Source organism: Rhipicephalus microplus, chromosome 10 (genome assembly GCF_043290135.1).
Source record: "Rhipicephalus microplus isolate Deutch F79 chromosome 10, USDA_Rmic, whole genome shotgun sequence".
Taxonomy (NCBI): Eukaryota; Metazoa; Arthropoda; class Arachnida; order Ixodida; family Ixodidae; genus Rhipicephalus; species Rhipicephalus microplus.
The window spans coordinates 71680152-71824330 of NC_134709.1; the positions used below are offsets into that span (position 1 = coordinate 71680152).

The 144179-nt window shown below is 45.6% G+C and overlaps 2 protein-coding genes across 2 annotated transcripts; both read right to left on the reverse strand.

The window, feature by feature from the left end:
• Positions 1-21586: 21586 nt before the first annotated feature.
• LOC142774764 (protein O-mannosyl-transferase TMTC1-like) lies at positions 21587-32891 on the reverse strand. The gene is made up of 10 exons (XM_075875800.1): positions 32739-32891; positions 32468-32581; positions 31840-31983; positions 29732-29943; positions 28683-28818; positions 27612-27756; positions 26642-26779; positions 25648-25770; positions 24815-24892; positions 21587-24593 (listed from the first exon to the last, which is right to left on the reverse strand). Exons 1-10 carry the CDS (start codon positions 32858-32860, stop codon positions 24456-24458), a joined length of 1350 nt encoding a protein of 449 aa, XP_075731915.1. The 5' UTR covers positions 32861-32891; the 3' UTR covers positions 21587-24455.
• Positions 32892-37524: 4633 nt separating this feature from the next.
• Positions 37525-112594, reverse strand: LOC142774297 (protein O-mannosyl-transferase TMTC1-like). The gene is made up of 9 exons (XM_075874696.1): positions 111077-112594; positions 81071-81248; positions 77682-77755; positions 72862-73071; positions 71668-71746; positions 49185-49288; positions 39990-40191; positions 38079-38254; positions 37525-37528 (listed from the first exon to the last, which is right to left on the reverse strand). The coding sequence occupies exons 1-9, from the start codon at positions 111769-111771 to the stop codon at positions 37525-37527; spliced, it is 1722 nt and encodes a 573-aa protein (XP_075730811.1). The 5' UTR covers positions 111772-112594.
• Between the last annotated feature and the right edge of the window lie 31585 nt (positions 112595-144179).

The following is a 144179-nucleotide window of genomic DNA, read 5'->3' on the forward strand; positions in this document are numbered from 1 at the left end:
GAGCTTAGCAGATCTCTGAAGTGGCTTTTCTTGTTTGTTTCAGGAACGAGTGATCTCCGGCTCACTTGAAGTGGCCAAGAGATCTCTGGAAGATGGCTCGCTGAGCGACTCACTCAGCGGTGGTTCTCATTCGCCCAATGCTTCGTGGTTCTCTCGTCCCCTCCCCCTCGCTCTCTGAGCGACAAGTCTCTCTCGTTGAATAAGCTCTATTGCTCTCGTTTGCCTCACCCAGGGGGAGAGCGAGAAAATCGCCACTCCCGGAGCAAGAAAGCAAGGCCGCTTATTGGGAGACAGAGAAAAGAGATAACCACCGCTCACTGAGCGGTGGTTTTTGCGGTACTCGCTCGCAGTGTGCGGTTCTTGTTCTCTCTCGCTCAGCTTATTATACTCAGCAACAACTTATCTTGACACTGGAGCGAGGGCTACGGCGACGGGGCTTCCGCGCGTCCTAATGTCCAGTTGATGATTTTTATTTTGCTCGCTCGCATCGTTAAGACGTTAACAGGGTTATATACACGAAAACGGGAATGGGAGAAACCTTTTGATAGTTCAGTGTACATGTTCTAATATCTTGATTATCGAAATATCTTGCCTCTAGCACTCACTGAATTCAGACCCAAATCTAATATTGTAGGTGTGTTTTATATTCTGAGGGTGACTTTTACTTACTTTATAATATTTCAGGTGAAAAATTGGCAGGTCCCACGAACAGCGGCAATCGATGATATGCGAAGCACGAATGAGAAATGTCCATATGTCACTTTGAAATGAGCGCAACGTTAAGAAGTGGAGGGAAATGATGCTGTACATGACCTCCATGTCATAGTTATCACTTTTGGACGTATCGTTTACCTTCGCCATTTATTCAGGTCACGTGATACCACATTTAGTAAATGTAGAGCTAGCGAAACGGCCGTAAGCACGCTATTAGCGTGGTATGTTGTCATGTTCTTACATGACACGCGTGTCAAGATTATCATGTTTGCACCAGTCATATATTTCGTCTTGCATTGACGTCATGTAACACTAAATTAGGTATATGTGGAGCTAGCAAAGCGGCCGCGGGCGCATCATGAAGGGCATAATATACTTTAATGCTGCGTTGACGCGCGCACACGCTGGGCAGAGCGACGATATGTTAACAAAACGCGAGCACTCTAGAGTCTTACGCAGAACACGTGGAAGCCAACCAAACGACCATGTCAGATATGAAAGAGGTGTTTGACACGCTCAGCAAAGTAGTAGCCAATCTTAGCGAGCAGATGGGTAGGCTGCAATCACGCGTGGCGGCACTGGAAGAGCATCTGACTTTCGCATTACAAAGGTTGAAGCATATCTGCATAACACAGCAAGGCCTCCTTATGCACCAAGCTCACCCCTTCGGCCACCAATACTAGTGGTACCAAACCTGTCGACAGGTGCAGCGTCAGGCTCTGGCCGCCCATGTAATAACCATGATGGCAGCGCTACGTGAAGCATTTCGTATCTGGCAATGGAACTGTAGAGGTTACCTTAAAAAGAAGGCAACCTTGCAGCAGTATATCAGAAGCAGCCAAGAAAAGCCTCATATTATATTATTATGAGAGACCCTTTCACCGCAAGCAACGTTGCCTGGATTCCGGCCTGTAATAGGGGATACTGAAGGCAGGGGAGTCTGCACCTTCGTATGCAACAAACTAATGCACGTAACCCATGACCTCCAGATAGAAGCAAGCCGATTGGAACACGTCTTGGTAGAGATCGTGCCGGGTACCAGCAACCGTCAGAGCATTTTCATTCTTAATATATACAGCAGTCCAAAGGAACAAAAGCAAGGGTTCAAGACGGTTCTAAAGAAAGCTTTTAATATCGCCGGGGAATGTACACTCGTCATAGCAGGTGATTTCAACGCCCCTCATCATACATGGGGTTACAAGTACAACACTGGGAAAGGAAATCGACTTTGGCAAAGTGCCTATGAACTTGATCTCACCCTAATCACAGACCCCAGCCTACCAACAAGGCTTGGTACATCTTGCTGCAGGGATTCCACCCCGGATCTTACATTTGTAAGGAACATCAAGAAGGCCCAGTGGATGAACCTTGCTGTAGACCTAGGGAGTGACCACTGCATTCTTGCCACTACCTTCTCCGTGGAGCGTAAAAAGCAGAGAGAATTCCACTTCACAGACTGGGATAAGTTCCGGAAGATAAGGATGGAAAGTGAACAAGATGGCCACAGACAAGGCTTGGAGCAGTGGGTCAAACAGATTAAAGATGACATCAAATCCGTCTCCTCCACCATTACCACAGATCTTCCGGTTGAAAGAATGGATAGCCGGCTTGCTCATCTTCCTGAGGCAAAGCAAGCTCTACTGAACCGTTGGAAGGGTCAGCGCCTGAACCGAAGACTGAGGAAGAAGATAGCTGAGGTAAACAGATCAGTCGAGGAACATTGTCGCGCACTATCGAGGCAGCAAAGGGACGAAATCTGCAACTCCGTCGATGGTCAGATGCGCAATGGCAAGACATGGAATATGTTAAAGCATCTCCTCAACGAAAACACCACCAAAACAAATCAAAAACATGTTATCGCTCGAAGTTTGCATAAAAAGATAGGGCACACTACAGAACAGCAAGTTGTCCAGCAGCTCGTGCATAAGTATCTCCCAATCAAAAGAGGATTGGCACCACCAAGTAGACAGTACCAGGGCACGCCAAATCCAGGTCTTGAGGGTGACTTTAACATCGAGGAGATCAGAAGAGCCTTGCATGATCTCAACGGCAGGTCGGCCCCTGGCCCGGAAGGTATATCAAACAAGGCCCTGCGTAACCTTGATGACGATTCAATTGAAACCCTGAGGGATATGATCAATTCAGCATGGAAAGAAGGCAGGGTGCCAGAGCAGTGGAAGCTGGCCAGCACGATCCTTATTCTTAAGCCAGGAAAGCCCCCTAACTTGGAAAACATGAGGCCAATATCCTTGACATCATGTATCGGCAAGGTGGCAGAACATGCCATACTGCACAGGATAAACAAGTACTTGGAAGATAACAACATATATACACACAATATGGTCGGATTCAGGGCAGGGCTATCCACACAAGATGCATTGAAGCTTATCAAACACCAGGTCATTGACAATGAAACCAGAGACGTGAGAGCCATTCTGTGCCTAGATCTAGAAAAAGCGTTTGACAACATCCACCACTCATTCATACTCGAAGCAATTTCCAAGCTTGGTCTAGGGAAAGCCTTCTATGACTACGTATGGTCCTTTCTTACAGATCGGAAAGCCGTGATGAAGATTGCAGATATCGAGACCGCAGCAATCGAACTAGAAGCAAGGGGCACGCCACAAGGGGCAGTGATTTCACCAATGCTGTTCAACATTGCCATGATTGGACTGTCAAAGAAATTATCGAGCATTGAAGGATTGAAGCACAGCATCTACGCAGATGACATTACCATCTGGTGCACAGGTGGAAGCGAGGGGCAGATTGAGAGCGCTCTGCAAGAGGCGATTGACACCGTAGAAGACTACCTTCGCCCTTCCGGACTCAAGTGCTCCTCGAGTAAGTCAGAACTTTTGCTTTATCGGACTGCACGCCGGGGACCGAAGCCCAGGGAATGGAAGCCGTTAAACCAGATAGACATCCATCTTCGTACAAATCAAGGGGATGCCATCCAGAGGGTCGACTCCATCAAAGTCCTGGGAATGCTGATAGAGTCTACCGCCAACAACAGCAAATCTATAGCCAAGTGAACTCGGAAAACGTACAGTGCGGTGCACCTCATACGCAGAGTGGCCAACAAAAGAAATGGGATCAAGGAAGACAACCTCACCAGGTTGATGCATGCGTTTGTTTTAAGTCACTTCACATACGAGGCAGCAATGCACAACTGGTCAAGAGCAGAGTCCGAGACACTGAATGTGCTCCTCAGGAAAGTTATCAAGAAGGTCCTGGGCCTACCCATACATACCAGCACCGAGCGTCTGCTGGAGCTTGGCATACACAACACGCTCGAAGAAATAGCAGAAGCCCAAGAGAGAGCACAGTTTGCAAGGTTATCTACTACAAGGTCGGGGAGAATGATCCTGCAGGAGCTGGGCCAACACCCAATAGCAATCAGACGCAATTACAATGATATCCGTGACAACATCAGGGAGACTATCACGGTATCTCCTATACCAAGAAACATGCATCCAGAACACAACGTCGGAAGAAGAGTAGCGAGGGCCAGGACTATACTTCGTCAAGTCTCAAACGAGGAACGAGGGGTCGTATTTGTTGACGCGGCTTCCTACGCCAATAGGAAAGCGTTTGTGGCAGTGGTAGTCGATGGGGCTGGCCATGTCGTCAACTCAGCGACGGTCAAGACGAAAGACCCAATCATTGCGGAACAGGTGGCCATCGCCTTAGCACTCAAGATGAATAACATTGAAGTCGTGTACAGTGATTCCATGGCAGCACTACGGGTGTTCGCCAAGGGGATGGTCTGTGAACAAACGCTGAAAATACTGCAAGGCAAGAACATAACACATCATCTTCTGAGTTGGTTTCCAGCACACCTTGGACAAATCAACGATTCGCCTCCCAATCTCAACAAAGCAGCACACGAGGTGGCGCGAGAACTCTCCAACCGCGCCTCCCCGGGGATGCGTTCTACCGGTGAAGGGGATAACCGGGAAATTCTTACAACATATAACGAGCTCACTAAACATTTCTACCTGTCTAGAAGGATTTTTCCTCCACCTCACAAAAATCTAACCCGGCCCCAAGCACTTACATTAAGGCTTTTGCAAACGCGGATGTACCCTACTTTGAAAATGTTACACATCATGTACCCTGACCTATACCCAAGTAATCTTTGTCCACATTGTGGGGAAATAGCTTCATTAGAACACATGCTCTGGCAGTGCACCAAATTCGCTCATTTATCGCACATTACCTCTGCCAGATAGGAGGCGGCAATCCGCAGCTCGTCCTTGGCAGATCAGCTCTGGGCTGTCCACCAAGCCCGCGAGGCGGCTGAGGAGCTTGGCATCTCAGTCCCCACGTGGAAGCTGCCCGCAACACAGTGATCTGTGTTTTGGAGGACCAAATAAAAGTTTATCCAATCCAATCCAATCTAGAGTCTGACGCTAGGCGCGACCGACGCGACCAGCGTCTGTCAGCGTGGCCCGACAGCAACCGGCGTGAAATTCGCGCCGATGCGTTACCCAGAATACACTGCGTCTCCCTCTTTTCATGACGAAGGGATGCCGGACGCGCTGAAACGCGCATGCGTCAAAGCAACGCAGCGAAGCGCGTGCCTGCCAGTATAAGGCAGGACCGGCGCCTGGCGTGGCAACGCCGGCGCGACGGGACGAAATGAACGCCGGCGAGCACGCGCACCGCGTCAAGTCGGAATGTATTGGCACCTTGACAGTGGCATGTGGTCATGTTCTCACATGACACGCATCTCATAATTATCGTGTTTGTACCAGTCACATACCTTCGTCATCCATTGGCGTCACGTAATACCAATTTTGGCATATGTGCAGCTAGCGAAACGGCCGCGGGTGCATCATGAGCATGGCATGTAGTCATGTTGTTACATGAAATGCATGTCGTGAATATCATGTTTGGATGTGCCATTCACCTATGTCGTCCAATCTCGTCACGTAATACCGAGTTTAGTACATGTGAAGCTAGCGAAACGGCCGAGAGCGCATCATGAGTGTGGCATGTAGTCATGTTGTTACATGACACGCATGTCGTGATTACCATGTTTGCACCAGTCACATACCTTCGTCAACCATTCACGTACTGTCATACCAAATTTGGTATATGTGATGCTATCGAAACGACCGCGAGCGCATCACAAGCGTGGCATGTAGTCATGTTGTTACATGACACGCATGTCACGAGTTTCATGTTAGGGTCTGTAACTTGTGTTCGCTATGCAATCATGTCATACCATACGAGTTTTGTAACATACCATGTGAACAAGACCACCAGAAGAGCTTCAGGACCACGAAATGTAAATCATGACATTGATGACATACATATCATGATTTTTATGTCATGACTAGTCAAATATGTTCTTCATACAGTCATGTTACGCCATACCAAATTTGGTATCGAGACCAGTGTCGAAATTGCTAGATCTAAAGGTCGTAGGTGGCTAGATAGATAGATAGATAGATAGATAGATAGATAGATAGATAGATAAACAGATAGATAGATAGATATAGATAGATATAGATAGATATATATATAGATAGATAAATAGATGGATAGATAGATACTTATATACTCAACTTATTCGTCTTATCTACTCAACTTCAACCTTGCTGCGTCCCTAATGATTGATTGATATGTGGGGTTTAACGTCCCAAATCCACCATATGATAATGAGAGATGCCGTAGTGGAGGGCTCCGGAAATTTCGACCAACGTGCACCCAAATCTCAGCACACGGGCCTTCAACATTTTCGCCTCCATTAGAAATGCAGCCGCCCCAGCCGGGATTCGAACCGGCGAGCTCACATTTATATTATTCGTCTACTCACTCATAACTGCAGTAGCCTTCATGGACCAGCCGAACAGATGTGTGAGATTTGGAGGAGTTAATGTTTTTGACCCTCTCTTTGATTTTCGTTCATGCGAATGCCATGTAAAAACAGCCAGAGAGCTAAAAGTTGTTGGTGGATAGATAGATAGATAGATAGATAGATAGATAGATAGATAGATAGATAGATAGATAGATAGATAGACAGATAGATAGATAGATAGATAGATAGATAGATAGATAGATAGATAGATAGATAGATAGATAGATAGATAGATAGATAGATAGATAGATAGATACGTTGAAAGTCGCCGAAGTTCGTTAAGAAATGCTTCGCATTTAATATTAGTACATAATTACCCATATCTTTTGCCAAGCTCCGCGGTGGTGTTCCATAAGATACGACGAGTCCAACCTTGACATGACACGGTAATGCATTTATTTGGGCTAGCTGGCATTGACTAAATGCTTCCATAATAATATACTCGCAAAGAACATTTATATGCAACGAAAGGAAAGCTACGAGGGCGAAGCTTTTGCATAAGTAACACTATAAGAAGTAGTTCGGTATGCCGTGCGTCCCGAACAAGAATTTGGGCGCTGCGGATGGGGTCGGCCATTTGGAGTATCACTTGGTCATTTTGGTGCCGCTTAGGGCACCGTTAAGGGCAGACACACAGACAAATGTACACGCAGACCGACCAAAATTTTTGCGTCGAAGGTCCCCAAGAAAGACTATCATCTTTAATATTCCCTGGTCGCACGACGCACACCCAACACGAATGCCGAGTGCACCAAGAAAACTTCTAATTTGTGAAAGCATAATGCTAAAGGCAACTTTCAGTAGTTGCGAGATGCACCTCTGGTTGGACCGTTCCGGACGCCAATGAACTTCAGAAAGAACAAGAAAAGATGCAGGGCGGATTCCAGCTGAAAGCACTGTTCCACGGAATGCCGCAGTCGTATGGTTTTCTTAATAAGAAGTAACGTTTACAGGTTGGCCCCTCCACCTTTTTTGCTTTCTTACACCTCCAATAACATATGGCATATAGTTGCGATTATTGCAAATAAGGCCCCGCCGCGGTGGACTAGTGGCTAGGGTAAATCACTGCTGACCCGCAGGTCGCGGGATTGAACCCCGGCTGCATCGGCTGCATTTTTGATGAAGGCGAAAATGCTGTAGGTTAACATGCCCACATTTCAGTGCACTGTAAAGAACCTCAGTTGGTCGAAATTTTCGGATTTCTCTGCTATGGCGTCTCTCATAATCATATGGTGGTGTGGGGACGTTAAATGCATCAAATAGAAATAATGCCAAATAAGAATGAGGTCATATTTGCTTCTCTGAATGTGCTAACATAAGCGCAAAGCCTCGAGAGTGATCGCTGCGAAGAATACAATTGTTCTCCGGTTCTGTCTGCTTCTATTGACATTGTGTAATGGAACTACAAAACAAATACACAAATACACAAAATGAACTAAGTTCATAATGTGTATTTGTTTTCAAATGTGATATCTCTCGATGCTCTTATGAAATCATGAATTCACCTTGGTATTGGTGCGTTTTTCAGAAAGATAGGAAGTTCAAGGTGGTTGTTTTAGCGCAAATTCATGTCTACTAATTGAAATATACATTAGCTAGAATTATTCTCTACTTACCGTACTCAGCTACTGAAGACGTCATATATGCGACATTACGTGTAGAATAAAGGTGTCTTCACCTGTAGAGTGTAGCAAAACAAAAGCCTAATAAGTCAGACAGATGAGAAACACGTTCGTGCTAAGAAAACATTCGATTCAATGCGTGCGCTCTCCTCTCCTGCCCACACTTGGTGCTCCTCACCCTAGAATGAATATTCAACAGTGGGGGATCCCCTTGCACCTATCTAGGCAACACATTGCTAACAGGGTACACTTAGTGAGGGCACTAAGTGTGAGCACCAAGTGCCCACACTTAGTGCTCCTCACCCTCGAATGCATATTCAACAGTGAGTGATCCCCTTCCACGTATCTAGGCAAGACATTGCTAAGAGGGTACACATAAATAATGAGCAATGGACATTTAGATGGGCTTATTGGGTACCTGAGGTTGCGGTGATGGCGTAGTGGTTAGAGCATCCGCCTCGCATGCAAGAGGTCCACGGTTCAAATCCCGGTGGCGCGCAGTTCCCAACCGGATTTAAAAAAAAAAATCCGCGTGTTGATGGAACTGCATTAAGAGGCCTGGGGTGCGGCCTCACCGGTAACCACCGCCGGGAACGCAGTCCCTCACCAGAGAGGATTGGCCACCCTGGTGCAGTATCTGGCCACTACCTCCCACATGCATACGTCAAATAACTCACGGCCCTCAGTCCCCAGCAGCTGCGAAGCAACTGACCACGGTGGCGGTCAGATCTGCAACGCAGCAGAGGGTGCTAAGAATCTCTGGATCCGGACAGGCCGCCATTGGAACCTGAACTTGGCAACGTTTAACACTAGAACCTTATCTAGTGAGGGAAGTCTAGCTGTACTATTTGAGGAGCTAGAGGGTGTTAAATGGGATATAATAGGGCTCAGTGAGGTTAGGAGGACACATGAGGCGTATACTGTGCTACAGAATGGGCACGTCCTTTGCTATCGGGGCTTGGCAGACAGAAGAGAACTGGGAGTGGGGTTCCTAATTCACAGAAACATAGCTGACAACATAGAGGAATACTATAGCATTAATGAAAGCGTGGTAGGTATTGTAATTAAACTGAATAAAAGATACAAGATGAAGGTAGTACAGGCTTACGCGCCTACATCCAGCCATGATGACGCTTCAGTTGAAAGCTTCTATGAAGACGTGGAATCAGCAATGAGTAAGGAAAAAACACAGTATACTATAGTGATGGGCGACTTTGATGCAAAGGTAGGGAAGAAGCAGGCTGGAGACCAGGCAGGAGGAGATTATGGCATTGGCACTAGAAACGCCAGAGGAGAGCTACTAGTAGAATTCGCAGAACGCAATATTTTGCGGATTTTGAATACCTTCTACCGAAAACGAGAAAATCGCAAGTGGACATGGAGGAGCCCTAATGGCGAAAATAAGAACGAAATAGACTTTATAATGACTGCACACCCAGGAATCGTGAAGGATGTGGAAGTGGTTGGCAAGGTACGATGCAGTGACCATAGAATGGTATGGTCTCGAATTCACCTAGACTTAAAGAAGGAACGACAGAACCTTAGCATAGATACAATGAATGATAATCTGACGAGTATCTTTACAGAGTGAGCAGACTGGAAGTTGGAGGCAGGGTAGTTAGACAGGACACTGGCAAGCTTTCCCAGGAAACGAAGAACCTAATTAAGAAGCGCCAAATCATGAAAGTCTCAAGTACAACAGACAAAATAGAACTGGCATAGCTTTCGAAGTTGATTAATAGGCGTAAGGTATGCGATGTAAGAAGGTATAACATGGAGAGAATTGAACATGCTCTGAAAAACGGAGGAAGCGTCAAAGCAGTGAAGAGAAAACTTGGGATAGGCAAAAGTCGGATGTATGCACTAAGGGACAAAGAAGGCAAAATAACTACCAATATGGATAGGATAGTTGAAATAGCAGAGGAGTTTTACAGAGATCTATACGGTAGCCGAGACAACCACGACCTTAATACTATAAGAACTAGCAGTAACCCAGATGACACCCCACCAGTAATGATAGAAGTCAGAAAAGCTTTGGAGAGCATGCAAAGAGGCAAAGCTGCTGGTGAGCATCAGGTAACATCAGACCTGCTGAAAGATGGAGGACAGATTGTGTTAGAAAAACTAGCCACCCTGTTTACGAGGTGTCTCCGGACGGGAAGGGTACCAGAGTCCTGGAAGAACGCTAACATAATCTTAATACATAAGAAAGGAGATGACAAGGACTTGAAGAATTACAGGCCGATCAGATCGCTCTCTGTAGTATACAAGCTATTTAGAAAGGTAATTGCTAACCGAGTAAAAAAAAAACATTAGAATTCAATCAACCGAAGGAACAAGCAGGATTTAGAACAGGCTACTCAACAATTGATCACATTCATACTATCAATCAGGTAATAGAGAAATGCTCAGAGTATAACCAGCCACTATACATAGCCTTCATAGATTACGAGAAGGCGTTTGATTCAGTAGAAATATCAGCCGTCATGCAGACACTACGGAATCAGGGCGTAGATGACGTATATATAAACATTCTGGAAGAAATCTACAGGGGATCAACTGCTACCATAGTGCTTCATAAAGAAAGCAACAGAATACCAATCAAGAAGGGTGTAAGGCAGGGAGACACAATCTTCCCAATGCTATTTACCGCGTGCTTACAGGAGGTATTCAGAAGCCTAGATTGGGAACAGTTAGGGATAAGAGTTAATGAAGAATACCTTAGTAACTTGCGCTTTGCCGATGACATTGCATTGCTGAGTAACTCAGGGGACGAATTGCAACTCATGATTACGGAGTTAGACAAGGAGAGCAGAAAGGTGGGTCTTAAAATTAATCTGCAGAAATAGAAAGTAATGTACAACAACCTCGGAAAGGAGCAGCGCTTCGAGATAGGTAATAGTGCACTTGAAGTTGTAAAAGACTATGTCTACTTAGGGCAGGTAATAACCGTAGAGCCTAACCACGAGGTTGAAGTAACTAGATGAATATGAATGGGGTGGAGCACATTCGGCAAGCACTCTCAAATAATTACAGGTATTTTGCCACTATCCCTGAAGAGGAAGGTATATAATAGCTGTATCTTGTCGGTACTTAGCTACGGAGCAGAAACCTGGAGACTTACAAAGAGGGTTCAGCTCAAATTGAGGACGACGCAACGAGCAATGGAAAGAAAAATGGTAGGTGTAACCTTAAGAGACAAGAAGAGAGCAGAGTGGATTAGGGGACAAACGGGGGTTAAGGATATCATAGTTGAAATAAAGAAGAAGAAATGGACATGAGCCGGGCATGTAGCGCGTAGACAGGATAACCGCTGGTCATTAAGGGTAACTAACTGGATTCCCAGAGAAGGGAAGCGGGTTAGGGGGAGTCAGAAGTTTAGGTGGGCAGATGAGATTAAGAAGTTTGCAGGTATAAATTGGCAGCAGCAAGCAGAGGACCGGGTTAACTGGCGGAACATGGGAGAGGCCTTTGTCCTGCAGTGGACGTAGTCAGGCTGATGATGATGATGATGATGATGATGGTGATGATTGGGTACCTTTTTCTTCCACTGATGTTCTTCCACAGCAGTATTTTCTGGGTGGCTGCTTACATAGCACGCACCTTATGATTATCTGGTGAGACAAGGACACCGAAAGGGCTAAGACAGAGGCGTGTCCATACGGCCCAGTAGCGGGTTTGCACTGCCACTTATGAAAGTGCAAACTGCAAGTTCATTTAATGAGATCATCAGAGTTCAGTTCAAAAGTGCTCATATGGGCTCACTGATGAAGTAAAGTGTACATAAACTAATAGTAACAGGCAATATCAATAAGCCTTGCTAAATACACACGGCACCTTAGCTGGTACAAATATAAGCCAGTAGTTAAAAAAATGGACTGTAGAAGGCAACTCTGGTGGCGGCATCGTCACTCGGCTACCTCTGGTATTTCGGCAGTACAGCCTCCGGCACCATTTGCCTCGGACGTCTACTGGTCACTGCATCCGCACGTTAAATGCTATTGGGCCACATCTTCTGGCGTTAATGGTTGCCAGCATTCAACCCCACTCAGTCCAAATACGGAAGACGCCCAGAAACGTATATAGATGCGTAAAGCCACGGCCCCCCATCTATTTGCGCTATGCGATTAGAACAATGCGCTAGGACTCGTTTTGCCCTATCTTTCTTCAGATGACTGTAATCAAGGAAGCCGAAGGTCTCATTCTGAAAGATCATTAGTTGGGCAGCGTACCTAATAAACGTGTAAGCCACGTATATAAAGATTTACATATGGAGAACAGTGAAACGCACGTTTGCAACATTAAACAGCCGTGATGTTTTAATGTGAAGGTTTGTGGCTGCAAAAATGTCATATACCAAAGCCAAGTCCATTCAAATCTATTCACTAGATATGATTTTGCCTTCACAACACCATTCAAATGCCTAATGAGTATAGACCGCGTGTCACTGCAATGAATATGCGCTGTGTTCATGAAAATCATTCGAGAAACTTATTGTGACGAGTTGAGAGAAACCAAAATGCACAAAGCACTATATTTACAGAATGTACAAAGAGTACGCAGTTCAACGGCCAAGATGTCAGAGAAGAAACAACATGATCTCTTTTCTAATTGCCATCTTCATCGTGTTTATTAAACATTTCTTGTTGTTCATCATGGGTTGTAACAATATTGTCATATACCAGTAAATGGTTTCAGGAAGCAGGTACGAGTAGCTTGAGAGCAGCGACAAAAGGAAAAGCTTTATTTGAGCGAACTTACGCACGTTCACATAAAACTAAGTGACCGCACTGTCGCAGACAGACAGCCGAAAATAATCGTTGCCACGCAACAGTCACGGCCACCGGAAGAAAAGGCGCACGCATTCTCAATTCAGCATCCGTGCAACTGCCTGACGTCATTCCAGGCGACACACCAACAAACAATAAAAGTTTCCTATAAATACACTAGACGGAACTGTGGTGCTAGTTTTGTGGGAGCTTAGACGCATGGCGTTTCAGTCAGCAGAAGATTGTGGAGTCTACAGAAATAATGGTGTCGTAGAGAAACAAACGCAATTAGTCGTATTGAGAATCTGGATAAAGAACACGTCGAGAAAAGTTCCTTTCACAAAGTTGAAAAGCAAATGTCGTGGAGTAATGAAGGAGGTAGTGCTTTGTTGACGAGAACTTCGAAACGATTACCAATTTGTCGTTGACAAGTTTGTTATGGGAGCTCGACGATTATTTCCATCGCCACGGCAGCCGCTGTCGAAGCAACGCGCCTTCTTCATAGAAGACGATCTGGCGTGTGATGTTTTCTGGCAGGGCCGGAAGACAACAAAGCCCATAGAAAGGCGCGTAGACGCGGCAGACACAAAGCCGCTGTGACGTGTATAGCCGTCGAGATGGCGACAGCTTGACGATTGTCCCGGATCGCTGGTCTTGGCGATCCGCCAATTCTTTCCCGGACTTCTCCGAGCCCAATTATTATAGATTGTGCGTTTAGCGCAGCAGTGGCACGTCGTGTATGCGACGTTTCGTGGAAAATGACCAAAAGCGAGTTCCGGACAGGGAATTGGAGCAGTTGTCAAGCTTGATACGCCATTACTAATATATAAATATATGTGTTCTGTTACTCATTCATTGTACAGATCAAACGTTGTGCGAGTGTTTCTAGAATGTTGTTGCGCAGTTTTGAATTGAAATCCTTCTAGCTGTTAAGTTTCTCAAAAAATCACCACTGGCATCTCATTCACAACAAGGCACCAACGTTTATTGCAGGCTTGTTTACAGAACTTTTCTAGGCAGCTGCCACCCCCCTCTCTTCTTTTTTGTCAGGAGTTGATAGAAGAAGTGATTTTAATGAAGAATCAATAAACGCATTAATGAACTTTAGATATGACGAATAAATGGTTTACACAACCAAACATTCTACTACATGAGCAGATGCCCAAAATAAATTGAAGCAAACTTTAGAGCTATTTTGTGTACATACAAGTGACAATTAAAACCCGTTAACCTTCCCTGACGTAAACGGTTTAGCAATTCTTAGAACCTGTATTTTAAAAATAATTGCCTTTTAAATGCGAAGCATTTCTTAGCCAACTTCAGCGACTATGAGCGTATCTATCTCTCTGGCCGCCTACGGCTTTTACCTTTCCTGGCCGTTTCGATAATAATATCGATACCATACTTAGTATGACATAACGCGACTCTATGATGAACATATCTCACTAGTCATGACATGAAAATCATGAAATGTATGTCATGAATGTCATGATCTACATTTCATGGTCCTCCAGTTCTTGCGGTGGTTTCGTTCACATGGCATGTTGGAAAAGTGGTATGTTAAGGCATGATCGCATGGCGAACACAAGCGACAGACCCTAACATGAAAATCATGATATGCGTGTCATGTAACAACATGAATATATTCCACGTTATTGATGCGCTCGCGGCCATTTCGCTAGCATCACATGTGCCAAATTTGGTATTACGGTACGTGACGAAGGTATGTGACTGGTGCAAACGTGATAATCATTAAATGCGTGTCATGTAACAACATGACTACATGCCCCGCTCGTGATGCACTGGTGGCCGTTTCGCTAGCTTCGCCTATACGAACTTTAATATTACGCGACGTGAATGGCAGAACGTATGATACTGATTCAAATATAATCAGCATGAGATGCGTGTCATGCAACAACATGACTACATGCACTACTCATATAGCGCTCGTGGCTGTTTCGCTAGCTCCACATATAAGCACCGTACAGTGACCAGAGGAATCTTCGTTGCTCACACTGCCCCATCTCGAAGTGTCAAACATTAGCCGTTAGGGGCACTAAGAAAAGAGACGCGTGCTCGCGTCCCCAATCTATCCCGGGTACAATCCGCTGACAGATACAGTGCGCAAAACGCGCGCGTCGCGTTCCCTTTTCACCGATGCCGTCTCAAGGTATTTTAGGAGGGAATCTCCTTATGGCGTGGCTTTCGCGTCCCTCGTCGTAGTGCGTAACCACCGGTGGCACATACCCGAAAGAGTGGTCCTTGGAATGTCCGCTAGACGGCGGTACTTGTATATGACGAATAGATGATGAAAAGATGTGAGATGGCGGTACTTTGAGTGGTCACTAAGTGGACGGATGGACGGACATAGAGATGGATGAATGGACAGACAGACATAGGGGCGGACGCACGGACGGACGAATGAATGGATGGACAGACAAAGGGACGACCGCACGAATAGACGCACGGGCGGACGGAGAGACGGACAGGCAGACCATCGGACAGACAGATGCAAGAACAGACGCATGGACGCACGGACGGCGAGACGCACCGATGGTTACACGAATTAACGAACACATGTGCGGACGCATGGATGGACGTATGGACGGACGCATGGACGGACGCATGGACGGACGCATGGACGGACGGAAACAAGATTGAATGGACGGACGGAACCATGGATTGACTGACTAACGCTTCGCCCACCAATCATCATTCACTCCGTGGATGTGCTGTCATTTTTTTTACCCGCTAGGCTATGTATTCTGGCGCAGTAGCCAGACTAGAAAACTTGACTGAATGGTGCCTATCCTAGAGTTTCAGACAATAACTAGAGAGGAATCTGGCGCTGCGATCGGGAAGCTCCATGGGAATCATGGAAAGTACAGGCTTCGGATTGGATAGGGTGAACTGGCGAAGTGTCTGAACTTTTTTCTACAGTTTCAGTTTCGTTCTTCGCGCAGCGCGGGTATAGGGGTGCGGTGAAAGAAGCTGAAACAGTGCCTTAGTTTTTCTAAGAGGCTGACGACCACTGGATCTTCTGATTTGCTGCGATATTGGAGCTTTACGACTCATATTTGACAGTTTAAACTCAGTGTCGTCCACTCACCACTGCACATAGATGTAGCATCTCATGCAAAGGCAGGATATTGCCTCGAGTTTATATTTTTCACGAGTGCGTTGCTCGACTTCACAACAAATCCAGAGGTGCGTTGAGGGCATACCACTGGGACCACTGGGACACACGCACCAAGCGTCGCAGAAGACGAAATGTTAAGTGTTTCACACTTAATACTGTACTGTTATTTCTATAAATAAATCTTACATACTTTTGAGAAAAAAATCATGATTGTTTTCAAGTGTTGTAAAAAATTACTTCATTAAACCTTGATGCCAAATCTGAAACGCCATGGCACAGCGATGCAAACCCCCATGGTTGAATTCGCCCAGGTTTCACATTTGCGATCTGGTCCCAAAAACCTCTCGCAATAAAGTTCTCGCACAAATAACTGAAGCAAGCTTAAATTAAATTTGAGCTCATATCATTTTGTTTTACACCCCAAAAAATAAGCGTCGCAAATCTCAAGAACGTAATCCATCCAAAGCGCCTCTGAAGCCTGTATTTCCCATAATTCCCATTGGGGTACAAGCGCCGCTGAAGGAGCCCACGTAGACACTAGCGCCAGATTCTCCTCTAGGTATTATTGTATGAAACTCTATGGTGCCTGTATACGTGATGTCAATACATACCGAAATATTTGACTGGTGCAAACTTGATACTACTGACACGCGTGTCATGTAAGAACATGACAACATGCCACGCTCACAGCGTGCTCGCGGCCATTTTGCTAGCTCCACATATACTAAATTTGGTATTACGTGACGTGAATTGATCACGAAGGTAAACGACACATCCAAACACGATAATCATGACACGGAAGGTATGTACGGCATTATATACCTCCACCCAGTAACTTTTTGCGAATTTTAAAGTGACTTATCAACATTTCTCATTCGTGCTTCGCATATGACCGTTTTCTTCTGTGCGTGGGATCTGTCAATTTTTTCTAATAAATTTCTCCACCATCTTTCAGGATGTCAATTGTTACCTTATCCTCACCAGCGGACTTTTCTCTTTGAATTCTCTTTAGGACTTTGCTTACTTTTTTTGTGGTTACTGGTTGGATGTCGAATTCCTCCGGACTATTATTGTTTCTCATGACATCTTCCTGGCTGTTTTTCTTCGGTACACCTCTCTGTAGAACTACTCCGGCACCTCCACCATCCTATTTATATTGGTTGCGGCATTGCCTTCCTTGTTCCTTAATGCATATATCTCATTTTTGTCTACGCCGAAGCTTTTAGGCTTATGCCACTTTTTACAGCCTGCTCAATTCTCTACATGTTGTACCTTCAGACGTCATCTACCTTGCGTCTATTGATTAAGTTCGAAAACTCCACTACCTCTATTTTGTCGGTTGCATTTGGGGAATTCGTGATTTGTCGTCCCTTGGTAAGTTTTTTTCGTCTCCTCAGATAGCTTGCCAGTGTCCTGTGTAACGGCTGTACCTTCAACTTGCATTGCACAATATTTGATAATACTAGAAAGATTATCGTTCATGGTGTCAACCCTAACGTCGGTTACCTCGTTCAGTGCCTCGAATCTATTCTATAGTGAAACTCTGGATTTCCTTACTTTCGCTTTCACGGCTAGTTCATTATTGGCTTTATAAGACGATAGTCTTTCTTGGGGACCTTTAAGAAAACATTTTTGGTCATTCTGTCGGTCTGTGCATTTGTCTGTTTGTCCACCCTAACGATACCTCAAACGGCACCAAACGGCCAACCCTATTAGCAGCGCCCACCAATATTGCTCAAGGTTTTGCGTTCATAGCTGTGTGATTCTCAATTAAAAAGGAATTATTGCGCATATCTGAGGCGCCACAACAACGCTTCGATGTTTTATATGTCTGCCCTTATACTAGAAAAGGCACACACAAGTAACTCTAAGGATAGTAGCGTTTTATCGCGCTGCGCTGACAGTGCAACACGATGCTCAGAAAGATCTTTCCAACGCTTTGCTACGACGTCACGAAGGCGGCATCTGCCCATCGCTCTGAGTTCTACAACTTATCACCTCCGAGAGTGGCGCGCATCTTTCTCCGTGGGTTGCACGCCTTCGTTTACGAAGATAACTGCCAGATCGCGCTTGTGTATCATGTGCCTCGGTGCACTCGTTCGCCCCCGCTACATGCTCGAGGCACTCTAACGCAGCGTCTTCAGAATACCACTCACCAATTTTCTTGCGCAGAACATCAAATAAACGTTTTGTTCACTCTCTCCAGACGCAAGACTATCATGTTTCGGCGACATTTGCGGTGTAACATGCAGATTTGGAACCGATTTTTTTTCGTACCAGTTTTTGTCCGCTTTTTTTAAATCTAGGTGAATACGACCTCTTATCATTCGGTGGTGACTGCATCGGATCTTGCCAACTACTTCTATATCCTGTACAATGCCTTTGTGTGCACACAGAATTAAGTATATTTTATTTGAAGTTTCGCCATTTCGACTTCGCCACTTCCACTTACGGTTTACGCCATTAGAGCGGACAACAAAGTAAGCACCTTAGTATATTTTTGTAGTACCTGCCAATAACTCAGCAATATCTTTCCGAGTGATGCCTGCATTAAGCTTCCGCTATGACATTGGGCAAGGCGATGCCTTTTATTTTCTCGTTCTTTACGTATTTGAAAAAGAAACGTGTTACAAGAATCTTTATAAGGCTGTACAGCTAAAAACACGCAGCATCTGCCACGTGCAGCCCAAATACCTCAGATTTCAAATAGACCATGCAGAGAATGTCAAGAGAGAGGGAGTGAGAGAGAGATAAATAGAGAGGAAAAGCAGGGAGGTTAACCAAGCTTGCTTCTGTTGGCTACCCTACACTTGGGGTGGTGGAAAGAGAGAATAATAGAAAAGAAAGAGATAGAAAAGAAGAGGAGTAAGAAAGAGAAGAATGAATGGTCAGCTCGAGACTACACAGCATGGTGTCACACTGTTCTTTCACAAATGGTCGTGAAGTCTGGTGGTTCTTAAGAAGTGCAAAAGGGTTTTCGTGGCTTTGCGTGCATGGGAGACCGGCGGCCAAGGTGCCAGGATCTTCTCTTCTGTAAGCGGCTGTGCATCCAACTGACGAACCTTGGATTCCATATTACTTCCAGAATGTCAAAAACTACAATCTCGAGATGGGGAAGATGATAGACAATGTCTCGGAGTTCGCCGCAGTCGCATGCAAGCAGTAGAAGAACCACGCTTCCCTGCAAGAGCAAATGAATGCATGCGATGATAAGAAATTATTTCAAGAAGCAGGGCTGGCCACGAACACTTTTAGATCCACACTCGCGTAACTCTACAAAACCTTGGTGTAAGAAGATACGGTCACTTAAAGGAGTTAGCATCTCTTCCGGTTGACAGCGCAGCACACGTAATGATACGCCGCACTTAGTGATAGCCGTATGCTGACGCTAGCCGAGCTAGCGCACGTGGCAGTGATGGCGACTTCGCCTTTAGAATCAAAGTTTTCAGCTGCTCTAGTGACTCCCCTCTCCTGTCGTTTGTTCGTGCACCTTCAAGATGAGTGGGCCTTTTGTTGTCTGCTTGAGTACCGATCGACGGTAAGCTTCAAACTATGGAGGACGTTTGCGCGTTCGCTCTCCATGCAACATAGATGGGCTGGTCACATTTCTTTGCTGTGGAACGCCGAGTGCTTACGGCACATGTGACTGCATAGACTGGACACGTCTCGTCAACTCCAGCCCCCGCCTGGGCTCTCTCGACTCGAGACAACAGTGCTTTGCCGACTATGGCTTGGTGTCGCCTTCACCATATAGCTTTCGACTTCCGAATCGGCATGGAAGACAGCGCTGCTTGCGGTCATTGCGGCAGCGATAAAACTATAGAGCACGTTCTCTGTCTCTGCCCTCGTTACAGCGTGCAAAGACGACAACTAGCTGCTGCGTTAGCTCGCCTTGACGACAGATCTTTGTCTGAACAATGAGTGTTTGAAAGGCGACATGATTTGTGTGCTCACAGAAAATCAGTGAAGGTCTTACTGAACTTTTTGCGTGGCAGTGGCCTATTGTATAAACTATAGCACCCCAGCTCCCCCCCCCCCACTTTTATTGCGCGCGTCTGTTTCTCTCTTTGCTTTCTGTCCCATCTTTCTTCCCCATTCTCCCTTCCCCTAGTGCAGGGTAGCAAACCGGATGCTGCATTTTCTGGTTAACCTTCCTGCCTTTCCCTCATTTTATTCTCTCTCTCTTTACCAACCTTCATCGCCCCTGCTCACATGCTTTTACCCACGGGTATAGAACATTCTATGTGTCGATGATGTTATCGATACAAACTTAATAGAGAACATGACTGTGACAGTAACGGCAAAATTTCATCAAGAGTGTCAGTATAACTGCTATCGTCCCCAGAAAATCAAGATTGCCGGAAAGATGTAATCCGAAGAAAAAGTGGTGCAGTGAAAGTGGCTTCTCGGAAAAGAATAGACGAGTCTGCAGCGTGTGCTCCCTCGGGAGACCAAAGTGGGGGGCCAAAGAATACGGCAATCTCACTTCTGCTCGCTTCGCTGCTTTCCCGTGTCAGGATTTTTATGTTTCTTTTTTCGGCGCCTGCTCATACACTAGGCAAGGTATTGTTGTTGCTGGTATACGTATGAGTATACTGCGATATTTTGTGATATGGAAATGGGAAAACGGAAGAGGTTGAGTGGGGCGCGTAATCGGAATACCCGGAAGATTGTTCGTCTGAAGCTGTAGCAACAGTCCATGCGAAAGCGCTGCGCGCGTTACAGCTGCCATTGTAGCCAACTGATTTAGTAGCCACATTACTCAGGATGTTCTTCGACTTGAGGCATCGCCTACCACAGCACCCGCTTGTTCATCCACAACTTAGTGTTCATGCCGAGGTTAGGTAATTTGCTGATGCCAGTGTTTCTATTTTTTAAGTGTGCAACAGGCCAGATAAAAAACAAAAAAGTAAGACGTATTCATATCATAGGTCATCTGATTTTTTTTGAAGAATTGAGATTATTAATTTACTGTAGTTTGTTTGCTCCATTTTTGCGCGAATGGTAACGAGGCTGCCTTGTCTGTGAGCACTGATTGCATGTGAGAAGGTGATTCAGCAATGTTTTTATTGTGCCTATTGTACCTATGGCAGGTTAGTGTGGAAATACGCTAAATAAAACAGGTGCTGAAGGTCTAAAAAAGTGCGAATACCGTACAACTGAACATGTGTGATCGAATGATCACGCACCGAGTTGAATTGTGTCTAGTTTTTTTTGACACCATCAGTTTCATGTTTACATCATCAGTGCTTATCTTCATAAGTTTCTTTCGAGATCACTGTAATGAAGTGACAGTTATTAACCATGACAGGCTGGTTAATCTACACATAATATGTAGAAGAGCATGCAGTAGAGGTAAATTTTGAGGCCGTGTACAGACGGAGGGCTGGACTAAACGTGATGACGCCCGCTCTTGCGAAACAAAAAATAAAACAACAATACGGTTATCAGAATACTCACTGAAAAAGAGACAGAGTTTCATGAAGACATCACATTTTTTTTGTGAGACATGACAACAAGAAGTCTTTTACAAACTTGCTACGGATGAAAACACTCAGTCAGACAGGCATGAGATAACAATTCTAACACTGACACTCTATTACCTGCGGTGACAAACAAGCGCACACATGGGACAAAGGAGTGTGCGAATTTCTCCCAATGGGCAATATTGAAAATAGGTCTACGAAACGTAGATTAAGTTATTCGACGTTAAAAAAACTTTGACTTATCTCCTAGACCACAGCTATACATGAAAACTCCCACAGCTCGATGACATCACTTATCGTGGACTATATGAACACATCAATTCGGATCATTGCACGTCAGTTGGCAATAATATCGATGAACGCCGAGAATATGCTAGAATTGACAATATAATTCACACAGTGAAGCAGCTTCCTGGAAAAAGATCTACCTTTGCCAGGCTCTGGTGAAGTAAGGCGACGCAAATAACGGCTCCTGCAAGGTCATCGGGCCTTTAGGACTTCGTTATGCAGCTATAGTGGAAGGAAGGCAGCATATTAAGCGTTTGAAACATTTTGGATATGAATAACACCTATGGTACGCCATCAACACCCACTTTTGGTTACTGCCCCGTAAGCTGTGCGAAAGCCCCTTAAAGCTCACCTGTATTCTTGGACAGCATTTTTACTTTCTACATAAGCCACGTGCACATAATTACGCTGATAAAGTAACGCGGGTCACGATTTTCTCGCAATCAGACGAGAAATGTCATTCGCGTTGTCTCCGGTGCAGATAGACTAAGAGACAGTGCACTTTATCACGATCCTTAGGAGCAACTGACCAAAAACTAGAGGCATATGTGGCGGGGGGGGGGGCTATTAGTCCATTCGTATAACACCTATGCACTTGAGCAATCGTTCACTTCTCTTTGTGGTGACGGCGATTTTATACACCTTCTTTCATCATACGTACTCAGTGCTTTGCGTTGCTTCGAGCTTTACCACGATTTAACAGCTGTTGTTGCACGCTATTACACAACTGTATGCTGCCGCTGAAAAACAGACTGCGTATGCGCTACTATATACCACTGGTGCGATGGCGGATAGATAGCGTTGAGCGTTACGAACAGCATTCAGCGGGTGTGGCACTGCTGTCCTAAGAAGAAGGCCGAAGGAACTCGGGAACAGATGAACTCGCAACATTTTGATCTGCGTCTGCTTCTGTGCCGCCCTGTTTCCACTGACCTGAAAATAATGCAAACACACCAAAAAATAGTCTATTGCGAATTAGTAAAAGTTACGAAAATATTCGTAAAATTATTTTACGGAGTTCCTTCACGAGGCAACAACTCGGTGGCAAAAGGAGCAATGCGACGACAGAACAGGCAAAGGCAACAGAAACATGGTGTTTGTGTTGTCTTGATCGCTCCTCTTGTGTTTGTGTGTACATGCCTCCATTTCGGTTATCGTAAATGCTCATCAGCCAGTTGAACTCTCTGTTGTTCTCAGCACAACAAAAAAGAACAACTACCAATTTACACTAGCAGACACTCAGCAGCAAAGGACGTTCGCCTGCATTGCGTCCTGTAAAGCAGGACATACACAGATTTTGCACATTCGTTGTAGGTCACACAAACAAGATCAATGTATACGCGCGCTGCAATCTGGTGATGACGTCAGACTTTTCGCGCGAAGTCTTCCTGTGTCCTACCACTGCTGCATTCGGACTTCACTCAATTCGTAAGCCTCCGTGATTGACGACGCACATGACGATCCAGTCAGAGCAACAAGGCGTGAGCAAATCTGTCGCACTTTGAGAGAGTTACGTTGCAATGGCTCCCCCACCAGCAACACTGACAGTCGGAAATATAGGCACGTTGTTGCATAGTTTTGTGACACTGCTCAAAGAAGTGGTACGTTTCTCAACAGCAAACTACAGAAGTACTGACAAGAAGGTGGAAGATAAATAGGTTTGGCACAGCCGGCACAATTGGTAATCAAGGTTCTTGTTTTTTAATTTCTTTTTGAAATAGTGTAAAGACCAAAATACGTGACAAAAATTATAGTCGTCCTTCACTTTTGTTCGTGTTAATTTTAAAATTCCACAAGAACAATTTAAAAGTTTTCGTGTATAGGAAATTTGTGTGCGAATCTCCTGTGCAAGTTTATCTGCTTTGCACGCAAAAAAAACAATATTGAATATGAGTACTTCTGCAATCATCTATGAAAGCAGGAGAAACCTGATTAGCGTAGCCCCACCGAAGTGATCTAGTAACTAAGGTACCCGGCTGCTGAATCCGGGCTGCGGGGGCTACATTTCCGATGGAGGCGAAAATGCTGTAGGCCCATAATCTTTCATAAGCGTCTTTCAAAATCATATGCTGGCTTTGGGACGTGAAACCCGATATTTCAATCAATCAATTTAATTAACGCATGAACTTTGCAAAGAAACATGGTGTGGTGAGCCCGTAATCACTCCATGAAAATCACTGTGTGACACTGTGGACATTCAAGGAGGCTAAGTACTGCATCAAGCCTCGTCAATTTGAAAGAATTGCGCTGTGTATAATGAAAAAAAAAAGCCCGTTCAATAGTTATTAGCCCTTCTATTACAAATATGAAATGTCACAATATGGGGGGGGGGGACATCTCAGCACTGTGAAAGAGGACATAATGTTTGAAGCACAGTTGATAAAATAAATACACCTATACGCTTGAATTACTAATTATTAGTCCGAGAACATCTGCATGCTCACTGGCAAAGTTTTCGGAATCTACAAAGCGCGACACCGTAAATCCAGTTCAAGAGGCACCGCCCAAAGCGTCAATGTTCATATGCCGAAAAGCTGCACGGTAACCGCACTCCGGCTTGAAGTATCCGCCCTATACACAGTCGTGGAAAGGCGTGAGTGGCCTGGTGATTCGTCGCCTCAACTTGGCCATGTTGTCTGTAATGAGCTTGTTCTCTGGGTCTAATGAGTGGGCAACTTGATAGTGTCGAAAGGCACCTTGGTAGTCACTCTGTGAGACAATGGTTAACATAAAATGTTAGCCAGTAGATTGCACATGAAATTTTTTGCGTCGGATAATGAGTTGTTTATGCACAAGTGCAGCTCTTGTAAGAGAGAACGCAAGGAACAAGCAAACAAGTATTGTGTGTTTTGGCGAAGAAAATGAATATTGAAGCATGAAAAAACAAATTTTAGAAATGTTTTACCGAATAACGCAACTTCAATGCTCACCTCCAAGTGTCTGATTACAGCGAGATTCAGATGAGCGTGAGCAAGACCAGAATCCAGACGAATGGCCACTTCGTAACTCTGAAACAGAAAACAAAATGGCCTTTTCTGTTTTTATCTATGTTATTATATGAAGAACACGTAGGGGGCATAATAATGACATAACTTAAGTGGCCATCTCTAGATGCATGCCTGATGACAGTCTCTTAGGAAATCAATTCAAAAGAAATCCACAATTCCATGGCACTCATGTTTTATTTTCCCTGAAACATTTGCACAGAAATTTTTCAGCTTTAATTCTGCCCTTGACGACACAGCACATCTATAGATAATAAACGAACAAAAATATTGAGTGAATGATCATAGACGTAACCATATGAAATGTTGTTCATGGATAAAATATTTTTGTATTCGGAAAAACCAAAAATGTATGAGTAATAATATAGCTTTTTACAGCGATATTGCATTATGTTACTGTTTGGTTTGGGTTGAAACGTTTTCACACTACTATCTTTAAAATGTTTATTAGCTCCGAGTGAAAATGTAGCCACATTTAAAAAAAAACTCTGTTTTTGTGAAACAGCTGCTTCTTGACCTAAAATTATACTTTTACAATATTTTTGCTAATTTTGTTACTTTGTATGCACACCTTTCTGCCCACGCAAAAGTATCTCCAAATTACCGCATAACTATCAACTTTGGCTGAACTTACTGAAACGAAATCTCAGACATTATAAAAACTTAAAGCTCTCTCAACAGAATTAATCGGTTCAAGATAGTTCGAGTTAGAAACATATGCTAATTCAGTAAAAAAATACCTCATTCAAAGAACCAACCTTTGCCGACGAGCTGAGGTCACCCAAGTCCTTCAGTATGTCACCGTGATCGCTGTGTATTTTCGCACAACGCAGGTCATCAACATCGCATAGCTTTAGAGCCTTCAAAATGTAGTCCAGTGCCTGAAATATTAGAGAGAAGCATAAACAAGGTGATGACTAATCCACTAATCATAAACGTCAGTGCGAGAAGACATAATGGTTCGGACAATCACTAATTGTATTCAGGACAGTGTGGGCAACCTAATTTGCTGTATACAATTGGCATATTGTTTACTTACCTAAAATAAAGATTTATAAGACAAGTTCTCGTAAAATCACACAAATTTTTTACGTATTTTTCAGGCGTTAATTTCAATTCGGGCGCTTTTTATGGTCTCTTCAACAGTACCGTAGTTATAGAGCACCCTGTGTGGAATTTGCAATTGTAATTTAACGACCAATAAGTCGCCTTCTACAAATAATTGGTAAGCAGATCTGAGAAAAGTACTGAATCACATCTCGATTCGCCCTCTAGATACAAACCTTGGCCACTCCACACCCCAGCCAACAATTCGGCTACTTGCTAGGCACTTCAATTATCTTGAGATGTTAATCACCAGTAACTGCTTGCTGCCTGAAGCATATGTGACAATAAAAACAAAATCGCATGCTTGCTCGCCATTTTCTTTACAGTGATGTAGTGCAAGAAATGGAACCATTAATTTCTCGCAGAAAAATCAAGTGACCTGAGTTATAGGGATAACGGGAAACACTATTACAGGGAGTGCAGATTTACCCGCGCTATTACATTAGGTGAAGTAATATATTGGACGAAGGCCAGTGATATCTACCTGTGGAAAATGCTGAGGGACAAATAAAGAGCGATGGTTTTAAGTACGCGCACGCAGGTCAAACATTGACAAGCAAGTAATATGCCGCGCAGAAATAAATGCTTGGTTCGCACACTAACAAAACAAATTGGTTGTCCAATTCGGTATAAGGTAACAAGTACCTCGACTGTGCGGTTGATGTGGTTGTATAAAAGGGCAGCCATATGCAACGCTCCTCTGTCGGTGCTGTTGTGTTCAATCACATCCAGTAGGAGGTCTTCAGCTGCTCGAAAACTTCTGAGCTGAATCAGGAGCTGAGCCTGAAAATAAAGTTAAAGTAATACACCATAAGCTCCTTTACACAGCACGCTAAATCAGCTACAGTACTTATTTAATGCCTTTACAAAATGGAGCACGAACACAAACACGTTCGCTCATACAAATGCAGATGTTTAACACGTATGAATGCAGCAGTGCCTAAACAGCTACTGCAGCAACGAACATCACCACGCCTTTCACCTCCCGTAACACATAATTCAAAATTACTTTAACTTCAACCTCACACAGTGACAAATATACCCCTTCTTTTATTGCACACACTCTCGAGAATGTATTCTATATTTTGAAGAATTCATTATTCTTTTTTCTCAAGCACGCACCTTGCGAGGATGTAAGTTGATTTAAATGCATGCACACGCGTCCCGTACTCTTGTACCACCTTTGCTGGTATAACGTCACTACCTTCATAAACTAGATTTTTGCATGAAAGTCGCACTAAAACACCAATGCTTTCAGCCGTGTGCGGTGTGTCGCAGACATCAACAGAGAAAGTTGGGTCAGTTTATTGGAAATAAGTTTACAATTCTGGCGGCTCTTCTGTATTTAAGAGGCAATGAACTATAGCCTGTACTTAAAAACTGTGCTTAATATTTATTACAGCCATTTCGCCTGAAACTAAATAGCAAAAAAGACAAAAGATCTTATTTGCGTAAGTTAGTCATGAAAAATAGAACGGAAATGGTCTGCCATTTCTAGTCTGATGTTTCTCTCTTGTGAAAAGGAGCAGTGCGCGTTGCCAAACGATGCCACATACTAGGTGCTACGAATATTTATTTGGTAGAATTGAAGTTCCGCTGGGTGTCCGTGACTCACATGGTGAACCTTGCTTTCACGGTGCTCCGGGAAACGCCTGTGAATATCTTCAAACAGCTCTCTTGCTTCAGCCAGGCGGCCAGCGTTGACGTAGAACACAGCCAGGTTGTCCATCACCTGTGGATCCGGCTCAACAGCGAGGGCCCTGTCGTTAAAGAAGAACACATGATATCAGGGAAACTGAAACTGCAAAAATTCGACCAGTATGGCAGATTCACGTATAGCGTGCATGGTGCTGGCTTAACGGCAACGTACGTTTAGTGAGGCTTCTTGAGCGACCGTCCCACATTTGCTCTACACAATCATTTGTATATACGATGAAAAACAACTATGATACGATGTGTCAAAAGTTATTTTGTAGGAAGCCAAGCTTTTGAAACATGGTTGGAAAACTCACTCCCTGATACTCGTGATGTGATGCTATGGTAGATGTCACTCAGCAGCTCATTCATTCAAATTGACAACGTGAATATTAGGCAACATCAGTGTTACCTACTAAATACATCTGAAGCACTAATTGTAACACTAGTGCTATCTGAAAGGCTAGAACGCACTTGGGGGCATCGATGCGGAATTCCTACAAAGACACGTCAAGGAAAGTATTACGTAAAACACGAGTAATACATTACGTTATGTTAACTACGAGGAAGCGTCTTGTAAGAAAGCCGTCATTGGAACACGAACACTCAGTGACGGTATCTTGTTCAGATTTTCCCCCTAACAACATGGACCAGCTAGTGGCCTTCAATAACATCGGTCTATGCTGAGAATATTTGGCTTACGACGTTTTCAACCAACGCTCACCTTTCTTAAAGCTCTACCGCGGCTTGGCCCGCTGAATCGAAAACGTAAGAAACTATTGATTTGAGGCACAGGGCGTGGTTCTGATGGTTCAGTGGCATCAGTAATATGTATGTGTTGCAAAAAAACCTGCCAGGAAATTTAATCAATTCATCCTATATTTAGGTCAGCTGTTATGACATGTGGTCAGTATGTTGTCACAACAACCGGGAAATTGATAGGTTAATTTAGTTCTATGCACCAAGGTCGGCTGTTGGTATACTGTCTGACCTCTTGTAGAGACTCTCAGTCTGCATGTTGAGGTTCATGCTGTGAAGGCTTCTAGCTGCGTTAAATAGTGCCACGGTGTGGTTTTGCTGGATGTCGAGAGCTTGCTCATACTGTGCCATGGCCTCTTCAGCACGGCCTGCACAAAAGAGCACATCCATGATTACTTGAATAAAAACATAAAAAGGCAGAGTATTGCAAGAAGTAATTATAATTATATCAGAGATGACAAATTATAGAACCAGGGTGTCATTTGTGCGAAGCGGCAGGTATATACTTCAGTACCAGCAGCCATTTTCATTGAACAACTTTACGATCTGTCTTTTCAGGAATTTCTGCTCGCTAAGAATTTCCAAGTTTGCTGTTTGAAATTATCATCGACAAACGTGCCATGTATCAGCGCTTCCGAACGCTTCATTATTTGACCTCTCCGGCACCATATCATATTTATACCGTAAGAAATGTCGGAGGACGTGCTAAAATTGTAACTTCTGAATATTGAATTAGGAAATCATTCCAGCAACAGTTTATTAGGTTAGCCAGTTCTAAGATCAGCTGGCTACACTGTGCTGGGGTCGAATTGTCACCTATACGTTGAAATAGGACCTCGGGAAACTTGTCATACGTTGCCTCGCCGTTGTGGTCTAGTGGCTAAGGTACTCGGATCTTGACCCACAGGTCGCGGGATTAAATCCCGGCAACAGTGAATGCATTTTCAATGGAGGCGAAAATAGTGTAGGCCTGTGTGCTCAGATTTGAGTGCACGTAAAAGAACCCCAGGTGGTCGGAACTTTCGGAAGCCTACTCTACAGCGTCTCTCTAAACTATATAGTGGTTTTGGGACGTTAAACCACACATACATCAATCAATATCAAATCTTGTCACACGTTGCAGTAACAATTTTCAAGTGTTTGCCTAATTTGGCTTAGATACAGTTTACCAGACGAGTTACCAGTTATTTAGCTATTGAAGAAGTACTTAACACCTTTTATGCGTAGCATGACTATGAATTTATTATAATTGAATAGAAGTCACAGTACAGCCGGCCTCACCGTGTGACTGAAGGAATGTGCCGTAGTTGTTGCGGGCATCCGCATTTCGGTCATCACTGCGCAACGCCATCTGGTGCAACCTCTCCGCTTCAGCCAGGTCACCTTTTTCAGCCATGAGGGCCGCAAGTGACGAATACGCCTCGCAGAAGTCTGGATCAAGCTCCACCGCACGTTCCAGCAGGGCTCTTGCGACGTCCTTTTGGCCTTGCTTGCTGCACGTGGGAAAAGAACGCTAACTGTCAAGTTTCTCCTTTTTCGCCCCACCATGGTAATCCAGTGACAAAGGTACTTGGCTGCTGAGCCGCAGGTTGCGGGAACGAGTCCCGGCAGCGGCGACTGCATTTTCGATGGAGGCGAAAATGGTGCAGCCGCGTGTGCTCAGACTTGGGTGCACGTTAAAGAACCCCAGGTGGTCGGAATTTTCGGAGGCCTACACTACGCGTCTCTCTGAACCATATGATGGTTTTGGGACGTCAAACTCCACTTATCACCCTCATTTTCATTACTTCAAATTTTTCGCATTTTTTTGCAGTGCGTAGCGCACTGAAGTGAGATTCAAGAAACAAAGCCAAACCAATACAGCTGTACAAGTGACACTTACAATAAAAAATGCGCCATCTACAACTGCGATTCTAACTTGGGTCTTTTGAGTGGGAAGCGGGAATTTTACCCCTTCAGTTCCACCCGCAACTTTTAAATCGACGGCACAACGCAGACTACCGACAGTGCCACAAGCGGGTTGATCCTGTTTGGGCTTCATTTTTTGAAGCTGGGACCGGGCACTCCTCTCTTTTAGTAGACTCTAACTTAACCACACTTTGAGTAAATTGCCAATATCAAGCAACGGAAACATCACGTGTTACCAATAACATTCCCACATATAGAAAAAAAATCAAAAACAGATAACACACAACCGCATCGCACTAGTCGTGAAGATAGCCTATCTCGCAGTAGAATAAAGGAAGAGACGGCTTGCTGGTGTGTTTTATGCCCAATTTCTTGTAGCAATAATTTCAAATAACTCTCGTTTTTGTCTTTTTGCGATATCTTCAAAGCTCGGGCGTCTTCTCCAGCTTACGTGTGCTGTCGGTTGACGCACACTGCATGACTGGTGTACGTCAGTCAAACTGGACGGCACCTGAACAAGCGTCAGAACGAACGTAAGCGTGCTTTAAATAGTGGCACGGGAAGCAACTTGGCACTTCAATAAAGCATAAAGTGCGCGTCAAGCTATTGCGCACCTTAGCTGGAGCAGTACCGAAGCCGTACAGAAATGGTACAAGAACAGAGCATCACAGGTAGCCAAGATTGAGACCAAGATTCATGTAGCAAGGCAAGCAGAGGACTATTCTCTTTCGACGCCGTTAGCAGTGAAGCAGACAAATACGCGGTCATTTTTTTTCGCTATATGACAAAGTGTTTTAGGGGCGAAGCTCCTTATGGTGTAACTTGTGCGTCCCGTTGTTGCAGCACGTAACCTGTGGCGCATACACGAAGAAGGATTATTCTCCTTGAGACACCCGCATACCAGTGGCACTTATCTGCCCTTGGGATCATATCCGCGTGTCCACATGTTACGAAAAACGTAGCATGGCGTCGTTGTCACGCGCTCGGTGCTAACAAAGCGCTGAGAGCAGAAATGTGGTACATACTCTTGTTTAGTTCTTGAATTATCCGCTGGATGGCGTTATTTGAATAAGATGAATATATGATGAAAAGAAGCGAGATGGCGGCGCTTGAAGTGCTCACTAGATGGACGGACGTATGCACGGACGGACGGACAGACAAGGAGGTGGACAGACAGACAGACACACGGACGAACAGAAGAACGGACGCACGAACGGATGGACTGACGTCCGGACGGGTGCAAGAACGTATGAACGAACGGGCACACGTAAGGACGTATGGACACACTGACGGAAGCACGGACAGATTGACGGACGCTTCAGCCCACTCATCCTCATTTATTCCGTAAATATGCTGTGAATTTTGTTTATTGGCTTTATATTTACAATCAACGAAAAATAATGTTTCGTTTCAAGTGTGCCTTTTTCCTGTCAGTTTTTAACCTCACTACACCCACACTTTGCTAGAAAAGTCACACGTACCTGTAGATATTCGCCAGGTTAAAATGAGCCCCTGGGTGGTTTGCATTCAGTTTCAAGGCGTACCGGAAGTGGTGTTCAGATTCCTCCGCTGACGTCAGCACAGTGCCCAAGTTATTGTGAGCGCTGGCGTGATTTGGCCACAACCTGCGGGAAGCGGAAAAAGTGTTCAAAGATCACCTTATCGCATTACGCCCCATCACCTGCTACAGTATGCCACGTCCTCACCAGCGCAAGCGAAGGCTTCAGTAATCGCAGTAAAAATAAATATTCTTTCTCGCTTGTCTGGGCCTGAACAAGCGTAGGTAATGCAATCCCCTCAAAGGTTCATTGGCCACAAACCATAATAAAAAAAAAGATAGCTTCTTTCGCTGGTAGACCTAGTGCAAATGCCCGGGTTACGTCGTATAAAAAACCTGCATGCCTCATTTTATGGTTCGGGTGGTATCGTTTGAGTACACGGTTTCTGTTGCTCTCTTTTTCCTCTCAATGTCACGCGGCGTTTCTTGACAAAAAGAGTGAAAAACACTTCATACATAAAAAACAAATAACACTAAATGAAGAATGTATCTGGACAAGAACACTGCATGTAAGAAACGTTGAGCAAAGATTTCAGCGACCGAGAACTCACGCAATTGCTAGCCGGTAGTGTTTGATGGCCAAATCCGAGTTACCAATGTCCTTCTGCAGATTAGCGTAATTGTAATGCACCTTTGCGTTTCCTGGAAGGTCCCTTACACCGGATCTGAAACAAACAAAATGCATCATTCACCTAATGTAAATATAATGAACGAAAGAGAAAAAAGAAAGCGTGCAATGTTGATTTGCGTTCTACGTTTGATGAACAATGAGTGTGAAACAAAAGATGAACTGCACGTGAACACAATACGAATTTAACCCACTCGAATAGGGCCTCCCTTGATGCCCACACGCCGTTCCTGTTCCAGGTGCGTACAGCAAACAGCAGCACCAGAATGAAGCAGATGGTCGTAGAACACATCCGGAGCACTCTAGAGCACCGCATGTGAAGGCGGCACAGCCCTTCGGCCACCAACAGAGACATGCCGATGCTGTAATAAGGAGAATGACAGTGCAGCAAACTTTGCAGCATCTATTATATAAATGGAACATCAAACAAAAAAGCTCACATTATGACGGCAAACGAATGAAAGCCAACAGTTGTGTCATGTCTATGTGAACTTCGTTACACGAGAAGCTCGCATTCATGTCCCTGAAAGCAAATGAATGCTTGACGAGCCAAGCGTAACGTGGCAAGCTGAATCATACGCAACGTTTTGTGCAAAGAACAAATCCGGCTGGGAATCAATGATATGGGAAGCAGCCAGAAAAGAGTCGCATACATAGTTTATTTTGTATTTGGTTGCAAATGAAGTCATACATGTTTTGAGATTTAGTTCACTATACCCGGTGTTTGAAGTTTTCCTTCATGGTTTCTTAAGTCTCAGCACTAGGAAGAACATGAAAAACACCTTTGGAGAACACCTATGTATCCTGAGGACTAAAAGGGAGACAATAATTGTAGCTTTCAGTGTCCCAATCAACTAGGATTTATATTGTCTTCAGGAATTGTGCCCCTGAGCAGTCTAGAATTTCCCCAAGAAGAAAAAGAGGCAAAACGCCCCGGTTATGTGGAGGGGCAAACGAAAATACCCAAGAGAAAATCCACTGCTTTGGTGCGGACTGCTAGCGCCGCCTAGCGTAACGCGCGCGCTTTGAATTTGCACCCCCCTGTGCTCTGTCCGGCTTTTTGCATCGTCTGCTACACGATGAGCGCTGTTTTGCGCTATGAATAGAGCCCATAAGCTCAAGTCCAAACACTTTCAAAGTATATGTATACATAAAAGTACTCACGTCGACGTCGAAGTAGAGCTTGACAGTTTCCGCTACGAAATTGCACACTTTCGGTACTTCATCGGTGTGCCTTGTCCCCAATCTCAGCGAAATTTCATCTTCACTGTCGTCATCAAATGAACTGGACAAAGAAGCTTCCTAAAATTTGAGGCACGCTATCTTTCTTGCTGTCGCCATACCAGCCGTTGCGCTTCGCCTGCTGATCGTCTGCTACGAGCGTGGCACGCAGCGAATGCAGGGATTACACAGCGTCGCCCCACCAATTTTCTCGGAGCACCTCGGAACAACGCAAAAAAGAAGTTCCTCGAAAGGGTGCGCCCTGGTTACCGAAGATGGTTTGTGGGCATCGGTGCGATATATCGAATACGTACAGACCCACTGGCGCACACTGGTGCACATCGGTGCGCTTTCTCGAAGATGCCATTAGTAATTAGCTTTTCAATGACTACAGTAAGCAGACATTTTTGCATTGAAAAGTTGGAGGCAGTTGCGTTTCGAAACATCTACACGGGGAGGAATTCCTCTAGCATTTCTGTCTCCGAGGTATGCCACGGTAAGGTTTAATTTTACCTTGAATCATTACGCATGCAGGGCTGTAAATATCGGTGTAATGTTTCTCCCCAATGTGACAAACAGCCGTAACTTTTGATCGCCCGCCTGTATTAAAAGGGCGACCGTTGTCATCTTTACCAATGCCCTCTACCCATTGTCAGATTACACGTAACTACCATGGCCAATCGAAAAGTACGTTCGCGCTAGTGCTGACTGTCTTGCACGTGTAGTCACGCTAAGCACAATGAGGTTTCCACGCGATATCTCGGAGCACAGGAATGCTAGAAGAATTTTTTCAACGTGTAAATGTTTAGAAACGCAACTGTCTCCCACTTCGCAATACAAATATGTCCGCTCACTGCAATCCCTGAAAAGGTAATTATTGAATCCTAATGAATTGGGCCACTGACAGCCACCATTATTGTATCACTTTGTGTCCCCCTGGATACGTAAGTTATTAGAAAAGAGTGATGTTATGTTCTTCCCAGTGCTGAATTTTAAGAAAAACATTAAGCTTGACTTTGGACGTTCAGTGTATCACATGTTTGTCATGCCAGAATGCATGAGCAACATGATATATACACCACGCCAACACAACCTATATAGTCCTGACAGGCTACTTAGAAGAAACCGGGATGAATGATCGCTTGTGATAGGCCAGGGGTTATCATATATGAAATGAATTGTTAGTGTAATAAATAGAGCAGAAATAGAAAGATTTGCATGTGAACATGATATGACAGTGTGAACTGCTGCAAGAAAACTGTGCATTCACATGTTATTTCAACCAGTTTCTGTGTGCTATTCAACGTACTATGCTAAGACAGTGAGGGCGCCGAACGATCGTACCGGGAATAGACTAAGACAACTGGAGATGCAATTACCTAGGAATCAACATCATGAAGAAAAAAAAAGGTTTAGCTTCTTTTTTCCGGATATGAAGAAAGAAACCGCTGGATATATATTTTAGTGAAAGAGTCATTTGCACTTTCACTATCTTTGAAGAAGCTATGAAGCTACTTGTGCGTGCGTGTACACAACAAATTGCGGCAGTGAAATCGCTGGTTGAACATCGTACAGAATGGAAAAACACGACCACGTCAAAGAACGTATCGAAAGTTCTAATATGTCAACAGACTACCGCGGAATAAAATTTAGCGCAGTTCGTGCTCGTGAAACGTAAAACGTTTCCTTGATATTGATTTAGGAACAAAGACGTCTAATAAAGCGTCAAAAAACAAGGCACGATGCAGGTGTTCGTATGACAGTTGTTCGACTGAAGACGCAGAAATATTATACGAGTTCTTGTCTGTATGTTAAAGCAATCTCAATTGACTGAGCAGCGTCCGTCTTCTCTTCATTTTTCTTCTTGTGCACGTCCAAGAGAGGCAATTCTATTGCCTCATAGACACCTCCCGTGAACATGCGAAGTTGCCAAGTTGCTCTGAACTTTAGAAGCACAGGGCAACATAGTAATATCGAGTGATGAAAGAGTGCTTGAGCAGAGGTATCGCTGCAGTGATACTTACTGTTTAGACGTCTTTCATCTCATGTGTACGTGTGTTTTTAACTTGCGCTGTTTATGTTAACGCGGGGTACAAGGCTTCGACGCAAACGCTTAACTTAAAACGTATGGTGGGAAGTTTTAGAAAAGTGTACACTGATATATACGACAAGTAGGTCAACAAGCTAGTTCGCAAAAGACAAACGCTATGTTCCCCACTTTGTTTGCTGGATCATGAGAAGCATCGTATTGCGAGAAGAGAGCAGGAAAATTCCGCGTCAGCTGCCCGTAAGAAACAGTTGCACTCACCAAAGAAAAGATCATATAAAATGAAAAACAAAATACTTATACTTTTGCATAGGTTCTAAAAAGATTCAATTAAAATGTCAGTTTCTTACGAAACGTGAATTACGATGGGTCCAGCAATGCATCAAAGCGGCGAATAAAATTGAGGACTGTTATTTTGTTTGTCTCTTGTTTTGAAGTACACCTTGCCGCATTCCTAAATTTTTCACGAATAAAGACGCCATTTTAAACTGTTACTTAGCTCTTCCGCGTGAGAGTAATATGACAACAGTTTAGTGTTGCCCCTTCTTCACAAGCTTTTAAGTGTAAATACACTTTAAAAGCGACCCCAAACCATTCACCGCCGTCGGCGGCGTCCGCAGTCTTCTCTTTATTTTTAAAAGAAAGAGGACTTGGCGGGCCGCAGCGCGACGCTCTACCGAATAAGCCACGAACGCGACGCTGATATCGGTGTCAGTAACACGCCTTATACCCCCTCCCCCTTCGCTCGTTCCTCCGCTCTCCTCGCTCGCTGCAGCTGCGCGCGCACCCCTCTCTCTCTCGCGCCCACCTTCTCTCTCAGTCTGCTGTCGAGAGCGTGTCGTGAGGGGGAGGAAAGTTAAAATCCGTTGGCATTCGCCAGTGAGTTAACGTAAACTCCCCCGTGTGATCAAATTGCAATTCTCAGGAACCATTACACCATAAAGGCTTTATAGTGAGATTAATAAATATAATAGTGCGAATTAATAAATACCCCTCATAGCATCACCCCGTGTATTCGCACTTAACCATGATCACCCTCGGGAAAATGCTTGGGAGTTTTCTCTATAATTGTGATCGTTGTGGAGTTGCCTGTAAAGGATGCTTTGTTGTCTTTTTAGTGTTATTGTGGCAAAGGTACTCACTGCCCGAAAAAAACCTTTTGAAGGTATATAGGGATTAAATAAAGTGCCCACCGGCGATGGTGTACACACACCACATGAAATGAACTCATTTGCCAGAGTTAAAAGTTTTCAATTCCGCTATTTATTTTAATTATTGTTTTTTATGCTTTGCTATTATCCACGCGCTTCTTAGTGAATGCGGTGTCAAATTGTTCACAGAGTGAGATGACTACGCCGAAAATGAAAGTGAACTATACGGCAAGATACTTTCTATTTTCCAGCGTGGAGCTTTTTAGATTTTCCTTGTCCAGATAGTGCGAACAGGAATGATCACACTGAACAGGTACAAGCTTGCATAATCTCCTATACCGTTCGCTTCGCTCCCATAACACGATCGCTGATTTCTTTTCTGGCGTGGAATGCAAAATCTAGGACGGGTGAGTCTCTTAGGTGACAGAATAATATATACCGTCACAATTATTCTCCCATGTGACTAAAATTACGTAAGATCACGAAACGTTGCTCACCTAACTATAACCACGTAGCAAAGTCACATGACTGAACATCACAAAACGCTCACGTCACCTCTCTTTATCTGCATTTAATGAAAAACACTCGCGTCACCCTAAATCATGCTACACCTAGTCGCATGACTAAAAAGACGTATCAATTAGTCGGGTGGCTGATATCAGGCTGCATCGCATCACAGCCAGTTATGTCACATGTTGCCGTCATAAATAAACCTCGTAATCGCTGGTCACGTTGCATGTTACCTTCATAAACCACGTAATAGTAGAGTGACCTGACTAAAATCGACATCAGATAGAAATGGGACATGTCTAGGCATGCCTGGGCATACTTAGTACTACTAGCGAAAACATAGGATATCTGGCAAATATTTGGCATTACTAGCATAAGCTAGGTAAAAAAGTAGCTCCACTGATAGTTGCAGCCTTTCGCCACTAGGTAAAGGCTGCAACGTCTTCTTGAAAGATGTGTTTGCGCGGTTCAATTCATATATAATAGTTATTTTTCACATATCGGAATCAATCAAATCATTGCGCCTTTTGAACATCATTCGTTATCCGCTATCATAGGTACACATACAATTACTATCATGTGCGCTGTTAAAAAGTATTGCGTACCTGGGAATATAGAGGACTCTCTCAGCTACGACGAAGCCGACGGTCACGAACAGGTTGGACGCCGGAAGGAATGGCAGCACAGTCAGGAGCAGGGGCACCAGTAGTCTTACGGAAGGGTCATGCAGTTGCTCAGTGTTGTTGTAGTAATATAGTTGTTCTCTTGATCCACTGGCAGGCTTCATGCGTCACATAAAATGATATAAATCGCTTAAAGTCCTCAAACAATCCTATCAACAGATATTGGTGACAATTTTGCGCAGTGTATGATTCGAAAAGTCACAGCATATTCACGGAGTGAATGGTGATTAGTGGGGCGAAGCGTCCATCAGTCTGTCCGCGCTTTCGTTCATCCGTTCGTTCTTGCTTCCGTCCGTCCGTGTGTCCATTCGTGCATCCATTCGTCTGTCCATGCGTCCGCCTGTCCGCGTGTACATTGGTACGTCTTTCCGTGTGTTCTTCTTTACGTCTGTCTATCCCTCCGTCCATGCATTCATCCGTGCGTGTGCTCCTTCCTCCATGTGCCAGTCTGTGCGTCCGGCCATGCGTCCATCCATACGTCCGTCCATGTGTCAAACAGACAAACAGACGACATACGCTGGCGGCGGATAATTCACTATTTGCCGATAAAACCCTTCGAAGCTTCACCCCACTCATCATCATTCACTTCGTGGATATGCTGTGCGGTGGTTACTACATACATGCATACATACGGGTGACGACCTAAACACGCCTTAAGGATCTTCGCCCCTTAAATGTTTCGCCTGAAGACACACACATGCAAGAACACAAATACACTTACGCACATGTGTACAAATGGTAAAGGTAACGCTTAAAGTGGCAGAAACTCAAACTAATCAGTAAAGACTCATCATAAAAGAAGGTAACGCGTGTAGACTGCGACGCAACAAAAGGGACCAAATGGCGTTTGTGTTGTCTTGTTCCCATTATTTGCGTTTTTGTTTGCACACTCTACCTTCATGATTACTTTGGCCTGTGAACCTTGCTTTCGTGTCAACTAGTAAAAGTGTCGTTCTTGCTTTTATAATGAGCAAGCCCGCTATAAGTTTATGATTGTGAAAGTTTATTCGGTCTTGTTGAAAACACTGACTGTGTTACTGCCAGAATGGCCAATGTATCCTTTTTGAGAAAATTCTGCTACTTCGATTTTTTCAGAGTAGAGGCATGAAATAGTGAAAAAAACAAGGACACAAAAGTTCCCCCATTACAAATGTATGTGCATGGCCATTCGCCTTCATTGATTTATTTTCTTCAAGCCAGAAGAGTGAACCAGTGTATAAGTGTACTCTTGAGACTACTAGTCCCGTTATAGGGAAGCCTGTTCTCTGGTTTTACAAAAAAACTCACCTGATAGACGATTTATCTCGTGACCCTCTAGAAGGACAAGTTTCAAAGAACCATCTGCGAATAAATATAGCATTGTCGAGTTTCCCTGGAACATACCATACAGAAAATTCGCGCAAGCAGGCTTAAACGCCATTGCCCTCAGTTGTGAGCAGAATAAGCAAACTGGCCAGCTGGACTGAATGCATGTTGGCTACACGCTCGCTACAAGACCGAATACACGTTGACCTCGTGATGGTAATGGTGGTTGATCTCGTGAAGGTTTCTCGTAAACCGACGCGACGCCATATAGTGCTTTACGTATTTGAAATTTGGGTTTGTTCGACCTAGCGAAACAAACATAATAATTAAACGTTTTCATGAAGGAAATATAAAACAACAGTTACGTGAAGGCATGATCTTAGTAGCACCATGATCATCACAAAATTTGCCATTCCAATGCCCCCCCCCCTCCAAAAAAACATACATGAAATTGAAGTTGACTCATTGCTACTCCGTTTCTAGGCAAGGGCCGCAGAATGAGAATCATAAAACGTAAGGGCAACTCACGCTGCTTTTTCTTTTCAATCTCCTCAAAATCCGCCAGCCAAGAGCCAATAGCGAAGTGAGTAACGCCAGTGTAGCCAGATTTCTGCAGTCGCACGGTGATGTCACGAGAGATATACTGCCCATCTGCCAATCGTATGACAGGGTGCGTGGACACAGCAAGAGCCAGGCATTGAAGGCACACAAGTAGCTGTAAGTCAGTAGCCTGTCGTAAAGAAAAAGAAGGAGTCAGGATGGGCGACGTGATTTCGCAAGGCTTATCATAAAATAAGCATATTCACCTAATATTGTTTGTTCAGTGCTGCCAACACGCTCTGTACTTTTTGTGAAGTGAAAGTAGGATGTTAGCAGGTGCTCGATTCTTTTATGTAGGTGCCAGTAATTGAGTATACCGTTTTCCTGGAGTATTGTTTTTTGGAGTTGTTAGAAATGAAATTACTCTATAGTAATTTTACTACTCAAAACTTTATACACTAGACATATACAATAGAGAAGTAATAAAAGCTGCGGCATATATAAAATTGTTTACTGAGGAATGAAATTTTACTCGGAACTGTGTATTTAATATTTAAGCGTGCTTAAATGTTCTGCACTACATTTTATCGCGTTTCTCCATACCCGACTTCGTTTGTTTGGTTTTTTTTGCGTGACATTTTCTCACTGATTCTTTTATTTTGAAACATCATGTACGCCATCGTGGAATCAACAGTGGACTAATAAAACATTTTTCAAGATGAGCATTTTAAAATGCCTGTCTTTTTATAATGCTGTTTCTCTTTATCATTTGAAAGTGACGTCTTATACCAAGTAAAGCAAGACTTGCGTTTGAAAATCTTAACTTTATCTCTGTGACGTTTCGCGAGTTTTTATGTATGTTCTGCAAGTTAGAGACACAGGATACGAGACTTCATAATGACTAAGAGAGAAAACATTGTGAGAATTCAGTTTTCGACTATTGACACTAATGCAATCTTGTTCTTTTTTATACAAGGAACCGCTTGCCCCCAAATAAAGATCGCCGATCTCAAATATTTTAATAAGTGAGGGGGTCTGCGATATGGTGATACAATAGACACTTTTCATAACTGTAAAGCAAGCTATCAAAACTAATGGTGGATAGGCAGTTACTGCAAAAAGGTTCTTTGTGTAAAGTATAATTGCGCTAAGACATCAAAAATATTGACTTTCCTCTCTTGACGTATACAGGCGTTACCGACAAGCTCCGGCGCGTGCAACTAGGAGTTAGTCTTGACCTGAAAGATGCCGGCACTAGTTGAGGGTATGTACACAGTAAAAATTTTTGCAGCCAAAAGGGTGTAAAAAGAGTGCTTTTACGAGAAAGCACCCTTTGCAACACCCTTTAACACCCATAAATGGTCGATTGAAAAAAAACCTGCAAGAAAAAAAAACCATGCAGGACCAAGTATGGTCCTGCATGGACCATACTTGGTCCGCAGTATGTGATAAATAAATAAATAAATAAATAAATAAAAGCACCCCTTTGTTTGGGTGCTTGCCTCAATAGCACCCTAAAATAGGCTCTAAGGGTGCTTCTGTGCCTGAGAAGGGTGTAGGTGCCGATTCATCAGATGGAATATGCAGCATAATAAGAACACATAGTTATAATATTTGGGATTTTACGTTTCAAAAACCTCGATATGATTATGAGGGTCGTCGTAGTGGAAAGCTGCAGAGATTTTCACCATTTGGTGTTCTTTATTGAGCGCTCATATCGCACAGTGCAAAGGCTTCTACCTTTTCGCCTCCGCCTTAATTCGACTGCCACGGCCGGCATCGAACCCGCGACCTTCGGATTGGCGGCCGAGCAGCGCAGCTACTGCACGAATATGAGTACCTTGCGTTAAATGACGGCCTAATTGACTTAGAATGTGTGAAGGTGCTCTCCGAATACAGCAGAATGTCAGCAGAAGCAAATCGCGTTTCATCTATAATGGCAAATAACTGCAATCCATGTTACGAAAGCTTTCCTTAGCGTTGGTTATAAGCTGCATGTTTGCTATAGATTATATACACACAAATAAGGTTCGCCCGAGTATGGGTGTGTGTGCGTGTAAGCGCGATTGTGTGTACACCCGTGCATGTGTGCGTGCGCGTGTATGTGCGAGTCCGTGCTTGTGTTAAGCGTGCCTGTGCACATGTGTACGCCCATGCATGCGTGCGTTTACGGTAACGTGTGTGTTTGGCCGTATGTGTGTATACGTGTATGTGTGTGCGCCTGTGAATAAGTATGCGTGTGTATCAGCCCGTGCGCCCTCGAATTGCGTGTGTGTGTGTGTGCGGGGGGGGGAGGCACTGCTTCTTATTGTTTAAGGTCCCACACCTGTTCAGACTGGGAGTCTATATGGGAGGTGGCTTAAGGAATGGCGGTTGTCAACGCACTGTACATGGACTATTCAGTACATGGAAAACAGCTGCACATTTTCGTACCTGATCGTTGCTTACGAACTTGCTGTGGTAGCTGATTAGGTCCGCTGAGGCGCTTCTACGCTCGAAAACGTGGGTTATGACCAATTCACACGGAAAGCTGTCACTGCACTTATGCACAACCATCGTTTATATTAACAACGTTTAACAAGAACGTGCCCTGCCTTTGTTACAGGTGCTTAGCTAGCTCAATGGGTAACCATATGGAAGTATGTGCTGATCATGTGGTCAGCAAAAAGTTTATTATAACAACCTCGGCACGTTTCGTGGTGCGTGACAAGCCTTCTAAACATCCGCGACTGTGGATTATTTTGTTCCAGCTTCGACTACGCATTCAGTGTTTGCGGCACCATACGCGGAAGTGCCAGACACAGACAATGCAAAAAGAAATTTCTTTGGAAAAAGGTGTAGCGATGCTCTCCCGCTAATGCCACCGAGGACAAAATAATTATTGTTTCTGGCCATTCCATGGTGCATTTTGTTTTCCGCAAGTTTTGCTTCACTATTTTTCGCCCACTGCAATCGCATTCCGTCAAAATACTCCAAGAACCCGAGGCTGGTAAAACCCCTGCGTCGCTGTGCGACTGGCTGTAAGGAGAGTTGCCATTTACAAGGAGTCATTGCGCGAGGAACGGCCGTCCACCGTATGCGCCATAGCGTTTGCTCTTCGGCGCCGTCCTGGCGGGTTTTCCACTCCTCCCCCCCTCCGTTCACACCGGCCAGCGTTGCTCCCACATCGGCGGCGTAGATAAGCGAATAGTTGCGTCACCGAACACCTGCGTCGACAGCTGCGGCGCCGCCGCGGGGCTTTAGCCGTCGCCAGTGCCTATTCCTTCTCTCCCTCAACGTCGCTCTCTCTGTCTCATTGTCTTTCAAATGCGTTGCGTTGGTCTGGGGTCTTGGTCGCTGTGTGTGTTCTAGCGAACAGGCGCATATTCAATGGTGGTCACGCATGACACCGTGTTCGAAGTGACGCTCGGATTAAGGAATATTCATGGAGTGGCGGACACGGACAACGTGGGCCTGCTAACGGTGAGTGTACTGTTTTCGTAAAACGTAATCATACAGCACTAGCTGGGCGCCTGCAGCAGCTCTGCCGAAGTAGGCTGCCAGCCATTTACAACAGCATGCGTTCGCGGGCCTGTTGCAGATGCCCGATTAAACGTGTGACTTAACGAGTGCACACTGCTATGCGCGATGTTGTGTAAGTACCTGCATCACTCATACAGTAAGTGATGTGATCACTTAACAAGGGCGGGATTAGTTGCTGATCGCACATTGTCTCTACAGTGCACAAAGTGATTGATATTGTTTTAAGATGTGCTTTGGGCTACATCGTAATAACATTTCAAATAATACTCAAATGTGCAACGTGCTTCTGTGGGTGTAAGCGCAAAAAAAGAAAAAGCAAAAATTATGTACAGAGGCGCACTGTACGGAATGGCTTTTTTTTTTTTGCTTTAAAGACAGTATAGTTGGAGGTGCTGATATGCCGCGACGCTCCCAGCACGTGCGCCTCGGTCTTTTAAGCTATTTAGGACAAGTGCCACCAACAACAGGGAAAGATCTAGCAGACTTCCAAAGGCGCGTTGTTGTGGCCATCGCCGTGCGTTGTTTTCCCTCGTTTCTGTTTGCTGTTTTCGTGCTTCGCTTTCATCTGCGATAATGTTCGGTGTTATAACAGAATCGAGAGAGTATACGTGACTGTGGGAGCTATGTGCGGTAGCTCTAACATAAGCCATGGCTGCTGCAACGTAGTCGGCGTCCGCGCGCGTTGGTGTCGTTCGAGCGCTCTTACTTGCGTGATTGTGTTTAACTGAGTATTTAGGCACGGGTTACGTTTGTAAATACCGTAGTCAATATTCGCTAATAGCGTGCCCCTGATTGCCATCAGAGGATGGGCTTGGTTGTCGAAGTATGCCAGACGCTTTTTCTGAAAGCAAGCTTTGAATTTTTTTTTAAAAAGATGTATTTTCATACGTGCAAGGTAGTGCCTATTGCAGGCCCGCAACTCTTTAAAAACTGGATGAGCTATCACATCTTTTATCAAATTACAATGAATTAAGATGATTGAATTATAGATGACGAATTTCTGTGCTAGATTAGGTGCACAAAACACATGTTCGCAGCCCTACGTCTAGAAAGCAGGCAAATAGGAAGCACAGCGTCAAATGTGGATTAGATTCCATTGACGGAACGTCTTGTGAGAGTAGAAAGAACGAGAAAATTGTTCATTTTTGATGCCCTTATAGAGGCTGTCAGAATTGCACTGATTGGTGACTTGTAACAATTCCTCAGATTGTTAGAGGCGTGATTAGTGTCAGTAAATCTTTTACTTTTTTTTGCAGACCTCTTCGCTAGTGCCACGCCCAAGATCATTTGTTCTCATGTAAAAGAGAAAGCAGAGATGTGTTCACTGTTTGTACATGAAGAGGTAAGTTTCTTGTGCATTTTGATTAATGTTACATGTTCTGAACGTTGTACTTTAGGAATTGTTTTTCACACTGGCTCACTACCCTAGAAGGAATTTGATTCTTAGGTGAGCTCAGGCTTTCGTAAGTGCCATTTTTGAGCTGTAGTCTTACACTTCACCTCATTTCGGGAATTTGCTGTATGCTGGAAAACTCTTATCTTTATCATACGAAATTATTGGAATGTATGGGTTGTATGCTTCAAGTTCAGTGTAATGTCAATTACACGCCATTTCGAAGGATACACACTACACATTCTTTATGTATGGTGCTGCCAGAACAGCACGAACATCCTTTTATGAGAAGTCATATTTGCTCTTATTACAGGATTAGAGGGTGCCACTGACGTCCTGCGTAGTCTACCACCCGGCCCCAGCCTAGAGCAAGCCTACTTCCTGAACCTCCACATGGATAACCAAAAAATCTTCCGTGTCAGTAATGACGAAGAAGGAGTGACAGCACTGATGAGTTGATTTTTTTTATTTTCAACATTGTCTACGGCCGCAAGGCCTTTAACATCCACCGTGATTGAGCGGCTTTTTCTCGGCGTGAGTTTGGAGTTTATCAAAGAAGTTGTTCAGGCAGTACGACGCTGAAAATTTTAGTGTCACAATGCCTGAACAACTTTTTCTAGTGTGGTCATGGTAGATGAACATTGTTATTTGTGTAAGTTATTTTGCTTAAATATAGCTGGACCATTCCATGCCAAACGTCCCAGCCACTTTGGCGACCATCTGAATTATATTTGAAAAAAAAAGTGCTGACTTACTGCGTTGAAAACAGTGAACTGCTAGAATATTTCAGTGAGAAAAAAAGTTTTGTTCATGTGGCTGGCTTATAACTTCCTGGCATAATGCCGTCTGTGTGCTGTTTGTGGAAAATTTCGTTTTAAAACTACCGCTTATTTTTTCTAAAGCAAATTCGGTCTACCTGTTAAGTAAATGTGCTTCTGTAAGGTATTTGAAGCTCAATAATAATAGTGCAATTTTTTTGCCACATTCGCTTCCAAGAATAAAGCCAAAATGTGTTATGTTTGCATTTTTATTGCAATAATGCACTTTGTATGAATATCTGAGCAGTGAATACTTACTCCACAGAAGGTATATTATGAGGAAAAAATATCTTTAGACCTCTCAAGCTGCTGAAATGTACGAGAAAATATCACGAATTTCACAAAATTGTGATTTTTGTCCGTATTGAGATGCAATTTGCTCCATGTTGCGATACAATGAAAACTCATCATTATACCTAAATTGTAAGAAAATGAAATTTTCTCTGTAATAAAAATCTTATCGAAAAAAGGACAGTAAAGAGCACTGTCAACTGAATTTTATTGAAGGTGCTACGAGCGTTTTTATACTGAGCACAAGACCAGGGCTCATCTGCAACAACACATGTGTGACCATGACAAAATAATTTTAACCGAGAAAAGAATACTCTTTTTCGGAAAGATAAGTGAAGGTGTACTGATGCATGGATCCTTGGCCTTCCTGATAAAGAGTTCTAAAATCTCTCATTTTTCTGCTTGCTTTTTTTTCAAAAACCGTGTTTTATGAAACCTAGGACTACACTTACATTCTTTACGGTGCCTGGCCATGAGACTACTATAGCCTTTCTTAACATTTAAAGCATACTGTCTTGCTTGATCATTGAAGCATTGCCCAGTTTGTCCTATGTTTACTTTTCCACATGTTAGCGGAATCTTATACACATTAGATTGGCATTCAGTAAACCTATTCTAGTGACGAATGGTGCAAGATTGACTATTCCTGTTGCTGTAAGTACATGCACTTTTGAAAGCTTGCAAGGGGTGGAAAACAACAATGTCATATCTGCTGGCTCTTTTCCTAAAATTGTGAGACACCTTATGTACTTAGTACCGTGTGACATGCAAAGGTGATTGGTCATTCTCTTTTTCTTTTGGTCCTGTTTCCTTTAACTTTACTTTCTGCAGGAGGGTTTCGCAAACAAGTGTGATGATGCTGTTGGGGTATTGGCTGGTGCTATCAGCCCAGGAGTGCTAAGAATGTCCTGCCTTTTCATAGCGGGCATTCAAAATTAGTAGAAAGAGGAATTGATACCACATGTACTCAGGCCACCCTTCAGAAGTCATGTTAGCACAAGGGTGAGGTCAGGTTTAAAAACCAGATTAAAAGACTAAAAGATGCTGGGTATCCCAACAGAATCATCACACCCGTTTGCAAAACCCTCCTGCAGAAAGTAAAGTTAAAGAAGACAGGACCAAGAAAAAACAATGACCAAAACCTTTGCATGTTATACCACATCATGTGTCTCACAATTAAAAAAATAGCCAGCAGATATGATATTAGCGTGTTGTTTTCCACCCCTTGCAAGCTTTCAAATGCGTGTGTACTAAACAGCAACAGGAATAGTCAACCTTGCCCCATTCGTCACGAGAATAGGTTTACTTAATGCCAATTTAACGTTTCTAGAAGTATTTTTTATCAGGTAAACCAATGATCAGTGCATCACTACACGTTCACTTATCCTTTCTGAGAGGGAGTATTCTTTTCACAGTTAAGATTATTTTGTAGTGCTCACACGTGTCGTCGCGCATGAACACGGTTCTTGTACTCCGTATAAAAGCGCTCGTAGCACATTCATTAAATTCAGTTGACAGTCTGTGCTCTTTCCTGTCCTTTCTGTCTCTTTCTAAAGTTGTCGCGCTGTGACTAGCACACAACCACGATGAACCAACTCTCCCAAATTAAGCTCTTGTTATGTAACATGTAGACCGAGTTTCGTATGAAAAGAAGTAGCGGTGCTTTTAAAATAAAATTTTTCACATACAACACCTAGACGGCATTCCAGGAAGTTCAGAGGGCAGCCACGTGACCAAATATTTTTCCTCTCCTAAATATTCCAGAAGTTCTCTATTTTCAATGCAGCACGAGTTTTTCGAATACATTTGAGATGGTTGCCAAAATGGCTGGGACATTTGGCATAAATTGACCCAGCTGTGTCATTAGGCATAATTATGCATTACCTCTTTTGTTTTTTGTGTGTTTTGACACAGTTTTGTGTTCGTCTTTAGCTCATTGTATTTCTGATTAATGTATTGGTTTCTTAAGTATTTGCTAAAGTTATATGTGCGAAAACCCGTATGTTTGCATGTACATCATTTCTCATAACCAATTGTTATACATCCAGGAATACAAAGCTTAATGCACTGTGATTGTATGCATTTGAAAACACTATCCATATATATTTTTGTGTGCATCACTTCTTGGGAACGATTGTGTACATGAAGGCGTATATAGTGAAATCATGGTGATTGTATATATTTGAAAGAATCGTAAGTATATATTTGCCAGTATTTCATTCCTATTAACCGATTGTGTACATGAAGGAGTATTAAACTGGAAACCACTGGGATTGTAGATACTTGAAAGAATTATAGGAATATATTAGCGTATATTTTATTTGTAGTCTCTATGTACTTGAAGCAGTATACTAAACTGAAACCAGTGTAATTGTATGTTGCAAAGAATTGTCAATGAAGTGAAACTGAATAAATATAATAAACGTTTGAGGTGTTGCATGTGTAGTGTACGTATACGTGAACGTATATCTGGTGAAAAAGTTGTGTGGCAGAAGATAAGTTTGTTTTATTTGCCTATTAAATAAATGCAATATGCAAGGCCAGCAAGGCTTCATTTTCTGTAACGCGCATTCTGCATATACTGTGAAGTATATATAGATCCAGCACAATTTCATATACGATACTACGCGTTTATATTTTTGCCCAGACGCAATGAATGGAGCTCGACAGGTGGCGCACCATTAATATCAGGACCACTTTCTTCAAGTAGTGTGTAATCAGTGCATTCCGATATCTATTAGTGCACTTTAAAAGAATACTGGCACCCCTGCCATGGGCACTGAACACCCTTGTGCACCCTTCTCGCACCCTCCTCAGAGGTTGCTAAAAAAGTGATGGACATCAAAGGCACCCTTCCATAAGGGTGTTTTTGTAACACCCTAAAGTTTTTTTACATGTACACCCTATTCTAAGGGTGCATGAAAAAGCACCCTTTTTGGAAGGTGCTGAATTAACACCCTTAGGGTGTCGTCCACGGAACAAGCTCATTTACACCCTTCTGGGTGTAAAAATTTTTACTGTGTACAGTGCGGAAAAGTGCACTTGCTGATAATAAAACGGTAAAATAATAGTTATAAGCCGGTATTGCATTTGTAATGAAACCTAATGATTTAGGATACTTTCTTACTGTCACTAGCCATATTTGAAAGGTACGTTCACCTGGTTGTACGCTTCGAGGAGAAGGCTGCAGGGTTGTCCATCTCAGAAAACTCAGGAAAGCTTCCTTGCAGAATGCATATCCTGAAGCATAGGAGCAATATCGTCTGCACATAGAAATAAAAAACAACATGTTAGCGCAATAGATGTTATTGCCTAGTGCTTTCCTTGCTTCAGTTTCTGCCAGTAATTTCTCCGAAAACGTCATAAATTTTCTGGGTTCATTCAAGACAACAATTTCCATCCACCGGGTAGTTGCGCCAGTCTATGGACTAAACTAGTAGACATTTCTCACATTGCAAAGGGAGGCAGTTGATAAATATATGTCATGTGAAGGAATTAAAAAAGGTACAGAGCCTCGGTTTGTTGGACGCTATTCGGTCGGAAGCCATGAGTTATACGGCAGAAATTTTTTGCTTGCTGGTATACTTAATTTCTTTTTGAGAGAACCTAATGATGTCTTTTAAAGAACAAAAAAACAGTAAACCTTCTACGTCTATTCGCCGACACTTCAGTCACATTTTGGTTCTGACAACATTGCACTTTATGGGGCAGCACGTGTATAGGAATCACTGTGATTATCATTATTTTCTGTGATTATCACAGAACGCTTGTGCCCGTGTCTCAGTATTTTCAATTTGTTTTCCTGGAAATCCTGGGAGCTGGCGCTCCCTCCTTTGCGGTGATGCTTCAGGATACACCTGAGAATGTTCCAGGCGTGCAACCGTCGCGCCGGACTTCGTCGTCCAGGAAGCGTAGCAACGCGTCGAGCGACACCGACAGTGAAGCAACCGATTTGTACTCGGACGGCTTTGAGTCATCGGATGATGACTTCACAGTCGTCATGAATCGATCTACAAAACGAAGACTGCTGCGGACGGCATCGTCGGCAAGTGTTTCCACCGTTAAGACTGCACCACAGCGGTGGCCGCACACCATGCTGTTTATGCCCGAAGACCCTGCATCTAACTTGCGACTCCTCAACAAGCAAGTTCTTTCTGTGCTTCTCGAGGAAGCCGCACCAAATGAGATCAAATACGTGAGGATCAATGCACCAAAGAATGTCCTTGCTGTAGACGTTATGCACCATAGCGCACTGCAAAGCCTTCGGCACACAACAGAAATCGGCAACGTGAAAGTTCGGCCAATGGTCGCTGCAGGTTGTAATGGCACTGTAGGCGTCATTTATGATGTGGATCTTTCCATCTCAGCTAATGACCTGCCAATACTAATAAAGCCAGCGACTGAAGGCACCCGCATCACGCACATCACCAGACTCGGCAACTCACGCTGCTTGAGGCTTGTGTTCGAGGGAGACAGCCTTCCCTCGTATGTCAAAGTTGGCCATGTTCGCCACTCAGTGCGTCCTTACATACCGAAGCCACTGCAATGCTACAAGTGCTTCAAGATGGGACACGTAAAAGGTGTCTGTGAGAACAAAGTTGTGTGTCCGCGGTGCGCTGAGTCTCACTCAAAAGGCGCCTGCAGTTCCACCATGCTACGATGTCCAAACTGCCACGGCGCTCAAGAGGCCTCATCCAAAGATTGCTCGCGGGTGCGAAACGAGCACGCGGTACTCAGGCGCATGGTGCGGGACAATTCAACGCAGAGGGAAGCTGCCGCTACACTACGCCGACGACGGCGTCGTGGGCGATGACCATCACGGAAAAACTGCTTTACCGATAGAGAGATGTCATTCTCTATCAAAGAGGCTGACCCACAAACACCGAGCTCACTGAAGACGGATACTACCAAACAGAAGAAAGGGACAGCAGTCGCACCTTCCGAACAGTGGCCCTCTCTTCCACGACGTCAACCTACTTCGGAGCTGCATCAAATCCCGCCGCCCTCGACGACCCCTCAAACCAGTGATGCGATGAATGAAGATCAAGTGATAAGCTTGCTGCAATCGCTGATGAGTACCATGCGTGTCCTACTGAGTAATATGAAGACTTCAGCTGCGCAGACCACACTGCATGTGCTGGACACCCTGAGTCCGGTGCTTGGAGCTCTAAGGTAAAACCATGGCCAGTGAGGCACCGTCGTTTCGAGCGGAAGTCAAGAATGCATCTGTCTTTCAGTGGAGCGCCAGAGGACAGAAGTCGCGCATGTCTGATTTTAGACAGTTTGTATTTGTGAACCACTTCCCCAATATCGTGATTTGTGAACCCAACCTGTGTGCTTCAATCAAGCTGTCAGGACAAGAGTGCTTTACGTACTCACAGAGACTGCAGCAAAGTTATTGTATTCATGCGCCATGACCTCACTTACGTTCACCACAGAGTCTCGCCTGATGAAGGGAATCAGTATGTGTGCCTTACTGTGAAGAAGGATAAGGTTGCATTCACGATTATCGAAACTTACTTATCTCCATCAAGCCGCCTTGACTGCGAGTGCTCACGCGGTATTCTGACATCGACTCCAAGGTCATGGGTGATCACTGGCGACTTCAATACCCACCATATCCTATGGGGAAGCTCCAGGGACAACTCTAGAGGAAGAAAATTGGTGTCCTTAGCCTCGGAGTACGGACTCTGCGTTTGTAACGATGGAAGCCCTACATAATTACGCGGATCAGCCTATAGCAGCTGCCTGTACCTTATATTGGTTTATCGCTCACTTACCAGGAAAGTGCACTGGTTTTAAGATCTGGAAACGCGGGGCAGCGACCATATACCAACTTACCTGTGTATAGAAGGTTTCACCAGCTCTAAGTCCTCAAGAGGCCTCAAGTACACCGATTGGCCGAAATTCAAAATGTTAATGCAAGACTGCTGTACCGACGGCTCATCATATAACTTAAAGTACTCGATAATAGATGTCCTGCAGAATACCACGCATACACACTTGACTAGTCACAAGCGCACCGATTTCGACATCGAGCTTGAGAAACTTCGCGCAATACGCCGTCGTGCAGAACGAAGGTACCGACGGACAAAGTGCATGGATGATTTTAGGCTGGCTAGACGCATTCAAAAGAAAATGCAGCGGCACATGAATAAACTGGCAAGGCGACGTTCGACATCCTTTTGCGAGTCGTTGGATCCACGAAAGCCCCTATCACTGATATGGCGAACTGTCCGGGGTCTTAGCACAACCTTGGGTCAGCGACACCCGTTTACATTTCTGGCACTTCACTTTCGATGCAGAGAGATTGACGTCGCAGAATCTTTCTGTAGAACAATTGCCGGTGATTCCAATTTCACAGTATCAAGAACGGGAACATTTGACAACCCACCGCCCTCACGTGATCCCCGTATTGAATTCCAGTTTTCTATGGATGAGCTAGAGGCGGCACTGGCTCTGTGCAGACGTTCTTCAGCACCCGGTCCTGATGGCATTACCTATCGTGCATTTTGTAATTTTGGAGACGAAGCTCGGAAGGCACTCTTACGCCTATACAACGACTTCTGGCAGACTGGTACGGTTCCCCAGGCATGGAAGTCAAGTCGCCTCATTCCACTTCTAAAGGCTGGTAAAACTCCTTTGGATATTGCCTCATACCGTCCCATCGCACTTGCCAGTTGTGTAGGAAAAACGATGAATTGAATGATTCTAACACGAATGCAGTGGTATTTAGAGCACTACGAAATCTATCCAGTATCCATGACCGGATTCAGTCGCGGCCATTCGTCAATCGACAACGTTGTTGATCTAGTGACATATGTTCAACACCAGAAAGCCTGTAAGAGACTGTGCGCCACCCTGTTTCTAGACGTTAAGGGGGCTTAGGACAATGTCATCCATGAAGCCATCCTTAGTGCTTTGGAAACAGTAGGTCTTGGTGGCAAGATATATATGTGGGTGTACAGCTACACACAGCTGAGATCATTTTACGTGATGACAGCGAATGGCCCAACACCTGATTATTACAGCAGCCGAGGGAGGAGTGCTAAGCCCTACCCTTTTCAACCTAACTCTCATTGGTCTAGTCGAGCAGCTACCTAGCACTGTAGAATTTTCTGTATATGCTGATGACATCTGCATTTGGACATCAGGTGTGACAAGGCCTCAGCTTCGCGCCCGTCTTCAGAAGGCTGCTACAACGACGTCATGCTATCTTCGTAAACAAGGCCTCGAGGTGTCCTGCGGAAAATGTGCAGTGGTAGCGTTCACGAGGAAACCAATGTCTGCTTACAGTATATCGATTAATGAAGAATACATATCGTTCAGCAGAAGCCACAGGTTCTTGGGAGTCATAATAGATAGAAACCTGTCGTGGACTCCACACGTGAACTATGCGAAGAAGCGGCTGATCGCAACATGCCACATGTTCAAATTCTATGCAGGAAAGAATTGGGGAGTGCCCATACCATCCGCGCTACAACTGTACAGAGTGCTGTTTATCGGATTCTTACGGTACAGCTTACCTGCAATATCTAACACCGGCAAGACCAACCTGCGCGCAATTCAGAGCATTCAAGCCCAAGCACGTAAGATATGCATCGGAGTACCCCGCATTGCTTCAACGGCTGAAACCATTGCCATCGCTCAAGATCACTCAATAAATACGCATATTATTACCGAGACAATGCGCATGCACCTCAGACATTATGCCAGGACCTTTCTCACCACCTGGCGAGCCTAGCTGCTGAAAGGCCCCGCACGACATACGGCACTATTGTCTACAAGCATCGTTCATCGTTTGCTGAGACATACGCACCGGCATCAAAGCCACTGCTTCCTCCTTGAAGCTTGAGCCGGCCGCGAGTTCACTTATTGATTCCAGGAATGACGAGAAAATCGGACTTACCGACACATGCCTTGAAACAACTGAGTCTATTCCTACTGGAAGAAAACTACAGTAACCACGTGCACATTTACACGGATGGCTCTACTACGCTGTCTAATTCAGGTGGAGCAGTTGTTATGCCATTACAAGGGGTAACTCGGCGTTTTAAGACTTCACATGTGACAACTTTAACGACGGCAGAACTCGAGGCTCGGTGTAATGCACTGCAACACATCAATTCAGAAGAAAGACGAGGTAAATGGGCTGTGTTTTCTGACTCAAAACTAGCGTTACAGTGCCTGATATCAGTTCTCCGATGCGGATGCCACGACCAATTGACCTACCATACAAAAAGGCCATGACATCGTCTTTCAGTGGTTACCTGGGCATAGTGGTATAGGCGGCAATGATTCTGCAGATCATGCTGCTCGAACGTCACATAAAGGAGCGAACAGCGTTCCGATACCGCTTTCAGGAGCGGATGCGGTGAGACACATTCGTCAACTGGCCCGCAGTCTCACACTGACTGAGTGGAACAAACCAAGCATACGACGTACACGACTGCACGAGCTCGACCCTTCACTACAACTCCGGCCTCCACCCGGCCTACATCGACGTGCAGCTTCGCTTCTCTATCGCCTTACGAAAGCTTATACCACGTTAATCGGAATTACTGACAGTGCGGCGTGCGATGTTTGCGGCACCGACAAAAATATCGAACACGTGCTGTGTCATTGTCCTCGATTTGCCTCAGATAGACAAGTACTTGCCAACGCTATGCGGCAACTGGATGCTCGGCCTCTTTCTGTGCAGGTGCTATTACAGCAACGTACACATGCCTCGACAGCCCACAAGGCAGTGAAAGCCCTGCTGTGTTTCCTGAGAAAGGCTTGTGTGAACGCCTCTGACATGCGGTAGAGTTCTACGCGCTGCAGTTAAAACTGTCAGTCTCTCCCCCACCCCAATTTTTTCCTCTTTTCCCTCTTTCTCGTCTTTCTTGTCCCCTTCCTTAATCCCCCAGTGTAGGGTAGCCAACCGGATGTCTTTCTGGTTAACCTCCCCGCCTTCTTCCTTTTTGTTGCTTCCTCCTTCCCATCATTATTTTCATTGTTTCGTTCACCTGCATCTTTCTGAAGTTTTCATTACCTAAGACACGGTTTTTTTATAACTAATGACGCCGGCAACACACGGGATTTAATGCGAAACAATCTTGTTCCCGCTGTAGAGTTAGTGGAAAGCGAGCAAACACGGGAAAATATGGCGAGCTAGACAGGATCGAAAATTGTGATATCGCCATGCTATCCTTACAAATTTCAGGAAGTGACTGCGCATAACTAGCGCATACTGGTCATACAAGAAAGCAAGATCCAGAGCATATAAGTGCGCGTAGACGCGTACTCATCGAGGGAAGCTTGACGAAAACAATAGCGACTGGTTCGCTTTGTTCTATCACTCCTGCACAGCGTGGCAACGCTATTGTTCTGATGCGAGGCAGACGTATTCGCGGATGGTTCCAAACTGCGCCGTTTATCGATCGCCAAGGTGTCCGCTTCCAAGTGGGGGGAATTAGTGTGGGCATTTGTTACTTACATCGTCCTCATCCCTGCATGATCACCATCATCCACTTGTCTTTTTGGCCTCATTGCCACTTTGGGTCATCGTCATCGTCATCGTCTGTGTACTGGCTCTGCCCGTTCGTTTTGCGAGGTCTTTCTTCAATTAAACGCTGTCGCTAGCAAGACTACCAAGATTTCATACAATATATATACATATATACATATATATATATATATATATATATATATATATATAATATATATATATATATATATATATATATATATTTCATCTTCAAATATAATCTGTATAGTGGTACAGCGATGGTAATTTGCGTATCGCCCATACCACGTGTAACGAAAGCTATCGATTTGCGACGAAATTACACCAAACGACGTTCACGGTTTCAATTTCTTCACTAGCAGCTAGTGCACGTCTGCACACGTTTATACTGCTACATCTTTTTAAAAATACTCCCACCTCCCAGTCACAACTAGAGCTTGTAAAATGTATAGGTCTTCTAAAAAAACATTCGTGCTCGAGTTGTCATCGTCAAGCTTGGATAATTCCACCTCAACCGAAATCCAGAGAGACTAGACTAGAGAACATAAACTTGTACAGCTGCCAGACTCCTCGATTATCACCACACGATACGCTTGAAGGCCGCTTTAGGATATGCTGAGCAAAGATGAACACCAGTAGGCATTGTTTTTTTTCCACCATACATCGGTGATCTAGCTACTTTTGACGGTAACTCAGCTTCTTCCTGTCACGTCAAGCAGTCTGCGCACTTGGAGCTCCGAAGTTGCCCGCAAGTTGTACAGTCCTAGTTGTATTACTTTTGAACTTTAATTTTCCCAGCCCCTTGCTTAAGAATGAGTTGGATTGGAAGAGTATGTTCGACCAACAATGTTAGCAAGGTGTATCAAGTAGTCTTCAAATATTTACGATGCGTCACGAGCAGTAAAATATGCAATTGGAGAGTTTGTTGGCAATTCAGAATGTCTTGGAAATATATTGTTCCTGCTTCAGGTAGGAGTGCTTTATTAAAGCACAATGTAGCGGGTGTATTTCTACTGCGCAATTGCAACCAGAAGGTGTTGGCAGAAATCCCACTTGATAATTCATAGTACACTGCTTCGGTAGGTTCAAATGTTCCGTGAGCTTTCAGGTTCACACGGACGGAAACGTCCAACTTTGGATTAAGAATCAGCCTTTCATCAAGGTAGTCGTTGATGAATGGGATGCCTTGAACTTGTGACGATGTGTCGACCATAAGTTGAACTTCGCAGTCAGAGATTGTTCTCCTATAACTCTGCGATGTAGCATATAAAATATAGCGTGATCAATTAAAGGTACCACTTCAGCATGTCTTAACTTGAAACATTGCTGAGGAGCTGTGTCGTGTTGCACCAATAATCCTTCCATGAATAAGCGCTTGATCTGCCAGTTTTTGGGGACGTCTGAGCATGCCAACTTAATTTGTTTCAAGTGGCTGTTCCGAGCTGTCTATTCGAGGTAGTTCCACAGTACACCCATTTTATTGCGATAGCAATTAAATGGACAGTCTCGACTGGATTTTTCCGTCGTTGCCACCACCATCATCCACGTATATATATATATATATATATATATATATATATATATATATATATATATATATATATATATATATATATATATATATATATATATATATATATATATATATATATATATACGAGGCTGTACACGAGGGACTATTAATCAGCTGCCCGCTCATAATAGGTTCACGCGCTACGTGACGCCAAACATGCCCATAAAAGAGTGTTTTCACACTCGTCGCTTGGCTTATAGATGGCGCTGACTGTCACTCCTACGTCTAAATTCACATATAAACCCAAAAAAGTGGATGGAGGGAAAGCCGCTGTGGTAGCTCAGTGGTTAGAGCATCGAACGCGTTATTCGAAGATCGTAGGTTCGATTCCTGCTCACGGCTGGTTATTTTTTCATCCACTTTTCTTTCTTCTTACTTACATTCCATTGGTTCTAATAACTTCCCCTGTACATTCCTTGGGATTACTGTCTGTTAGATCTCATTATTATTGTGTTAAAACACGAGAAAACGAGCCCTTAGGTATACATTTCTTTCCCTTATCTCATTAAACGAGGGTCTCGTACTGGCAGACTTGGTGTCATTAGGTGTATACGAGGGACTATTAATCAGCTGCCCGCTCATAATAAGTTCACGTGCTACGTGACGCCAAACGTGTGCGTAAAAGAGTGTTTTCACACGTGTCGCTTGGCTTATAGATGGCGCTGACTGTCACTCCTACTTCTAAATTCACATATAAACCCAAAAATGTGGATGGAGGAAAGGCCGCTGTGCTAGCTCAGTAGTTAGAGCATCGAACGCCTTATTCGAAGGTCGTAGGTTTGATTCCTGCTCACGGCTGGTTTTTTTTCCATCCACTTTTCTTCCTTACTTAAATTCCATTGGTTGTAATAACTTCTCCTGTACATTCCTTGGCACTACTGTCTGTTCGATCTCATTATATATATATATTTATTTATTTATTTAAAATTCCTTACAGGCCCTTTACAGGGCATTGAGTAAGGGGGGGTAATTGGTGAAGTTTTACAGATCACACAAATTTAATTCACGCGTTACAAAGCGTTATAGCACAATAAAAATATGACGCGGTTTGCATATATATATATATTGTAGGGATTTATGCGAACGACGACGAAGCAGCAAGAAACGGCAAGCCATAGCGTTGGTGCACATGCGCGACCCGAGCTTGCGTTTGTTTTGTATTTTCGGCCTGTTGGCGTCCGTCGCTCTTCTGGCGTTCCTCGGCCTTCCAGTAGGTCTGTACCTAAATAAACTGCGTGACATCTGGTGGAGGTGTGTGGACTTCCGTACAAACCTGGAACTTCGCTCCCCTAAGCTTCCCCCTCTACGTGACACGAACATGGACACCGAGACGCCTCTCCAGGTGGGACCTTCGACCGTTCATGTCACTTGTGGCGCCATGTATCCTCAACGAGACCCTCCTATCTTCACGGGCTTCACTGAGTCGGACTTCGAAGATTGGTTGGCGAGGTACGACAAAGTTGGCGCAAGTAACAAATGGGACGACCCAAGTAAGCTGGGTTACGTCACGTTCTACCTTGCAGACAGCGTGCAACTGTGGTTTAATAACCACGCAGCTGACATTACTACGTGGTCTGCATTCAAGACTTATTACGGACGTCTTTGGATGACCTGCGGCACGCAAGCTTCAAGCCGAGCACCGTTTACGTCACCGTGCGCAGCAACCAAGCGAGACCTACACGGGCTACATTGAAGATGTGTTGCATCTATGCAACCGCATCAACTCTACCATGCCTGAGGAATAAAAAATCAGGCACATTTTGAAAGGCATTGACTACGGCGCCTTTCAGATGTTGCTCGCGAGAAATTCCCTCACAATTGCTGTCCTCATTTTCCTCTGTCAATGCTTCGATGAATTGCGTAGGCAGTGCGCAATTGCTCGTCAAGCCCTCACGACTCCGGACACGCTCGCATGCTTGCACCTAGCTGCCCATCCTACCGATTAGAAGCCACTGCTTTCGACAATCAAGGACTTCGTCCGCGAAAAGGTAGCGCGCCAGCTGTCACTGCTGCCACTGACACAAGAGCCCGCGCAAGCTTTGGTACCAGACCTCCAACACGTCATTCGGACCCAAGTCGCTGAGGCCCTTCCGCCAATGCATCACCAACCACCAGTCACTACGCCTCTCACGTACGCCGCCGTCGCTGCTCGGCCTACGCAACAGCGTATGCCATATGCTCAACCTGCCACGCCACCCTATGTCGTGCATACAACCCCAGTTGCTGCGCCGTATCCCTACGCGAGATCTTGAGCTCTATTTTACCGTCGCTCAGACGCTTGGAGGACGCCAGATAATAGAACCGTCTGTTTCGCCTGTGGTATCGCTGGACACGTCGCCCGCCACTGTCGCCGAGATTCCCCTCCAGTCGACACCGTGGGCAAGCCAATGGCGTCGTCGTCTAGGACGCCATCAAGGTACACCACTGATGGCCCTCGACCCTACGCCAACCATCGGTCACCATCGCCCCGACGACACTCCCTGTCACCTATGCGTCGCCGACCTGCTACGGAAGAGGGAAATCGATCGCTGCAGCTCCGGAGGCAACAGCTGCATAAATTTCGAACTGCTTAAGGCCTCCTTCTTTCTCGCCGCAAAACATTATTGACGTCAATGTTGAGGGGACCGGCGCACAAGCGCTTATCGACACAGGGGCCGCCGTTTCCATATTCTGTGAGACCTTATGCCGCATGTTGAAAAAGGTGACGACGCCTCTTTCGGGCCTGGTGCTCCGCACGGCCAACTCGCAGTGCATACAGCCTACAGCTCTGTGCACTGCACGTGTCATTATCCAAGGTGAACTTTATGCCATTGAATTTTTTTGTGCTGGCATCATGCTTCCATGAAGTCATTCTTGAATGGGACTTTCTTTCGCGTCATCGGGCCATCATAGATTGCTAACGTGCAGAAGTTGCCCTTACACCGCTGCCAACCTCTTGTTTGGTTGATTCTCTTTCTGAAGCTTACAAACTTGTGATTGTTGCAGACGCGGAAATAGCACCGAGAACATCCACCCTTGTAGCCCTGACCTGTACGGCCGCTCCTGCCAGAACTGTTTTGTTCACTCCGTCTGACATATTTACCCGCCACCGTAGCCTACACCTGCCATTTGCCGTACTCGCCATGGAATCCGGTGCTACCGCCATGCTCGTCCCGAACTCGCTATCGTCGCCAGTTGCCTTACTTCGCGGAGAATGTTCGGGTAACATACGAGGCGTTGACCTCTTGCGCCCTCTGGAGTTCGCCGAACACCCACTTCACCTCCAGCGCAATGCTATGACGCCACCTGTGGCCACACTGCCCGCGCCAGACTCCTTTCAGCCCTCTGTTGCCGCTGAGCTATCGCCGACACAAAGAAGGGAACTCTTGTCCCTTCTTCGAGAGTTTCGTTCTGCCTTCGATTGCGCTCAACCGTCTTTAGGTCGCACAGCGAACATCACGCACCACATTGACACAGGTACCCATGCTCCCTTACGCCAACGACCATATCGAGTTTCAGCGGAAGAGCGTCACAAACTGGTGTAAGGTGCTGGGTAGTCTCACGGATGCTGCAGACCCCCCCCCCCCCCCAGGAAGCCGTAATACGAGTCCAGTGCCAGTCAATACTCCCGTGCATCGGATCAGCCACCGAATCAGGGGATCGCCTCCGGAAGTCAACGATACTGCTCCCACCACGTCAACAAACATGACCAGCACTACGGTACAAACCTTGCCAACCGGCACGGGAAGCACGTCGTCGAAGCGCTATACGTTGGAAAGCCCACGGGCCCCGACGACGTTCCATGGTACGGAGCGCGAAGACGTTGAGGACTGGTTGGCGGACTTCGAGCGCGTAGCCAACTCGAATCAGTGGGACGACGCGGCGAAACTGGGTCGTGTCTACTTCTATCTCGAAGACGGGGCTCGCACGTGGTATCAAAATCGAGAGGAGCAGCTGACGACGTGGCCCGAATTCTCTCGTAGACTTCTGCAGACATATACCAGCGCTGACCGCCAAGAAAGAGCTGAACGAGTTATTCTTGCCCGCGTCCAGTCGCCAAACGAAACTGTGACCACGTACGTCGAAGACATGACGCGTCTCTCCCGACGGGCAAATTGAAGAATGACGGAGGACAAGAAGTTGCGTCACTTGATGCGCGGTGTCAAGGACCAGCTTTTCGCCGGCCTCGTGCGCAGCCCTCCGAAGACGGTCGCGGAGTTCTTGTCTGAAGCCGTGACAATGGAAAAAATGCTGCAGCAGCGATCAAACCTATACGACAGGCAAGTCAGTGGCATGTCCACTGCTGACATTTTCGCCGCCGCTGGGACCAGCAATGACTCCTTACGTGAACTCATCCGTAATATCGTACGTGAAGAGTTGCAAAAGGCTGGTGTAACACCTCATCCTACGGTTAGCTCTATTGCAACTGTGATCAAGGATGAGCTGCACCAGGCCCTCCGGGACACCTTGCCTCCTGATACAGCTGCGTCAGCTCCTGCTGAATACCACCGTGGGACAACCTACGCGGAAGCCTTGAAACGCCCTGCTGCATCGCCGCCATTTTTTGTTTATCCTGTCCCTGCAGTTTCACTCGAGTCAGCGCAGCACATACCACACTACGAACGCACGTACACGCCACCGCCCCTGCCATTTGTCCGTGGTGCTTCTGTCGCCCATCGTTCGGTGCAACCGGTCCAGTATATCGAAGATCGCCACTCGTCTCCTCGGAAGTCTGATGTCTGGCGCACACCCAATCATCGGCCTCTATGCTTTCACTGCGGAGAAGCTGATCACTTGTACCGCCAGTGCCCTTATCGCCGTCTTGGGCTTCGTGGCTTCTCTGCGTACTCGCCGCCTCCCCGTTACGGTCAGAGACCACGCGTCATCCAAACCTACCTCTCCCAGCAGCATGCACCACCGTCTGCTGGGCGCCAGTCGCGCTCGCCATCACCGAGGCGATTTTCATCAACGCCCCAGCGGTATTCTACCGCATGATCTCCCAGCCCCCGCCGGGAAAACTAGCCGAAGCGACCTCTGGGGGCGGGGTCGCTGAACGTCGAAGCGTTGAAGAGCTCCTATTGACGCATAACCGTACAGAAACTGGTCCGACATCACCTGCTGCTGCAAAGGATAGCCGGCTTTCACTCTACATAGCAGTAACAATGGATGGTTGTGTAGTTAATGCGTTAGTGGACACCGGCGCAGACTATTCCATACTGAGCGGGAAACTGACAACGCAGCTGAAGAAAGTAATCACGCCGTGGCATAACTCGCAGATTCGGACAGCTGGTGGCCATGTCGTTACTCCACTGGGCGCCTGCACAACTAGAGTACAGATTCAAGGGTACACATTCGTAGCAAGCTGCCTTGTTCTACGTGAATGCTCCCGTGACGTCATTTTGGGAGTTGATTTTCTACAGGAAAATGGAGCTATCATTGATCTGCAAGAGCGCCGCGTCACGTTCTCAGCCCAGCGAGCAATCAACGTGCAGGATGACGGAATGCGTGTCGACGTACTCCGTATTTCTGAACAGAGCGTGACGCTTCCTGCCCGAGCCAGTGTTCTAGTCGACGTAACATGCTGCGGTTTGAGCGAAGGCGATGTGGTGGCCGAGACAAATTTAGAACACCTCCTGCAGCAAGGCATATAAGTAGCGAGAAGTGTAATACACGTTCGTGACGGCCGATCTGAATTGCTCGTTACCAACTTTAGAAATGAGCATCGACACCTTTTCCGTGGCACTTCGATAGCGTCTGCCCACGAAGTAGCAAACGTAACCAACTGTCTCACGTCAGACATAGTGGATAACGCAGACGCATCAATGAGCAACATTGACATCAATCCTGATCTGACCACCGATAACCAAACTGCGCTGCGAGCGCTCTTGTTCGAAACCAGGTCTTGCTTCGCAAGTTGCTCAAAGATTCGCCAGACGTCCATCACTCAACACAGGATCATCACGTACGAGGACGCACGCCCAATACCCAGCACTTCCACCAGTTTGTCACGATGAGTCAGAAGTACTGGGGGATTTATTGAATGACCGGGTTGCTAGCTCTGGGACGATGCGTAAGTCGTGGCTGGCTCTCGAGCAGATACGAAAGCACGCGATTTTCTTTTTCCTCCAGATTGAGAGCCGCTCTTGCTGTCGACCCACTACGTGCTGGTGGCAGTATTATCAACAAACAAGTCGACGATATGCTCAAGCGTGGTGGCATCCAGCCATCGCAGAGCCCTTGGTCGTCCTCTGTTGTACTTGTGCGCAAAAGGGATGGGTCTATCCTATTCTGTGTCGACTACCGCCGGCTCAATAAGACAAATCGGAAGGTTGTGTACCCATTGCCATGCATCGACGATGCTCTCCATTGCTTGCAAGGAGCAGAACATTTCTCGTCTTTAGATTTACGCTCGGGATATTGGCAAGTTCCAATGGCTGATCCTGACTTATCGAAGACTGCATTTGTAACACCTGATGGGCTGTATGAGTTTAACGTCATGCTGTTTGGACTCTGCAACGCCCCAGCAACCTTCGAACGGATGATGGACGCCATCCTTCGCGGCTACAAGGGGAACACGTGCCTCTGCTACCTAGACGACATCGTCGTTTTTTTTCGCGACTTTTCGACTCACCTTGGTCGCCTTCGTGCTATTCTCACGTGTCTCACTTCTGCTGGCCTTCAACTTAACATACAAAAGTGCCCTTTTGCCGCACGTTAGCTCACTATACTGGGTCACGTCGTCTGCAAAGAGGGTGTCTGCAAAGAGGGTGTGGGGATACCAAGAATACGGGGTCGCTTACGTGAGTCGAACCCTCAGGAAAGCCGAGTGTAATTATTCTGTCACGGAAAAAGAGTGCCTCGCAATTGTCTGGGCTTTGACGAAGTTCCGCCCATACCTTTATGGCCACCTTTTCGAAGTCGTCACGGACCACCACGCTCTATGCTGGCTATCATCGCTCAAAGACCCATCGGGGCGCCTTGGTCGTTGCACGTTTTGCCTACAGGAATACGACATTCGTGTTGTATACCGATCCGGCCGCAAGCACTCCGACGCTGATGCGCTATCCCGCTCGCCGCTAGCGGCTGACCCAACCTCCTCGTCACCTTCTTCAGCTGTCATAACACCAATCGACTTCACAGACATGGCATCGGAACAACGCAAAGATGTGTGGATTTCCCAACTCCTTGTTTTTCTGACTGATCCATTAGCTAATTTGGTCTCAAGAACTATCTGCCGTCAAGCCACACATTTCGCTAGTCGAGACGACCTCTTCTATTGGCAGAATTACACGTCTGAAGGTCAGAGGTGGCTGTTAGTGATACCCAACCACATGCGCTCGAAAATCTGTACTGCTTTCCACAACGACCCGCAAAGCGCTCACGCTGGCACTCTCAAAACGTACAACCGTCTACGTCAGCGGTACCACTGGCGTGGCATGTACACATTTGTCCGCAAGTACGTACGTGCTTCTCCTGCATGCCAGCGACGTAAAGTCTCACCTCAACGCCCTGCCGGTACACTTCAGCCTCTGCCTTGTCCAGCGCGTCCGTTTGACCGCGTCGGTATCCACTTCCCACGTAGTCTTCTGGAAATTGGTGGATAATTGTTGGCGTGGACCACCTCACGCATTACGTGGAGACGGCAGCACTACCCGCAGCAACCGCGAGGGAAGTTACGTTTTTCATCTTGCGCAACTTTGTTTTTCGCCATGGTGCTCCCCGCGAACTTTTGAGTGACTGGGGGCGTGTTTTCTTGTCTGACGCCATTCATGCATTGCTCGCTCAGTGCAACATGATTCATCGCATGAGGACAGCATTTCACCCGCAGACGAATGGCCTCACAGAACGATTTAATCGCTTTCTCGGTGATATGTTGACGATGTACACAGCTTCAGACCAGACCAATTGGGACAATGTCCTTCCATTCGTCACGTATGCGTATAACACCGCTACGCACGCGACAACAGGGTTCTCCCCTTTCTTTCTGTTGTACGGATGCGAACCATCGTGCACGCTGGACACTATCCTCCCATACACGCCAGACTCTTCTGAGTACACTGCAATTTCTGATGTTGCGAAGCACGCAGAAGATTGCAGACGATTGGCCCATTCACTGACAACCGAGGACTAAGGCCACCAGAAGCTACGGCATGACACCGACTGACATCTCTCTACTTTCAAGACTGGTGCTCTCGTTTGGCTCTGGATTCCACGAAGCACTCCTGGCCTTTTGTCCAAATTACTGGCACAATACCACGGGCCCTACCGCATTTTCGCCCATACGTCACCAGTCAATTATGAGACTGAGCCTTTGACACAGTCTCATGACTTACGCCGTCGTGGCCGAGGAATTGTGCATGTGAGCCGCCTGAAGCCGTATTACGACCCAGCTATAGTGACTACGCCTTGAGTCGCCAGGTTGGCTACGCTATTCACCGGGGGCCAATGTAGGGAACTATGCGAACGACGACGAAGCAGCAAGAAACGGCAAGCGACAGCGTTGGTGCACACGCACGACCCGAGCTTGCGTTTGTTTTGTATTTTCGGCCTGTTGGCGTTCCTCGGCCTTCCAGTAGGTCTGTACGTAAATAAACTGCGTGACAATATATATATATATATATATTTAAATATTATCTAAATATATATTTGAATATGTCTGCCAACAAGGATAAATAAATATATTTATTCTTGTTGACAATGCTCCCGTTGTGCCATATCCCATACCTTCAAGAAGACTAACTGGCCTATTGAAATATTACCCCCAAATATATATATATATATATATATATATATATATATATTGTATGAAGTCGTGATAGTCTTGCTTGCGACCGCATTTAATTGAGGAAAGACCTCGCAAAACGAACGGGCAGAGCCAGTACACAGACGATGACGATGACGATGACTCAGAGTGGCAACGAAGCCAAAGAGACAAGTGGATGATGGTGATCATGCAGGGATGAGGACGATGTAAGTAACAAATGCCTACACTAATTCCCCCCACTTTAAGCGGACACCTTGGCCGCCGTAAGTCAAAGTGACGGGGAACGTCGCGTGAAAGGTTTCATTTCACAAACGGGGACAATCTCTGTGCTGCGGTAGCGGCGGTCTGTTGGGGCGACGAGTGGTGTCACACGATAATAAACCGGCGAAGTCTGTTCTAAAACAATGTATGGCCCGATGAAGCGTTGTTGGAATTTGTCACAGAGACCAGAAGTGCGAATAGGTGTCAAAAGCAGCACCTCGTCACCAGGTTGGAAAGACACACGCGGTGGGATTCGTCATAGATGATCTTCCGCTCGTGCTGTCTCGCTTCAGTATTGATGCGAGCCTGATGGCGAGACTGGGCCAGGCGGGAATTGTATTCTTCGCTAGAAGACTGACATGAATTCCCAAGGCTGCTAAAGAAGGAGGCGTCGAAAAAGGTAGTCGGGGTGCGTCCGTACACGAGGTAAAACGGTGAGTAGCAAAGTGTTCGCTGAACGGCGGTGTTGTAAGCGAATGTCAGGAATGGTAAAAGGGTATCTCAGTTTTTGTGGTTGGGTCGGACGTAAACGGCTATCATGTCTGCAAGGGTTCGGTGAAATCTTTTTGTGAGACCATTTGTCTGAGGGTGGTAACTTGAAGCTGTCTTGTGAGTAGCTCCAGAAGCGCGCAGTACTTCATTTACCATTTGTGACAGGAACACTTTGCCGCGATCACTAAGCAGCACACGAGGAGCTCATGACGCACGATTATGGCGTGAAGAATAAAGTCTGCAACTTCCACAGCTGAGCCTGTAATAACAGAGGAAGTCTCAGCGTAGCGTGTCAGGTGGTGAACGGCGGTCACTATCCATTGTTTGCCAGCAGATGTGACGGGGAGATGCCCATAAAGGTCAACATCTACAATTTGGAAAGGCATTGAAGGGCAAGGAAGTGGCTGTAGAGGGCCAGCAGGTGCAGACGTGGGGAGTTTACGATGCTGGCATGGGTAGGAGGAACCGATGAACCGAGCTAGACTAGAAGAAAGGCCAGGCCAGTAATAACGATATCGAATGCGGTCAAGAGTTTTTTTAAAATCAAGATGACCAGCAGTCAAGTCGTCGTGGGAGGCTTCGAGCACCTGAAGTCGAAGAGAGCGTGGCAGTACAGGAACCCAGCGCTGACCGTCACGGTGGTAGACGTGGCGGTAGAGAACCCCATTGTCCAACTTAAAGTGCAGGACTTGACGACGGAGTCGCGCGTTTGGTGGATGAGAAACTCCCGAAAGGTGGTCCATCATGCGTCTGCAGTATGAATCGGACCGCTGGCAGGAGATGAATGTTGGATTGTCGTCCGAAAAGGGTTGCGTTATTGATGTGAGCGTATGAACTTTGGTAGATGTGGCGGTTGAGTTCTCACCAACGCTGATATGTGTAGTTGGAAGCGGGCAACGAGATAAAGCATCGGCGTCTCGATGTTTTCTGCCTGACTTGTAAGTTATGTCAAAGTCGTACTCCTGCAAGCGTAGTATCCACCGACCCATAGTCCGGACAAGTTCTTCAGTGTAGAAAGCCAGCATAAGGCATGGTGGTCCGTAACGATTGTGAAGTGACGGCCGTGGAGATAGGCCACAATTCTTCACGTATAATGTCCCGGATGAGGTCACGCAGGTGGCCATGAGACGTAGAGTGGTGGTCGTCAATGTCCGGTTGGAGCCGAACAGAGTCCAGCGTATCAAGGCGCTGGCATGTCATCACGGCATCAGCGATGGTAGCTGGGTTTTGCACAGCAAGTGCATTAAAGGGAACAGGCCCAATGCCTTTCAATATGTGGCGCACTTTGTCTGATTCCGGCATGGTTGATTGACACGCCGGCACAGTGCGAGGACATCCTCGATGTATGAAGTGTATGATTCACCGGGATGTTGTCGGCGAGTATCAAGTGTCCTCTTCGCGACGGCGCATCGAATGTCCGGGGTCCCAAAAACGTGTCGCATCTGCTGCTGGAAGATAGCCCAGTCGGGTAGGTCAATGACGTGATTAAAATACCATGTCTTTGTGACTCCGGTCAAATAAAAAGGGACGTAACGCAGTTTGGTGGCCTCGTCCCACCAATTAGCGACACTTACGTGGTCGTAGTTGTCGAGCCAGTCTTCTACGTCTTCTCCACGAAGATCAGCGAAGAGCGGGGGTTCACGCTGATTTCCGTGTATGTAAATAGGTGGGGCAGCTTGCGTCGATGCGTGGTTGATGGCATCAGCTCCGGTAGGCTCGGTCGGGGACATGCTGCCTGACAGTGGGCGCAATCGGCGGCCTGAACGAAGCTCCAGCGGGTAGAGCGGGCTGCGGGAGGTAAGAGGACCGAAAATCCACCTCCACCACGTATGAAGTCTAGGTAGTCTTGGTTGCGACGGCGTTTAATTGAGAAAAGACCTCGCAAAACGAACGGGCAGAGCTAGTACACAGACCATGACGATGATGATGACCCAGAGTGGAATGAGGACAAAAAGACAAGCGGATGATGGTGATTGTGATCATGCAGGGATGGGGACGATGTGAGTAACAAATGCCCACAATATATATATATATATATATATATATATATATATATATATATATATATATATATATATATATATATAGGGCTTATATGCAGAGGAATAACTTCGGTGTTGCCGCAAGGGTATAAGTATGAAAGTAGACGTTGCAGAAGGGCTTTCTTTTCTTGAAGGGCGAGTTGGTACATGATACCGAGAAAAACAGCGCAAAACAACGGGATGGAGAAAATTTGAACACACGACACAAGCGCTGTGTCGTGTGTTTAATCGTTCGCCGTCCCGATTTTTGCACTGTTCCCCTCAGTAATAACTGTCAACAGCGACAGCGACAGTGAGTGTTCCCCTCAGTAATAATCATCAACACGAAGTAAGAGTACTGCACGGTAGAAAACACGGACGGGAAAAAATACAAGGACAAGCGTGTTTTTACCATCCGTGTTTTCTATCGCGTAGTACTCTTAGATTATGTATCACCAACTGGTTCAATCGTCCACCTTGATCAACACGAAACAACGGTGCCAAAAGTGTACCAGGAGTGGCCATATAGATGCGCTCGGCACATAACAAACTGCCACCAGCAGGGACACGCGACGTACGGCCCTTAGCGGCAGCATGCGCTGCCCACGGGAGGCGCTCCTCACCAACGCCGTCACTACGCATGGTTCTTGTCGTTATCATCTACTGTGACCTCGCCACAAAAAACTTGGTTACTTGGCAAGCGCATGTTTACTACAAATATTATTGCTCCTGAAAATGCTAGCCTTGCTTCGTAAAACATTTCAATGTGTTGCTATCGCATTCATTGCTTTGCCCTTTTGGCAAAATTGTGACACTTTTTCTGTGCAGGTCATTTTTCGGATGCCTGCAGTGAGCTATTATCAGTGTTGTTCTCCAGAATTTCTGATGCCCACTGCAACAAGCTGCCAGAATTATTGAGAAATGCGTGGTGTTGATTCATTGACGCTTATCGTTTCGACTCTTAGTACACAAACTACGGGTTTAGTGTCACCGTCAAAAGTGGTACTTTTCCCACCTCGGTGGTCTAGTGCCTAAGGTAATCGGCTGTTGACCTGCAGGTAACGGAATTGAATCCTGGCTACGGCAGCTGCATTTTCAGTGGAGGCGAAAAGGCTATAGGCCCGTGTGCTCAGATTTGGGTGCACGTTAAAGAATTTCTGGTTTTCTAAATTTCCGGAGCCGTCCACTACAGCGTCTCTCATCCTTATTTGGTGGGTTTGGGACGTTGAGCCCCACATATGAAATCAAATCACTGAGATAGTTACTTTAATGACTGGGCCTTTGCATTAATTGTCCAGCCAAGTGCCGCGTTATTGTCAAAAAACCTGTAATATCCTTGCTTCTCATTTTTCTCGTGTAATCATTATCCACAGATGGTCAGCTCAAATCAACAAACTGATGCAAGTCACAGTCTCCACCTCAGTTGAGTTATTTTTATCAGCAATACCTTTTTCTTTGTGACGCGACTTCTGTGTTAGCTATGACAAGTCGGGAAAATAATGTCGTCACAGATAAACGGTACGACAATAACCCGAATGGTGTGTCTTTGAGAATGGTGTAGGCTACGCAAGAGAACTTAAAAAAATATTTCGTTGCCCCGCAGAAGTTGGAGAAACGATGTCAAACGTGTTAAATAAAGATCTAGTTTTTCCCAGCAGATTGAGTTGCAATTTTTTTCAGCTAGAACTTCAGTGATGTATGATCTCTAGCTTCCTCCAACGAGAATCTTTCGGATGTAGCTGCATCTGTTACCGTTGACGACAAAGGCGTGAAAGATCTTCCGGTGTACTCCTATGTCTGTCTTCGCGCAACCACTTGAAGAATTCTTGTCGCATAGCATCACTGAGTGTGACGTCCCTCGTGTGCATCCTGAAACCTCTGCTTGTAACGACGTTTCTGCTGTAGCCAATTTACTTACGCAGTGAGGGTCCCACTTACTCGATGTGCGCCTTCTGTGATAAGCTGAGCACGTAAGTTTGACGTGGAAAGAACGTGCCTGATGGCCTCGGGACGTGCATTGATAGCAGCGGTTTTCTTTCGTCAGTATTCCTTTCTTATAGTCGAGCGAGAGGCTCACATCACAGGTGCGTGTGCCGTGTTTTTTTTTCGATTTGCAGAAAAAACACTAGCTCCAGCTGTTTGATGTGCTGTCCGGTACCGAAGCAGTGCTGCCGGCTTGACCTTTATGATGACTAAGAGTGTAGTCAATGAGAGGTAATTCTGAAAATGGCTGGCACTGATCCGGCTTTATATCTGTTTCAATGCGTGTGAAGGTAAGCAGCTCTTTCAATTTTGAATTAGAGGTTGCAGCTGTTAGTGCTACGTCTAAGGCATTCATAGAAGGCTCGTGTCTTAAAACGTGGCCGCGCTTTGCTCATGTGCACGCCAGTACGATATCATGTGGCGAAGATTCTCGTAGAATGTCAATGAGCAATTAAGAAAAAGTGACCGTTGGTACGTTTAGTGCAGTGAGATAGCATACGTTGAGCTGACTGGTATCGTAAAGTGGCCGGAGGCCGTGTACGCCACTTTCATACTTTACGTGAGGTAGATTTCGAAACGCTGATAGCTGGTGTTGCTCGATCTCTTTTTTCTTGCCGTCCCACTGTGGTCCCCGGTTTCGGCACCACACAGTAAAGAAACCTATCGATCGGCAAGGAAACAAGACCAAACGCCGTTCATGGTTTCATCTTCTTCGTATTGTCTAGCAGTGCTCGCGTGCACACGTTTATACTACATATTTTTCTGCACCATAGCTGCAAGTACACCACTCTACGCACGAACTAGTTATAGGCACAAGTAATATGGGTATGCTTCACTTGACCTATAACCTTCAGCACTTCATTGGATATGTCAGTTGTAAATATAGATAAAACTTTTCACGTTTTTCAAGTGTAAGGCAAGAAAAGCGTAATGGTTCTTCGTCGAACACTTCAAAATGTCTCAGGCTAGTTTGATAGTTACCACATAATTACAGATGTCCGGATATCTACGTTGAGAAATTTTATACCACGCAGGTAAATGTGAAGCAATAGATCACTTACCAGTGTCGTGAGAGCCACAAGCTCTGAATCGGTGATGCATCGGTAGGCTATACCTCGTATGCAGTGCCTGCAGACTGGCCTGAAAGTAAATTACACGTACTTTTTCAGGTTTCGAAAGTGTGGTCGTTAAACTTTATATGTACATGTCTTGCACTTTCTCAAAGATACGCTCAATGATGCTGGTGTAATACAATAGAAAAACACTGCTTGACATCACCAATTATATCTACTTCGATTGGAAGTACTATGACTTGCCTTGAAGTCGAGGGTTTGACGGAAACGCGATTTATCTCCATAAAATATGAGGCTGCAAAATCTGCCAACCAGAAGTTTAGGCCTGCCTGTTCAGTATGAAACAAAGGCAACTAATCTGTTTTTACAACTCTGAAACAAAGCTACATCAACACGAGGGTTGTCTTCTGTTGCCCAAGAATATAGCTACCACAGTGCGAAAACGGCACGGAAAACATTATGCTAAGCTTTGTGATAAAGCTTAATCAGGCAGTGAATCAGATAGGACAAAAGAGAGAACGACCTCGTCGATCGCCCCGCCGCGGTGGTCTAGTGGCTAAGGTGCTCGGCTGCTGACCCGCAGGTCGCAGGATTAAATCGCGGCTGCGGCGGCTGCGTTTCCGATAAAGGCGGAAACGTTGTAGGCCCGTGTGCTCAGATTTGGGCGCACGTTAAAGAACCCCAGGTGGTCAAAATTTCCGGAGCCCTCCACTACGGCGTCTCTCATAATCATATGGTGGTTTTAGAACGTTAAATCCCACATATCAATCAATCAATCAATCAATCAATCACTCAATCAATCAATCAATCAATGACCTTGTCAATTAGTCTCACCTTGCTGTCTTTTCCAAACGTTCTCTGATGCACTGTTTGATTAAGTTCCAAATTGGAACCCCACTAACACTAATGCATTCTTATGAAGGTTTTTTCTGTCATCTCATACGTAAACACTTTTTTTCAGTCAATTCGAAGTGAACTCTGAACACTAGATTGAATGCACGAAATAGTTAAGGAGCAGCGAATGATTTGTACAGACTTTCGTGAAGCTATGAATACCGTAATTAAGGTTGCATGCTTGAGCGTAAGAAATGACCAATGAGTAATCACAGTGCGCTATATACGGTAAAGAAAGTATCATGAAGTGTTACAGTACAAGAAACCGTAAATAGTGAAAGAACTTACCACGTCCAGCATTCAGCTTTGCGGCGTCGCATCTCTTTTCCTGGGTGCATAGATTCACGCACTAGTGTGCTTATCCTGAGAGCCATGCACAGCGGCAGAACTGTGATGCCTTGCTCTTTGGAAAGCAGCGCACATAAGGATAGTAGACCACTAGCTGCGAGCCACTTTGACTGTCCATTACTCCCTTGGACATCACGAGAAAGTTGGCAGCTGTTGCGGTGAAAAAATAAAATACAGTGCACTTCTCTAAACTGCCTCATATTCTGCCTTATCATATCGGTTTGCGAGAACAACACGAGTATTTCAAAACATTTTGTTAACAGCACGCTGTCTACATGTAAATTGTGAGTAGAAGTTTGTGGGACAACTAAACCAGCTAACCTATGAGATTTAAGATTTGGTTTATTTTCCCCAGGTAGGTACATTTGTAGGAAAGCGAACATTTACTAATCGGGGGGGGGGGGGGAAGAGGATGACAGAATGAAAAATGCAAAATATGTAGCTTCACTGGCTTCACTACCAACATGGCATGAAAAGAGCAGCATGCCCTGTGGAGAGTGTTTTAGCAGTGCGAAATTGAGAATCGCGTAGCTAAGTTCAGAAAGACAATAAAACGCCGAAACTACCCTATTTACACTAGAAAGGAAAACGTAAGCAGACACAATATATGAAAACTATATCTGAGAACTTTCTGTTACATTCCACGATAACTTATCAATAAAATATATCTGTCTAATTTTCTACGTGTACCGCATATACAGTTTGTGCTACAATTTAAAATTCATAGCTTAATGCGAATAGGTATATATTCTTTGAGTGTCTGTATGATATGTTTGTTTTCATGAAGAGTTTTCATGTATGATGTCTACGTGTAATGCTTTATTTGCAGTGACAATTATGTATATGCATGTTTTGATTTTTCTGGTTGCTTTATTGTTTTTATACTGGCATCGCATGCAAACATGTACACGCATGCCGAATGCGCATGGAAGTGAGAGCCTCTGTCAGGCAATACGGCCTTTAGCTCTTACTCCTCTTTCTGTATCAAATAGAAATAAATTTAACTTCAAACTTCAAACTTCGAACTTCAAAATGAATTTCTGAAAATCTCATGTTAACGTCGCCTGTTTCAAATTTCAGTAATTTAGAATTTTCGCGCGGTCATGCAGTCTGGCAGGGAAGAATCTGTTTTGTTGTAATTGTCGAGAATTGTGTCCTCTAACGATAGACTGGCATTAAAAATGTGAAAACAGCTGATGTCAATGTTGATTTTCATCAGCAACACTTATTACCACGAAGAATCACCATCCGTACCACTGTGCTAATCATGCTATAGGCTACTTATGAAAACACATGACCCTTCACAGTATTTTGATGTTAGCTCATTCCGAGTGCTATGATATTTTTCGTGCAGACGTATAAAACGAAGATATCTCAAGCATCACAGCAGACCAGGTTAATACTTATCCTACACATATCCGTCTCTATATCACTCTATCTTGACAAAAAAAACAAATGAGTAAACGGCTAACAATTATTTTTTCGCAAAATACTCATAACACACTTTGAAGATTTGGCACTTGTCTTATTAGAAACCGAAAGTATCTTTTCTAAAAAAGGCGGTGATTAGGGTTCGATACTCACGCAATATACAGTTGCTAACAAGCCCTGCACTGTACCCACCGAGTATTTCCACAAATCAGTTGTACTTAACGCAAAAAGTAAACGCTAATGCGTGAAATGGCGCGTCAGCCTCTACAGCCAACTAACAAGACTGCTGATAGAGCATGCGCCTAGGCAGCTCTCATGCAAGCCAGTAACCTTTTTTTTTCGAAACAAACGCACGCTCCCATCGGCGACATTGTACCTGGACAACTGTCCTCCTAATGCTGAGTACGCCTTCAATACCACGCCTTGTGCGGACTACGCTGCGATCAAAAGCGCGTCAATGAGGCCGCAGCTGATGCAAACACTTGAAAGCATTTTCACGCAGGCATATATATGCGAACGCTATCACTTAACGTTTTCTTTCGTAGTTTCTTGTTGGCTGACAGCTGCAAAGCAACACTAATAAGGTTAGTAACGCTACGTCGCTCGATTACATTATGGCAGTTCGTACTTCCCGAGTTAAATGCTATCAAACGTGTGTACACTCAACTCTCATTTAATTCGCAAATGCAATGGCTTGACTCACACTTAAGGCTTAAGGTGAAATCACCAGAATGCGTTTTGGTACAAGGTTTGCGCTCGCTATTCCGTGTTCTTAATTTGATATGGTCATTATACATCCAGGTACCGAAGCTAAGTCAGACGTTATTATCAACATTTCGCGCGGAATTCGAAGTTAAATTTCCGTTCGGTAGAATGAGTATATTGATGAAAAATTAAGCAAATATGAGAAGAAAGAAGAAAAAAGATAAACCAACAAAACGACCTGAATGAGGGTGACGTTGCACACATGCGCATGCCCAGTCAGTTGCACAAAGACATTAGTAGCAACTTCTGAGACACGCATTCCAACCCTCCTCAGAAGTCTGTCTATGATGCTCGAATGCTGAACCGAAGGTTGCGGCAGCCTTATTTTCGTAGGAGGCGGAAAATGCTTGTTGCCCATGAGCTGAAATTTAGATGGATGTTAAACGACCCCGTGTGGTGGAAATATACAAAGCCCTCTAGGGCACCCCTCGTAATTGTACCGTAGTTTTCGAATGATAATTAGTAGTGGCGTGCACAATTGTTTCAGTGATAGCGTGTTGCCTCTCACGCAAAAGGCCAAGCTACCACTGCAGTGATGTTGACGGTGACGCTGATGGTGACGCAAGTTTTCTTTTAATTCAACCGCACTGGGATTTGAATTCAATTCTCAGTGCAGGAATTCAATTCAATTGAATTCGGTTGAGTTCATTTGAATTTGTGAACTAACATTTATTCTTCCCAGTGATGTGCGAAATGACGACATTTTGTTGCAGTAAAAATCTGCCTTCTCATCAGGCATCTTAGGCTGTCGCACTCTTATAAAAAATTGGACGTCTTAGGCGCACAACTTGATAACATCCATTGCCATCTTTTTGTGTCTATGGTGCAATAGGTTGTGAGAAGCATTATTTTCTCTACATGTTTTGCTGTTGGCTTAAACGAGCCATTTTTCACTCGCTCATTTCTTCGCATAAACGAAGACTTCAAGTCACAAAACGTTCCAACGTTAGAAGTAAAAAAGTTTTGGTGAGACAAATGAGCAACTACACTTTTTTTTTACGTTGATCTAGCTCTTACTCTGAAAACAGTTTTCAGAATGTTAACATAAGAAAAGGCTACGGCCTACACCGAAAAATTTTATCACGCAATGGGCTATCGGAAATCGATTATAGAGAATTATCTTTTTGCCAAAATACTACTCAAAACGGCGAGCACTGCCTATTATAGTGATGTACGGCCAGATGGGTTACGCCTGCGCATTTTGACTTACAAAGAATTGCGAAAAAAAAGGGCATTATCTTTTATCAGTTGCGTAATATATAAACAGTGCCCGCATCAAAGACTGATCGTCTTTTCTTTCTTTCTACCATAACTGCGCAATAGAGACTCGGACAATTCGCCAAGAGTAAGTCCATGTCTCTTCTTAAGTTTGTCTCGTTTGAGTTTCATTCTTTCCGTAAGTAAATCTGTCACCTGAACTGCACATCCATAGAAACGACATTTTATTGCGGCAATACACTGAAAAGCCATTCAGCAACACCATTTTGACCTAAAGCAATTGAAAGAGTAATTTGAAAGTGGTTTCGCAATTCTATTCTGAACCATTATCAACCTGAAACGTTCAGGTTTCAGGTTGCCGTAAAAGACTGGCTAAGAAGTTCCTATATAAAAGCTCGACCTGAAGGTTTCTACATAAAGACGTCTCAAGCACGCAGAAATAAGGAATAACGAATACCGTAAAACGGTCCGAAAAGTAGAAGATTGATGATTGATTGATATGTGGCATTTAACATCCCAAAACCACCACATTGTCATGAGAGACGCCGTAGTGGAGGGCTCCGGAATTTTCGACCACCTGGGGTTCTTTAGCGTGCACCCAAATCTGAGCACAAGGGCCTACAACAGTTCCGCCTCCATCGGAAATACAGCCGCCACAGCCGGGATTCGATCCCGTGACCTGCGCGTCAGCAGCCGAGTACATTAGCCACTGGACCACCGCGGCGGGGCAAAAGTGCCAGATTGATTAGATTATTTTCTTCCAAGGAAATTTTCGTTGGTATTTATGCTGCGTAACAAGGCAGAAACATGATGTTTCCTGAGGCACTTCACTGAACGTCCTTCCTTAATCGGTACAATTCACCATCAGTGTTGTTTTTTTAAATTTTTGCTGTAGTTCATTGTAGACTTTCAAAGTGTTTCTTATTAACAGGTTCACCACTGGAAGTTTTGAGTACAGGTTACGTCATGCATCGACATACCGGGCAAGGAGGTTTTTTTTTGTGCAGCATCATAAGCTGACCTCAGTCAAATTTCTCGCGTGAGAAATTTAATCCTACGAACACCGGGAATCCTTATCTTGCGAAAAAAAAGAGATTATTCTGTGTAACTGAGCAAAAGCAAAAGTGTTCGGGCAAAGTATTTGCAATATAGATATAGCTCCTCCTTTTTGATATTCAACACTTTTCGATACGAGGAAAACATACATGCTTTTAAAATGCATGTGTATTTGATTGTAGCTCAGATGATATCATGGCATTGCCTAACATTACAGTAGCAGACTAACCATGCGCATCATCATCATTCATAAAAATGCATGACCGCTCAGCCTTTGTACGTCGTCTTACCGGTGGTAGCAGAGGAACGACAGCAGAAAGAAGAGGCAGCAGAGCACTTCGGCACGGCCAACTATGCTGGACACCTGCGACAGGGTGATAGATATAAACAGGCCAATTGTACATAGCCCATCTGACTTTCCAAGAATCTCATTGTTATCATCGAACCCCACTAGTTTGCGTCATAAATTATCGTCATTGTGACACTTGCCCTAAAAATAAGTTTCAACCTTAAGTGTGGCTTAGCGTGAAATGTAAATATTTTGTGTATCTGGCGTGCAAACTGTTTCAACGGCATGACTTCGTAATACACTCAATAAGGCAGAAAGAGCGAGGCGGGATAATAGGTTAACGTTGCTTTGCCACCTGCACACACGCGGTCGTAGATTTCATTGATTCTGACATATCTTGTAGAACGCCACAGAGATGGAATATCAGTTATCGTATTAAAAAGTAAAATATTTTGCATAGATTCACACGAGGCTTTGCTTACTCTCAAGACATCACTGTTCTATTCATTCATAATATTACTTTGCAGATCTGGCTTGCAATCCGATATTTTTTATACGATAATGGAAATGCGATATCAATATACGTTGGAGAAGAACACATAAGTAATTGAGTTGATACTGAAGTGTTTTTCCAGGGACAGGACATGTCGGTTTAGGTGCATAGTAGTAATATTGATCCTTTTAGAAAAATATTAAAACTACGCACTCTTTACGCATGGCGCTGGCTAACTGTGCCATGTTTACACGCATATATATATATATATATATATATATATATATATATATATATATATATATATATATATATATATATATATATATATTTATATATATACATATATATATATATATATATATATATACGCTTCATCGCTTCATCGATGACATCTTCATGATTTGGCCACATGGCGAAGCAAGTCTCTTAAGCTTAATTAAGAATTTCAACAATGCCCACCCCGCCATTACTTTCACCAAAAATTACTCATCAACAACAATAAACTTTCTTGACGTTACCGTCACAGCTAGCGAAGGACGGCTCTCCACAAATCTCTTTCGCAAACCGACTGATAGGCATCAACTCCTCCATTTCCATAGCAGTCACGTCCGACATTGCAAAACAGAGATACCGTACACCCAAGCTCATAGGTTTAAAAGAATATGTTCCAGCCACGAAGATTTTCTTTCGAATTGCCAGGATCTGAAACGTTCGCTCATTCAACGTAAATATCCACGGGGAATAATTGATAACGCCATAAAACGCGCTGACAAACTAAACCGAACTGACCTGTTCAACGCTGACCCCAAGGCGCTGTGTACATCACAGGTTAACCCTGTGCTCACCCATTCAACGTCAGCTCCAAACGTCACCGCGATTTTGAAGCGACACCATAACATATTAACTCAAAGCAAGCGCCTTAAAAATGTATTCGCAGAGCCACCGAGAGTGGTGTACAGACGTGCACGTAACCTCCGGGATATTCTTTCATCGTCTAAGCTCGCTGCCCGTAAACAAAATGGCTGCGCTCCTTGTGGGAAGTCGCGGTGCAAGGTGTGTGCGCACATGGTAACTACGCAAACTGTCATCAGTTCATCCACTGGCTTTCAGTTAACAATCAGCGGCAATCTAAATTGTGACAGTTCCAACGTAGTACACATGCTCGAATGCGATATCTGTTCTCTACAATATATTGGCCATACAGAAACACCGTTTAGAACTCGGTTTAATAATTATAAGTGGCATGTCAAAACCCTTCCAAATCTGCCTATATTGAAACATCTAGCAATGCCTGGTCATTCTTTCGACAATAATAAAGCAACGGTACTGGAATCCGCTTTCCGCTCACATCATGAGCGGGAAATGCGCGAGTCGTTTCTAATCTACAAGTTCGGTACACTAAACTGGAATGAACAAACACGCAGGCACACTCGCTAATCTACCTTGCATCACTTAAGGTGTCTCATACCCTTCCGAGATCTGTAGTTCATTTTCTGTTATTTTACTCCTTATTTTTGCTTTCGGCAGAACGATCCTTGTTCCCAGCATAACGAACTCAGTTTACCTGTGTATCTTTAGTATGTATACCTCTCGTTCATGTGCTTCAATCTGCACGCATGGTTATCATAATGCTTTCCACGCCATGCGCCATATTTATATTTAACATCTCTTTCACTCGTACTGACGTCGCTATAACGATAAGAGGTGACCACTGTGTCCATGTTACTTTACGCATTGCATCTTCACAGTAAATGTATTTTGCCTTTTTGTATAATCATGTCGAATCACTTCCGATCGCTATTGCGCATGTCCCAAAACATTTTTAGAAATGTATATAATGGCTACGAAAGCTGCATTACATGTCACACTGACGAAGGCTGGCCCACCAGCCGAAACGTATGTGATTAATAAAAGTGTTTCCTCGTTAGTCGTGCTTTTTCGCTTCCGTATATATATATATATATATATATATATATATATATATATATATATATATATATATATATATATATATATATATATATACTCTTACTCTGACGAAGGCCGTGCCACAGCCGAAACGTTAGTAAATACGATCCTTTTCTTATGTGCTATCTGCAAGTTAACTCAATATAGAAAATACCCGGACTTGTCGTGCCTTCCCTTCAAGTTCTTCATCAACCATGGGTCCTGGGACAGCACTGAAGAAAAGGATGATTTCGAAGACTTACTCTGACGAAGGCCGTGCCACGGCCGAAACGTTAGTAAATACGATCCTTTTCTTATGTGCTATCTGCAAGTTAACTCAATATAGAAAATACCCGGACCTGTCGTGCCTTCCCTTCAAGTTCTATATATATATATATATATATATATATATATATATATATATATATATATATATATATATATATATACACCTGTCGATGGCAGACTGACTGCCGCCATGGCTGAAGTGTTAATGCATATAGGGCGTGTTACCTAACGGTTTCAACTTCGATTCGTATACCGACGACAAATTGAGTCTTCATGCACGCCTATTTCTTTCCATCGTTTCTGCCATAATTGCCACACCGAAGATGAAGACTACAAGTAATGTACCTTATGCGTTCTTTCGCTTCATCGTCTGCTCGTATTGCTAGGTTTTGTCGCACAAAAAAGAAACAGACCCTTTTAATTATCTTCATTATTTCGTGATTTACAATAATTAATTTCTGAGTCATCTACAATATGGCAAATCTCATAGTTATTTTCTTTAAATATGAAGGTAACATGACAAACGGGTTGGCTGTTCTCGGACACAACTTTACTGGTGCAAGATTTGATGCAAGTACCTAGAGTGCATGCGACATTCGTAACTCGAATCAGGGCGTGCTCAAACTTTCCGAGTCTTAAACGTCACAGCGAACACTCACCGCCTCGGTGTGCACTGGATGTGCAGCGAACAGCATCGAGGACAGGCACGCATGGAGCGCAGTTATCCTCATCACACGGCGTGCGACGACGGCCACCAAAACTGAGCATGCGCAGTGCAGGGCAACGTTGACCACGTGGTAGCCACGCACTTGTCGCCCATGGACGTAGTAGTTGGCCCTGCGAGAGAAGACGTTAATATGCACATCAGGAGAAAAAAACACAACTCCCAATAAAAGTAACCATGAGTAGTATGTGAAGCAACGCATAGGTAGACTTAATTGATTGATTGATATATAGGGTTTAACGTCCCAAAACCACCATATCATTATGAGAGACGCCGTAGAGGAGGGCTCCGTAAATTTTGACCACTGGGGGTTTTTTAACGTGCCCCCAAATCTGAGCACACGTGCCTACAACATTTCCGCCTCCATCGGAAATGCAGCCGCTGCAGCCGGGATTCGGGATTCGATCCTGCGACCTGCGGGTCAGCAGCCAAATACCTTAGCCCCTAGACCACCGCGGCGGGGCTGTTACTCGTCCTGAACTTTTGTTGGAGCTCACTAGGTGGGTTCATCGCCACGCCACGCGGGAGAACATGCGTTCAACGCGCGTCTGCAGAATCTCGCTCCCTGACGCCATCACATGATTGCTGAGAGAGTGTGCGGGGGAGAGACCACGGCGTCTTACCCAGCCGTTTACAAAGGCCAGAACACGCTACCGCGTGGGCGCGTTCTGGCAGTGCTTGGGACGCCACACACTGGATTGAAGTCAGCCATAAGCTGCGTCACATGTTATTGTTTTCGGTGTAACGCTTCACTGATATATACTCGACCAACTGTACGGCATAAGTCGAGACATTCAATTTGGCGATTCTGCAGATGATTCTTCAATGAAGCTTTTGATTGTTTTATTGAGAAGTTGTTAAGAGGTGGGTCTGTGGCATTGATGAGGATAGATATTTCAGAAAATAAATTCAACAGATCCCCCACACCTTGGGAATCAGTGTTATACGAAGCATGTGGAGGGAAGGTGACCGTGTTATAAATTTTATATAGCGACACGACATTAAGTGTACAAATATTACACGCTTAGACATCCCTTGAAGAGTTGCAGTTGTTTACATAACAAGCCATTTGCACTTGCGCAATGGTGCCAACAGGAACATAGCTATCAGCAACACCGGAAGTGATAAGCTCATGTGAAGCACTGGTGCTCGCGAGGATGGTAGCGCTGGACGCTGCTACACAAATAAACTTCAGAACACGGTACCCAACTGCAATTGATGTTAACTAAACGTCCCGGCTTTATCGTAGGTGTACTTATGTAATGCATTCAAAATTGAATAGCCAGCACGGCAACAAACAGTTCCCGTTCCACGAACTTCTGTTTGAAAAATAGTTCCGAGACCTCGCGTGGCTCTGTGGTAAAATGCTTGATTGCAGCGCAAAATGCGTGGGTTCAATTTTTTCTCGGGCCCTGACATTTATTCTTTTCAAGAATACACGAGGTTGCGTAATCGCCTGCGTGCGAGGACTATTACGATACACCAACGTCAGTCATTAGAGTCGTCGCCCTTCTTTGTGAGCGAAAAATCAGCATTGTCCGTGACCAAAACCTCCATGTAGATCCATATAAAGAAGTAAAAAAAGATCTGTTCAAGTGCTACCAGGCTTTCAAACCTGCCATTTTTTCCCCATGGCTTAGAGTGGACACCAACTTGCCAACGGCCCTAAATGTACACCCTTGAGTTTCGGTGATGCTCGATTTTAGCGGCTTTACACCACCCACGAGATGGCGCAAGAACTGGTTTCAGCAATCGTTGTTTCAGAAGGTATAAGCCCAGCTCTTATTATTAAGCGACAAGCACAACCTCCTGGAAACTGAAACGAATGCTCAGTGAACAGGTAATGAATAGTGTCCGCTACAAAAAAAAAAAGACCCCATCACTCTTACGTTACAGTTCACCGTTGCTCATTTTTGATACGTATGCGAGTTGTTTTTTTTTTAACATTTCACGTGGCGTAACGCAAGTGCTTAAGCTCTCTTTCTCCCTTTGAGGATTACTATGAATTCAAATCAAGTCTGTCGTATTTATTTAGCGCCGTTCTTTCTATTGGAATCATGTCATTCGATCATGCGTTATCGGCAGAGGCCAAACTTCACAAAATGTAACAGTATTAACGCGATAGCGCTAGAGAGCTCGTGTCACAGAAATTCCGCTTTCGGCGTCGGCTCCGTTGGTTGTGAACTAAAAATCGTCCGTGAGCGCGAAATCGAGAAACAAGTAAATATAGTAGAAATTTCAGTCCCATTGAGGAGTGAACCCGCGCTGTTCGCGTGGCAAGCAGACCACAAAACCACGATGTTTTTTGCAGCTTTTTTAATGCACTTTGTTCGACAGGTGTCACGACGAAAACGAGCCCTTTCGGAGATTTGTAGGCGCATTTGGGAGGCCATTAAACTACGCCGAAAAAGGTCGGGGTAGTGCAGACATCGCCGCTAGAAACACACAGGAACTTTTAAACAGCTCTAAAAATGGACAACTATGTCCATCAGGCGGAAAACATATCATGCCTTTCCAAAGACGTTGGTCAAGCAAACAGCGAACGATAGATAATGATCTGCCGCCATCTGTGAGGCATTGTGAGACTCTCTATGGCAAGCGCGCGGCGTTTATCTTGGAGGACATGCAACTCTTGCTTTAGATCAAAAACCTGTATGTACAATTCGCTGCACGTGTGGTACAGTTTACTGTGTGTGTGTGTGTGTGTGTGTGTGTGTGTGTGTGTGTGTGTGTGTGTGTGTGTGTGTGTATGTGCGTATGTGTGTGTGTGCGTGTGTGTGGGTGCGTGTGTTTGTATGTGCGTGTGTGTGTGCGTGTGTTTGTATGTGTGTGTGCGTGTATGTGTGCGTGTGTGTCTATGTGTGTATGTGCGTGTGTATGTGTGCGTGTGTGTCTATGTGTGTATGTGTGTGTGTGTGTCTGTGTGTGTGTGTGCGTGTGTGTGTGCGCGTGTGCGTGTGTGTGTGTGTTTGTGTATGTGTGTGTGTGTGTGTGTGTGTGTGTGTGCGCGCGCGTGTATCGTGTATGTGTGTGTGCGTGTGTGTGCACGTGGTGTGTGTGTGTGTGCGCGCGCGTGCGTGCGTGCGTGCGTGTGCATGTGCGTATGTGCACGTGTGCGTGTGCACGCGCGCAACAATACATAATATTAAGTATGCACGTAGCGGTTGAAGGGTGCACTAGGCGCCGGAGTTTGCTATCACGTTCTACTCCTAAAGGCGAAGCTTCAAAGTCCCCCAATGTTTTTTTTTTTTTTTTTTTTTGCTGTTCTCTCTACGGAGTACCAGTTCACCCTCGAAAAGACTGCAGCAGCAGGGAATCGGCGTGTTTGGATGCTTCTCTGTTCAAAAGGAAGCACGTAGAAAGTGCAAGCCGTGACTCACCAAGGGCGTCACTAAAAAAAAAAAAAAACACGGTTCTCGTGGATCATGCGGGTCGGTATCGCTTTTCCATTTTTGTTTTTCTTTTCTTGTGTGTCAGCTTGTGCAGCACAAGCTGTTACAGGGGACATGCATATATAAGTATATAGATGCATAATCTACTAGCCCCGCCGCAGTGGTCTAGTGGCTAAGGAACTCGGCTGCTGACCCGCAGGTCGCGGGTTCAAATACCGGCTGCGGCAGTTGCATTTCCGATGGAGGCGGAAAATTCGTAGGCTCGTGTGCTCAGATTTGGGTGCACGTTAAAGAACCCCAGGTGGTCGAAATTTCCGGAGCCCTCCACTATGGCGTCTCTCATAATCATATGGTGGTTTTGGGACGTTAAACCCCACATATCAATCATTCATGCATAATCTACTATTCCAAGCAACAAGAAGGAACGTGCTGCTCTTTTGTAGAGGGAGAAGCTATTTGTGTCTTATGGCACCTATTTCAGGGCTTCCTTCTGGGTGGTTACTGAACAATTAAGCGTGCACTTTAGCTCCTTGGGCTAAACCAAGTGGCCGTACTCGCCTTCAAAACAGGGCAACATTGCCTTCTTTTTAAACAAAGCTCCAAGCGGCACCTGCACTTTTCAATGGTGGTGTAGAGAATGTGTTATGTACACAGAGTACAAATATAGTTTTCTGTGCTCTAAGAAGTGCTGAAAATCGGGCGGAGCTGCAGGAACACATGTAATTGATTCGTTCCTAAACACTAGCTCACGCACGAAATTAGTCCTTTTTTTTTCTTTCTGAACAACCTCTAAAAATCCCAGCAGAACTGGCTGCGAAATTGCAGTGTGCACGCATATGCAGTTGCCGTTGGTTTTTAATACATTTGTATTAGGTCGAATTCTTTCTCCGTAGCTCGGCCACGTTACCTATAAGTCTATTATAACAATGCGCAAATATTCTCTGTCATACGCACCCGAATTATTTTCCGCCACACGTCTCGGACAGTTCACATCGCGGGACACTACTACAGACTACAGTAAGAGAAGAAGAAGAAGTGGATCTGTTCAGTCACTGTTTTTGTGCACTGTTCAATTTCTGCTCTTTTATTGGATTATTACGCTGACATCCATTTCTTCGCGGTGTGCCAAAAAGACGTCGGGTGAAGACTTCGAGGGCTCGGCGCCCTACAGGTACGAGGTTCCTTTATCAAAGACTTGGCTAGTACGCGACCACTACGGTGGTTGGTAGCCATCGCCACGAGCCTTATGCTCGTCCAAGTGTGTTAAACCACGTGAGTGATACTGCAGGATACAATGAAAAGCCTGGGGGCTTAATGGTGCGGCCAAGCATCATAAAGCCGGCCCGTTTGCTCATTCATAACCGCGAAATGGCTCCAGCGAGCACAGCAGCAATGGAAGACGATGAAGATGAGAGCAAGAAGCTTCGCTTAGAAGAGAATCCTTTCGACGATACAACGTCAACCTATTACCTAAGTGATGAAGAAGACATGGGCGAAGATAAACCAATTACGTTGGTTACTTATAAAAAGAAACGAGCAGAGGGTATCCCAGTCGTCTTTCGTCCAACAGCTGAAAGTGCTAGCTTCTGGAAAGTGAACCCCAATCAAGTGTCAGCTGAAGTAGTTTCCGCTGCTAAAGAAAAAGTGCAGTCATTCACAACGACCAGAGATGGAAGCTTCAGTGTCAGCGTTGCTTCCTTAAGTTCAGCCTAGCGTCTTCTGATGCTTTCAAATGTAGGTGGTCTGGAAGTTAAGCCTTTCATCCCAAAGTAATACACTCGAAACGTTGGAAAAGTAAAACACGTTCCTCTGAGTATTCAGATGAACAACTCCTAGAGTACTTGAGAGATGCAGGGGTTATATCGGCGCAACGGTAACTAAAATACTACCGTCAGGAAGATGGAGGAGTAACGTCGCGTCCACTTCACTCAGTGATTCTGACTTTTTGAGATGACCGCCCGATTCCCGGAAGAATATACTTAGGATTCACCATTCACCCAGTGGAAGAATATCTTGGTCCAGCACTTTGGTGCTATAACTGCCAGCGATACAGACACATGGCGAAAAGTTGCCGTAACACACGCCGGTGTAAGATCTGCTCAGAAGAACACCATCATAAGGAGTGCAAGTCAGTTCTTCAGCCTAAGTGTGCAAACTGTGCAGGTAATCACGCTGCCTCGTATTCAGACTGCCCGCAAAGTAAAGCTGCTGCAAAAATGCGTCGGCATGAGCTCATCCATGGAAGAAAACTGCGCCGCAATGAACCATGTCCAAACCTTGAGATTGTTCATCCTGTACGTGATCCACCTCAGCGGCCACCGCAACAACAGCCGACAAGCACGCCAAGAGAACCGCCAAGAGAACCGCCAAGAGCACACCCGAGAGACCACTCACGAGAAGTACCTTCAAGTAACCCAACCTACGCGTCAAAGCTGCGAACGCCCACGCGACCTCTGCCGGAAAGTAGCAAAACCGACAGTGCCAGTGTTCACCCCAGCTACAACATCGAAACATCACGTCATTCTCAACAAGCCTCAGAAAATGAACCATTCAATGGACACCGAGCCTCTGTATCAGTCATGCAATTGATTCTACCAATGCTTTTCGCAGCACTTAAGGCAATCCTATCTGCTCTACCGGAAGCAAACAACCTGCCAGAAGTAAAAGCCCTGCTGCCTCTGGAAGCACTAATGTGTCAAAAATCCGGGTCAAACCTGCGACAAGTAACATATGAATAAGCGATACAAAGATGTCTCCATATACCAGTGGACTGCCAATGGTCTTCGAAGGAAGTGTGCTGACTTCCGTAAACTCCTTTTGCAGTTTAACTTTCCAATACTTTGCATCCAAGAGGCAGGAACGAATGATGGCTCCCGCCTCTCCAACTACGTGATATATAAGTCATCTTGTCGAAGTGGTCCTAGCAGAGTGCATTTGTGCGTTAGAAAGGACCTACCTTCTCACAAAGTTCACTCAAGTGATTCGGACTTCCCGGAATTCGTCGCTTGCAAAGTATCCTTTGGTGAGCAGTCCGTAACAGTGATCAATTTTTACCTACAACCTTCAAGCAGCATTTCGGTGGAAGAGCTAACAAATATCTTCAACATTTCTAATTCATATACGTTTATATGCGGAGATTTTAATGCGCACAACGTAATCTGGGGTAGTGATCGATGTTATGCACGTGGGAACATTGTTGAGTGTGCCGCAGACAAATGCAATTTGACCATTTTAAATGATGGCTCCCCAACTTTTCTCCGAGGGCATAATTACTCGAGTTGCATCGATGTAATCATGTGTTCCCAAGATCTAGTGAATGGTGTGGTATGGACAACGGATGTAGAAACACTTGGGAGTGACCATTTTCCCATTCTAATAAATCACACCTACTTGCGAAATGACGACTTCAGACGCTACAGAAAAGCTTTTCTGTAGCGTCTGAAAAGCTTTCCAGTTCTGACGAACTGGAAAGCTTTTCGGTACCACCTAACAAACCAAAATAGTGAACTCACCACAGTTGAAAGCTTTACTGAATTTCCGCAAGATAATGCGAATAAATGTACAAAGAATGTCCCGATTCCAAAGTACCATGCTGCAGTCGATGGAGAGTATGAACATATAAGAGCCATCAGACGACGTTCAGAAAGGGCATATCGACGCAGCGGAAGTTCAGAAGCATACAAAAATGCACAGAAAATCCCCAGAGTAAAGCGCAGATGGCTAGAAAATTTAGGTAAACGACGGTGGCATGATTTCTGTGGCACGCTCTCTCCCCACACACCAGTTCCAAGAATTTGGCTTGTAATTCGAGCACTTAGTGGCCCTGTATCACAGAGTTTCCCATTTCGTGCTCTTGCTGTAGCCTTGGACAAACCGGAAGCTGTGGTAGCAGATGAATTTTGTCAACTTATCAGTAGGCCCGCCGCATCACAATGTGCCTTATTTGATAATTCTGTCGCGTTAGCCAGCCAGAAAACTAATGCTTGCTTTTAGGACCAGTATCCTCAACTAGACCCTGTATTTACGTTATGGAAGCTGCATTGTGCTATAGCATCATGTCGTCAAAAATCGGCCTCTGGACTGGACGGCATTACGTACAATATGCAAAAGAACCTTGAGCCCACAGGCACAACTATTCTCTTAAATATTTACAATAATCTATGTATGCAAGAAATTGTACCCGAGGCTTGGAAGTCTGCTCGCATCACTCCGATCTTAAGACCGGCTAAGATGCCCTTTAACCTTGAATCCTTCCGTCCAATCAGTCTGACAAGCTGTCTATGTAAGGTAATGGAAAAAATGATTGATGCGCGACTTCAATGGTGGTGCAACAGAACTGGTGTATTCTCCAACTACTTAACAGGTTTTAGGAAACAGAGATGCACAATGGATGCAATACTGGACTTAGTAACGTATGTGGAGCATGAACGCACCTGTGGTAGTTTGACGGTCGCAGTGTTCTTGGACATCAAAATGGCATTTGACACAGTCAGTGACACTCATCTTTTGCTGAGTATGTTGGAACTCGGACTGTCTGGCAGGTCTTTGCAGTGGGTATCCAAATTTTTATCAGGTCGCAAAATATTCATTCAGACGAGCGAAGGAAAAAGTGCAGAACACGACGTCAGACAGAGAGTGCCACAAGGAAGTGTACTCGGCCCTTTTCTTTTCAACTGTGTTATGGCTGATTTAGCTAAAAGACTGCCTTCCAGGTTGAAATACTTCTTATATGCAGATGATGTGTGCATTTGGGCATCTGGCATGGACATATGGTTAATTCAGATTGCATTGCAAGACGGAATAAATATTATCAACAACTTTTTAAAAGAAAGAGGAATGATTCTATCGCACGCAAAGACAGCTGTATTGCCCTTCACCCGCAAGAAGTTAAAGAACTTCAATCTTATGTTAGAAGGAGAACCACTAATGATTGTAACACAGCATCGGTTTCTCGGAGTAATACTTGATAGGCAGCTATCATGGGCACCTCACATAAAGAAACTCGAAAACGAGGTGAATACGCTAGTGAATATACTCCGCAGAATTGCTGGGACATCATGGTGCGGATCTGTATCATCCATTCTCGCTGTTCACAATGTTTTAATACGACAAAAAAGTTGCATATTCAGCAGCAGTCTTACACGGCCTTTCCCACACTTCAGAGGAGCGACTTCAAAGACTATTAGCTAGGAGACTGCGCGTCTGCATAGGTGCTCCACGAGCGACTTCCAGCAGCCTTGTCATAGCGGAGACTCGGCAACCACCCTTTCCAGTCATGAGAACAATTGAAACATGCCGCCATTTTTTTTTCGCTTACAGACGCAGCACAAGAACCACCCATTGGCACTGGAGATTTAACTAAGAGATAAAACCAATGCTCATTAAGATGTACAGAGTAATGTACATATATTACCCCGAAATGAATTTTGGAGCTCTGAAATGGACTATCCTCCATGGCTGCTTGCAATACCAAGCATTGAATTCTCAGTGAATGGCATTATCAGAAAGAGAGACATGTTCATCCAAGCTGCTCAACAACTAGCGCTTTATCAGATACACATGCGGTATCCAGGGTACATACACATTTACACAGATGGCTCAAGTACTACAACGTCTTCAACATCGGCATTTATCGTACCACAGCTCAATATTCAGGAATCGTTTTAATTATGTCGCATGACGTCATCTACTACATCTGAGCTCCTCGCTATTCTGTATGCTCTAAAGTTTATAGACTCGGTAGCAGACGCTAGAAATTGGGTACTTTTCAGTGACTCACAGACCGCATTAAGATCACTCTCCACTACAAACAGGACAGTAATAAGTGACAGTATGACATACGAAACGCTGACAGAGCTCACTAAAGCAAAGAAGGCGCAACATGAGATCAAATTCCAGTGGGTGCCTGGCTATTGCAACATTCCTAAAAACACAGCTGCCGATGAAGCAGCACGACAAGCACATCGTAAAGACGTTACTGTTTCTTTACCAATTTCGAAAAATGAATTGCGTAGTATTATAAAGAATACAAATTTCAGAATGAGCAAAACTGCTTGCTTTGACCAAAGTACAAAGAGCTGGATTTATACCATATCAATCCATTTTCTTTAAATTCAAAATTACGCTGGCATTAGATAGAAGTATGGACACTCTAATTCACCGATTGAGGCTAGGCACCGCATACACAAAACATTTTTTGCACAGAATCGGCAGAGCTGAAACTCCTGAATGCGAATGTGGATTTATAGATGAAGACGTATGTCACCGTCTCATAGACTGTCCACATCCTGACACGCCGAGACGCCGTCTTAAGTCCAAACTGTTCGCATTGGACCGCAGACCATTTAGCATGAAAAAACTTCTGGGCCCATGGCCAACTGGAGTTTTACAGTCTTACGCTTTAAAAGCATTAACACGTTTTTTATAAGACAGCGGGATTGCTGACAAGTATTAAGAAAGAACAAACTTTCATTTGTAACACATGTACTTATTAAGTACAGTATCATGTGACAGCCATCACGTTTGTGTTGTGAAATGAATGACGTGTTGACTATTATGCACATACGAGCGAATGCATCTTTATAAGGACCAGACGTGTGCTCTACTGTTTTGTGCTGGTGGACCGAATATTAACGAAGGACATTTCCAGAGACTTCTTTCATTGACTTTCGAACATTTACTTACCATTATGTTGTGATATGTGCGTATAAGTGTGTCTTTGCATATCTGTGCCCGAGTTTTCTATTTTCCATGCACTGTTTTGTACGTTTTGCTTCAAGATACGTGTTCAAGTTTCAGTCAATGGCTAAGGAGTAGCCGGCGCCATAATGGTGTGCCAACATCTCCTTATATATCATATAAATAAAAAAACTACGGTAACACAAAAAAAACTCTTTGTAAAAAAACACTCATCCTTGTTGTTTTAGTATAAACATCAACATAAGCCTTCACTTCCTTTTGTGTGTAATTTAGATTGATTGATTGATTGATATATATGTGGGGTTTAACGTCCCAAAACCACCGTATTATTATGAGAGACGCCGTAGTGAAGGGCTCCAGAAATTCTGACCACCTCGAGTTCTTTAACGTGCACCTAAATCTGAACACAGGGGCCTACAGCATTTTCGCCTCCATCGAAAATGCAGCCGCCGCAGCCGGGATTCAATGCCGCAACTTGCGGTGCAGCAGCTAGACCTTAGCCACTGGACCACCGTGGCGGGGCTGTAAGAAATTTTGCGTCGTTCGGTAAACAGAGACAACAGGTTCAAAGTTATCTTCGAAAGTTGATGATTTCATTAGGGCTCCTTCAAAATATGACTCTAAGGTCATAACCCTCTATGCTTCTTTTCCTTGCTCTTTACTTGCTTCTGAATGATTTTTCATTATTACTTTTTTGACATAATCTTTGCTACCAAATGTCGAAGCTGAAGCGGGCTTCTCGTGTCGTGCACATACTTGAACCTTTCGAAAGATAACAGCACCCTTGGCGCTTTCAAAGTCCATAACGCGCTCCACCAATTGGTGGTTGAGAGGAAAATAGAGAGTTGGAGCACCTCCCTGGAGTGTGTAGATACGAGCACTGAGGGCATAGTTTAATCCCTGCGGACACTTGTCATGAACGGCATCGGGGTTCGTGTCAAAGGCCTTAACCTCCCAGCGTTTCAGAGGGCGTCCTTTCCCCCCTTTCATCCTCTACACTTCTCTTTGGAGCTGCGGGATGAAATCGGATTTCCCTCGTTCCTTCTTTCAATTACATTTTTCTCATTCTTTGCTGATAACGGGACACTAGGGATCCGTTCACTGGGATTTTCTTCATTACATCCTATTTTAAGAGCATAAATAAACAAGAGGGTCTTTTACACAGGTACCAACCACACTGCCGCCCACCAAGCAAGCCTCTGTGTGGTATAGAGAACGGACGATAGGAATTCCACTTAAAACTTTCCGTTGTCGATTCCACAAAAAGAACGCTGTTGCGGGATAGCGAAACTCTCATTTTTCGTGGAAGTGAACCGTATAGTTATGGTGTGCCTTGTGCCCCAATAAGAACCATGTGTTGCATTAATAATTGTCAAGAATGGCCTGCTGGGCAAGATATAAGCACTACAGGTGCAAAAAAAATTCTATACGGTATAAAATAGGACTTGTAAATCTCTATTATGAAATATGTGCAAGGTTCTTGGAAAATTTTCAGAAATATAAAGAATCAGGCAAATGTGACTTAAGTTGTATACCTGTACAACGATTTTTTATCTAGCCATAGGCATCCTAAAATCAATAAATACATCTTTTGCAACAGTAATTAGGAGGTTAAGGTAATTTACGCTTATATATAGTGGAGTTAGGCAGTCATAATTTTGAGATTTCAAAAAAAACGGACTCTAGTGAAACGTGCCAAAGCGCAACTTCTGTATCATTCCAAGACGTCAAAAAAAAAATGATAATAATACCTGAGGTTCAACGTCCCAAAACAAAGACACCATATTATTATGGGAAACGTAGTAGTGGCAGGGTACGGGAAATTTCGACTATAAGGGATCAATTCTTTAACGCGCACTTAAATCTATGTATATGGGCCTGACACATTTCCGTCTCCATCGACAATTCAGCCGCCACGGCCAGGACCCGATCCGATGACCTTCGGGTGTGCCATAACCACTAGACCAGTGTGGAGCAGCTTTCCAAAAAGAATGAATCACGAGGTGACATTTTTTGAGCGTAGATGTGCGGACTATACGCTTGCAATTTCAGCCCTTATGGCACACATTGATTTCAAAAACGCGGAAGAAACACACATTTATAATCGTTTGCTTGATCAATAACGTTATTGGGGTGATGTGCACGTTGCGCTCATTGGCACTTTGGTTTAGGTTTCACCGCTTAACTTTGTTGAACTTTATTGTCCCCACAACTATTAGAGGCCGCTTTTTCTCTATTTCAACGCAGCGATGTGTTCTTCGCGTGAAAAACTTCCGTCTCTCCATTTCACATACCACCTAACTACAGTATTTAAATATTTATTAAATTTAACTTTCCTGAATATTGTTCTTAATATTATGCTAAACCATCTGAAGCTGCCCTGCTATATAAAAAATCAATTGAGAAGACAGAGTGGAAACAACTCATTTTCCTATTTTTTTTTAAGTTTTCGACAAATTTATTATTACACCTGCTTTACTAAGTGAGCAAAGCCGACACCGAACTCATTTCAGCCAATTCGTATAAATAGACATGTTGTTTCAGTATACTCCCATGAAAGAATACTGTATTGCAAATAGACATAAATATACACACGCCACTTGAATCCAAAGTATGCAAGGAAAAACTTCTGCGGAGAGCTAGGCCATGTTTGTAAGCAAACATATATATGGACATAAAAAGAAAGGCGAAGCATGTGCTCGGAAACAGTAATGTTCATGAACGGTACTCTTAGCGACACCATTTGCTCCTTGACCGTGCTGAGTCACGATAGTGACGCAAACTTGACCGAATACGTAAAGCCATCTGTGACCATAAACTGAGGAACACCACCACGCATGATCGTGCCCTGGAACGTCCCGCATAACCTAGATTCACTGTGGTTTCTCAACAGCGGGTTGGTCTTTTTCAGTGCTTTACGCATTTATTTGTCATCGACCCGAAGAAATAGTGCGCATTCTGCAGTACCAAGAATGCAGACACTTTCGCCACTGACGAGCAATGGTGGTAGCAGCACGGATTCGTTCGAACCGGCCATAAGGCGACCATCAGAATATGACTTCTCACCATCTGCCGCAATAGTGTATTGCTGCGCATCATCTCAAAACATTTAGCCCAGTGTGACCAAAGCTTGTGCGCTTCATTTTACATATATAGTACCTGCATATTGTCGCAGTACAACGCGAACAAAGCACAAGTACGCCTTGAGGCAGCGAAAGCAGCGTGTTCTCAACAGCTGAACCGCAAGATTTTCTTCTTCGTTCTCCAGTCAAGCTAGAGGCTCACTATCTGGTGTCCGCTAAAGCCCCCCATCATCGTTTTTGTCCACATGTAGACAAGGGTCATTTGCCTCCCTATCAAAGAGCATCGACCCGATGCGAAGTCCATAATGCAGTTTTTTTTTAAAGAAAAGTCTCACGCAATCACTCGCGGACGCAAGGCTTCATGCGCACTACGTGAACGAGGTCAAAATGGTGCTGGCGACGCTTTGTACTACACGAATTGTCGGGAACGACTTCGTAAGTGACGTCACTCAGTTGTCGCAGCACTCGGTATGCCCAAAGTATCTTCTTAAGAGCTTTTCTGATAGTCCTCGTTTCCGTACGGGTGTCCGAATACACACTTTGTCGCCAGTTTGATAGACAACTGCTCTGCGGTGAGCATTGTAGCGGCCTGCATCGTACTCTTGCTGCTGGCGGATCCGTAAACGTGCCAGTTGTCTAGCTTCTTCCGCGCGTTTCGTAAACGTGTTGGCGTCTGGGTCGATGTCGTCACTTTCGTGCGGCAGCATCGCATCTAACATAGTTCGTACTTCTCGTCCATGAACGAGGCTGAACGGGGGCATGCGGGTCGTTTCTTGCTTGGCCGTGTTGTACGCAAACGTTATCTGTGGCAAGATTTCATGCCAATTTTTGTGTTCAATGTCTACGTACATCGAAAGCATGTCTTCAGTGGTTTTGTTCAGACGCTCCGTCAGCCCGTTTGTTTGTGGGTGGTAGGCGGTGGTCTTACGATGCGTTGTTTCACTCAGCATCAGGACGTGATCCAAAATAGCTGCCGTAAATGCGGTTACTCTGTCTGTGATCACGACAGAGGAACGACAGAGGGTCAATCGAACGGCAGAGAGATCACGACAGAGGGTCAATATAAAAAAAATGCAATAGGAGCGCTAACGACAACCGCAAAGCTCAGGCCACGAAGCTTGCAGCATGCTGCACGCGCCTGTGTTATTATCACGTGCATTGCGCCACTTCGGAGTTTTGAGATTGGCCCTCGCGCTCACAGCGCTAATTGGCCTGTTCGTGCCGGCGCATGTGTCAGCCATCGCAAGTACGTGACAAGCGAGACAAGTGAACGGTATACAGACGCCCCACCCACCCTTTGGTGTGAAGACACCGGTAGGACAAGGCTCAATTGTTTTGTGCTTCGGTCGTTGTGTTGCAGATCAAAGCAAAAGCAAGAAGAGTGGCACCCGAAGGAGCACATATGTCATTTTTTATCCAGTCTTGTATTTGCTGTGTACAGTAACAGCCGCTATTCTTGTAGTAAAGGCAAGAGTGCGTAGACCCCATGTTTTAAATTAATTGCGTTGCTATTCGTCGACGCAAAATTACTCGCAAAAGTAGAACAAAAGAAGCTCAATTATATGCTGTTGTTTTGTTCAGATAATCAATAGTTAATGCTGAATATACGCTCGCAGAATAGAAGCGTTGCCATGGTACCTGTTTATTCTTTAGCGAGTAGCTTGACTTCCTTTTAAATGTATCGTTCACGGAAGGGTCTACCTGATGATAGTTCGGGCAGAGCGCCGCTGGATGGGTCAACCACGTATTCACAGAAAAGACTAGCAAAACAGAATAGAACAATGGTGTTGATCTTGTCTTGAGGTCTTATTACATACACCCCGGACGTAAGGAAGCAACATCTCGTTCAGTGGTGAGCCTTTTTGCTCGCGTAGGTAAACATCTTGAATATTAGACGCAACTCCTTGGCACTGCTTACTTCACACACACACACACACACACACACACACACACACACACACGCGCACACACACACGCGCGCGCGCGCGCGCACACACACACACACACACACACCTATTGACGAGCACACTCCTCGAACATCGTCTAGCGATCTGCAACTCTCAATGCGTGTATGAATGGGGGAATGCCAAGTCGCACCTGCTTTTGAAGATGATATATCATCAGCTAGTTCGACAGCAAGTTATAGTGTATATATGGTTTCTTGAGGGTTGCAAGGATGATTAGAAAAAGAGCCTGTCGCGATGATACATGGCATCACGCCTGAAAAGGCAGTAAAGTGTACGCATCGGTTCGTCGAGAACATTGCTGAGAGGGGACCACCTCTCCTGCTCTCCTCCAGCTCGCCCCCCATTTCTCGCGTTCGCCTTAAAACGGCAAGAAATAACCCCCTTTTCCCCACCCGCCACACACACACGCAAGTTGACACAAATACAAAAAAAAAAGGAAAGCAATTCAAGGAGCAAGCGAGAAAGCTGGCATGATCGACGAGCACCCTACCGGACGTTCGTGTGGGGTCCTCTGGGCGCTATACGCACTGAAGCATGTAGAATTGGGGGGGGGGGGGGGGGGTGTAGTGAGGATTCACAGTTAGTTGTTTGCCAGGACAGGACGTCCCGAAGGGCAGCATTTCGCCTGCGCAAACGCCGCGTGCCCCTCACACCACCGTGTATAGATGGGAGGGTAGAATAATGGCACGAATCCTCCTCCCTCCCCGCCTTTTTTTGCTCGGTGGCTGCACGGATGTAGTTGGGTAGACCCCCCGTCCCGTCTCGCTGTGAGACAAGTGCCCATTGTGCGGTGGCGTCGACTGCTTTATATACGCGTGCACCCAAGTCACGAACCCAAAGACGGCACCGTTCTTTTCGCCCTCTGTGGTTCCTCGGCAAGTAGATTGTGTGGAAGGCGGAGTGCTCGAGCACGAACGAGAAATCCACCTTCCCGCTTCTTGTAGCTTCATGTAGCAGTTGTGAAGAAATCCAACGTATCGTATACTTGAATTTCACTGTGTTTCACGAGTAAAGGTTACTGTAAAAGCAATATGGTAGTACGTGTTTCTATCAAGAAGTTCGCAGCGGTGGTGCAGCGGTTACAGTGGCTGGCTGCTCACCTAAAGGTTGCGGGTTCAATTCCAGCTCCGACGGTCGCATTTCTGTGGAGGTGAAAAGGTAGATGCTCGTGTACTGTGCATGCGATGGCAGTGCGTATTAAAGAGGACCTGGTCGGTCCTGACCAATCGGTTCAGAGTAGGTCGGTCATGACCAGTCTACTAAGAGACCAAATTTCGTGAGCCCTTTACTACGACGTCCCTCGTAATCACATCGCAGTTCTGAGTAGTAAAACCGAAATAATATTATTTTATATGTTGCGTAGTGGTGATACACGACAATAGAGTACAAGGCCATTTGAAGTGTGCAGTTCTGGTACTTGTTTGATACGAAGATGGCAAATCACGAGGATTTTTTTTTTTCCAAATGATCGGGCAACAATTAGGTGCTGCCCCGGTGACAACGTGTATAAATTACAACTTCAGATCTTTCGAGTCCGCTGTCTAGAGAAAGAGGGAATGCAGCAAAAACGGCGACGCCAATCAGATTATGGGCAGTATGCTACCCTACAAGTGAAACGAGGTCGAAAAAGACAGAATAGTCATCAAGTAGGGTAATAGCGGATGCTTAATCTGAAGAACTCGGGGAGTACGCTTTGCAAACCCGAAGAGCATGCACGACGTCTTGCCTGTGAATACGGTAGACGATATAACGTTAACGTTAGGAACCGGTTTAGTTGCGCAATTCAGTACTTGAGATGTTTCGCGTCTGCACGCATACGTAAAACGTGGCGCTTTACAGCTAATGGCTGCTATACAGCTTTCTTGCGCTGTAAAATTAGGTAAAGCCTAAAGACGGCAAGGAGCATCCCTCATAATGGGCGTGAACAGGGAACACGCGCAAGCGAATAACTTCCGAGTTCTCGCGACTAGTTGCGCGCACGTAACACGTCTTCGAATGAAACCTGCAGCACTGAGCAAGCTCCGACACTTTTTTCTGTGCACCTTTGTTTACAGCTGCTCGCCTTATATATTTATTTATTTCGTAATACTATCCAGGCCAAAGGCATCGTGGAGAATGGTCAAACATGATTTTTTTTTGCTCATACAATGTTAGCTAATAATAAAAAATAAATAAATGACAAACAATAAAAAACAAAATATAAGCATTGTGTACAAACGAAACAAGTAAGTGTGTTTATAAAATGCTAGTAAGCGCAGAACAAAACAAGCGATGATCGGTCAAGATGGCCACAGATCCTGGAAGGCGGTTTCAGTCTACTGATGTTCTGGGAATAAATGAATCGCTGCAGAATAATGCGAACTTTAGCTTACTAGTTTACGATCCTGCCACAGCGATGCAGACTTACTTTTGACATGGCAAATTTTTTGTGAATGAATCATCCCAATAATATAAAATGACTCACATTCCGTAAGGCTATTTCATCACAAATAACTAAATAAGTACAATGTTCAATATAATCAATAATTCTCCATCTCTCTATAAGTTGAAAACTTTTTTTTAGTGCAGAGCATTTCTTAGTCGCATGATGTCGCGCTCGGCATCGGCGGCAGCGCCGTTCGCACTGCGCATGCTCGCATCTCGTGCGGGCTCAGGAAGGCACCCTCAAAACTATCGCTTTCCTCCCCCTCTCTCGCCTCGCAAAGCACAAACTGGCAGAGTCTATTATAGTAAAAACAGATAAAAAAAATGGCGGCTTGTGCTCCACAACCGGTCTCTGTAGGCACTGGATCGCGTGTTAGAAATCAAGTCATGGGCGCCTTTACTCGGCTTTCGCTGCGCCTTCATTGTGGTAAGCCTTCTGTCGCTTCTCGGGTGTTTGCACAGTTTCCATTGCCTTTCCCGTTCGCTATTTTAGGGCTAACGATTGCCTCCTTTTTTTTTAACTGACCAGTGGTGAGCAACAAGACTTCCCCCACGTATGTGTCACATATCAGCCTATGGTGATGATAACTTTCTGATATACCGCGAATGTTTCTGTGATAAATACGCGTTTGTTGTGCTAAATGTTGGCGTATTCATCGTTAGGGGACCAGTGGTAAGCTTGCATTGGGGTTTATCCATTTTATTTGGCACATAAATGATAGGCGGTTCAAGGCAGGTCACACAGGATAGACAAACCAAATTATTGATGACTTTAACAGCTTGTCTGTCAATGGCTTACTCACGCTTCCAACCATTTATGGGACCAAGTGTAACGAGAGACATAACGAGATAAAATTCGGTCCTTATTTGCTTCGTTACAAATAGGATACACATATATTGCAAGGACAACAAAATAAAGTCAATTTGCCCGCTGCGTGTTTTCTTGATTCATTCTTTTTCGCGTTATTTACGGAAGCAACATAATGCAGTCTTCGAATATAGGGGCCTGAAAAGTTTGGGGCCCCAAAGCCCTTTGCGTGTGGGTGCTTTGGGTCAAGCAGCAGCGAATAGGGTCTGCAGCGCTTCAGACGCTCCCCCTAATCTATGTCACTCTAGTCTTAGCCGAGAGCCGTCCCTTCAGTCGGTGCTGTCACATTTGTCTGACCCAGCTCTTCTGGAGGCAGGCTTCAGGACTCCCGCTATATTAGAAAAATAGCGCCCCTTACCCGAAACCCAAACTCGGTTGGAGTTTTGGGTTGGGGACGCTAGATTTCGGAAAACAGCAAAACCCAAACTACGTTTGGGTTTTGCGCATGTGCAGTGGCCTTGACGCTATTTCTTTCGAGAACTTCCTATCGTGGCGGCCGCACCGCGGCCCACGTTATAGTTTTGCAAAAGGCGTTCCTTTCGAAGGTGGCAGGTAAAACGAGGGTACATTTTTGCACACCTCGACACGTGCGTTTCCTTTTTTCTTTCTCGTCTATTGCAACGTCCTGTCGCGAAACCAAGGGCGGAGATAAGAAAAAAAAAAGAACTCTGGGAAAGTAAGGGAGCCCCCGCGCGAGTCGGGGGCTCCCCATGAGCTCGCTTGCGGCAGCGAGCTATACACGTTAATGTTCCGCCACTACATGTTCCTCGAGCCGCCGTGGCGAGGGCTCCCTGCTGGCCACTTTTTCATGCAGCTTGTAATCGTTTGTTACGCTCCACGTGGGTGGCATCTCCGAGTGCGTGTGGTTGTTTTGTTCCCTCTGTTTTCACCCCTGTTTCAGAAGCCTATATTGGGCTTACCACAGCGAAAGCGGCCCGAACACGAAACTTCGAAGAAAGCAACCCCGCCTCGCACATTAATAATGCCTCTCTGTCACCAACTTCGCAGACAACTAGGCAATGTGGAAGCTTCCCATTCTAAAAAATGCCGGGTGACTCAGAAGTAAACAACTACCGAGTTTTTACAAGTTGGTAACGAAGTGATGTCGGTGATTAATATTTATCAGCTTGCGAGATCTGGAAAATATACAAATAGACTGAAAATACTGAATAAAATGTTCAGCAACGCACATTTTAAGGTCCCTTGCGTGTCAGGTATGAGAAAAGCTGACTGTGCACATTGTTTTTCTCTCTCGTTCAGAGCTCGAACAAAGACCTGGCTTGAAGATAGCCCGTATGTATATGTTGTAGGGAAGCAAGATCGGCACTGCTGCTCGCGCGAGCTCGGATAGTAGAAAGAAGCGGAGAACGAAGAACTAAATATGTCAATACTTTTGTCTCTAAAACTAGCTTTTCAAATCAGTTTTAGTTTCAGTTTAGTATCCTACCACCCGGTTCTTAGAATATACCCCTTTGTGGGTGAGCGCCATCCAGGTCGTCATCATCATCATCACCATCATCACCATTATCATCATCATCATCATCATCAAGAACAGGGGGCTTGCAGCAATGGGCTTGTTTGTCTTCACAATTTACTGTTTCTTTAGGTCAGCCCAAAAACGAAACCTCGACACCCGATTTGCGAACACATTCATTATTATTTGATCAACTACTTCTGACAACATCAATATTCCTAACATTACTGAATGCACTTATTATGGCTTCATATAAGACCCTCTCAGCGAATGCGTGTGTTGTGTGCGTCGTCGTAGTTATTTCACCGGGCTTTAATTGTTGTATGAGCCATGGTATAAATATAAACACAAAAAATGTTTTATGCCACGGTACATCAATACTTCAATGGCGTATATGAGTCAGGGATATGACGTTGACAAAGTGAACGCTAACGAAAGTGAAAAATAACTATCGCAGAAATATGCGCTACCGGAAACCGCATTTATACGACCTCGCGGATCATGATAAGCGCCCGGCGTTCTACCAACTAAGCTACCAAACGCCCTTTTTATTGTTTTCGTTACTGTTTAAGCTATTCGGGCGCATGCAAAACACTCCACAAACACGCCTTCTGTACAGCTTGGATATTTTTTAGCAAATGCATGGTGTTCTGTATTGGGTGCAGCAAGACGGCATGGGTTTCTGCCGGCGTCAATGAGCGGTAAAGTGAAGTAATGCGCCTTGACATTTATTAGCGGCTATAGGGAACGATTTGGTGGCGACGCAGTTGAAGCTTGGTCTGGCTAAAGTATATACGGTCATAGTTAAAGCGTCTCGATCACAGCTATAGGAGCACCCGGGGCATTGCCGCCTGAGAGTTGCCTGTCTCTGTTTACAATTACAGGTGCTGGATGGCTTCCGGTTCTGTGTGCTGGCGTATACCCCAGCAGTATTGGTGAGGAACTGAAGCCCTAACGAGGAGACAGTTCATTTTCAAAATTTTTCTCCCTGTGTCCGGTCATGTATTTCAAATACTTTTTCTTTTAAGCTACAGATGTAACATCATAAGAGCTGTTCCTTCGCATTGAGTGCCTTCTTTTTCCCTGAAAGCGGTGAAAGCATCTTTTTTTTTTTACTGTATAGCAAATATCAAAACACAATATTTATGCTTCGGTGTTAGAGAGTAATAAATTAAGTGACCAGAAGTTCCTTCGGTATCAGCACGTGCTGCTGCTATTACTATGTTGAAACTGACAGAAAGGCGAGACGTCGTTACGTTCTTTGCATTTCGCTTATTGCTAGCGTGTGACGGTTTGTCCAAGTGTTGCAGTTTCCACATGCGTGAACGGTGTATCTCTGCAGCCGACTTCTCTCACGAGGATACCACCGATGCATCAAATTGCTGCAACAAGCGCTGCGCAAAGGCGATGATATCGACGGGCCAATGTCAAGCCTTGGTGGACCGAGGCAGAGGCCACCGGTACGCAATACTATACTGTGCCCGTTCGCGGCTCAAGCTGTGAACGTCGGCCTTCTGTGTCGCTGAAGTGCAGTGTTGTGTATGCATGAGCATTGGCGCCGGTTACCCCTTTACGGGGGAACGCAAATCGTACCGTTGGTCTCCGTAAATGTCGACGCTTTGAAGAAGATAATATCGAGTGCCAGCGTTTATTATGCGCTTGTTGTTGCCAATTTACAGCGCAGGATTCGCGATACGCTGTGCGCGAATATGTTAACTAATGGCGCTATACCACAATGGTTAAATCTTACTTTGGTTAAATGGGCCAGCATTTATAGTTCCGCATTGTTTCACCAGTTTGCCAAGTATTTTTGTGTGTGTGTGAAAGAAATCCTATTCTGCGAGGTTTCGACGCGATCTGTGTATCTCAGAGTATCATTAGCTCGGAAAAAGTAAGTTGACGACAGGGGGTGAATTCCGAACCCCTAAGAATTTTCAAGTTCGCAACGCGATATATACATAGGCGTGTCGTATACCAAGGTGGCGATGGAAAAGGCGTTGACTTCACGTTATTTTCTAGTTTACTATATATATATATATATATGTATATATATATATATATATATATATATATATATATATATATATATATATATATATATATATATATATATATATATATATCATCAGCCTGACTACGTTCATTGTAGGACAAAGGCCTCTCCCATGTTCCGCCAGTTGACCCGGTCCTGTGCCTGCTGCTGCCAATTTACACCCGTACACTTCTTGATCTCATCTGCCCACCTAACCTTCTGTCGCGCCATAGCCCGCTTCCCTTCTCTGGGAATCCAGTTAGTTACCCTTAATGACCAGCGGTTATCCTGTCTACGCGCTACATGCCCGGCCCATGTCCATTTCCTCTTCTTTATTTCAACTATGATATCCTTAACCCCCGTTTGTCCCCTAATCCACTTTGCTCTCTTCTTGTCTCTTAAGGTTACACCTACCATTTTTCTTTCCATTGCTCGCTGCGTCGTCCTCAAATTAAGCTGAACCCTCTTTGTAAGTCTCCAGGTTTCTGCTCCGTAGCTAAGCACTGGCAAGAAAGAGCTGTTATGTACCTTCCTCTTGAGGGATAGTGGCAATCTACCTGTCATAGTTTGAGAGTGCTTGCCGAATGTGCTCCACCCTATTCTTATTCTTCTAGTTACTTCAATCTCGTGGTCGGCTCTGCGGTTAATGCCTGCCCTAAGTAGACATAGTCTTTTAGAACTTCAAGTGCACTATTATCTATCTCGAAGCGCTGCTACTTTCCGAGGTTGTTGTACATTACTTTCGTTTTCTGCAGATTAAATTTAAGACCAACCTTTCTGCTCTCCTTGTCTAACTCCATAATCATGAGTTGCAATTCGTCCCCTGAGTTACTCAGCAATGCAATGTCATCATGTATATATATATATATATATATATATATGTATATATATATATATATATATATATATATATATATATATATATATATATTGTAATGAATTAATGAATCTGAGTAACGGACGCTCTGCTGGCAACGAAGAAGACGATGATGATCGGTGGCTGCAGTAGTAGCTCGCGCACGCCGTTCGCCATTAGCCAGACCTGCCTGTTAAAGCTCATTTTGCCAAGCTGCGTCTGAACCTTTCTCGACGTACAACATCTCTATTTTAAGTGGTGGAGGAGCCGGGGTTCCCATCAACCTGGAACTTCGCAATCGGACGCTACCCTCACCGTTCACCATGACTGCTCCTGGCCCTTCTCAAGCTGCCTCACCAACGACAGTCTACTGTACTGGCGCGCCTCGGCAACGTGACCCACCAATTTTTCGCGGCAACGATGAACAAGACGTCGAGGACTGGCTCGTCGAGTACGAAATCGTAAGCGCTTCCAACAAGTGGAACGCCTGCGACCAGCTCACAAACGTGCGCTTTTACCTAGCTGATGTGGCCAGCCTCTGGTTCAAGAACCACCAAGGCGAAATTACCAACTGGTCCGCCTTCAAGACCACCATCTCCGCGGTCTTCGGCCGTCCCGCCGTGCGCCGGCTTCGCGCGGAACAGCGTCTCCGTAGTCGAGTCCAGCGCAGGGACGAGACCTTTACGAGTTACATTGAAGATGTCTTGTCCCTTTGCAAGCGCGTGGATGAATCTCTAACCGAACGCGACAAAATCAAGCACATCATCAAAGGAGTTGATGACGACACCTTCCAGATGCTCGTCGCTAGGAATCCACAGACCGTCACCGATGTTGTCCACCTCTGTCAGGAGTACGACGAGTTGCGTAAGCAGCGTGTCTCGACGCGCAGGGCCGCAGAAGATACGGCTGAAGTTTCCGCCCTCGTACACGACGTCGCTGCTGATCAGACCGTCTTACTCCCCCAAATCAAACAATTCATTCGTGAGGAAGTTGCGCGTCAGCTTTCTCTTGTGGCCGAAGCATCCGCGCCAGTGACCTCGTTAGACCCACGTCTACGCCAGGTCATTGAGACACAGGTCGCGCAAGCACTGCCTCCATCGCCACCTGTCCCTACGCCGCTGACCTACGCTGCCGTCGTTGCTAGACCCCCAGCCCCACCTGTCTCTGGCGCATACCGGGGCACCGGGTCCCCCTACCCTACGACGCTGCCTACATACACGGCACCCCATCCCGTTTCGCCCCCTGCACCTTCTGTCGTTAACCCATGGCGCACCTTGGATAATCGACCCATCTGTTTCGCATGCGGTTTCGTGGGACATATAGCACGCTACTGTCGCCGTCGCAACTTCCAGCCTCCAGACCATGGGAATTCTGCAAATTACCAGGCTGCCCAGAATCCCCGGCGACCATCTTCTCCTATCACCGACTCATTGTCCCCACGACGCCCCGTCGATTCTCGCCGGTCATTACCACCCCGTCGCCGATCTGTCTCCCCGATGCTTCGGCGCACGAGCCCCGCTCGAGAGGAAAACTGACAGCCGCAGTTCCGGAGGCAAGAACTGCGTCGTCGTCGAACTTTCTAAGACCTCCTCTTTGTCCGTCCAACGAAATTGATGTGCTAGTAGAAGGTGTTGCTGTACGTGCACTTGTCGACACAGGCGCCGTCGTTTCTGTAATTAGTGAAAAACTGTGTCGCGATTTGAGAAAAGTTACAACGCCGCTTACGAATCTTGCTCTGCGTACAGCCACCTCCCATTTCATCGCGCCGACAGCTCAGTGCACAGCACGCGTTCTTATTCAAGATGTTTGGTACGCCGTCAACTTTGTTGTTCTCCCACGTTCATCTTACGACGTGATACTAGGATGGGATTTCCTTTCTACCCATCAGGCTCTCGTCGACTGCGCTCGTGCTGAACTCACGTTGACGAATCCGTGCCTTGATATCGACCACCACAGTCCCTCGAAAGTGTTTGCCGCAGCTGACGTCCGCATCGCGCCGTTGTCCGCCGTCCTAGTGCCTGTGTTTTCCCCTGCTGCCACTAACTCGACGCTCCTGTTCCAACCAACTATAGCTAGTGTGCAACACCGAACCATCGTCCTCCCGTTTGCCGTCATCAACTTTTCCAATGGTTCGGCGGTACTTTATGCGTGCAACGTTTCTGCTTGCCCGTACATCCTGCTACGCGGTGAGTGTCTGGGAAGCCTCGAGACCTTAAATTGTATTTTCGAAGAACCGATCTATCCAGACAAGCCATTTCTACCGACTTGTGCCATTACACCCGCAACTGACGCTAATGAACCTATGGATGTATTCCGCAAGTCCATCGATTGTAACCTCACGCCTGGGCAGCAGAGACAGCTGATCAAGCTCCTACAGCGTTTTCGAGCCTCGTTTGACCACAATCAGCGTTCCTTAGGTCGAGCGTCATCTGTTGTACACCGTATAGATACCGGTCAAGAGACGCCATTACGGCAGCGTCCATATCGTGTGTCAACTACCGAACGCCGTGCCATCAATGAACAGGTTGACGACATGCTGACACGTGGCATAATCGAACCGTCAAGCAGTCCCTGGGCCTCTCCAGTTGTGTTGGTGAAGAAGAAGGACGGATCCATCAGGTTTTGCGTGGACTACCGGCGTCTCAACCGAATCACGCGCAAGGATGTCTATCCGCTGCCACGCATTGACGATGCCTTGGACTGCCTACAGGGAGCCGAATTTTTCTCTTCTTTAGATCTCCGCTCTGGATACTGGCAGGTACCCATGGCAGAGGCCGATCGTGAAAAAACTGCTTTCATCACACCCGACGGGCTTTACGAATTCACAGTGATGCCCTTCGGCCTCTGCAACGCGCCAGCTACTTTCGAGCGGATGATGGACTCTATCCTTCGAGGCCTCAAATGGAACGTTTGCCTTTGTTATTTAGATGATATTGTCGTCTTTTCAACTGATTTTGCAACCCATTTAACCCGCCTCGAGAAAGTCCTCGCGTGTATTTCTGCCGCGGGGCTGCAACTGAATCTGAAGAAGTGCAATTTCGCCGCTCGAAAGCTTACGATCCTTGGCCACGTGGTTTCAAAAGACGGCATTCTTCCTGACCCTGCCAAACTTACAGCCGTTTCAGCGTTTCCCAAACCGACCACCATGAAAGAGCTCCGAAGCTTCATAGGCCTTTGCTCTTACTTCCGGCGCTTCGTCCGCAATTTCGCGACGATCATCGCTCCTTTGACCAAGCTCCTCGCCGGCTCCAGAGACCTTTCAGCCTGGTCTGCCACCTGTGACGACTCTTTCAATGAACTGCGCCGCCTCCTCACGTCGCCGCCTATTCTGCGACACTACGACCCATCGGCACCTACAGAGATCCACACCGACGCTAGTGGTGTCGGGCTAGGCGCTATTCTTGCACAGAAGAAAGACGGCTTCCAAGAGTACGTGGTTGCCTACGCAAGCCGAACTCTTAGCAAAGCCGAAAGCAACTATTCTGTCACCGAAAAGGAATGCCTCGCCATTATTTGGGCGATAGAAAAATTTCGACCTTACGTGTACGGGCGCCCTTTTGACGTCGTGACTGACCACCACGCCCTCTGCTGGTTGTCGTCATTGAAGGATCCAAGCGGTCGCCTCGCCCGATGGGCATTACGCCTCCAAGAATATAATATTCGCGTGGTCTATCGCTCCGGCCGGAAACATTCGGACGCAGACGCCCTATCCCGTTCGCCTCTACCCCCTGACCCGGACTGCTGCGAAAGTATAACCTCTGATGCCACTTCCGTCACCATCGCCGACATGCCATCTGAGCAACGCAAGGACCCTTGGGTTGCTTCGATTCTAGACATCCTGGCTGGGCGGACGGCTTCCCCCCCTTCTCGCACGTTGCGTCGGCAAGTGGAGCACTTCGCCACTCGCGACGACGTGCTGTACCGACGCAACTACGCACCCGGTGGACGTCAGTGGCTACTCGTGATTCCACGTCATCTGCGATCCGAAATTTGTTCCACGTTTCATGACGACCCCCAATGTGGCCACGCAGGTTTCCTGAAGACTTATTCTCGCATACGTCTCCGATATTACTGGCGTGGCATGTACCGTTTTATACGACAATACGTTCGGGCCTGCTCGACGTGCCAGAGACGAAAAACTCCCCCTTGTCACGCCAGCGGTACCTTGCTACCCTTACCATGCCCATCTCGACCATTCGACCGCGTCGGCATCGATATCTATGGTCCCCTTCCCAACACTGCTGACGGTAACCGCTGGATCATAGTTGCCGTCGACCATCTCACGCGGTATGCCGAAACTTCATCCCTTCCCTCGTCTACAGCAAAAGACGTTGCGACTTTCGTTCTTCACAACATCGTATTACGTCACGGAGCACCTCGGGAGTTACTGAGCGATCGTGGTCGCGTATTCTTGTCAGACGTCATCACAGCATTGCTGCGTGAGTGCCACGTCGTTCACCGCACTACAAGCGCCTATCATCCTCAGACCAATGGAATGACAGAGCGCTTCAACCGCACCCTTGGTGACATGCTGTCTATGTATATCTCGTCAGACCACTCCAATTGGGACCGAGTGCTCCCGTTTATCACGTTCGCCTATAATACCGCCATTCAAAGCACTACAGGGTTCTCTCCTTTTTTCCTCCTTTACGGACGCGAACCTTCTTGCACTATGGACACCATTCTGTCTTGCACTATGGACACCAATTGTAATGAATTAATGAATCTGAGTAACGGACGCTCTGCTGGCAACGAAGAAGACGATGATGATCGGTGGCTGCAGTAGTAGCTCGCGCACGCCGTTCGCCATTAGCCAGACCTGCCTGTTAAAGCTCATTTTGCCAAGCTGCGTCTGAACCTTTCTCGACGTACAACACCTCTATTTTAATATATATATATATATATATATATATGTATGTATATATATATAAATATATATATATATATATATATATATATATATATATATATATATATATATATATATATATATATATATATATATATATATATATATATATATATATATATATATATATATATATATATATATATATATATATATATAATATATATATATATATAATATATATATATTGCAGTTTGTGTTTATTGTCTATATATATAGACAATAAACACAAACTCACGGCACGAATGACATAAATTGTAGTAGAGCTCCGGGAAGAAATTCTGGTGATAGCCCTGTCGCGTACGTTTTCTGCGACGATAACTCGTCGCGATTTCACTAGACGATTTTTGCAATACACTCCAGAATCTTTCACTCGCTTCCCAGATTTTTCGTGGTTCTATTGGCCATACAGGTACAGTTGATGCGAAAAAAAAAACAATAAGACGTGCATCTCACACTCTTTCGGGCTTTCCCAGCAGCCTTTACCCGCAAGAGTAGAAAACGTTCCGCTACGCCACCGGGCTAGCGTGACCGACCGGCATGCCGCGGGTCATTAGGAGCGCAAATGGCGTTTCAGCACTATTCTTCCTGGGTGTGTTTTTTTTCTTTTTAGCATTTGCTCTCAGTTTCTGCTAAAAATGTAAACTGGCATACTGAACAATACTGAAAGGTTAGGCACCCCATCGAACGCCAGCCGACGCGCGCGCAGATAAACGAACGAAACAGGACCGCTATTTGCATTTAATGTATGCTGACCAAGCACCAAAGCCTACAGTGAATTACTATAACACAGTCTTGCAACGGCGAGGTTAAATTTCGGGGCGAGTCAAAGGCTATAGAAAAAGAGAAGCTCAAAAACTAAAACTGAATTACAGCAAAATTCGAAAAGCGCTTTCGACAAGCGAGAATGTGAACATTTCAACCGAACAACACAGGATGTATTGTAAAACTGTGTACGCTAAACGCAGCTGATTGGAACGATTTCTGAGCGAGAAATATTGGCCGAACTGTGGGTATTCGTACTCTTCGTGCTGTCCACCCGCTCTACTGTGTGCTCATATAATAATAATAATGTAATAATAATAATAATAATAATAATAATAATAATGTAAAACTTGTGCCACTACATTAAGTTGGTTAATACTAATTATTGTATAAGCTTTCAAAATGAACAGCACATGCACCAGCAATACGATCCTACCAACTAAGGTTGCATGGCAGGCCTAATGGTTATCTACGAAGTATCTAATATATAACGCATCTAGTACACATCTCTGTACCATCCGGGATGCGATACACATCAGATATACCATGCAACGTGGTAGCAATACTGGCTAAGGTACTCAGCTGCTGCGCCGCAGGTCACGGGATCGAATCCCGGCTGTGGCGGCTGCGTTTACGGTGGAGGCGAAAACGTTGTAGGAGCATGTGCTCTGATTTGGCTGCACGGTAAAGAGCCCCAGGCGGTCTATACTTCCGGAGCCCTTCAATATGGTGCTTCTTATTTTCATCGGTGATTTTGTGCCATTAAACACCCCCATATCAATCAGACAATCATCAATCGCATTTTTAACGCATTAGGAGTTATTAGTAAGTTCTTATGTAACAACTAGCTGTACTGATGATACTTCTTTCACGCTGGCTCAATAAATGCTTGCAGGAGTACATCACGTATATGTAACATACCACCTGCACTTCACCTATTCATCTTCTGATTATCCTACCACCTCCAGAATAGAGTTTTAGGCGAAGCTTTTTCACCCAGTTCAACTGGAATTCACATCAGTGGACGAATCGCACCTTTATGTCTGGCCGTTCTCAATGTCCTTCATCTGGACTATTTGTGTATCCTAGATACGAAAAGTATTAGCATCTATTGTTTACCGTTCGAAATTCACAATATGTTAACGAGGCAAGCCTGTGTGGCTGGTTACGGAAATCATTTACGTGTGTTTAAACTGCACACAGAGGACGACCCTCTAGCATTTCCCCAATATCGGCCCGTGATTTTCGTGGTCAGCAGCCGGGAACCGCAAGCGCCTTCCATCGCGGCTCAATAGTCGGCTAGGAATAATTTACGTTGCTGTCGGAGAATTCACTTTCGGGGGGTGTTAGCGAGCTCTGGTGAGGATGTAGAAATACCTGCACTCATTCATTTTAGAATACAGCTTGCGCATCTAATTCTACAAAGAGAAGCACGTTACATTTACCTACTTCTAAGCACGCATACTCCTCACCTGAAAGTGAGCACTGTGAGGGGCCGGTACGATTTGTGGCTTCGAGGATCCGCCATTGGTCGGCCCCAGAAATCGTTTATCCAAAGCGACGATGACGACGAAGATGCTGCATGCCGTCTACTCTCGCCGGTGACGTCGGGGTTGCCAACGACGGCCACCATGTCGTCGTGCACGAAATCGCCATCCAGCGAGTTCACGTAACACAGCACCGCCACAACACCGGCACACAACGCGGGCATCCAAGTGGCTAAGGGCCTACGTGCCGTGCCGCACACCGGTTCATCGGTGGCACCAACTGCCCCGTCGCGTCTCTTTTGTGGCTGTTGTTGCGTGAGGCGCGGACGTCTTTGGCAGTTGAATGATGATTGCCGCTGCTGGCGGTTGTCGTCCTCAACTGGTACCGCACTCGAACTGGCCGCACGTAGTCTCGTAGAATATACAAAATAAAAACGCATCCTCGCGATTACAGAAGCACATAGGGCACCCAGCGACCCAGTCAGCGCACGCAAAGTGTCCGCAGTGCTCGTTGTTTTACTGCGACAACGTTTGTGCCATGTGTACGGTCGGCCGCATTTCCGATCGCCGTCAGAGTGATCCGAAAGCGCCGTCGCGGTGGACGCACTTGCAGATGACTCTAGGTAGGCGTGAAGCAGGGACGATTGCGCACCTCCGCTCAACCAGCCCCCTACAGCCATCTTCGGGATCCACACAACCAACGCCAACACAACACAATAAAAACACGCACGCTGTCGTCGCACTACTAATTCGAACAATGCACTTGGACGGCGCTAACGCAGTCGATGAACTACACAGGCGCGCACACAAAACAAAGTGAAAGCGTGGTAGGAAGATTCGTCACTTTCCGAAGCACGTGGTAGCATCGGACGGCTTACTCCTGCCCGGCGAAGAGACTTGATGCGTATGTCCACTCACAATGGTCGTCTTGTGCGACACTCTCAGTGACGCAGCGTGGTAATCCTCGGTAAATCCGTTCTAGAGACGCGATTGTCGGTCGGTACAGCAAATGAACGGTGGTAGACACCTTCGGCCCGTTTCCGTTTGGGGATGCGAACGCCTGACGGCACATGCTTATCACAACAAGGGAACGAAGTGCACCGTAAATAAAAGTTTAGAAGAGACTAATACAAAATCAAACAAAACGTAAACCTACTTGAATGCTACTGGTACATTCTTTGGAGCGCATGTCCCCGTGGACCCCTAAACGTTAGTTGAGCCGCACTGAAAGATACACGACATTTTCCGGTGCTCGCACCTGCAAGCGAGCTCATCTGAAGCTACATCTTCCCTTTTCAGAAAGGTATGCACAACACCAAATCCATTCTCCTTATCCGCCGACGGGACTGCGCATTGCAAAATTTTTATGCGACGATCCCAGGCGCAGGCTTGGATTAAAATGAAAGATTCACAGTAAGCTGAGAGCACACGGCGCAACGAAACGCGAATTAGATTCACGCGCGCGCGATTGCAGAGCCGCGCGAGACCACCCTCGCTCAGAGCGTCCGGCGCACAAGGCACCCAGCAGAAAGGACTCACACGAACTGGACGTCCCTGCGAAACGGGAGACCCCTGGCGTGGATCCGTGCATGCTCAATGGAGGACTGGTGCCGGCCCGTTCGATGCGTCCCGTGGGCACTGCTGCCATCTACCGGTTGGCGCAGATGTTGTGGGTTGGGGGTGCTGTAAAAACTCAGCTTTTCGGAGCAGGGATTTGAGCCGCTGTTGTAAAGACGTCGTTCGAAGTAGGGCTGTGCCAATATTCGAGACTTCGAGAGTTGAACAGTTCATGGTAAATCCGATTTAGAAAGCACATTTATTAACTCTAGACTTCATGGCAAATAATGAAATCTGTAGAGTGTGCTTCATACGTGTGATAAATTGTGCCATCTTTGGTGTCCTGATATGCAAATTACTTTTCCTTGCCCCCCCCCCCCACCACTCGCTCTCTCTCCCTCCCATGCAATTACGCTTCTGCAACTGCAGAACTTCCAACTGGCGTGGCCACAGCATCGCGTCCAGCATGTCATCGAGCAATACAGCGTCTAGTTATACAAAAGGAAATAATCGAAATGGAGAGTCATTTGAAAACTCGATAGAAATGTCTGAAAATAACGAAACCCAGCATTATTGCGGGTTATTGTGTGTTAAAGCACCTGCAGTGAACAATGTGCTGCTGAGCTGTCATTGTTTCTCTCATTTGAAAGAACATGCATAGAAAGTCAAATTGTGATTAGCGGATAAGTACATCAGCCAGTAGTAGTGCGCATAGCTGATTTCATTGGCTGTAACAACGGCACACTTTTTCTAGAAAATTGCTAAGCAGCTACTCATCTTTCATTACAGCAATAAATCAACAGCATATGTGATAGAAGTAAAGTAGTGCAATCAATAGATGGATGAATAAAACTTTATGAAATACCCGGCAAGGCTTAACGCCTTGTGGGTTTGGTCTCCTAGCCTCCTTCGGGCAAACGCGAATGCCTTGCCGCAACTCCCCGCCGCGGGCTTGCTGGAGTGCTAACGTATACAAGGATGTGAGCTATCCAGAATAGCTGCCCAATTCGGCAACAGGGTCCTGTAAATAATTTACTGTACAAGAAACATGGATGTGAGCTGTCCAGCATGGCTGACCAACTTTACCACAGGTTCCTGTAAATTAATTACTCTAGAAAAAACTTACTTATTGATGTCTGGTTGACGAAAAATAAATATTTTAGGGAAATTCAGTTGTTCTATTTGTTGCTGACTTTGTAGCAATTACATTTCCAAGATTACACTAATTAAGGTATTAGCTTGATACAATGCCTTTATTAAAGTTAATAATTTGAGACTTTCTCAGTTACTTCTTACTACAATGTAGCATGCCCGCTATTTCTTTTTTAGGGATAAGCAAATTGGTGAAAAAAAGGAAACAAAATAGAAGACGAGCTATGGGATGGCACAGCATCAAGTTTGGAAAGCTGAACAAAGATTTCGGGAATTTCTCAGCATAAGCACTGTTAATAAATAATAGATGAATACATTAACAGGTGATCTACTGAGCGCACCACCCTTTAGATAAATTGTCATGATTTTTAAAGGTAATGTTAATGTAACACCATTTCTTTAGCCGAAATACTTCTCTAACATAACCTAATTACTCTTAAGGAGTAATACTGCCATCTCTCTACTGTACTAGGGAAAGGCGCAGAACCTGAACAGCCAGGGGTGCCGCAAAAGCTCGCTGAATATGCATGAATTACGGCACGCTCGCTAGGCCGGCTCTGTAGCGGTGTTTGCGTTCGAGAAATATCTGCGAGGTCTCCAGCAAGTGCCAGCCTCCTGTAGCTAGGGCACCGTTAAAGCTGTATTTCGCTCGCTGTATTCGCGCAAATCGACACGCTGGACGTTCAGAACAGATGCAGGGTTGTCCTTGGATGGAATTGAAAAGACGCCAGAACTCGAGCTGAATGTATACGCAAAGTAGCAATGTCAGTTGAAATCTTCGTCGAATTTGTACCCGGATCGAACAGCAGTGCTATTGTGAACACAGTCCTTATTATTGAAGGGTAAATTAATCTATTTCGAATAAGTAAGAGAAGAGATTTAAAAGCAGTTAGGAATTAGCCATGGCGCCAACAGAAAATTTTCTGTGCCAGACTAGTCAAAATGTAGCCAATTTCGCGCAAAGTAGACACGAATGGCCGCCCTGATCAGATGTAACCTGCCTTGCGGAATGAAAACAAGGAACGTCTATACAGAGTAAATATTATGAAAATACCAAACAAGTAAGAATGACAGCAAAAAAGGACAATATAAATAAGGACATTCATAGTTACTGATTGATTGATAGATAGATAGATAGATAGATAGATAGATAGATAGATAGATAGATAGATAGATAGATTGAGTGATTGATTGATTGATTGATATGTGGGCTTTAATGTCCCAAAACCTCCATATGATTATGAGAGACGCCATAGTGGAGAGCTCCGGAAATTTCAACCACCTGGGATTCTTTAACGTGCACCCATATCTGAGAACACGGGCCTACAATATTTCCGCCTCCAGGGCATTCATAGTTGGAGAAATATATACCGAATATATTGCTGTTCGAGATTACGGAACAGATGCTGTTTATGTTTCTGCTTCACATAATTCTCACATTCAAAACAGCACTTCTATGGACCCTTTTTCATAATTTACAAGTACACTTATCTTCATTGCATGTTTAAACAAGTAATGGCGGCACCTGCTGTGGCTTAAGCGGAGACGCGGTCCTAGTTTACCATGCTTGACATGTTGAACATGTTTATTATGAGTGTTTGTTTGAGAGGCAACTCACCATTGTCTACGTCATTGCGTAAGCAAACCGCACTTGATCAGGATATTTTCATTAAATGACAAACCGCCTTTAGTTGCTGAACATCATAGCAGAAAAGCTAACTTTACACTTTTGAAGAGGGTCGATTGGTTTATTTAAAACAGCGAATTGCTTCGTGGGTTCAAATCCACCCTTCAAAATTGTGTTACCTTTTTTCTCTGTTACGCCTGATTTTTTCTGTTTTTCTACTAGAACACTAGTTTCACTGTAACATTACAGGTAAGTCTAATGAACCTAATTTCGATTGGTTACATTTGAGGGAAGGTTCCCCAAAAATTTAAAACTGTAAAAACTTCCTGTATGTTTACTTTGTATAGTGGTTTGTACTAACACACGAAATGCACTCTATTTGATTTTAATAGCACAGGCTTCTGAAAGTAAACAAAAAAAGCAAAGTGAAAGACGGAAACTCGATTACTGCTTTTAATAGTCTCAAACAAGCAGTACGAGAAGATTGATATCCATTGAAGGTAGCGAACGTGAAGACATGTTCGTTTCATTCGCATTCTGCAAACTTTCCTAACTGCCTGATATTTATGGGGCAAGAGGCATCACCTCCGAGAAGCTGGCTATTGAGCTTGAAGCTCTACGAGCTGCTTAAAAAGTGAAATGACGGTAACGTAGAAATGCAAAACTATGAACGTGCTTCAACGTTTTTTTTTTTTCGAAGATACAAAGATTCTTGACCCCTACTGAGCAAACTAAGTTGAAAGCGAGCCTAAAGGTTTTGTGCTTGTTCTGGCTAAATGAGAACTTTTGGGCTCACCGATGTAAAACTTCAGTTATGTGGGTATGTTATTGGTTTTTTTTTATTTTTTGTAACAATGAATTGGAAAGGATTGTCCATACTTTGTGACAAATCCTTAAAATTTATTTCGATAAAGAAGAGGGGAAATGATGAGTGCACACTAAGGAAAGCAAATCAAATAAGAGAGAAATAAACGAATAGTCAAGAGAAGAAACGAAAAATAATCCCAACAGGAAAGATGAAGCTTGCTATGCAAAGAGCGAACACAAAAGAGAATCGAAAGTTAGAGTAGGACAAATATATTCCAATTTAGAGGGACAACAAACACAAAATGGAGAAAAAATAACAGTCAAAAACACAACCAAAAATAACACCCTTACATGTATAAGAAGCTGTCAATATTTTATTTGGTTTCGTTTACATTTTTCAGTGTAGTGCAGACAAATGCAGTAAGTGAAATTTCTCAATTAACTTCATTCAATACGTAACTCAGTGATTTAGGAACAAACCATAATAACGCCAATTGTAATGAAGGAAGAAGTGTGAGTTAGAAAAAGTTCAGAGAACTTCAGATGCATAATGAGACCAAAGAGCACCAAAATAATGAAGAGAAGTGAAACTATTTTTATTGTAGGTCTGATGCATGGGCAAATCGGACTAATGCAGCAAATTTTCATGAAATTTCTTGACCTATAAAAATGTACGCAGTGACCAGAATTCTGAAGCATGATTTTGCGATAACAAATTTTATAAAATGCTTGAACAGATTATCAAAAAGTGTGGTTAAGAGTAGCTGTTTATCACGAGGAAAGGAACTGTCAATGAGCACGTAAAGTAAGGGCATCTTCCATTGAAAACGTAGACTCTGTTTTCCCAAAGTAAAACAAAAATCTGTCTATGCGGCACATTCTTGTAGAGAAGACAGCGTAATGTAAATCTAAATCATTTTATTATAGACGCAATTTCCTTATAAGAAGACATCGCATCGCTTTCACACGAAAATTAAAACAAATATTACGTAAAAACGAGGCTTCACTGATGATTCCACCAACGAAGATATATGAATCAGCTGCTGCGACTCTCCGCTGAGAAACGATTCTGATGGTGGCAAATGTTCCGTATGTTCATTCGCACACACCAAGGTCACCCAACAAGAATTATATTGAAATTTATCCGGGGTTCATTACAGTAATTTTTAGGTCAATGGTAAAGAAGCACAGAGAATGAGCATTGTTCAGGAATAACCTTAACAGAAGTTTTTTCCTAACATGTTGCAGTGTACGAATACAAAAATTTATGTAGGGTAATTAAAGATGTATGTAGGTAATATAGCGAGCGATAAATAAACTAATAATATAACGTAGCACTAACTTAGATAGTGAGAACTTAAACAGGAGTGTGATCCTCAGAGCAAGGTACAATCAGTCACTATACAGGAACAGTACTAAATACCATTACAGTGCTTCTCTAATGGGGCTTTTCAAGAGCTTTAAATATCTGCCTTAGGCTTTTCAGTGGCTTAACTAGTCGATAGCTTGAGACCGAGCTCAATGAAATTTTAAGTTTGCTTGAAAAAAGAAGGATAGATCTGTGGTCTGGCTTTCTTTGTTATATTATAAGAACTGACAGACAAGTTTACTTGGTAGTGCAAGCTCACGTAATCGGAGATGAATAATAGTTGTTCTAGCTAAAATTTTTGTAATGTTTTTTTTAGAACACGCTGAAATTTCAGCGCATGCGCATATTCGTACTATACTAACGCCGGTCATAGTCTAAAGCCACCAGAGTAGGCAACCTCTGAGTGAAAAAACAAACGCATGACACAAACAAAATCACGTGTTCCGTTTTGTTTGTTTTATTCAAGTTGAGAAAGACCAAGCAATCCACTTTTCTTTCATTAAGAAACGTTCGACCGTCTGCCCACTCTAATGAAACTTTTTTACGAATACGCAAGAAAAAGTAAAGACGTACACCACTTAGGCACGCGTTATTACAACACGTCTGCTTGTAATATATCGCGCAAATTATTCGTCTCTCCTTAATGTCTCCTCAAACTTTCATTGATTCTTTTTTTTTATTTTTCACAGGAGAGACCGGACGTGCACGTAAAAATACTGACCCGATTCAAATTGAGAAATGAGAACAAATTACGGGGACTTTAACATAGCAAAAAGAAAAGTAGTAATCAGGATGATATCTACAGTCCTGCTCCGTTCATAGAGGACCGAAAAGGAAGCAATTTGCCTCGGGCTTGAAGTGAGCGAACACGTCCGATTTTTCGTTTCTCTCGATTCGTATCACAAAAAAAAAAGTTTAAAAGAGGCATCGTACTTTTACCGTAACCTTGTATAAGTGCTTACTTAGGCTTTTTTTTTTCGAAAAGTGTTTATCAGAGGGGGAATTCGAATAAATGCTTCACAGAGGGCGAGTATCGCGTAAATGCTGCATGATTGGTTATGCTTTGGGAATGCTGCATTGTTGTTTCGTCCTTATTATTCCTATTTATTAAATGAAGGAGAAGCGTTGCCTGAAACGAGTGATGGGACGCTGATGATGGGTTGTGACCAACCACAAGTTGAAGGTACTGTTCCGTTCATCGCATCTACTCGAGTCAAGCAAAGCGTCAAGTCAAGCGAAAACAAAGTAAAGACACCCTTGAAACAATTACGAACGCGCGCTCCACCGCTTATATATACACATCGCCCGTGTTCGAGGGCGCCCCGCCGCGGTGATCTAGTGGCCAAGGTACTCGGCGGCTGACCCACAGGTGGCGGGATCAAATCCTGGCTGCGGTGGCTGCATTTTCGATGGAGGTTGAAGTGTTGTAGGCCTGCGTACTCACATTTCGGTGCACGTTAAAGAACTCCAGGCGGCCGAAATTTCAGGAGCCCTTCATTACGGCGTCTCTCATAGTCATATAGTGGATTTGGGACGTTAAACCCCACATATCAATGAATCTCGTTCCAGGAAGAAGAGAACGGTGGGAGAGGTCAGTACACCTACTGAGCATGCCCGGCTTGGTCAACGCCCGATGGTGCCTTATCCTTTAATGGCTTCTGGCGGGTGTCTTCCTGGGCCGACACAAGACTTGAACATGCGCAGTGGGGGTGTGGACGGCACCGCTGACGACGGATCCGCGACATCGATTTACTTAGAAATGGTCCGCAATTAAAATTGTAATTTTCATTGTGAGGTTATGATGGCGTGTTTCCTCGAATGGAAGCGTCCAAATATGATCTGGGTCTGTGACCCCCGCATAGGTTGCTGAAGATTCGCCAGAGTGACAGCCAATAAAGTAATTGGACATGCAATTCTCGGCGAATGTAGCCCCATTGCAAAGGCTTCATCGGACCTGATTTGGCAGCGTTATGTCTTTGTCTTCGCGAAAAGTAGTGTTCGGAAATTGCCAGGCCACTATGTTATGTAGGTCTACGGCAGCATGGAATTGAAGCTTTTGAACAGAACCTGTACGTTCCTCGCAACATATTCAGTGAGCGTGCAATTTTACATTGAACGTACGAGTTTCCGTTGAGAGAACGTTTTGCTTTTGTTGGATTAAATGTTTTATTTGCATCATATCAGTAAACACGACCTATGTTACTTTTTCTATACTTAAGAACGTGATTGTATCCTGTTTTCTCTCAAAAGAAATAGCCTCCCTTGTCGTCAAATGCGTTACCTAAAACGTCATTTCCTAAATAATAATAACGTAACAAATTCGAGAATAGAATTAGTACGAAACAAAAGAATGTGTGTGCTCTTCTATATATACTGCTAACTTATCACACATGCGTATAACATCAAGGCGCGAAAGTGCTAGATAAATCGCACGTGAAGTTTTTCTATACACTGATACGTGTCAAGAATAGGTACTACTGCTTAAAGAATTTTAATAATAGTTCTTAATCGCACAGCATAAAAAGCCACATGTGATGGAAATAAAATAACGGCTTTCTGCAGCACAAACTTTGGAAGGCCCTGTTCTACGTAAAAGCCTTCGGAAGGAAGGGGGTAGTATTCACCCTACTCTTCCGCAAGGAAGCTTTTCATTTTCGCATGTTTTCTTCTTGTATGTTGAAACAGGCACACATACAGACGCACTCACAACCACACATAAAGTATGGTCGCAATCACGAACCCCTCCAGTCCCCGCTTTCCCTAAATATTTTCCGGTTACTCTACTGGCACGTGAAATTACTTTGTAACGATTTGCATGACTGCTGATTGATGAAAGAGAAATGCGTCTACCACTTGTAATATACCTTCATGCCAGCACACACCCGTGTTTATATTTTCCTCCTGAAACGTGTCATCGTCGAATATAGTTTATAGGGTCGCCCACGCTTTGGTATCGGTGCTTCTGTCGTAAGGGGGATGAATTTAGGCAGCCGAGTGGGACGTGGGTGTGTAGAGCCTGCTTCCGTTCCACTCTTTTTTGTTGCGTAACTTTTGGTGGTAGTTTGTAAACACGAAAGAACACAGTCGCGCCGCAGCAACTGAACGGTGAAGAAATGCACATTCAATACACACCGGGCAACCAACCGTTCGGAGGACGCGCGACAAACGCGTAGTGATTCGGTCGATTACGGAGACAAACTACCCAACTAGTTTGTCGCTTGGTACGACCGACTCGCTCGCTGGATTCGTGCTGACCGGTTGTGCTCTCGCGATCTCGGACGGCAGTGCAGCTCTGGCCGACTGGGTTGGTCCTTCGCCACCTCCTTACGCCGGTCTCTGACAACGGCGACAGCGTAGCTCTGGCAGACTGGATGAGCCCTACGCCATCTCCTGTCGCCGACAAGAGCCCTCGCCAGTGATGCCCGTCCTCTGACTCCTGCAACCGTGATCATCTTTCCTGTCTTCTCCTTACCCCCATCGTTCACTGTCCCTGCGCTTCGCTCTTTCCTTCCTCTCTTTCTATCTTTACTTTTAATCCTATTCTTTAAATCCCTTCTCTACCCCCATACCTCGTGAGCTACTGTTGAGGTGTCCTCTCTCTGAGAAACAGTTACGGGGCTCACTTTTCTCTCCTTTGCATTGAAAATCAATTCCCCCTCTCCCCCTCCCCTTGTACGACCGCCTAAAGCAGCAGACATAGTGCAATTGCAAAGTACACATAACCAAGCGCTTCTCTTTCAGATGTAAAAATGCTTATGGTCCGAGCTTATCCCTTGTCCGTCATGGTAGCCACGCTATTTGTGGAAGCACCCACTAGATGGCTCTTCGGAAGAGCAATCGTTCTAATCCGGCGCATGTTCCGGTATGAGTGAAGCCCGCTAGCGGCGTTGCACTTCTCTGTATGTTATACGATAACATACTCCTTTCTCTCTCACACACGCGGAGCATAGCAGCATGAAGACATGAGCATGAGTGCGTAAACGGTGAGGGCTCACAAAGCGGCTATGTGTGCAACTATGAACGTCTACGGCGATCAATAAAGAGCACCTCTTTATGGAACTTTTCGTCGAACCATGGCTGCTTAACATACTACTCATCGTTCTCTTTATGGGTAAATGTGTGCGATTATTATAATTGTTGTTGGTTTGATGCGGGGACCAGACTTAGCCATTAGGCTAAACATTCAAGCCCGGAGAAATAATTCATACCTAGTAAACCGTCTTTTTAATGATCAGTGGCGCCACACTTGATGAATAATAGAGATGAAGTGGAACAACTCAACTTTATTTCACATATGGCGCCCCTAACAAAAACATGCCTGTAAAATGTATTGCTTATTGAATTTGTTTCGTTTCATGCCTGGCTTATGAAGTAATTGATTACTAAGAAATAACAAACATAAATTGTATATAAAATGTACCATGCTAGCTCTAAATTACAGATAAAGAATTGTCCGTTTCTGTCGAACTGGTAAGCAGGAGTATCAGCACAATTGACTGCTCTCCTGTAGACTCCCCGACCAAAAAAAAAAAGTTATCTCCATAGAATCGTAGAAAAGGATCTGAGGGGTGATTATCTAAGAGTTCAAAAGTTGAAAGTTTAAGCTTAGATAGTTTTGATGATTCGTGGGTAATGCGAGACTATGTATAGCAATAAATTATTAAATTGACGTAATAATAACTTTTTAATTTTTTGTCAGAGTAGAAAAGAATTCTGTTATGCTGAAAAGTTTATCTATATTTGCAGTGCATGATTACACAAGAGAATCTCTCTTCGTTGGTCACATTACTTTCGTTGCCATTAGGCCAGACAATAATACGCATCGTGTGCAACAGGAGATCGTAAGCTTCTGAAATTTCCACAACCAAGCTTAGGCATAGTGTGCAGATGAACATTGCACCAGCAAACAAATCCTGAAATCTGCAACTGTTGCTTCTCCAGTGGGATCGCCTTGAATCTGTGTACAGAGAGATATGTGTACAAGGTAAATAAATGAACATAATGGTCATATACAGCGCACCAGGATCAGAATTCGAGTATAATCGAGTAAAAAATGACAGCTGGCCAGCAGATATATATGCACCCATCTCCGAGAATATCGGTGCAGTTGTCCATCCAGTGAAAAAGTATTGCTCACCCAACCGCGTAACTGCGGCAATCTATTCGGCATTAAAATCTTACTTCGCATCACTCTGGGGTCAGCAGTCACGCTAGGCTCAGTTCGAAGTTTAGATTAATTGCAAAACTCCGGTCACACTTGCTCCATGGCTGCCGCTCATAAACCAATGCACAAATGGTACTTTTACACCGGGTTTGTTCCTGGTCAATATGCTTCAACGGTTTCAGGAGCACTCTGAAATATTGAGGACATTTTGCGGTTGTTATGGGAAAGTGCTCTGTTGAATTTCTGACGGTGGCCTTTTGATGGTTGGTCGTTGACGGTGATGAGGTAGCATAAGAAAACGAAAACTTTTAAGAAAATTTTTTTGTCCCACGGACATGCAGCGCGCTGTTATGAACTAGGTTGGCCTACCCTACTAGTTTTCGTTAGGAATGTTTGTGTTCTGTAAGTGTAAAACAGATGAAAGTTCAAGACACTGGAAGTAAACTTGTAAAGGCAGCGCGCAGTGTTGCATTCGTCACTGCCGTGAGTTTCACTGATCTTTCATCGCCTTGATTCAAACGTCCACTGCGTAGTGTAGCTGTTACGGTGCTCCCCTGCTCGACTGAAATTTACGGGTTTGATTCCAGCCGTGGCAGTCGCATTCAGATAGAGGCGAAGTGCTAAAGGCGCATGTATATATGATGTCAATGCACGTTAAAAAAAAACAGATATTCACAATTTCCGGAGCCTTCAACTACGGCGTCTTTCATAGTCATATTGTGATTATGGGACGTATATGACGATCTGTTACTAATATAATGTGGTATATATTTATTATTATAATGTCAATATTATTAATAAATAAAATCACTTTTCTGCGCTAATGCAATGTCGGAACAAAACACACTGCCAGTGAAGGTGTTCGTGGCTGGCAGTATCTGCTCGATTTATCTGATCGATAATTTGGCCTTGATGTAGCTATTGTTGCACTACGGTTGCATAACATATAGCTTCTGTAGAGTGTGTCCCACGGAACTTTAGCCAGAGTTTTAAAAAATTGCTGGAACACGTAATTACAACGCGACCAAACGCATCTTGCTCTCCGTTGCCTGGAGTTAGTCAGACAATTTTTTTGTGTTCTCAAATATTCTTTAACTAGATATGTTTATTTCACTAACTATTTAAGAAACAAAGATAGATAAAAAATTTCAATGATAAAATTGTAGATCGGTTTGCAAAATGTCTAATTGGACAGTTTTGAGCTTTATATCTGTTAGGTATTAGTATTTTTCTGCTAATTACAAGTGCCCGCGAAATACAATAAAAATACCACGTGACAAAACCTTCGTGCCAGGCATGTTAACCAAGAAAGACAGCTCCGAGGCTAGCGTAAACACTGAGCACATGGCTAACATGCCCAACATGGCCGGCGACGCTTTTGAGAATGTCGCTGTGAACGAGAATACTCAATTTTTTTCTAACGTATTAGTTGAATTGTATGCAAATAAATTAAACAATACTTCAAAATAAAAGTATCTTATTACATGTTATGATTTATTAACCTTTTCATATATAATCTGTTCACGGTCTTCTTCCGGCGAGAATACATCTTCGCGACGAAAACTCATTCGAATGAGTTCGGCCATCTCATTCGTTTTCTGAAGTCATTTTCTTATAATGACATTAGACGGGTCCTTGTGACAGCCAATTAAGGTCATTAAATGTATATGTCATCGGGTGCAAATGACATTAAACCTTCCCGTGTGACAGGGGTATTAGAGTGCTCGGTACTCTGCTATGGGAGAGCTGAAAGCCATCCCGAGACTTCGGCTTTTTGAAATGTGGCGCAACAGACAGGCAGTGTTCGTCAATAGGGTAAAGTTTATGACACCACACATACCTCAATCACTCTGGGAGACCTGTTGTTTGATCTGGTTATGCCTCAGAATTTGTTCGCCAGTCCTAACAGGTTTGCTGGTAACATGCGCATTAAAGAACGCTGCATAAATAGATTAGGTTTTAATTTATTATTTAACCAAGTGGGTACAAGGCACAGAAATTTTCTTGAATTGGGGAGGAGGAGGAGGAGGAGGAAGCTACAAAGGGAGAAGGCAGGGAGGTTAACCAGAAAGACATCCGGTTGGCTACCCTACACGGGAGATTAGGGAAGGGGACAAGAAAGACGAGAAAGAGGGAAGAGAGGGGAGAAGAAAAAAAGGGTGGGGAAGAGACTGACAGTAATTTCACTGCTGCGTGAAGAACTCTACCGCATGTCAGAGGCGTTCACACAAGCCTGTCTTTCTCAGGAAACACAGCAGGGCTTTCACTGCCTTGTGGGCTGTCGAGGCATGTGGACGTTGCTGTAATAGCACCTGCACAGAAAGAGGCCGATCGTCCAGTCGCCGCATTGCGTTGGCAAGTACTTGTCTATCTGAGGCAAATCGAGGACAATGACACAGCAGGTGTTCGATATTTTTGTCGGTGCCGCAAACATCGCACGCCGCACTCTCAGTAATTCCAATTAACGTGGTATAAGCTTGCGTGAAAGCAACTCCCAGCCAAAGGCGATAGAGAAGCGAAGCTGCACGTCGATATAGGCCGGGTGGAGGCCGGAGTTGTAGTGAAGGGTCGAGCTCGTGCAGTCTTGTACGTCGTAGGCTTGGTGTGTTCTACTCAGTCAGTTTGAGACGGAGGGCCAGTTGACGAATCTGCCTCGCCACATCTGCTCTTGAAATCGGAATCGGAACGCTGGTCGCTTCTTTATGTGACGTGCGAGCAGCAAGATCTGCAGAATCATTGCCGGCTATCCCACAATGCCGAGGTAACCACTAAAGGCGATGTCGTGGCCTTTTTGTATTAAAAGGTGGTGAAGTTTCATGGTTTCGTAGGTCAACTGGTCGTGGCATCCGCGTCGGAGAACTGATATCAGGCATTGTAACGCTGGTTTTGAGTCAGAAAACACAGCCCATTTACCTGGCCTTTCTTCTGAATTTATGAGTTCCAGTGCATTGCCCAGAGCCTCGAGTTCTGCCGTCGTTCCCGTTGTCACATGTGAAGTCTTAAAACAATGAGTTACCCCTTGTGATGGTATAACTAGAGTGTACTTGAACTTTTGAGTGGCGCGACCGAAACGCTTTCCCCTTGCTTTCTCCAGCCCCAACTTGTGGCGAAAGTAGCGGCGGCGCTGCCATCGCCCAATCTTCCGACTTGGTTTACTCGGCTGGCTCGGCAGCATGGCCGGCATTTCGGTTTTAGTCGCGAAATGACAAAGAAGTAGCGTCTAAACGATTGTTACGCGCCAGGTTGCACAACTGGATATCCGCGTGTGCAACAAAGTCGGAAGTTATCACTTTTTAAGGCCCCGAAAGACGAAAAACGACGACTTCTTTGGGAGCGGAACCTCCATCGGCTTGACAAGCCGCTTGACGCCGATTGTGCTGTGTGCGAGTTACATTTCAAACCGCATTTAATTGTGGGAGACCACGTACATGTTATCAATGGTGTTCAAGTCCGAATTCCTAGGGGAACGCCGACACTTGCCCCTGATGCAGTCCCGACGATCTTGCCCAACCTGCCCGCATATTTGACGCTCAAAACTCCGGCTCCGTGGACCCAAACAAAGCGGCGTCATCAGTGTGTGCCGGCTGAGAATGACAACAGAAAACGGCGACGCATTAGCACTCCTGCACAGCTCCTTGTGGATACCAACGGTGCAACTTCTGCAGATGGTTACGAAGCTGACGAGGCAAGCTCAAGTCCCTAGTCTGACGCGGTTGTCACACTCGGTGACCTTCGTGGTCGTGTCCTACCATCAAAGTCATGGGCGCTGCACGAGTTTCCTGGATTTTCTGGCGTGTCGTACATAGCGTGCTCACTGAATCCTAGCACTCGTGATCTTTGCATTCAATGAGCCGTATACTTCACCTGTGCGGACAATGGAATCGTGCAATGTGAAGCGTTCGTGCAAGAAAAACTAATCAGCAAGTCCAGTTTAGTAACTGTTCGAGAAGCCTCAGATGCTCTGCAGCTTGTTGCAAGCGTCCCACTCTGTTGTAGAGCAGCAGAAACTTCATTTTTGCCACCATCAGACCTTACCCACGGTCTACACGCGCAAATGAAGTCAAGATGAGAAATCTTCTACAGTGTCGAAAGCGCACAGAAGCACCTAAAATTAAGTAGGCTCTAAATTGCTACAGTGGCGTAAAAAGGATGTCATTTTCCGTGCATATTTTCTTACACTCTTAATTTTTTGACGGTATACCAAGAAGAAAAACAATTTTTCATAGAAGAGGCTTGTAAGCGAGAGAACGTGCAAATAATGACGCGAAATCTCAAAATAAATATTTGATCTTGAGTCTTTTTGTATTAAACCTGTGTTGGTAAATTTAGCAGCATTAGGTATCTCGGTGCATAATTCATCGATCTAAGCCAATTCATTGTTGCACTTCAGTGTCCCTTCAAACGATCTTTCGACCATAACATCTTTTTTTTTAATGCATTTTGGAAAGACAACCTTAACTCTGTCATTCTGTTTGCTTTGCTTTATGTTATCTTTTGTATCCTGGCTCTATATATTACGTTTTTTACAATTTACCTAATTGCAAATGTATTGCTTTATAAATATGTAAACCTTGCATTTTTATGTTATCAATTATGATTAACATTAGTTACGACTCTGCTTTGCAGTGTTGTTGCGTTTTTTAAACTCTCAAAATCTTCCACTACTATGTTTCACCTAAGACGATCTTTTGCAGTATTACGTATTTGCATTTCTGTTGGTCCTACAACAATGAATCTATTCCCATATTTTAAAACCAAAGGGATGTTTGGAAAAACTCTGCTGTTCTTCAAAAATCAACAATAAAGCCTACTTTTTTGTCGTGTGTGCACGCAGCCACAAGCAATGAGCGTTTTATTTGAGTCAAGCTTTGGTGTTTTACGTAGAATGGACCAAGAGGTCTTCGTTTTGTGTGCACCATATTCCTTTTTTTTGGGGGGGGGGGGCGCTTCCGGTGTGTACCGGCCAGCTGGTTTCTTGTCTAAAATGTGTACACTTTAATAATTAAAAAAAAACGCGCTCGTTATATTGTACAATTTGCTATGCTGCTTCGGGCTGCAGTGCGGGCCTCAGCAACTTCAATAACAATAATGTCAAATAACCTTTATTTGCGCGAAAAAGAGGAGGTATATGAATAAAAAAAAAAGAGGGAGATCTCTTTTTTTTCTAGGCGCGACAGAGAGGTACCAACACGTACGCGGAACGCCTGCCAGCCATCCGCCCGGGGAGATTGGTCGACGCCAGCGCCACCGCATCATTCCACGCCGAAACGGCCGCTCCTAGGCAGCTGCTCGCGCCGCTCAAAAGCTTCTAGTACACTCTAGTATAACCACTGCTCCACCTGAACTTGACGGCGTAGTAGAGCCATCCGTGTAAATGTGCACGTTGTTAGTGTAGTTTTGTTCCAGTACGAATAGACTCAGTTTTTTCAGGGCATGTGTCGGTAAATCCGATTTTCTCCTCATTCCTGGAATCATTAAGTGAACTCGAGGCCAGCTCAAGCTCCAAGGAGGAAGCAGTGGCTTTGATGCAGGTGCGTACGTCTCAGTAAACGATGAACGATACTTGTAGACAATAGTGCCGTATGTAGTGCGGGGCCTTTCAGCAGCCAGGCTCGCCAAGTGGTGAGAAGGGGTCCTGGCATAATGACTGATGTGCATGCGCATTGTCTAGGTAATAATATGCGTCTTTATCGAGTGATCTTGAGCGATGGCAATGGTTTCAGCCGTTAAAGCACTGTGAGGTAATCCAAGGCATATCTTAAGTGCTCGGGCTTGAATGCTCTGAATTGCGCACAGGTTGGTCTTGCCGGTGTTAGATATTGCAGGTAAGCTGTACCGTAAGAATCCGATAAACAGCACTCTGTATAGTTGTAGCATGGATGGTATGGGCACTCCCCAATTCTTTCCTGCAAGGAATTTGAACGTGTGGCATGTTGCCATCAGCCGCTTCTTCATATAGTTCTCGTGTCGAGTCCACGACAGATTTGTGTCTATTATGACTCTCAAGAACCTGTGGCTTCTGCTGAACGATATGTATTCTTCATTACTCGATATGCTGTAAGCAGACATTAGTGTCCGCGTGAACGCTACCACTGCACATTTTCCGCAGGACACCTCGAGGCCTTGTTTACGAAGGTAGCATGACGTCGTTGTAGCAGCCTTCTGAAGGCGGGTGCGAAGCTGAGGCCTTGTCACACCTGATGTCCAAATGCAGATGTCATCAGCGTAGGCAGAAAGTTCTACAGTGCTAGGTAGCTGCTCGAATAGACCAATGAGAGTTAGGTTGAAAAGTGTAGGGCTTAGCACTCCTCCCTGAGGAACTCCTCGGCTGCTGTAATAATCACGTGTTGGGTCATTCGCTGTCATCTAATAAAATGATCTCAGCTGTAAGTAGCTGTACACCCACATATATATCTTGCCACCAAGACCTACTGTTTCCAAAGCACTAAAGATGGCTTCATGGGTGACATTGTCGTAAGCCCCCTTAACGTCTAGAAACAAGGCGGCGCACAGTCTCTTACAGGCTTTCTGTTGTTGAACATATGTCACCAGATCAACAACGTTGTCGATTGACGAATGGCCATGCCTAAATCCAGTAATGGATACTGAATAGATTTCGTATGGCTCTAAATACCACTCCATTCGTGTTGGAATCATTTGTTCCATCGTTTTTCCCACACAACTGGCAAGTGCGATAGGACGGTATGAGGCAATATCCAAAGGAGATTTACCAGCCTTTAGAAATGGAATGAGGCGACTTGACTTCCATGCCTGGGGAACCGCACCAGCCTGCCAGGAGTCGTATAGGCGTAATAATGCCTTCCGAGCTTCGTCTCCAAGATTACAAAGGGCACGATAGGTAATGCCGTCAGGTCCGGGTGCTGAAGAACGTCTGCACAGAGCCAGTGCCGCCTCTAGCTCATCCGTAGAAAACTGGAATTCTATACGGGAATCACGTGAGGGTGGTGGGTTGTCAAATGTTCCCGTTCTTGATACTGTAAAATTGTAATCACCGGCAATTCTTCTACAGAAAAATTCTACGACGTCAATCTCTGCATCGATGGTGAAATGCCAGAGATGTAAACAGGTGTCGCTGACCCCAGGTTATGCTAAGACTCCGGACAGTTCGCCATATCAGTGATAGGGGCTTTCGTGGATCCAACGACTCGCAAAAAGATGTCCAACGTCGCCTAGCTGGTTTATCCATGTGCCTTGCATTTTCTTTTGAATGCGTCTAACCAGCCCCAAATCATCCGTGCACTTTCTGCGCAGGTACCTTCGTTCTGCACGACGGCGTATTGCGCGGAGTTTCTCAAGCTCGATGCCGAAATCGGTGCACTTGTGACTAGTCAACAGTAAATGCGTGGTATTCTGCGGGACATCCTGTATCGAGTCCTCTAGGTTATATGATGAGCCGTCGGTACAGCAGTCTTCCATTAACATTTTGAATTTCGGTCAATCGGTGTATTTGAGGCCTCTTGAGGACTTGCAGCTGGTGAAACCTTCTATACACAGGTAAGTTGGTATATGGTCACTGCCCGGCGTTTCCAGATCCGAAAACCAGTGCACTTTCCTCGTAAGTGAGCGAGAAATCATTGTAAGGTCCAGGCAGCTGCTATAGGCTGATCCGCGTAAATATGTAGGGCTTCCATCGTTACAAACGCAGAGTTCGTACTCCGAGGCTAAGGACACCAATTTTATTCCTCTAGAGTTGACACTGGAGCTTCCCCATAGGAAATGGTGGGCATTGAAGTCGCCAGTGATCACCCATGGCCTTGGAGTCGATGTCAGAATACCGCTTACGTTCACCACAAAGTCTCGCCTGATGAAGGGAATCTGTATGTGTGCCTTACTATTAAGAAGAGTAAGTTTGCTTTCACAATTATTGGAGCTTACTTATCTCCATCAAGCCGCCTTGACTGCAAGTGCTTGAATTGGGGAAGTTTGAATGTTTCCTATGAATCTGAATTCAAGCAAGAAACATGGGGCGGAGAGTACGGCAGTGATCTCCGCCCCATGTTCGACCGAGTGTAAAAGAAGCGCATGAGTGGCAGCGCCTGCAGACAAATATATATCCGCACCTGGGTTTAAAACATGCGCTGCATTCAACCGCATACGCCGGTTCTTGCCCGTGGTGTGGACGACAGCCAACACTTGCTCACATTACTTAAAAATGTGAGTTAAGGCCACCCCCCCAAAAAATGTCACCTGTATCTTACTAAGGCGAGAACTCGAGTAAATGCTTCACAGAGGGCGAGTATCGCGTGAATACTGCATAATTGGTTACGCTTTGGGAATGCTTGATTGTTGTTTCATCTTTATTATTCTTATTTATTGAACGTAGGGAAAGCGTTGGCTTCAACGAGTGGTGGAGCCCTGACGTTTGGTTGTGACCCACCACAGGTTCGAAGTACTGTTCCGTTCATCGCATCTACTCGAGTCAAGCAAAGCGTCAAGTCGAGCGAAAACCAAGTAAAGACACCCTTGACTGCATTACGAACGCGCGCTCCACCGCTTATGTATACACATCGCCCGTGTTCGAGATGCCCCGCCGCGGTGGTCTAGCGGCCAAGGTACTCGGCGGCTGACCCACAGGTCGCGGGATCAAATCCCGGCTTCGGTGGCTGCATTTCCGATGGAGGCGGAAGTATTGTAGGCCCGTGTACTCAGATTTGGGTGCACGTTAAAGACCCCCAGGCGGTCGAAATCTCCGGTACCCTCCACTACGGCGTCTCTCATAATCATATAGTGGATTTGGGACGTTAAACCCCACATATCAATCAATCACGTTCGAGGAAGAAGATTACGGTGGGAGAAGTTAGTACACCTACTGCGCATGCCCGGCTAGTTCAACGCCCGGTGGTGTCTTATCTTTTAATGGCTTCTGGCGGGTGTCTTCTTGGGCTGGCACGAGACTTGAACATGCGCTGTGTGGGTGTGGCTGGCGTTGCTGACGACGGATCCCCGACATGAATTTGCTGAAAATGCGCCGAATTTAAAATTAACATTTTCATTGTGAGGTTATCATGGCATATTTCCGTGAATAGCAGCGTCCAAATATGATGTGGGTCTGTGACCCCCACATAGGTTGCTTAAGATTGGCTAGAATGACACCCGATGTAGCAATTGGACATGAATTTCTTGGCGGGCATAGCCCCAATGTAAAGGCTTCATCGGACCTGATTTGGCAGCGTTATGTCTGTGGCTTCGCTCAAAGAAATGTTCTAATGTTTCCAGGCCACTATGTCATGTCTTTCTATGGCATCGTGGCATTGCAGCTTTTGAACACAACCTGTGTGCTCCTGGCTACATATTCTGTGAGCGCGCAATTTTACATTGAACGTTCGAGTTTCTGTTGAGTAAACGTTTTGCTGTTGTTAGAATAAATGCTTTATTTGCACCATATCACTAAACACGACCTATGTTACTTTTCTCATACTTAGGAACGTGATTGTATCCCGTTTTCTCTCAAAAGAAAGATCCTCACATGTCTTCAAACGCGCTACCCAAATACGCCATGTTGTAAATAATAATACCGCAACAACTTTGAGAATAGAATGAGTACAAAACAAATGATTGTGTATACTCTTCTATATATATGGCTACCTTATCGCACATGCGTATAACATCAAGACGCGAAAATGCTAGATAAATCTTATGTGAAGTTTTTCCGGACACTGATACGTGTCAAGAACAGGTACTGCTGCTTTAAGAATTTTAGTAATAGTTCCTAATCGCGCAGCATAAGAAGCCACTTGTGTGGTAAATAAGATAACCGCTTTCTGCAGCACAAAGTTCCGAAGGCCCTGTTTTACGTAGAGCTCATGGAGCCTTCGGAAGGAGAGGGAAGGAGGTAGTATTCACCCTACCCTTCCCCAAAGAAGTTTTTCATTTTCGCATGTTTAATTTTTGCATGTTCAAACAGGCATGCATACAGATGCACTCACAACCACACATAAAGTATGGTCGCAATAACCACCCCCACCAGCCCCCACTTTTCCTAAATATTTTGTGGGTACGCTACTGGCACGTGAAATCACTTTGTAACGATTTGCATGGCTGCTGATCGGTGAAAGAGCAAGGCGTCTACCGCTTGTAATCAATCTTTATGCCGGCACACACCCGTGTTTATATTTTCCTCCGGACGCGTGTCATCGTCGAATATAGTTTATAGGGTCGCCCACGCTTTTGTATCGGTGTTTCTGTCGTAATGGGGGATAAATTTAGGCAGCCGAGTGGGACGTGGGTATGTACTGCCTGCTTTTGTTCCACTCTTTTTTTATGCGCAACTTTTGGTGGTGGTTCGTAAACACGAAAGAACACAGTCGCACCGCAGCAACTGAACGGTGAAGAAATGCACAATGAAGAATACATGCTGGGCAACCGACCGTTCGGAGGAAGCCCGACAAACGCGTAGTACTTCGCTTGATAATGGAGACAAACTACCCAACTAGTTTGTTGCTTGGTACGACCTACTCACTCGCTGGATTCGTGCTGACCAGTTGTGCCCTCGCGATCTCCGACGACCGTGCAGCTCTGGCCGACTGGTCCTACGCCACCTCTTGACGCCGGCCTCCGACGACGTCAACAGCGTAGCTCTGGCAGACTGGATTAACCCTACGCCATCTCCTGTCGCCGACAAGAGCTCTCGCCAGTGATGCCCCGTCCTCGGACTCCTGCAACCGTGTCCGTCTTTCCTGCCTTCTCCTTACCTCCGTCGTTCGCTGTCCCTGCACCTCACTCTCTCTTTCCTCTCTTTCTATTTTTTTGCCTTTTAATCCTATCTTTTTACTTTTTAATCCCTTCTCTACCCCTCTTCCTCGTGAGCTACTGTTGAGGTGCCCTCCCTCTGAGAGACAGTTACGGGGATCACTTTTCTCTTATTTGCATTTAAAATCACTTCACCCTATCCTCCTCCCCTGGTACGACGGCTTAAAGCGGCCGACATAGTGCAATTGCAAATTACACATAACTAAGCGCTTCTCTTTTAGATGTAAAATGTTTATGGTCAGAGCTTATCCCTTGTCCGTCATGGTAGCCACACTAGTTGTGGAAGCACCCACTAGATGGCTCTTCGGAAGAGCTATCGTCCTAATCCGGTGCATGTTCCGCTATGAGTGAAGCCCGCTAGCAGCGTTGCACTTCTCTGTATGTTATACGAGAACTTATTCCTTTCTCTCTCACACACGCGGAGCAAAGCAGCATGAATGAAGACATGAGCATGAAGTGCGGAAATGGCGAGGGCTCACAGAGCGGCTGTGTGTACAACAATGAACGTCTACGGTGATCAATAAAGAGCACCTCTTTATGGAACTTTTGGTCGAACCATGGCCACTTAACATAGAACTTATTGTTTTCTTTATGGGTAGGTGTGTGCGAATATTATAATTTTTGTTGGTTCGATGCGGTGACCAGACGTAGCCGTTAGGCTAAACATTCAATCCTGGACAAATAATGCATTTCTATTAAACCGGCTTTTTAATGATCAGTGGCGCCACACTTGAAGAATGATACAGATGGCATGGAACAACTCAACCTTATTTCACATATGGCGCCCCTAACAAAAACATGCCTGTCAAATGTACTACTTATTGAGTTTTTTTTTCGTTTCAGGCATGGCTTATGAAGTAATTGATTACTAAGAAATAACAGGCGCAAATTGTATATAAAAATGTACCACGCTAGCTCTGAATTACAGATAAAGAATTGTTCATTTCTATTGAACTGGTAAGCAGGAGTATCAGCGCAATTCACTGCTCACCTGTAGACTCCCCGACAAAAAAAAAGTTATCTCCATAGAATCGTAGAGCAGGATCTGAGGGTTGATTATCTAAGAGTTCAAAAGTTTAAAGTTTAAGCTTGGATATTTTTGATGATTTGTTGGTAATGCGAGACTATGTAAAACAATAAATAATTAAATTGACGTAATAATAACTTATTCATTTTTTGTCAGAGTAGAAAATAATTCTGTTATGTTCAAGAGTGAGTGAGTGAGTGAGTAACAACTTTATTAGTCGAAGGGGTGAGGGGTAAGGGAGGCTAAGCCACGAAGGCTGCCAGGCTGTGCTTCTCGATGACTTCATCCGCTCGTTTCAGGACCCGTGTCTGGATGTCTATGTCGTTGCTGGAGAGAAGGGCCTCCCATTGTCCCTCGGTGGGGGGTGAGCAAAGGAGGTCGGCGGGCGGGGGATCCTCCGGGCAGCCCCAGAGGATGTGGTTTAACGAGGCAACGTTGCCGCACAGGCAGCAGCGTGGATCGATGGCACCTGGGTGCATGTATGAAAACACGAGGGGGCACGGGAAGGTGCGGGTCTGTAGGCGACGCCAGGCGATCTCGGACCGCTTGGGAAGGCTGCTGTGAGGATGTGAATAGAAATATCGCTCGAGGCGATAGTGCTGAGTGATGTCGTGGTAGGTGACCAGGGGCTCCGGCACCAGGGCGTCCGACTCTGAGTGGCCCACCGCTCGGTCGACGAATCCTCGAGCGCGTTGGTGAGCTGTCTCGTTGCCGGGGTGACCCGAGTGGGCGGGGACCCAGATCAGTTCTATGCGGCACTGCTCATCTTGCTGCAGTAGGGGCCGAAGTAGCCGTAAGGTGGTAGGCGAGACGAGACCTCGCGCGAAATTCGAGATGGCTTGTTTCGAGTCGCTGATTATGACGCTTGCGTCAGCCGAGGTCGCGGCCAAAGCAATGGCCACTTCCTCCGCCTCGACGGCGTAAGGCGTTCTGACGGTGCCAGCCGTAATGGTCGGCCCCAAAGGAGCTGAGGAGGGCGACACGGAAACGACTACGAAGGCGTCCCTGCGTGCATTGTATCGGGCCGCATCTACGTAGGCGACGGCCGGGTGGTCGGCGTACTTTGCGTGAAGCATGGCGGCACGGGCTTGGCGGCGAGCGTCGTGGTGGCCCGCCAGCATATTCTTAGGTAGCGGCTTGATGTAGAACGCCGCTCGAATAGCATGGGGTAATGAGACCAGATCCGGAGGGTGGGAGGAGGTGTCGTGGCCGATGGAGGAAAGGATGTGGCGACCGGTCGGCGAACGGTAAAGGCGTTGCACTTGAGCGGAGCGGTGAGCCTCAATCAACTCGTCGAGCGTGTTGTGTACACCCAAACGGAGAAGACGATCGGTGGACGTGTTGGGGGGAAGGCCGAGGGCAGTCTTGTATGCCCGGCGGATGAGGACGTCAATTTTATCGCGTTCCGATTTTAGGAGACGTGTATAAGGAAGGCCGTACGTGAGGCGGGAAACGACGAAAGCGTCGACAAGGCGAAGTAGATCGTGTTCTCGCATGCCCTCACGCCGCGCACGGACACGGGCGAGCATACGTGCGGTCTGCTGCACCGAGAGCGAGAGTTTGTCTATGGTGTGTGTATTATGGCGGTTGGACTGTAGGATCAGCCCGAGCACGCGGAGATGCGAAACGACGGGGACAGGAGTAGAGTTGGCATGAACCGTGATGGTGGGGTGGGGAGTTTTGTAGCGACGCCGGTCGGGAGGCCGCATGAGAAGAAGGGCCGATTTGGCCGCTGAGCAAGTAAGACCGGCCGCGTGCACGTGGGACGTGACGACGTCGGTTGCGCGTTGCAACGTCTGCTCGATATGGCCGTCAGAGCCCGACGTGACCCAGAGAGCAATATCGTCCGCGTACAGGGTGTGTTTAAGACCGGGGATACGGTCCAGCTTGCCAGGAAGCGAGCGGAGGACAAGATTGAATAGAAAAGGCGACAAGACGGCGCCCTGAGGGGTGCCACGAGGGCCAAGCTCGTACGTGGGAGACGGGAGGTCCCCTATGATGATTTCGGCCGTGCGGGCGGTGAGGAACGCGCGAATGTAGTTGTAGGTGCGGGTGCCGGGATTGAGGGCTGCGAGTTCGGCAAGGATAGCCGAATGGGAGACGTGGTCGAACGCCTTGTGAAGGTCCAGGCTAAGGAGAGCCTTTGTGTCTGAAAATGTGGGTGGGTCGAGGAGATCATGGTGGAGTTGTAAGAGGACATCTTGCGTGGATAGGTGGGGGCGGAAACCAAGCATGGTGTGGGGAAGGAGATGGTGTGCGTCCGTGTACGTTTGCAGGCGAGCGAGAACGACATGTTCTAGAAGCTTGCCGACGCACGAGGTGAGTGAAATGGGCCTGAGATTCTCGATTGTGAGTTTCTTGCCCGGCTTGGGGATGAAAGCCACGCGAGCGTGTTTCCATGATTGGGGGAGGTTGCCGGAGCGCCAGCACTCGTTGAGGAACGAAGTGAGGGTAGCAGCCGAAGGGGCGTCGAGGTTTCGGAGGAGCTTGTTGGGGATGCGATCTGGGCCGGGGGCGGAAGTGGTGCGGAGCTTCTGTAATGCCGCGTAGACCTCCGCTTCCGTGATATCGGCGTCCAGTACTGGGTTGGGGGCCCCAGAGTAGGACGCGAGAGGGGGAGGAGGTGTGCCAGGAGGCAGAAGCTGAAGGTATTTGGCGGACAGGTCTGCCATCAGCGACGGAGTGTCGCCGGGGTAAGCCCGGACCACTCGTTGTAACTGCTGCCGAGCGACCAACTTGGCAGAAGCAGGGTCGAGGAGGTGGCGGAGGAGATGCCAGGACTGTTTGCAGCCCAACTGACCAGAGAGACCCGAGCAGAGCTGCTCCCACTGTTGGCGGGCGAGCGCGGTGGTGTGTTGCTCGATCGTACGATCGAGGTGCGCAATGCGGCGGCGTAAGCGACGGTTGTGACGTTGCTTCTGCCAACGGTTGCAAAGGCCGGTGCGGGCGGCCCACAGGTGGGCAAGACGGGCGTCAGTTGCCGGATAGTCCTTCGTGGTGGGGATCGAGGCGGTGACTGCGTCGAGGTCCTCTAGCAGCTGGTCGGTCCACGTCGAGAGGTCCTCGATGTTGGAAGTGGCGGAGTGCAACCGGCGTTCTCGGAAAGCGTCCCAGTCTGTATAGCGGGCCGTGTGTGGGCGCGGCTTGCTGGGGGAGGTGAGAACTTGAATGGTGAGGACATAGTGGTCACTGCCGAGGGACTGATGCGTGTTATACCAGCGCGCATCGGGCACGCTGCGGCAGAAGCTGAGGTCCGGGGTGGTATCGCGGCACACACTGTTGCCGATGCGCGTTGGTTGCGTGGGGTCGGTGAGCAGGGAAAGGTTGAGATCGTGAGCGAGCTGCCACAGCCTCCTTCCGGGGCCATCTGCCTTCGAGTAACCCCAGTCCGGATGCTTGACGTTGAAGTCGCCGAGAATAAGAAGGGGTGATTTGGCTGCTTTCGCTGCAGCGGCACGGAGCAAGGCTAGGAGAGACGCGTCTTCAGGGGAGCGAGGGGGGTTGTACACGTTGAGAATAAACAGAGAGGGCTGTTCACGTTGCTGAGGTAGTGTCTCGAGAAAGACGTGATGGACTGCAGGGAAGGGTAGATCGTGTCGATTGACAGCGAGCGTCCGCCGGGTGAGGACGGCCGTCACGGGATGGGGCAGAGGATGGTGAGTTACTTGGTTGTAGGCGACGTAACCCGAGAGGGAGACGTCGGCGTGAGTTTCCTGTAGTACGATGATATCAGGCGCGTCCGAGGGGTCTAGTTGTTGTAGGTGGAGAAGGAGGTGGTTACGCTTGGGACGAAAACCACGGCAGTTCCACTGCCAAATGGTGACGATGGATCGGTCAGCCATTTTTAACAGCGGAAGATGTTGCCTCGACCGGTGTTTGCGAGGTTCGGGCGGCGCCGGAGGAGGTGGTGGTGCGGGCATGGAGGGGTAGCTTTGCTCGGATGCTTCCAAGCATGGCAGTTTGTAGGCTATCAACTGTTGACTGTAGAGATTGGAAGGACGTGGCGGGGGGGTAGGCGGCGAAGTCTGTGCGCAGGGAATTTAGAGCTTCGTGCTGTGCAGTGAGAAGCTGGTGGACGGAGTTGAAGCGGCTATCCAACCGCTCTTCAAGATCCACCAAGGCCGTCTTGATGGATACCTGGACCTCTTCAGAAAAGTGAAGAGATTCAAGGGGAGTGTTGGGTCGACGGCGCTTGCCAGTGCATCCTTCGGGAGTCTGAACGTCCATGTCGGAGGAGGAGCAAATGGTAGAGGGCAGAGAGGATTTCACTGTGATGGCTGATTCCAGCTTCTCTTCAAGAGCTTGCAGTTTCGCTTGGAGGGAATCAATTTGGGTCTTCTGAGCTGCAATTTGAGCGCTTTGTGCAGTGACCTGCTGTCGGAGGGAGGCGTTTTCTTGCTGCAGTGCAACAACCTGCGGCTCCGAGGGCAAGCCGGGGGCGCCGCGGGGCCATGTCGAATTCATGGGCTGTGATGTGGGTTTAGGCACCGCTGGTACGGGGGGCGGAGAGGCAGTAACCGACTTGGGCGGTGGAGCTGGTGAGGGACCACTTGCTGCTTGCTGGGAAGAGCGCACTACCGCTGCGGGCGGAACAGGCTGTTGTGGCGGGGGGTGTGTGTCAGGTGCCGGGGCCTTCTGGCGTTGAGGGCGCTGCACGTAGCGGTGTTTACAGTTGGAACTGTACGTGGAGTGATTCCCATTGCAGACGATGCAGCGGGGGTTGCAAGTGGGTGGCGATCCTTCGGGCGGTGTGGGGTGAGCAGCGCCGCACCGATGGCACCGCTCCTGCCGCGGCTTGGGGCACACGTCGGTCCGGTGGCCGGTCGAGCGGCAATTGTAGCAGGCTTCCACCTTGTTGCGGAACGGAAGGAGGCGAAGCTGGACACCGTGGTAGAAGATCCACCGCGGTAGTTTCGGCTCCATGAGGGTGACCAAGATGTGAGGGGCCTTGCCCATGCGGCGGCCGCCCACAACAGAGAGGGTAGGATTGCTTGCCTGAAGGTCTTCAAGGATGGCTTGGTCCGTGAAGTCGTCGAAGGCGTGGTACAGTATGCCCCTGAGGGCATCGTCTGGCGGTGGGGCGTAAAGGTGGACGGTGAAAGTGTTGCCGGAAACCGTGAGGGAGGTGATGCGGAGGTATGCTTGTGCACGAGCCGAGTCCGCGACGCTGAGCGTAAAAGTGTTGTTGACGGGGTGGATCCGCACCGTGTCGCGAGATGCGGGCGGGAGGTCTTGCAGGAACGCTGCTTGCAGCAAGGCGGTGTACAAGTGCCAAGGCTGTAGCTTGGTGAGTTCTACGGGGCTTTTTGGGCGGCCGACGATGTGAATCGTGTCCGCCGGGAGACGAGGGAGCGGAGCGCGGCGGCGGTGCTGCGGAGGCGATGTATTTACCCGCTTCGACGAGGGCAGAGAAGCCGGCGTGGTGGTGGGCTTAGTTGCGGCGGTGGCAAGGCGCAAGGCTGCGCGGCGTTGCTCTTGGGCGCGGAGGCCTGGCGACTGCCAGGATTCGTCCGAGAGTTCCTCGGGGGACACGTCCTGTCCTTCGACAATATACTCCATAGCCGTGGACAGCTAGGAGATGGGCGACGAGGCAGCGGCGGGCGGCCGGGCGGTCGCTCCGTCTGTCAGCTGATGTGCAGGCGGCCGCACTCGAGCTAGGCCTAAGAGGCCTAGGTCGGTGCACGGCGTGGTCGAAGGCTTTCGAAAGCTCTCCCGGGCCACCCCGGGCGAGTTTCGCAATAAAGTGGGTGTCGAAGAAATCCAGACAATGTGCTCCAGCCACCCGTGAAGAAATTATCCGGATAGGGTCGAAAGGACCGACGCGAGGGCCGAAAATTGGCGGAGCCGAAGTGAGGTGCGACTGCTCTCGACGGTGATCCGCCCACCATCTTCTATGTTCAAGAGTTCATTTATATTTCCAGTACATGATTATACAAGAGAAGCTCTCTTTGTTGGTCACATTACTTTCGTTGCCATCAGGCCAGACAATAATACCAGGCATCGTGTGCAACAGGAGATCGTAAGCTTTTGAAATCGTCAAAACCAAGTTTAGGCATAGTGTGCAGAATGAACACTGCATCAGTAAACAATTCCTGAAATCTGCATCTGTTGCTTCCCCAGTGGGATTGCGTTGAATCTGTGTACAGAAAGATATGTATGTGAATGTACACGATGGTAATATACACAGCACCAGCATCGGAATTTGAGTATGCTCGAGTAACGAATGACAGCTGGACCACAGATATGAGTGCACCCATCTTTGAGAATATTGGTGCAGCTGTCTATGCAGTAAAAAAGTGTTGCTCACCGGACCGTGTAACAGAGGCAATCTATTCGGCATTAAAATCTAACTTCGCATCACTTTGGGGTCAGCAGTCATGCTCGGCTAAGTTCTAAGTTTAGATTAATAGCAAAACTACGGTCACACTTACTCCGTGGCTGCCGCTCATAAAACAATGCGCAAATGGTACTTTTACACCGGGTTCGTTCCTGGTCAGTATGGTTCAACGGTTTCAGGAGCACTCTGAAATATTGAGGAAATTTTGCGGTTGTTATGGCAAAGTGCTTCGTTGAATTTCTGACGGTGGCCTTTTGATTGTTCGTCGTTGATGGTAATGAGGTAGCATAAGAAAACGAAAACAAAAAAAAATGTTTATTCCCATGGACACGCCGTGCGCTGTTATGAACTAGGATGGTCTACCTTATACTGCTTGCGTTAGGAATGTTTGTGTTCTGTGTGTATAAAACAGATGAATGTTCAGGACACTGGAAAGTATAGTTCAAGCTTGTAAAGGCAGCGCGCAGTGTTGCATTCGTCAGTGCCGTGAGTTTGACCTATCATTCATCGCCTTTATTCAAACGTCTGCTGCGTAGTGTAGCTGTTACGGTGCTCCCCTGCTCGACTGAAATTTATGGCTTTGATTCCAGCCGTGGCAGTCGCATTCAAATGGATTTATTTGTGGTGTTTAACGTCCCAAAACCACCATATGATTACGAGAGACGCCGTAGTGGAGGGCTCCGGAAATTTCGACCACCTGGGGTTCTTTAACGTGCACCCAAATCTGTGTACATGGGCCTACAACATTTCCGCCTCCATCGGAAAGGCAGCCGCCACAGCCGGGATTTGCACCTGCGATCTGCGGGTCGGCAGCCGAGTACCTTAGCCACTGGACCACCGCAGCGGGGCACGCATTCAAAGGAGGCGAAGTGCTAAAGGCGCATGTATTATGTGATATCGATGCAAAAAAAGAAACACAGATATTCACAATTTCCGGAGCCCTTTACTACGGTGCCTTTCTTAGTCATATCGTGATTATGTGACGTAAATTACGATCTATGACTAATATTATAATTCGCATGTTATTATATAGTAATGTTAATACAATTAATAAATGACATCACCTTTCGGTGCGATTGTAATGTCAGAATGAAACACACTGCCAGTGAAGGTGTTCGCAGCTGGCAGTGTCCGCTTGATTTATTTGATAGATAATTTGGCCTTGATGGAGCTATTGTTGCACTACGGTTGTATAGCTTATGGCTTGTGTGCAGGGTGTACCACGTAACTTTAGCCAGAGTTTTAAATATATGCCGTAACACGTAATTACGACGCGACTAAACGCATCTTGCTCACCGTTGCCTGCAGTTAGATATTTTTGTGTTCGCAAATATTGTTTAGTTAGATATGTTTAATTACGTCTTTATCAGCTTTACAATTTCATTTGAATTAACTTTTCAGGAAACAGAGATAGATAAAAAAATCAATCAGAAAGTTGTAGATCGGTTTGCAAAACGTCTAATTAGACATTTTAGAACTTTTATATCAGTTAGGTATTAGCATTTCTCTGCTAATTACAAATGCCCCCGAAATACAAAAAATACCACGTGACAAACCCTTCGTGCCAAGAAACCAAGAAACCCTTCGTGCCGTTAACCAAGAAAGACAGCTCCAAGGCTAGCATAAATACTTGGCGCATGGATAACATGGTCAACATGGCCGGTGACACTTTTGAGAATGTCGCTGTGCGGTGAAATTACTGTCAGTCCCTCCTCCGCCCTTTTTTTCTTTTCCCTCTCTTCCCTCTTTCTCGTATTTCTTGTCCCCTTCCGTAATCCCCCAGTGTAGGGTAGCCAACCGGATGTCTTTCTGGTTAACTACCCTGCCTTCTTCCTTTTGTTGCTTTCTCCTCCTCTCTGTGAACAAGAATAATCAATCTTTTTTCTGACGGATCAGTTGAATAGTATGCAAAGAAATTAAACAGTACTTAAAATAAAACTCTATTATTATTTGTTATGATTCATTAACCTTTTCACATATAATCTCTTCACGGTCCTCTACCGACGAGAGTACATCTACGTGACGAAAACTCACTCGAGTGAGTTCGGCTATCTCATTCGTTCTCTGAAGTCATTTTCTCTTAATAACATTAGACCTCACCTTGTGACAGTCGATCTATGTCATTAAAAGTACATGTGACTGGGTGCAAATGACAATAAATCTTCTCGTGTGAAAAGGGTATCAGAGGGCTTGGTACTCTACTAGAAGAGAGCTGGAATCCATCTCGAGGCTTCGGCTCTTTGGAAATGTGTTTAAAAAGAGTATTTTACGATTTATTGTACTCGCGAAGTTGGACTGCAGTACGCGTGGCACAACAGACAGGCACTGTTCGTCAATAGAGTAAAGTTTATGACACCGCCTCTCCGTCAATCACTCTGGGGGACCTGTTGTTAGATCTGGTTATGCCTCAAAACTTGTTTGGCAGTCCGAACAGAATTTTGCTGGTAACCTGCGCATTAAAAAACGCTGCATAAATAGTATTAGGTTTTCCTTTTATTCTTTAACCAAGCGGGTACAAGGCACAGAAATTTCCCTAAACTGCGGAAGTGCAAATGATTCCTGGAATCCAAATTCAAGCAGTCAAATTCAGTCAAAGAAAGCACTGATAGACATAAAAAATCACAGCTTATCCACGGAGTGCATGATGATGAGTGGGGCGAAGCGTCCGTCCGTCTGTTCGTTCTTGCTTCTGTTTGTTCGTGTATCCGTCTGTGCGACCGGCCGTGCGTCTGTCTCTTCGTCCATCCGTGCATCCGTCCATTCATGTGTCCGTACATCCGTCCGGCTCTTCATCATATATTCAGCGTATAGAAGTACCGCCATCCAGTGGGCATTCCAAGGACTAAACCAGAGGTGGCACTCGCGCACTTTCTTATGGACTGCGCTTCGTGTCTACTTCCCACCTTTCACCGCTTCTAGTTCATGGCTATATACTAGTTCGCTATATTCATGGCACTAAGGCCCAATCCTCGCTAAAGCTTGCTAAAACCAAGGAGATTACGCCCAGTGAGTTTAACGTGCCAACGCTTTCTAGTCAGATTGTGCTCAAAGTGCGTCCTTCTGATACTAGTTTGTTTTTGACAAGCATCAAATTTAAGGCAATATTATTGGAGAATAAAACAGCGATACTCGTCTCTTTAGGTTATCTCATAAGGAACAACTATCTTTTTATTTGTGAATAACGTGCACTGGTTTCCTCCTCAGTTGAAAAGGATGCGCGCGTGCCACTCTTCTAGCCGTACAGGTAGCTAGCTACTTACTGCTACGACTGCTACTGC

What these genes read in the sequence shown, in the direction of transcription:
- LOC142774764 (XM_075875800.1), bottom strand. Translation starts at nt 32,860, where the DNA reads ATGCGGTGCTCTAGAGTGCTCCGGATGTGTTCTACGACCATCTGCTTC. An exon ending in AACCTGGCGAATATCTACAG is followed by an intron (nt 29,944 to 31,839) that starts GTACGTGTGACT and finishes TCCCACGTGCAG; the next exon opens with CAAGCAAGGCCAAAAGGACG. An exon ending in CTGTAATCAGACACTTGGAG is followed by an intron (nt 24,594 to 24,814) that starts GTGAGCATTGAA and finishes ATTGTCTCACAG; the next exon opens with AGTGACTACCAAGGTGCCTT.
- LOC142774297 (XM_075874696.1), bottom strand. Translation starts at nt 111,771, where the DNA reads ATGGCTGTAGGGGGCTGGTTGAGCGGAGGTGCGCAATCGTCCCTGCTT. An exon ending in TCCTCGAAGCGTACAACCAG is followed by an intron (nt 40,192 to 49,184) that starts GTGAACGTACCT and finishes TCTTTACGACAG; the next exon opens with GCTACTGACTTACAGCTACT. An exon ending in GATTGAAAAGAAAAAGCAGC is followed by an intron (nt 38,255 to 39,989) that starts GTGAGTTGCCCT and finishes TGACGCATGAAG; the next exon opens with CCTGCCAGTGGATCAAGAGA.